This window comes from Rhamphochromis sp. 'chilingali' (assembly GCF_963969265.1).
Source record: "Rhamphochromis sp. 'chilingali' genome assembly, chromosome: 1".
In the NCBI taxonomy this organism is placed as follows: Eukaryota; Metazoa; Chordata; class Actinopteri; order Cichliformes; family Cichlidae; genus Rhamphochromis; species Rhamphochromis sp. 'chilingali'.
Window position 1 is genome coordinate 62,413,978 of NC_137929.1, and position 144,179 is coordinate 62,558,156.

The window sequence follows — 144,179 nt, forward strand, 5'->3', positions numbered from 1 at the left end:
TTGTGATCACTGTTGTTGATATATTTATGTGTGCTGAGATTTTACTTTCAAAGAAAACACAGTAATGATCATACACGCCCACATCAGACACAGTAACCTCTGAAATGCTCAGGCCCTTGGAGATCAGTAGGTCAAGAGTGTGTCCTCTATTATGTGTGGCCTCTGTTACATGCTGAGTCAGCCCAACGTTGCCCAGAGTGTTACTCAGGTCTTTAGTCCCTTTGTCCTGAGGGTTGTCCACATGGATGTTAAAATCCCCAGCAATAATTACACAGTCAAAATCAACACAGATCACAGACAGCAGTTCACTGAGGTCATTAAAAAAGTCTGTGCAGTATTTGGGAGGCCTGTAAACATTAAGAAACACAACTTTGGATGGGCCTTCAGCTGTAAAGCCACATATTCAAAAGACTGAAAACTTCCAGGAGATAGCTGCTTACATTGAAATGATTCATTAAATAAGACAGCAACCCCCCCTCCTCTCCTGCTCACCCTGGCCTCACTGATAAAACTGTAGTTAGGAGGGGTCGTCTCGATGAGAACAGCTCCACTGTTACTTTGGTCCAACCAAGTTTCAGTTAAAAACATAAAATCAAGGCTGTGCTCAGTGATTAAATCATTAATTAAAAATGTTTTCCCAGCTAAAGATCTAACGTTTAATAAAGCCAACTTAAGTGTTTTAGAGGCATTACTTGTCCCCTCGTGTTTGGCAGCAGTCTGTGACACACAAGGTATGTTTACTATGTTTAAAGATCTTTTAGAGTGCAGCTCTCTGTGTTTTGACCAGGCCACATGTCTCCTGTCACCTAAAAGTACAGAAATTTTAAAACCTTCTAGTAAACAGGGTCCCAGCTTCTCCTGGGAAAAGTCACCACTGCCATAATCCTCGCAGCCCGGACCCTTCACACATCACGCATCAGACTGCGGAGACAGGGCATGAAGGTGGTAAGGAGGAACTAAGGGGGGGCGAGGCTGGGCAATGTGACTTCGATTGCTCTGTTGAGGGTGGGGCTCGATGGCGAACCTTTGGCCGCTCTGGTGGGGGGTTTATGGGGGACAAAAAGGGATTGGGCCGGGGGGTAGATCTGAGCCCAGCATTGACCCGCTCCATCATCTCCTCAGTGAATTTCAGGTGTGGGGAGGGGGGAGAAAGGGAGGGGGAGGAGGGTGATGGCCTGTCAGGGGTTTGGGGGGCTGGGGAAGATCGTGGTCCCTGGTCCTGGTCCTGGTCGTTGGTGTTGTTGAGAGAGTTGGAGGCAAATAGGGACCCCTCTTCTTGCCTCAGATGTCTCTCCTTTCTGAGGCTCTTCCCGGGTGGGGGCAGATGGAGCTCCTCCTCAAGGTTTCTGCTGGGCTTTGTCTGTTCTTGGAGTACTGTTTGTTCCTCTTTATGAGATAACTCCTCGTTTATCTCAGCCTTGGCACCAAGCACAGATGGATGACGTATGGAATAAAACAAGTTGGAGGTGAACAGTTTCACCCCTGACTTGTTAAAATTAAATCCATTTGCTTTAAACAGATGCCTGCGTTGAGGATAAGGTAACTATAAAAATGCTGCTTTTTCTGTTAAGAACACTTTAGTCCTGATGATCTATAAGTGTCCAGAAGCTATCGCAGGTAAGCTCATACGCAAAAAAGAGAAAAAATCAGCATAAAAATCAAAAAAAGAAGCAAAGCATTTAAAGAGCAAAGAGAGGAAGCCCTTAAGCACCTTCTTCGCTGCCGCATATTCTTTTCTTCTTCGTTGTATCTCCGGGGCATAATCAAGTACAAGTACTTAAATAAATAAATCATTAAATAATTAATTAAAACAGTCAATAATTATTTAAATGTGTTATTAATTAATTAAATATGTCAATAATTAATTAAAACTGTCAATAATTAATTAATTACATGTGTTGTAAATATTTATGTAATTAAATATGGTGTATTTAATTGATTCATTATGGCAGTCCTGGCGTTCCTTACCTCGGGGATAAACTACATGTTTTATGGCAAATGTGAGATGAGCCTTTGTGGTGTTCTTGGTCAGCAGTGGTTTTATTCTTAGAACTCTCCCATGGAGGTGATTTTTGCCCAGACCTTAAATAAGTTATTCAATTAATCCCAATTCAGGGTCTGCAGCCTTAAAGGCCGCATTTTAAGGCCGATTACATCAGAGCGACGCGACGAAGGCTGTCCCAATTCAAAGGCTATACATATATCATACATATACATATATCATACATACACATATATCATACATATACATATATCACTGACTTTCAGCTTGTTGTGTTTGTGGATATATGACTGACTTTAATTATTAAACATTCGCACATAAATAAGTGACGTCGTATTCAGTACTTTTGACAGTTCACTCTTCGGCCGCTCCATCTTATTAGGGAAATTCCACATACATAAATGTAAATTTCAAAACTCAAGCCCATCATTTAATTTGTTTTTGATTGAAATTGAATATTACTTAAACTCTCTTAAATTAACTTCCAATAAAAAAGGTTTCTCATTGATTGAAGTTCATCCAGAAATGTTTAACGAATGAGCTGTCACAACTTTCAAGTACAAAGTTGTTATGAAGTCTGTCACATTCCCCCCTTTTTTCCTTTTTTATCCTTTATTTATTTATCCTTCTTATTTCATTGTGCTGTATATTGTTACTCTTATTTGCCTTGTATGTCTACTGTACAAACTGAACTGGAATGACTAACTGTTCGCTTTTTAAGTTCAATAAAGTTTGGAAAAAAAAAAAACCTCTTCGGCCGAGCCCTTCCGTATTCCCTGCCGTATTTTGCAGCAAAATTATCCACACCCACCGCCGCGCTATGAATTGTGGGATATATGGGACCACGAAGCGTGCACCGGACCACGCTTGATATTTGGGGAAATCGACGGCGCATTTGGAGTATTGCATTTGAAGTACACTTCGATTGGGACAGCCGTCGTCGTGTGGCGGTGACGTAACCGCACTTAAAATGCGTACTTCAAGCGTGCAGACCCTGAATTGGGACACAGCTTGAGAGCTTCAGGTGGACCCTGAAGGAGGTCTCAGACACAGGTGGTAAAAGTACACACAGTCTGTACTGAAGTAGAAGTACTACTGTTAAAAATACTCCAGGTACTAATTCAGCCTCTTTACTCAAGTAAAAGTAAAAAAGTACTGGCTGTGAAATGAGAGTAAAAAGAGCTGATTGAAGAACATTTCTAACACGTGTGTTTATACAAAGCTAACTGACTGTGTGACTAACTAACTGACTAACTGCTGTGGTTTGGAGTAGAGATTCCTGAATTTACCAGGCGCACCTGAAGGCAGCACAATTTAAACCGTAAATAATGATGTAGGTGCGCAAATCCTTTTCAAGCTTCACACCATCAAATGAGCCGGCTTACGTTTGTTGCACTTCTACACCAAGTTTTACGCTCGCGTTTCTTCGTTGCTGATTTTTGTTCCACAAACCAAAAGAAAAAAGATTCAACCTTTAATATATTTTCACGTGTGTTTCAAGCACTGTGACATATCACACACACACATGCTGAGTGTGTCACTGATAAAGCTGTGACACAGCAGCTCACTCAGTCCAGTCCAGGTAACAGACTCACCTGTTAGCAGCAGCTCTGCCCTCACAGAGCTCAGCTGCTTATTTCAGTCAGCAGGAAACATTAATATTATGGACTACAGCCATCTGTCAGGGCCGTTCAAGGACTCAACGTCACACACAGGTTTAAACTGTTAGACTCATGAATACCCACAACGTTCGATGCACATTTATCTTTAACAGGAGCAAACGGCCTGATCAGATAATATAAGAACTCATAAAAGCTCATTTATGTAAATCTCTGCTTGGACCAGTGAAACAGTCTCACACTGATTAAACACCATCACTACTTCAGTCAGTGGCGTGCACAGACATTTTGGGGGGCAAGTGCTCCAGGGGGGAAAAAGGGCACTTTTTGCATATGTGGAAAACCTTTTCTTTTTATAATAAAAAAATCGCACAGGTTAAATGCAATTTGACTTTTATTTCAAAACATTCTCTAAAAATCAAAAATCACACCACAAAAAGATAAAATCTGTATCCAACTCTAAACTATATACATACATATTCTCAAGTGTCCATTAAATGGAGTGTACTGCTCTAAAGAAGCATCCTTCTTGGTGCCATGTCTTTGTAGATGTTGATGACCTCGTTGTAATTGATCTCCACATCTTTCTCAATGGCCAACAAGAGGAGATCAGACAACCTTTCTTCTCCACACAAACTTCTTAGTTTATTTTTGAAATATTTTTAGCTTTGAAAAGGATCTTTCAACTGTCGCAGTTGTCACTGGTAGTGTTGCGTAGATCTGAATCATTTTGACAAAGGCAGGAAAGATCAGCTGGCCATTGTTTTCCCTCAGTATCAGAAATATTTCTCTGAGGTCTTTTGAACTAAAGCTGGAGTGGAAGACCTTTAATTCTGTTTTGAGCTGGTCCTCATCTTCTCCATAGAATTCACAGAGGATGTGGACAGCTTCAATGGCTTCTGGGTTTGGTGGGCCTACCCAGTTAGCATGCACAGTTAAGGGCTGGAAGGACTGAATGATTCTGGCCGTTGGGCTTCCAGTATTGTCCCCTTTGAACCTCCTGTTCAGTTCCCCAGTCATGATGTCCAGAAAGGTGAAATATACACCACTCCTGAAATATGCCTCCACTGACTCAACCTGAGCACCTACTTGAGACACTGTGGTGCTGTGTTGGAAACGCACTGGAACTTTCCGCTTTCTCTCCTGACCAGGCACCACGGTAGGTACTGGAATGTTGAAACTCTCTGCCTTCTCTGATGCACATCTAAATATCTCTCCAAATTTCTCCTCAGACCTCATGGTTTGCAATGTGTGAAGCACACCATCAATTACCTTGTAGGCAGTGGAATGGTCCAACCCTTCTTCCTGCAGAGAATCTGATGCCAAAGCAGTGACTTCGAATACTGGTGTGGTGATTTCCATGCAGAGAATGAACATAAAATTAATGGCATTTCTGTACATCTGAGCATCACCTTGGGCCAGGTTAGGTGGGTCACTGTCACTGATGTCATCAAGGAGCATCAAAATGGCTTTCAAATTTCTCTGAAGTGCCTTCAGTGCTTTTTCCCTGCAAGCCCATCGAGTATCTGACAGCTGCTGGAGCTCCATAACATGTTGTCCAGGAAAGAGAGACTCCTGAAATTTGACCAAGGCAGCATGACGCTTTGGGGAGCCTGAGCAAAAGGCATACAATTTCTCCACCAAGTTGAAAAATGTCACAAAATACTTGCTGGACTTTGATGCCTCCACTAGTACCAAATTGAGGCAATGGGCTTTGCAGTGCACATAGAGGGCCTTCTCATTGTGTGCACGGATTCTAGCTTGGAGACCTTTATACATGCCACTCATGTTGGCTGCTCCATCATAGCCTTGACCATACATGTTCTTCATCTCTAGGCCATTCTTTTGCAGAAGCAAGAACACTGTATTCTCCAGCTCCTGGCCTGTAGTTGTATCAACATTGCACACTTCGATGAATCTCTCCTTTATTTGCATATGATGAAAATATCGCACAACAAATGACACTTGCTCTTTGTGTGAAACATCAGAGGTTTCATCAAGTAGAATGGAATACATTTCAGCCTCTTTTATTTCACGTTGTATCTCCTTCCTGATGTAAGTTCCTAGTGCTGCAATGATGTCATTTTGACTTCTGTTGGAAAGCAGTGACACCTGGGGCCTTGTCTTGGTGGCTTTAACTGTGGCAATTTTTTCCAAATGCATTTTCAGCACACTATCGTAGCGGGAAAATACATTGACTAATTCACGAAAATTGCCACGGTTATCACTGGACTCACTCTCATCATGACCTCGGAATGCTTGTCCCTGACGTGCAAGATACACTGTTAGGTCAATTAATCTTGTCAGGATTTCTTTGTTTGTCTGCCTCTCTCGCTCTCTAACTTCCACCCCTTTTACGTCTGAAACATCAAATGCAGACTGAAGGGCCTTTTTCTGGAAATTGATCCATCTAACCATGCTTGTCATGTGCATCTCTGCGCTGGAGTGTTGTTTGATTTTTTCAAGAGCAGTACTCCACTTTCTGATGCCATCAGTTGTCCAGGCTGTTCTGCTTTTATATTTTTCATCCGAGAGGAAAAGCCGACAACTAAAACAATGCATTGAATTAGCAGTGGGTGAGTATTCCAGCCACACATTAGCAGAAAACACTGTTTCTGGAATGATCTCCCCTCAGTTTTTGGGTAAGGTATATCAGGCTGACATGGGCCCACATTGCAGCACATTGAAACGTATCTGTCATTGCGCTTTATTTTAAATGTATGGATGTGTGTTGGATCTGTTGGGTATTGTAAAGCTGCTAACTTTGACATTATGTGATCGATCTGTTCTTCCTCATTGTGGTCTTCAGAGAGCACTACATCAGTGTCTGTAGGCCTAACTGAACCTGTTGCTGCATTGGTCGCGGCTTCATCTGTTTCTATATCTCCCTCTTCTGCTATGCTGGTAGATGGCATAGAGCTGCTTCCCTGCTGTGACTGACTACAATGGAACAATAATAATAATAATAGTATTATTATTTATCATAATAATAAGCTTAAACAGATAGTTTTAATAATAACCCATACTGCAAGTCTTGTAACATAGAAATAACTTTCGTAGGTACAAAATAATAGTTAGCTCAATGCCTGCTGATTAAGTTCATTAAAAACTAAGTGTGAACAGCTTTTAAGATTTTTCAATAGAATTAACTGCAAGGAGCAGGTTACATTAAAACATTAAAATAGAACCTGACTCTGCCCTTGACTCTGACCTTTCATCTTCATTTTCCTTTGCTTTCATCCAGGAGAGCAGAGAACCGCTTCCCTGGGCTGCCTGTTGTAGATCCCTTTCTTTCTCCTTTCTCAGCCTCTCTTTCCTAGGCATTATGCTTGCTGAAATTAGTAAATAAATAGACCAAAATGTATGAGAACGAATAAGACTGACTGTGGTCATTACAAGAACAGGGCAGAATGGTCGTTTTCACAGGCAATTGGGAACTGCCTATTTTTTCTTTAGCAAATTAATGTGTTAATGTTGCCAATATGTTACACCAAAAAAAATTAACATGTCTAACCAGTGCTTCTCAAAACTTTTAACATGCACCACCCCCAACACCGTACCCTTCAAACTACCAATAACAACGTCACTGTTCTGTCACAATCAGGTCACAACACAGTGCGTAAATGTCTGCGAGCATCGCTGAGTCAGTAACAACCAGTTAGGCTAAAGACTGCATCTTTAGACAGTTGGACGGTGTTCTAACTTTCTCACAGGAGACACCTACTAAAGACAGTCAAAGACATTAATTTCAATCTTACCAAAGTAGGACAGTAGTTGACGTTAGTTATGGAAAGGCTAATCCACAAAAACGGAGAAACGTCCATAATTCTATTATTCATAATCATGTCAAGGTTTTAGGTTTTTCTGCAGTTCCATCTCTAAAAAGTGTGATGTCTTCCTGTCACTGACTTCAGTTTGAAAACTTTGTATTTATTCACAGATTTCCGTGAGATCATCCTAAAATTTGTAACGAAAAATGGGCTCAAAAGAGCCCTCTGCCTAACGGCATGTAGCCTATAGCATAACGTGATATTTTCAATAGTGTATGCAAAAAGGTCGGAATTGATGGAGAGTGGGGTTGCCTAAATGGTTTAGGTTACATTTTAAATGTGTCGTTTTTTTGTTTATCCATATGGATGGATGGAGGGGGCAAGCTGGCAAAGTTTGTCATGTGCAGTTTCTGACAGGCTACTTCACAACAAAACAATTGCAGGTTGGTCTTAGAGGGCAAACAGAATAATTTCACTCGATTCATGGGTTACCTGACTGGTTGGGAAGGGAAAGAGCTGCCGTGTTGTCCGCCGTGGCTCCCAGTCGCTATAGTTAGCCTACTATGCCTACTCCAAGTAGTCCTATGTCATGCCGCTGCTACACGCCTCACAACAAATGAACTGCAAGCGTGTTCACGTGACACGGTGACAGTGAAAAAGCGACAGGGTTCGGGTGTCTTTGAAGAAGGGGCACAAATCAAGCCATTATTTTCACACCTTTTTAAATCGCGCAGCTTTAAAAAAAAAAAAAAATCACGTCTTTCAAAAGGGCACTTTTTTGGACTGAGGGCAAAAGGGCAAGTGCTTCAGCACCACCTCGTCTCTATCTGTGCATGCCAGTGACTTCAGTAATGACAGAGGGGCGTAGGCGTGCTCGTGGGACAGCTTCCTCCAGCTGTGGAAACCAGATGTGGAAGCAGACTCCCTGATGTTGCAGTCCAACACCAGTGTGAGCAGAGAGGACTCAGCTGCTGGGCGGAGCTTATCTTCCTGTCCTGTTCAAATCCAGCATGAAACTCTTCTTATGTTCACTCTTCAGTCTGATCCTGTCTAACAAACATCACTGTTCACCTCCTCCTCCCTCTGTGACTCCTTCATGTCCACTTTACTCCTCAGTAAGTCTCCACAGCTCCAAACCAGCTCTGCATTCAGAGTTAGTCCACGTTCTCACCTCCATCTTCAACCTTTCCTCAGCCAGGGTACAGAAAAGCCACCTGCCTAACAAACTACAGACCAGTTGCACTCACTCCAAAGTGCTTTGAGAGAGTGGTGCTGGTCTACATCCAGACTAACATCCCAGACACTCTGGATCCCCTGCAATCTCCAAATATTTTTTTAATCTCCAAACTGACTCTGAACCATCATCTCTGTTAAAGACTTTTCCTCTGAAGGATGAATGAAGTCACACTAACTGTGCTCACTGATTTTAAAAAGAGCACATCTGTGTTTAGAGAGAATCAAAAGTATCAGTTTCTACAGAACAAAACATCAAACAGAGATGAACCTTCTCAGCAGCTCCCACTGTGGAAGTTACTCAGACTGAAGAAGGTGTGTGTCCTTCATCACTACACTGAACCATCGTCATCATCATCTGTCCCTGAAGTGCGAGTCCTCACATCAGAGTAGATAACATCTGGATCATCAGGACTTTTAGCTGGAAAACACACACACAGGATCATTTACCTGAGAAACTGTGTGTGTGTTATGAGAGCACACGCAGCTCTCCTATTGGCTCTCTGTCTGATGGTGACATCACTGTTCACATGTACAGGAGAGGAGGAGTGGAGCGCTCCTGAACAAAGAAACACACCAACACATTCACAGGGTTTCAGAGTGGTGCTGAAGATCTAGTTCCTGCATTTATTACTTCCAGGCTGGACGACTGTAATTCATTATTATCAGGACGTCCTAAAAACTCGCTGAAAAGCCTTCAGCTGATCCAGAGAGAGTTTGTTTCACACTGGTTCCTGTTCTACCCGCTCTACTGTGGCGTCAGCTCCCAGTCTGCAGTCAGGAGACCTTCTAGCTTTGACATCATGCTTTAAACTCTTTTTTTTTTTTTTTTTTTTTTTTTTTTTTTTTCTAAATGACATCAGAAACAGCAGTATGCGACATTACGTGATGGCAGAGCTTCAGTTCATCCTTTGTCATTTTTTTTTTTTTTTTTTTTTTAATAAATAGGACAGGGGGAATGAATGAGAGAGAGAGGGGGAGAGAAAGAAAGAAAACCAAAGGGGAGAAGAGACGGTGAGAAGGGGGGGGAAGAGAGAGAAAAAAAAAAAAAAACTCCTGGGTCACCTGTATGGAGAAAAAACAAACAAACAAACAAACAAAAACAAACAGAGGAGACAGCAAACAACAAAGAGCAACATAATAATAGAGAAAACAAAGCACCATCACAATAAACTAGCTAGTCATAGATATCAGTATTTACTAAGTAATAAACGATATTGTGCAGCACGCAAGATAGACAGCGCACAGTGTGCTTTGAGGCAGCAGCCAAGAAAGCTTTAGTCCGCGTCTGTGAATACCCATGTGTGCATACCTGTGTGGATCAGCATGCTTGCATTCCAAAGGTTTCTCCATGTAATGATCTGCTAGGGAGTGTGGGGGGGCCACAGCCCCGTCCTCCAGGGTGTGAAGCGGGTATGGAGGAGATCAAAACTCCAGACATCCAGAGGCCCCCAGAACACAAGAGACCATGGAAGACCAACAGAGGGGCAGCCGCGCCACTGTCCCAGTAAGAGCTGAGGAGAGTCCCAGATGAGGGCTCGCCCAGCAGCCGCGGAGCAGAAGTCAGGGGGATTTGCAGTGACGCGCCCGTGAGCTCCGCCGGCCCCCAGCTGCGCCTGAGTGACCGAGCCCTAGGCCGAGAGGCCGGGGGCACCCCACCTCCAAAGGGGCCCGAGCGAGCCCCAGGCCCCAGGCCCCGACAAGCGGCCGCCAAGGAGTGAGCCGGTGTGCACCCGGACGCCCACCCCCAGACACAAAGAACCACCAACACACCGACACCTGAGGGAGTCCGCCACCGGCAGGGGAAGTGGTGGTGGGTGGAGATAGGCCTCCAAACCTTGGAGGGCCTGAGGTGTCCCCAGAGAGGTGGCGTCTGATACCCAACCTGACATATAGACACAGACATACAGGCACACACAGACACAAACATCCATTCCCACCCTCATGCTCTCATATGCACTCACTCCACACTCAACCAACGTGGAGACAGACATAAAGAGACGCTGTACACACAATCACACTCCCCAAGCGTACTCTACAAACCGGGTCTAGGTACCCTTGCCCCTGGAGGGGGGAATTGCACCCAGACCCAGGTGGTGTTACCCTTTTCCCTGCGGTGGGGAGAGGCAGACCACCCCGACTCCGCAGCAGCAGGGAGGCCCCACACCCCAGACCGCAGTCGGACGGCCAACTCCTCCTACTAGCCCTCCCGCTCCAGCAGGCCGCAGAGAATGGGGGTGGGAGAAGACTCCAAACCTCCCTCCACCCGCTCATTGTAGTGTTGATGCATATGTGTTCTAAGGTGCAATTAAAACCCAGGAGGGCATGGAGCTACCTGCCAAGGAGCAGCAGGTAAGCGCATAGTCCCTCCTGCTAACCCTCAATGACTAAGTGTATTTAAAATTGAGAGGTGGGCAACGACGTCAGGGGTGAGGTATACACCCTGATGGTGATTTGGACTCCGTGATTGTGCCCACCCCCAAGATCCTATATGTATGTGTAATGAGAGTGTGAATAATGTGAATGTCTAAGTTGTGGGATAAAATTGAGGCAGAGGCAGCCAGAAGGGGACAGGGGGGGGGGGGGGGGGGGGTAGCCTCCTCTGCACCCTGGTGACATACCCCCACTCCAAGGCCCTGCATGTGTGGGTGGTTGTGGTGGAGCGGGAAGAGGGAGGCAGCTGGAGATGGGGAGGGAAGGAAGGGAGGGGCAGGTAACCCCTCCCTGGGGCCAGCTCCCCCGCTGACCCCAGTAGGCACTCCCACCCTCCGCGACCCGCCAGGGAAGGGGGGCCCAGGCCCATCAGACCGGGGCCCAGTGCAGTAGCGCCCCCCGGCTCCACAGAGCCCTGGACAGTCCACCCAACCCCACCACAGAGAAAACTGCACCCACCCCACCAACCACACATCTTCCAGACTACATAAGACGGTAAACGCCCAGGCTGAGATCTTCCTCCACCTCTCCTGTATCTCCCCCTCCTGCAGAGAGTTCCTGAGAGAAGAAAGCTCCTGCAAGATGTGACCATCCCCCCCACCAGTTGAAGAGCCCCCCAGGCGGCTCGATGCACCGGCGGCACCCTGCTCCAGGGCCGGGCCCCCATGCACCCACCCGCCCACAACCCCGGCAACACACCAACCAGGACCCGAGCCCCCGAGGCCCGGCCCGGGCCCCAGCCCAGAGACGGAGCGCCCCCAAAACCTCACGCCCATCCCGGACCCACCCAGGGGCAGCCAGGTTGCCAGGTCAGTAACCCACGTCCGTCAGCACAGACCCTCCCCTAGCCCCGCTGCACGCAGCCGCGAGGAAACAGTCACCTGAGAGCCAACAGAGCCCTCAACCGGACGTGACCGCTACCCCGGGTTGAGCCCCCCAAGGAAGATGCCTCCGGGGAACCCCCCGACGCCCTAAGCCTGTCCCTACCCCCTCACCAATCACAACAGTGAAGGCGGGACCAAACTATGACCCCCCCACCCCCACTAGGTGATGGAGCTGATAAAAGGGGCCCAGAGCAATTGATCTAATGTGGTGGCAGAGGCTGTGTCAAGACTAATGTAATCTAATAGATAATTTCTATATTGGTTAGAATTAAGATTATTTTTATTTTTCCAGTTCATGAGGACTGTTTTCTTGGCTATGCATAGGGCAGTGAAGATCATATGGGCTATATTCTTTTCTGAAGTGACATTATCTAAGCTGCCCAACAAACACACTAAGGGGGAGGTTGGAATGTTACATTTCAGACATTTTGATAAGTCTTCACATATCTCGCGCCAAAACTTTTGCACTGGTGGACAGAACCAAAGAGCGTGGATGTAATTGTCTGGTGTATTGCCTTGACAGTGTGAGCAGTTGTTGGAAGATGTAAAGCCCATCTTGAACATCCGATGACCTGTATAGTGCACTCTATGAAGTATTTTGTATTGTATTAATTGCAGACTGGGATTTTTAATTAATTTAAAAGTTTTTAAGCAAATCTGAGACCAGAAGTTTTGGTCTAGGTTGACTGATAAATCTGCTTCCCACTTTGCAGTAGGAAGGGATATTGATTCATCTAATTTAGAAAGTGTTCTGTATATTTTAGATAATAATTTGGGGGATTTAAGAGTAAGAAAATGTGCCGCACTTAGTGGTGTTTGTAATTCAACTTGACTGAGGTTAAATTTCTTTTTTACTATGGATTTAATTTGTTGATATTCTAAAAACCTTGTCTTGTTGATCCCATATTGTTCAACTAGTCTGTCAAATGGAATAAATTCTGTTCCCTCTAATATATGTTCTAAGTATTTAATTCCTTTACAACTCCATTCTGGGAAATTAATCATATTATTGTTTTGTAATATGTCAGGGTTATTCCAGATAGGTGTACGTTTGCATGGGATTAATGAAGACTCCGTTATTTTTAGAAACTCCCACCATGCTGTTAGAGAAAAGCTGATGTTGATACTTTTAAAGCATTCATGTCTTTTGATGTTTGAGCTAATAAATGGTAGGTCTGAAATCTCTAGATTCTTGCATAGTGCCTGTTCAACATCTAGCCAGGGCTCAACTAAGAAGGTATGTTTTAACCATTCTGAGATGAACTGAAGCCTGTTGGCTAAGAAGTATTGGTGAAAATTAGGCAGATCTAATCCTCCTCTATCCTTGGTTCTTTGTAGCGTTTTTAAGCTAATACGCGGGGGTTTATCTTTCCAAAGGAATTTGGAAATATATGAATCCAGAGATCTGAACCAATCTTGTGATGGTTTGTTAGGGATCATCAAAAATAAGTAATTTATTTTTGGCAAGATCATCATTTTTATAGTGGCGACCCTTCCCATGAGTGATATGGGTAAAGATTTCCATCTAGTCAGATCGCCTTCTACTTTCTTTAGAAGTGGGATGTGGTTTAGTTTAGTTAAGTCTGAAAGCTTAGGAGAGATATTAATACCTAAATATTTAATATTTCCGGATTGCAGTGGGGCAGAGGAAGAATTATGGAAGGAGCAGTTAATGGGGAGAACTGTAGATTTTGGCCAGTTAATTGAATAATCTGAAACTCTTGAAAACCAGTTTATTAAAGTAATTACCTCAGAGAGGTTGGTTTGTGTGTTTTGCAGAAAAAGCAACACATCATCCGCATAGAGACTGATTTTATGTTCTATGTTCTTACATTTTATGCCCTTAATTGTTGTAGCCTGTCTAAATGCTGCTGCTAGAGGTTCGATAAAAATTGCAAAAAGTGAGGGGGAGAGTGGGCATCCCTGTCTGGTGCCCCTCAGGAGACAGAAGCTGGAGGATGTCTGGTCATTTGTTCTGATACGAGCCGTTGGGGAATTGTATAATATTCTTATCCAGTTTATGAAAGAGTTTCCAAAACCAAATTTGTGTAAAGTTGCGAATAAAAATTTCCAATTAACTCTGTCAAATGCTTTTTCTGCATCTAGAGATAATATTATGGCTTCGATGTTTTTATCGTATGAGTAGTCTATTAAATTAAGTAATCTACGAGTGTTTGTTGAGGAGTGCCGACCTTTTATGAAACCAGTTTGGTCAGGATGAATTAAGAGGGGGGTCATTTTCTCTAATCTCTTTGAGAGAGCTTTGCAGATTATTTTAAGGTCTACATTTAAAAGAGAAATTGGACGATAGCTTGAGGGAAATAAAGGGTCTTTGCCTGGTTTTAGCAGGAGACTAATGTTGGCAGAATTCATATTTGGTGGTAGTCTGCCCTTTTCCTCGATTTCCTGCAACATGCTGTGGAATACTGGTGCCAAAATTGTCCAGAATTCTTTGTAGAATTCTGCAGGGAAGCCGTCTGGACCTGGAGCCTTATTATTGGGCATACTTATCAGGGCTTCCTGGAGTTCACTTGGCGTCAGTGGCGAATCCAGTTCCATTGCTTGACTGTCTAGTAATTTTGGAAGAGTTACGTTGTCAAGAAACAGATCAATTTCATTTTTAGATGGGTTTATTTGTGGTGAGTATAAAGTTTCATAGAAATCCCTAAAAATGTTGTTTATTCTTCCAGGATCATATATTGTGTTCCCCGATAAATCTTTAGCAGCACATATAGTTGTTTTTTCTTTATTTATTTTTAGCTGGTTAGCTAGAAATCGACCTGATTTGTTACTGTGTTCAAAATTCTGCAAGCGAAGTCTTTGTATAAGGAATTGTGTTTTTTTATTAATAGTTTCATTTAATTCTAGTTTTGTTTTGCATATTTTGTTCAATGTTTCCTGATCTTGGTGGGACGCGTAGGCTTCTTCTAGTGATTTGATGTTTTTTTCTAATTCCTGAATATTTTTGTTTTCTTCTTTCTTTTTGTGTGATGAGAAAGAAATTATTTTACCTCTCATCACAGCTTTCCCTGCTTCCCATAGAACAGAAGCAGATATTCCGGGAGTGTCATTAAAGTCTAAATATGAAGTCCATTCCTTTTTAAAGTATTTAATAAAGTCTTCATCTTTAAGTAGTGATATATTAAATCTCCAGTTTTTACTTGGCGTAGTATTATTCTTGTGCATTAGTGTTAAAGATACAGGAGCATGATCGCTGACAGCTATAGGATGAATCTCAGTGTCTGAAATGTCACACAGCAGTGAGCTGCTGACCAAAAAATAATCCAGACGAGAGTAAGAGTGATGAACATGCGAGAAAAAAGTATATTCCTTACTGGTGGGGTGAAGAGAGCGCCATGCATCGCAAAGACCAAAGTCGTTCATATACTGTTTGATTATATTTGTGGACTGCCAATTACGCTGAGTTCCTGTTGTGTTGAGCCTATCCATTTCTTCATTTAGTCCAAGGTTGAGGTCACCGCCAAGAATGAGTGTGCAATCAAGGTGTTCAGAGAGTGCACTAAAAAAACCGTGGAAGAATGAGGGTTCATCAACATTTGGACCATATATACTAACAATACATAGTTTTTTGTTCAATATTGATAGTTTAATAATTAGAAATCTACCCTCTGGATCTATAACTGTATCGAGTACTGTAAAATTAACATTTTTATGTATTAAAATTGCTACTCCCCGTTGTCTAGAATTATAACCGGCTGCAAACACGTTAGGAAACTCAGGTGTTTTAAGTTCATTTAAACCTGTGACAGGTTTGTGAGTTTCTTGTAATAAAACAACATCTGCCTGTAGTTTTTTAAGCTGGTTAAATATTTTTAACCTCTTTCCTCTGGTGCCAGCTCCATTTACATTCCATGTGACAAACCTCAGCATGCCCTTAATTGTGCGTGTATGTTTAATGATGTATGCTGGGTGTTTCGTTTAGACAGGTGGAGAGAATATGGAAACATCCCTTGTTTGTAAATAGAAAGAGAAAAAGAAGTGTGGTGAGAGACTCCATAAGTCTGACTATGTGTGTGAATATTCACTAATATGAACAAGCGTGGCTTGCTTATGTGTCCTGCAAGTCTGTGCGTGCTGTGAGGCTGTTGTGAATGTGCTGCCGTTGAGCTGATGTGTTTGCGTGATCGTGTTGTGAAAATATGGAGAAATAGAGGGTGTTTGTTTGTAGGTGAGTGGGGAAGTAGGTGACCACAGCAGTGAAAGACAAGAGAAAGAAAGAAACCACATGAACTGTGAGCGACAACAAAAAAAAGGAAACGAAACGGAAACATTCCAATTAAAGCAATGACGGAGGGTGACGGTGTTATATCTGCTATGACATCCTACTGATATTACTAGGTTAAACACATTTTAAAGGAGAAAGTGTGAATGAATAAGAAAAGAGTGTAGCGGGTTCTTATCTGGAGTGCAGTCAGTATAACCACGGTGTGGTGCCGGGGTCGCGGTACAGCTGTCCGTCCACGTAGAGCCGGTCCACAGCGATGACAGCACGGGAGCCTTTCTGGATAAAGCTACGTCGAACTGGGAACAGGACCTTGCGTCGTTCCAGGATCTCTTTGGGGAACTGGTCGTTCACGCTGAAGTCCGTTCCTTTCAGCTCTCTGCCGCGACTCTTCACCTGTTCCTTCTGTTTGAATTGACTGAATTTGGCCACAATAGGCCGTGGTCTCCCGGTCCGCGACCGCGCGCCCCCCAAGCGATGTACTCTATCGAAGTCGATGTTCTTTACGGTGTCCTCCGGCAGCTTCAGGTGGATTTTAATGAAGTTTTTCACCGTTGCCTCTGCGTCCTCTCCGGCAGTTTCTGGAATACCAGAAAACACAAGATTATCTCTCATGCTACGGGCTTGTAGATCGATAACGGACTCTTTTATTTTTTTATTTTCAATGTTTAGCTGGGTCACGTTATCGGTGAGAGATTTAACCGACTCCCGTAGCGTGGCATTTTCAGCGGCAAGCGTTTCCACCTGCCGCTGGCTGAATTCCAGGGATTCTCTCAGAGATTTAAATTCCCGGTGTAAAATCTCCACCAGGGACAGCCTCGCATCGAAACTGGACAATCGCTTGTCGATTGACTCCAGGATTTCTGCGATGTCTTTGCCGGCAGGCGATGTTGTACCGGGGGAGTCTGCCTGGCGACTTCTCTTCGATGACGGCGTCTCGATTTTGGCCGGGGAAGATGCACTCTGGGCCTTATGCATTACTAAATCTTGAAAATAGCGGTCGATGTAATCTTGGAGAGCGTCTAAACTCTCCCCGTTGTCCTCCAGGGTGTTAGAGATGATAAAACAGATGTTGTTAGTTATATGACAATTGATTAGTATATTTGGTAATACTGAAGCTTGGAAAACCTTTGTTAAACTCTATGCTACCATTTGCTTTTTCTCCGCCAAAATCTCCGGCGTCTGACGTCATCATGCTTTAAACTCTGAAAGATTTCATTCTGTTTCCTCCAGAGAACTCCCCAAACCAGCAGAACAAGAGGAACCACCGAAACCAGACCTGCTACAACCAGCACGAGGGTGGAGGAGGAGGGAGGAGCGGAGGAGTCTGTTACAGGCCAAACAAGAGCAGGAGAGTTCACAGGATTAGAGGAGGTGCAGGTGTGGAGATGAGGAGGAGGATCTGTAGGAGACATGGTGAAGATGGTTCAGCCAGCTTATTTTTACTTTTACACAGGATCTGGAGGGATCTCCAGGATCAGACCTTTATTGGATCAGCAGACACAAACAGAGTGATGCATAAATCTGTGACTGGCATCAAATGTGTTTGTGTTCTTGTTGGAGCCTCACTGATGGTTTTGACTTCATCAACTCACCTGCAGACAGCAGCAGCACACACACACCTGCAACAGGAGGTCAGAGGTCAGTGAGGGACACAGCCTGAGTGTATCATCACCATCATAGTTTATTTATATAGCACTTTAAAAACACACAAGGCTGACCAAAGTGCTGAACAATAGAAACATAATAGATACAATAAGAATAATAAATAGGATAAAATTACAAACATAGCAAAAACAATAAAATGTAAGTAAATACAAGTCAGTTAACCACTGAGTCAAAAACAAGCAAATAAAAATGTGTTTCTCTGGATTTAAAAGCAGCACTGATGTCGACTGCCTCGTGTGAAGAGGAAGATTATTCCAGAGGAGCCACGATGGAGAACGCTCCGTCAGTTTCAGCCCTGATTTGGGGACTGAGAGCAACGGCCGCTCAGCTGACCGGAGCGAACGAAGAACACGGTGAAGAACAGTTCCTGTTCTGTCAGTGACATACAGGAAAGACAGACGATGTCAGAGGAAACATGGACTGGTTTAGGAGGAAGTAGCACCAGTTTAGTGTGATGGTTTAGTCAGAGTGGGAGCTAAAAGTGAACCTATAGACAGACTCAGAGGAGTGTGATGGTCCCCAGTTCCAGAAACGGTGGCAGAGCCGAGATTAATAACAACTAAGAGGATATTTGCACAAATGGAAGAAAGCAGTCTTACATATTTGTTTAATATGTGCGTTGAAGGACATGTCCTGGTCAAACATGACTCCAAGGTTCCTCACAGCGTTACTGGAGGCCAAGGTAATGCCATCCAGAGTAAGAATCTGCTTAGATACCATATTTCTAAGCTTTTCAGGGCCGAGTACAATAACCTCAGTTTGATCTGAATTAAGAAGCAGAAAGTTAGCGGCCATCCAGGTCTTTATGTCTTTAAGACATTCCTGCAGTTTAACTCATTGATTGTATGAAATCTCCCAGAATAGATGGTTGGAGTGTTTTCTAATCATATTGTGTTGGGGAAACATGAGCATGTAAAAAGTTCCAGCACATCGAGCTCTGTGACCAACACTTGTGTGTTAAGAAGAACACTTGTATAACAATATGGTGTGAAATGAAAACTCTGACGTTCAACACAGCATTGTTTCAGTCATAAACACATTCCTGCACTTTAGCTGATGTGTATCATGTGGCTTGATGGAAACCTTTTGAACACAAGCTCACACACACAGGTGTACACAGACACACACTGTGTCGTCCTGGGCTGCTGACACTAAACACATCGTGCATTATCAGTCCAGTGTGCTGCTCAGTAGGATTCAGTGTTTATTAGTTACTGTTACTGGTGCACATGATGCTGCTGCTGTGGTTTGCTGTGGTTTACCAACAACACGGCACCGAGCTACCCTAAGGAACTGCTTCAATCGTACGTTCCTGCCTGATCATCTACTCAGTTACTCTTGGTGCAGCCTGGATCTCGGCTGAAGTCTAGAGGTGACCGGGCGTTTGCCCTGGCTGCACCAGAGTTGTGGAATAACCTTCTGATCGTGATTCTTTTAAATCACGGTTAAAAACCTGTTTGTTTAATCTCGCCTTTCCTGCTCGTTCATGCTCGCACCTTAGACTTACTCTATTTTCCCTTATACATATTTTTAATGCCTTGTGCTTTCATTATGTTTTATATTACCCCTGTGTATTAGTGCCATTGACCTGTGAGTATATTTGATACTTTGCTGAGGCCTCATAAGACTCGTGTTACTTCCCTGTGTCTTATGTTAAGCACTTTGGTGTACCGCTGGTTTTTAAATGTGCTCTATAAATAAAGTTGTTGTTGTTTCCTTGGTGTGCTGGTTTCTTTTTGCTTCTTTTTGTTTCTTTTTGTTTCTTTTTGTTTCTTTTTGCTTCTTTTTGTTTCTTTTTGTTTCTTTTTGCTTCTTTTTGTTTCTTTTTGTTTCTTTTTGCTTGTTTTTCTGCAGGATGGGATCAAACAGATTTTAGTCTTTTCTCTCTGTCCCTCTTCTCCTCTATGTTTCTCTCCTTATCTTTACTTTGTCTTTCTTCTGTCTCGGCCCAGTCCTGTCTGTTCTGAGTGTAATAACTCAAAAGTAAAACAAATCTATTACATTTAGCATAGCAAAGCCATAATGATCCCTTTGGGAAATAACTGTGGGGGCGTTTTTCTTGGCTTTCAGATTGTTCTGATTATTCTGATGGTTACAGGTCAGGACAGGCAAAAGAAAAATGGTGTCAGCTGCATGTCAGTGAAACTGTACACTTACCTCCTACTAATGACATCAATGAGATATGATACCAACCACTGCACCTGCGACACCTACAGCCTGCTCTAATGGCTCTAACAGCACATCATGATCACAGCATTGAACACATCATACATTTGGGCAGGTTTGTAGAAATGAGAGCTGCTCAGTCCAAACTGGCTGAAAGCCTCCTGTCCTGTTGGAGTCTGTGCTGTGATTGGTTCTCATGTAGTGCTCTTCTACACCACCTGAACTCTCACTTTACTCAATATTTACTGGCTGTATGAAACTCGCCTCACACAAACACTTCTTTCTGTGCTTTTTCTATCAAAGTGCTTTCTGTCTAACGCACACACATCCACAGTCCAATGCATCTAACTTTGTGTTCGCGTCCCGCCCGAGGATGTTTAGCATGCAGCCTGGAGCCGCCAGGAGTCAAACTACCAACCTCCAGGGTCTTAACAGGTGCCCGCTTGACCTCCTGAGCTGTGAGAGTGAAAGGATGAAGGTGGGACTCAGGAGCAGGAGCAGGGAGGCAGCTGCAGCCTTCATGCTGTCTGCACTGACTGAGAGACGCCTCCAGCTTCCCTTTGATCTCATCGGGTGTGTGCTCTCTGTGTGAGTATGCTGCTGTGTTACTCTGATGAGTTGCTGAGGCTGTGATGATTAAACAAGCTGTTATCATCATGAAGAATCCCCTCCACCCTCTGCACCACCTACTGGACAGACTAACAGGTAACTTTGCTGCCTGACACTCTGCACGCATCGCCTGCATCCACCAGTGAGACAAACGTCTAAATCTAAACTCTCGTACAGAATTTAAACCCTTTGCTTTACTATTGAATTGTTCTTGTCACGTTCAGATTGTGGTGCAGTTTTAAAGTGGCACAAAAATCTGTTGGTGACTTTAAATCTTGTCAAAGCACAGAGACGCTACGAGCCCCTCACTGCTCCTCACAGAGACCAGAGGAGGGTGGATGAACTGTTGGTGTCTTTGCTGATGGGTTAGATGAGACGTCACACAGAGGGTCTGTTACAGGGATGTCAGGGGGTCCTGGTGTCCCACAGCAACCACACATGGCAGCAGGTCATGTTATTGATGGCATCATTGTGTAAGTGTGTGTGAATCAGGACGTATTAAAGAGTCTCCTTTACTGTCTGAAACTGTCCAAAGCTTCCTGATCAACACTTCCTGCTGCACTTTCAGATCCTCTCTCTGCTCACAGGAGAATCAAACCACTGACCTTTGACCTCTGACTCCTCAGCGTGTTTGCTCTGCAGCTTGTAAACGATGACATAATGAAACATGTCGTTACAATAATGTCAGATGTTGGTGTCGCTGACGTTAAAGTCACAGTTGTAGATCACGAGAGCAGAAGTGTTGTGTTCAGGTGTGACGCAGCTGCTGTCATTAGATTTAAATAGAAGCGAGCGTCCAGCCAATGAGATCAGTCCTGCTCTGTGTGCTCTCTCCTGGTTGGTCTGTGGATGTTGTCATTACAGGTTATTTCAGTGCGGTTGGGGGTGTAGCGTCCTGATGGTGTTCCTCCTTCAGCTCGGCTCTGTCGGGGTCGTAGGTCCAGTGTTTGAGTTTCTGTAACTTCTTCATGTTTTTGGTGAAATGTTCCTGGTTCCTGTTACCATGACGTCTCAGTGTTGTGTGTCTGGGCTTCTTGTAGGTGACGTCTGGTTCTTTTGTCCTCCTGGTCCTCTGTGAGTTTTGTCCTTTGGTGTCCCTGTTATGAAGTCAGTCAGGTGTCTCTGTTTGGGCACCTGTGTGAGGTTAGTCTCTGTGTTATTGTGAGTCTCTGGTCTCGTGCACTTTGTGTTGTCCTGATTCTCTCCTGCACAGAGGCGGAGCCAGACATTTGAAACACCCGGGGCTTAGCCCTAAAGGGTATGCATGTGGGATTTTTTTTTTTTGGGGGGGGGGGGTTAGAAATGACTGAAAGATTAATTGGCTCTGTTTTGAGTTTTGTTCAAAAAAGAATGACTTCATAGAGGGAAAAATATATATCACATGTGCAGGACACCTTAAACTAGTTTTTTAATTAAGCAGCAAGGCAGAACAAGATCAGGGCTGTATCAAGACACAGGGACTAAACCCCAATTCAACCAGACCCAGAACTGATCCAGAATTAAAACAGGACTACAACAGTTCAAAATCAGGACTACTGAGGACTTAACCAAGACAGAACCAGAATCAGAACTAGATGATAGCAGCACTAAAAATCATCATAGACCTGCACTACACTTATTTTTTAATTCTACCAAAGTCCAATATTTAGATTGAGAAAAGTTTATATAATTATTTAGCCTTGTTGTGCAAACAAGCCTGCAAAACTTAATAAATATAGAATTTGAAAAATAACAAACCTAAAAAGAAACACTAGGTACGAGATACATGAGGACCTGTGATACGCTGATACTTTTGGTAAACAACCATTTGACTAACATGTGAGTCTCACCTGCTCTTGTTCATCTCTGTTCTGTCCTCGTTCTCCATCTCCCTCTCTCTCCCCCTCTGTTCCTCTCTCTCCCTCTCTGTTCCTCTCTCTCTCCCCCTCTGTTCCTCCCTCTCCCTCTCTGTTCCTCTCTCTCCCTCTCTGTTCCTCTCTCTCCCTCTTTGTGCTGACAATCATCAAATATACAGTTGAAACCAGATATTTACTCTTCAGATAAAAACACTTTTTTAATTGTAACATCAAATCAGACTAAATGTTTATTTTTTTAGATTGATAAATATAAAAAACATATTTGTTAACTTTCAGAGTAAAGAGAGAAACTATCTGTATTTCTTAATTGTAAATGGCACCAAATTGTATTCAAACTGAGCCACACTTATGGAGCTCCACAGTTCTTTTTCTGGTGTTTTGTTGACATCTCTTGATGTTCCCATGTCACAGAAACAGGCTCTGTGTTTTGCCTTATATGCATCCACAGCTGTGCCACCAATTTACTCACATGGACTCTACTAACCTATCAGAAGCTTCTTCAGCTCAGAATGGACTCGTCTGGAGTTTTCCTATTAATTAACAAACTTAGTGTATATGTACTCCTAAATTTGATGAAAGTGATAAAAAACAGAAAGCTCTCTCTCTCTTTATTCTGACATTTAACTAATTCAAAAGATATTTCAATATTTATCTAAAACAAAAGTTTACTCTAAATTGATGTTGTACAGTAAAAATGTTTTATGTTTTCTCCCTAAAGTGTAAATATCTGGTTACAAATGTGAATATCCTGCTGTGTACTGAAATCCCTCTTGTTTTGCATAGAAATATACTGAACAACATACAAAGCATAATATATAAAATAACATTTACCTGAGTTTTTCCTTTGAAAGAAGCCTCTAATGTCCATTCTTATATTTCAGTACATAACTGAAACCGATTTAGTCGGGGAGGGTAAGAACTAGGGTTGCCAACCGTCCCTTAAAAAACTGAATCGTCCCGTATTTCGAAACAAAAGTACACGTCCCGTATTGAGCTAATAAGGGACGCACTTTGTCCCGTAATACAGTGAGAATCAAAAGTAGTCTATAAATGTTTATGGAATTAACACTTTGTTTGAAAACATAATTCCCAGCCCCTCTCCTGCTTTGTGACCAATGAGCTGTCAGCACACTTATGACAATTCGAGTATGACAATTCAGATTACCGCTCATCTCATTGGTCGAGGAAAGGTCGCTTACGGAGAAAATACCGGAAGACAACAGATGACCACAACAAGAAGCATGGCCAACAGGGAAACAAACGCCGACACTGCGGTGCAAGTCTCGGACGACAGTACACCTAAAGCTGGGCAGACACTGTGCGATTTTTTCAGTCACGTTATTCAGCTCCTGCTCAAACTGCACGATTGACTCGCAGGGGTTAGAAGTTGGTAGGTCACGATGCAGGTCTCACACTATACGGCCCGATGCTCTGATGCGACCTGAGTGCTCACACTGTGCCTCCATAAAATGAAGGTTATAACAGAAAATCTGTCGCTCGCTCTCTGTCTTTCACTCACACAGACACACCACCACCATCAACTTTGCTAAATTGCTAATGAAAAACATGATCAGGCAGCTGTGATTGAGCAGCAGTGTAAATCCAACTATTTTCACGGTTGTTGTGGTCGTGATAATTTTGTGATGCCACATCGAAAAGGCTCGGATGAGCTTTCCAAAGTTCTACAAGTTGTGCCTCCATCGCTTGTGTCCAGATCACAGGCTGCACAGCTGTGCTGCTCCATCTTTTTCACCGACGTTTACGTGTTTGCGCGTGAGCAGTGTGAGCGGCTGTGGTGACACCCTCACGAGCGATTGATGATCGGGAGCTGCTCGAGGTATTAATCGCTTCTCGTTACCCCACGTATACTACACGACGCACGATGAAGGCCAAAATCGGGCCGATCACCAAATCGGTCGCACGACTCAAAAATCGTCTCAAAATGGGCCAAAACTCGCACAGTGTAAGCCCAGCATCAGAGCAGCAATGTTTGTTCCCCTCAGAGAAAGAAAAAAAAAAAAAGGCTGAAAAAGTACAGGGAGGACTGGGAAAAGGGAAACACCTATAAAGCGCACTGCACTGTGTGCCGGCGCACTTTTTCCATAGGCATGCTTCTAATGGTGGGCACATGAAGAACATGAGGGGCGTGAAAGCTCGGGGAACCCTTAACCAATTTCTTGTCCACCAGGCCGGCAGAAGCAGATATGGTATGTAAACACTGGTTTGTTGTTTAAACCCTCTGGTTAAGGTTAATATGGGCATGTGCAGTGAATATCAGCGCTATGTGGCCAGAAGTGTGATAATATCATTTATTTTGTGTAATAAACGACTGCAAGGATAGATGATTACAACAAATAGATGAATAATACATAAAAGTAATACATAGATGAATAATGATGATGAGTTATGATGCGTAATCATGGGAACAAGTGGGTTTACAAACAGGAGCAGCTGATTAGCATTAGAAAAGCTGAAATAATACCTCAACTGAAGCCAATTGTACTAAATGCACTAAATGTGCACTGTTACAAGAATATTTTTCTTTCTATTGTTTTCTATTATTTTAAGTTAAGCAGGACAGAGTTCTTTTAAAGAAAGATTTACTTATATTCTCAAAAGTTAAGCATGACAGGCTTCTGTTTAAGAAAGAGACCTGTTTTACTGTGTTAATGTTGTCATTTTGAGCTAAAAATAAATGGCTAAATGATCATTTGTTTCCCATGTGGTCATATCACAAAGAATATGCATCTGCTTAAATCAAATTCAAGTCAAATGGTTAAAGAATAATTTCACACACAAAAAAAGAGCTACCACACTGGGAAGGGTGAAGACAACTGGGTTGCCCGGCCCTGGCCACGAGGTGTCCCTTATTTATTTTTCAGGGAGTTGGCAACCCTAGTAAGAACTGAAAATATGAAATAAACACACATAACCTAAGACTCTCTAAAAAAAATAGCATTTGTTGGCTTTTCATTTCGCCATTTGTTGATTCACTTGAAGAGCGAGTAACGTAATATTGGTCAAGTGATCAGTTTGATATCAATCTTTCGTGATGCACCGTCATATTTACATTATTTGTACAGTACGAATGATTTTCTTTGGTAGCTGCTCAAACTTCAGCTCTCCTTAGTATGGCTGGCTCCGTTTCTCCAACAGCGCACTCACTGCTGGCAGCAGCTGCCCCGCCCCCTCGCTCAGTCGCTTAGTGCCTGAGCTCGGATCATACCAATATCAGGGGGGATTCACGCACAGTCGTAAATTCCCACAGTGTGCACTATGTGCTTCGAATATTGTGTGTACTTTTTGTTTTATGCAGTTGTCAGCCAGGCATCTAACTATGAAAAAATTGCACTCCAAAATACCCCGGGCTTCTGACAAAACAACCCGGGCTTAAGCCCAGTAAGCCACCCCCACGCTCCGCCCCTGCTCCTGCTGTGTGTTTATTGTCTCCTGTTGTTCATTTCATGCTTCACACTCGTGCTGTGTGATCTCTCACACAGCATGAGTGTGCTCTGTGTTTCTGTTACACGTCCCTAGTTTCTTCATTTAGTGCATGTTGTTGTATTGAGACTAGTTTGAGTTTATCAGGCAGTCGCATTCATGTTTCCACACTTTCATTCATTCATTCACCTCAAAAATGAATTGGAGATTACTGATGGATGAGTGAACAGATCAGAGACTCTGTAGAGTTTAACATTTTTAACCTTTCGAGTCATCGAGAGGCTCCATCAGCTCAGTGGTGAGGTTGTTGTCAAAGCCCTCAAAGCCCTTTTAACCAATAGAGCTCATCCAGGTCTTTAACAGAAGCTGCAGGTTAACTCTACAGATCCAACAGCAGCATGATAAAGAACGATACATTCGTTCAGACTACAATAAACACATTCAGTTACAGAGTCACAGGTAAGGGTCTCATACTGTGATGTAGTGCAGGAACGTTAATATTTACAGTAAAGTAGAAATGAAGCTGGTTAAAGACAAAGTCAGACTGACATTGTGTGAGAGAGGAGTGCAGACTGCATTAATAACTAACATGTACACTATAAACACAACTGCATGAAGGTGAAATACAAACCATGTTTGGGCTCTTGTGGCTCACAGGTGAGTTCAGGCTGAAGACTCGTCATCCAGACTGATGGAGAGCAGCAGGAAGCACTTCCTGAAGTAGCACTAAAGCTTGTGAATGAATTGTTTCACAGCACGTGCAGTCCCATTAAGAGATTAAAAACAAATAAAAGACTTTAAACGAGCCTCACATGTACAGGTAGGGAGTGGAGTGAAATTAAAATGGGCTAATGTGCTCAGACTTGTTGCAGTTAAAGACGTGCTGCAGCACAAGCTGCAGACTCATAATGGATGCATCAGTAACCCCACAATAAAGTGCGTTACAACAATCCAGCCTAGATGCAACAAAGGCGGGTTACTGTCTCAAAAAGCTGTTTGGATCAAACAGGAAGTCGCCCCGTGTCTTTTATTGCTAGGAAGGAAGCCTTTTATGCAAGAAGGGAGCAAGAAGGTGAGATGTTGAGGGGATCCTCACATGCATTATTCTCTCTCATGGACAAAATGATTCAAAGCTGTCCAGAGAGACGAATCCCCGATGCTGCTAGAATGCTTCCTGATCAATTAGCTGAAGGTGGTGATGGACACTTTCATCTTCTTCCCGTGCTAAACCACCATGCTTAAAAGTGTTTGAGTTCACTGAAGGCTCAGCGTGAGCAACATGTTGTGAGGAAGTCTGTTGTTGCGTGTTGTCTTCACTGATCTCTGATGTATGCAAGGCTCTGGTCTCCTTCTCTGTGGTCCTCTGATGCTGTGTTGAAGCTCTCTGTGGACCAGGATTGTTGCTCTGACTGCAGCAGCTTTCCTTTGGTTTGCTGGTGGTGTGCGTGCTGATCCAACATCAATGTGCTGTGACTGGTGAACAAATGCACATGTGTGTAACCATGTTATTGTAGTTTTACTTTGTCTGCACTAAATGAGTCAGTTTGGCCTCATTTTCACCAAACAGAAACTTGTTTCTGTGACTGAGTTTGATTTCAGATGTTGATGTGATGAGCTGTTGATGCTACATGTCTGCTGTGTGCTGCTGTGATTGGGTAGCTCTGCATCATAGGTCATCATAGGTCCACCCAGCAGCGTACACAGGCCTTGAAGGGTGGAGAAGGAGGAGCTTATCAGAGCGCACTGGGATGTGATGGAGCTGTTGTGCAGTTGCCATGGTGATGCTAGCATAGTATAGTGTGTATATGTGAGGACTCAGGAGAGGCCCTCTCTCTCTCGCTGTCTTATTTCTTGTGCTCGGCCTCGTTGTGTTGAAGCTCTGACAGCCTGAGGTTACTTTGCACAGACTGTTCATGTCTTTATCACAGAGCAAACTCCAGCAGAGTCAGCAGATCCTCATCTCCCCACCACACGTTTCTGTGGTGATGCTTGAGTCAGAGTTGGTACATTTTCAGTCAGCGAGGAGGAAAATCCTCTCAGTGGTTCCTACTGAATAATGTTCAAGAGAAAAGGTTTCATTAAAGTCAGAGTTGTGATTTTCCGTGTGTAATGTTGCTGCTACGGCGATTTCCTCCACCCAAACTGAAAGCAGCTGAGTGCAGAGGCAGGAAGATGAAAGCATCACCGATGAACTTTAGTTACACGCAGTAAGAACATGACTGTGACTGTAATCTGATTACTGAATGGATTAGAGTATCAAGGACAAGCCTGAATTCTGTCTTTGTGCTCATTGTTGCTCTCAAACTGTGAAACACCGTCAGCTGACAGAACAAAAACTACACCTGCCAGTGTAAACATTCATTTACTGTAATGATCATCCCTGACTGTCGTCCATCACCGTGTGTTGGTGATAAAGTTTATTTATAAATCTCCTAACTCACACGAGTGTTTACTGCATGTTTCAACAGCTTTAACTTTATTCATATATATTGTTAATATCAGCCTCCTTTCATGTCTCGTGGACCGAACTGTTCAAACAACGTGGGACAAAAAGGCTTCAACTTTTTTCACAAGTCATGATTTTGGGTTATTCTGGAAGCATTTTGACTGAATTTACAGGTAATATATTGATTAGAGTTCATTTATTCTTTCGGTGTTGTTGTCTCTGTTTCCTGGGTGAGGACGTGCTGGATTACATCTCTCGGGTGGACTGGTGGTGTTGGGAAGACGGAGGTCTGGGCTTCTCTACTTAGAGCACACGAGCAGATAATTGGAAGAAGAAGAATCAGGAAGTTGAAATTCTGACTTTGTTTTTTCAATGGTAGAAAAGATGTTTCAGTCTTCTTTTGTCCTTTCCCCTCACACACTTAGATTGCTCCTCAGAGGCAGGGCCGTGCAGAGACGTTTGAAGGGGCTCAAAGTTAAAAAACCAGGCTGGAGAACAACAACACATTCATCAAGAACCTCATATGGAAGCACATCATGTTACATCACTGTGATCATGTGGGGACGATGCAGAGCAAACGTAGCCGGTGTTTTACCTGATGGGTACAATGTTGCTGTCGGTCTGAGACATTACAGAGTCCACAGGAGAGATGGGAGCTGATTAAACACGTGTTATGAGATAATAATAAAATGACAGTGCTTGGAAACACAAGGCAACAAAACTGTGAGAAATCAACTCTGCCTGTGAATCACTGTCTGACTCTCTTCCTCCTTCCATCTTCTCTCCACGTGCTGCCCATCTGAGAACACTTTGCTATTGTATTGATCTGTTACTTAAGTATCCACACATGACACCTTTACACCTGATCCATAATAAAGTGATGATAGAAAAACATTATAGAAACAGAGCCCTGCAGCTTACTGTGAAACTAAAGATGTTCCCTAAAACGGTGCACAGACAACAACAACAACAACAATCTTTATTTATAGAGCACGTTTAAAAGCCTTGGGCATACCAAAGTGCTTTACATAAAACAATAAAAGGTTAAAAAAAGGAGCTTATCAGAGCACACTGGGATGTGATGGAGCTGTTGTGCAGTTGCTCCTCAGAGGCAGGGCCGTGCAGAGACGTTTGAAGGGGCTCAAACCTACAGACCCCTGCCTGCTGTACCCAGTGAGCTGGCAGCTGACGAGCATCACACAGGTGATGTTTGTCGTGCTGTTACACACACAGCACGCTCGTCTGTTTCAATTCATCAGTTGCCACAAAACAGCTGAACGTGTCCATAATAAGCTGACACTGCTGTGTGTTACAGGCTACAGTGTGCGCTGTTCACCTGCTTACTGGTTTCCTTTGCATCAGTCTGTCTCCCAGTTTGTGTTTCTCCTACAGCTCTGCACCACCCATGTGGCTCTTTGTGAGCTCGTTCCCACCTCGTAACCAGTGCGCTCTGCCGTTAAGAGCAATCATTGGTTAATGGTAGTCATGTGACTGCTGCGAGCCAGCTCATTTTATTTAACAAAATTGTGATTAATAGTTAAATATTATTGTTGAGGGGCACAGACAGGACTCCACACACACATGAAAAGAAAAAACCCTCAAGAAAAGGCCACTGGTGGGACCCATAAAGAAGCGCTCAAGCCCCTCCCACCCCCACATGCCTGCTTAGATATGCCAGATGTTCTGATGTGCTGATGAATTTGAAGTGATTTAGTTTGAGGAACTGATCTGGAATTGCTCTAAAGATTTTCAGTGTTTGTTTGCAGCCTGGTGAGCCTCTGTTTTCATACCCGTCATGTTCCTGACGCGATGCCAGATGATGTTTCTGCAGCTCTTTATTTTTATTCATATAAAACATGGAGTTTGTTGTCATGTTTGCCTTTTGCTGCCAGCAGGTTCAAATCAGCCTTTTTTAATATTTTCTCAGTTTAAACATTTGATGTTTTTTCTCAGTCGTCTTGAGATTTTGTTTCATTTCTGAGATCATCACATTCTTTCAGTGCCATGATCCACAGACAGGACAGACTCAAAGACATCAAACTCATGTTTGGATCTGTGTTCGTTCATTATCTGATGCTCGTCAGCTGCAGAAATCCTCTCAGGAAAAGAGTTTCAGCTTTTCTTCAGGGTCACAGTGATGCGTTCAGGAACACCTGTGAAACACAGCAAACTGAGTTCTGCTTCTCTCAGTGGGACGCTCGAGTGTTTGGGTCCCTCTGTGGTTCACTTTGCTGGCCTCTAGTGGGCACGAGGTGAACTCATCATGTTGGTGTCAGCTGTATTTGACAGCAGCCACCAGTCTGCAGTTCTGTATTTGAACCTTTGAATCTCCACAAGTGCAGATATGAAACACAGCTGGGAATGATTCTTTTTGTGTATGTGGACGTAGTCTGTGGGTGGCAGTAATGGGGGTGCCCCACCTTTTCCCCTATGACAGCCTCCCCCACTTAACCCTGAGCTGGACAAAGAGAAAACGACGTCTTGTATTTGGCAGCTGTTACATCAGACACTGTGACACAAACACCTGATGACTGAACAGGTTTCCTGACAAACTCATTTTTATTTTGCTCTGAGACATTTTCATTCACACAGCCAAGGGCGCAGATTTGGCACGGACGGAAGGGACGTGTCCCCACCAATAATTTGATCTGTTCGAGTAAAGAAAAACAACCCGATAGAAAGAAAAAAAACGATCTCTCAGCGGTGCAGAAAGAGTTAAATTACATTCTTTACTGGAGTGCTACGTCATGTGACAAATATGGCCAATGTGATTGGCTGAGCCTTTCAGGGAGCTCTGTTTAGTTTTAGCAGCGGCAAGCCTGCGCTGTGAGGAGGAGAGGAGGATGGCAGCAAAGAGAAAGAACCTGGATATAAGAAAGTATTTTTGAAAGAAACCTGTAAGTCACAAACTCAAGCTCACTCATAAAATGTGTCCGTCATAGTAACGTTACAGGCTATGCTAGGCTTTGGCCCACATCAGTCTAAAACTGTATGTAACCATGAATAACGTGTTTGGAAACTAACTGCACAACAGGCAGCACTGTTAGTTCTCTCAGTCTCAGAGCAGCATTTCTAATTTTGATTGAAACTGTCAGAGAAAACGGCAGCCTCGAGCAGCCCGGATATTAGTTTACAGAGGCTGTTAGAATTATATGTCTAACATTAAAATGTTGGTGACACAATAATTTCATCCTAATGGCACTGATATATTCATAGGGTTAATTTTTGAGACAAAATATCATGAGGTAGTCATGATGTTGCAAATATTCCACCTTGTAGTGCAGTTTGCACAAATTGTTGTAAAAACGCACTCATCCTACAAACATTACTGACGAGTCAAGATCTGCACAAAGTGACAGAAATACTGAAGCAGCTCCACATTTTATTCTTATTGTCATGTATGTCCTATTTGTCAGGTGACAGAACCAACACAAAGCTCAGAGAGCAATGGTGACACAAGGTCACAGGTGGAATTGGATGATGACTTGTTGGTTCATTGTTGTATTTGAAGCACATGTGTGACTGCATGTATGTGGAGTGTCTCACTGTTATTGATCAGGTGACAGAGGCAGCTCTGCCATGTTGTAGCTCGGAGGTGAAGAGGCGAGGTCACAGGTGACTGACTGATGATGTGGTGCTGTAGATTAACTAGTATTTATTATCATGACAATTATCAGGCTGCTTTTAGTCATCCCAGTATCCTCAGTTGAGGCTGAAAGAAGCTTCAGTGCCCTCAGAAGACTAAAAACATGGCTAAGGTCAACAATGACTCGAATGAGATTAAACAATGCTGCTGTGTGTCCACCAGGAGAGACTGGACAGTATAGATGGAAAACCAATATGCCAGCAGTTTATCTCAGTTAACGAGAAGAGCAGGCCTGTGTTTGGCTCCTTCACATAGTGGACATTGAGTTGTTGTGTGGGACACCAGTAGTATTAATGTCTGTTGCTGTAACAGTAGCTCATGCTTAGAATAGAAAATCCCAACTCATTGATCTGATCGGGGCAATAGTGTGGCTAAAATATTGCATAATTTTGCTGACAGATCTTTTACTTTGTGGTAATCTTAGATGGACATAAACCACCAGGTCATTCAGTGCTAATGTATCAGAGATGTTCAAATCAAATCAAAATTTATTTATATAGCACATATTAAAACAACAGTGTTGACCATAGTGCTTCACAGTCAGTAAAAGCATGAGACAGTTAAAAAAAACAATAAAAGAGGACAACAAACAATAGGTAACAACACAACAAGCTAAAACAGCCAACTAGACAGAATCAAAAGCCAAAGTAAAAAAATAAGTTTTAAGACGTGATTTAAAAGACTGGATAGACTCGGCTGTACGAATATAAACAGGGAGGTTATTCCAGAGTCTGGGTGCCACGGATGCAAAGGCCCGGTCACCTCTCGACTTCATTCGAGACCTAGGTTGTGCTAGGAGCCTGTGATTGGACGATCTAAGTGCTCTGTTGGGATTGTATAAGTGGAGTAGTTCAGAGAGATAGCTGGGCGCTAAATTATTCAGAATATTAAAAGTGAACAACAGAATATTAAAATCTATACGATATTTAACAGGGAGCCAATGTAGTTTGGCTAAAATTGGAGTTATGTGTTCATGGATTCTCGTACCTGTTAAAAGGAGAAGGGTCTGGCTGCAGCCACTGTGGAGCTCCACAGTAACCGGATACACGTGACCTCCACACTAACCGGAAACACGTGACCTCCACAGTAGCCGTAAACACGCATGGATACCGTGGAAGTCTTGCAAGTTGATCGCAAAGGTTGGGACAGAGTCTTTCTTAAATAAATTTGCCGTTAGTGATTCCATAATTCTAGGAATCGTCTAGTTTTCGTACAATGATCATGTTGCCACTTTTTTTGCGTTACAACAACATTCCTTCTTATTTTAATGTTTTTTCATCGTGCTCCATGGCAGAGAAACACACAGATCAATATCTCATTGTCGGCACTGGGTCAAGCTGTCGTAGGTAAGTACATGCATTGTCTCATGACCAGAACGCTACCATTGTTTACATGTTAGGTTTGTTCCTATCTGTGTGTGTATATTCTTTTCTTTGTGTACCTAGCCCCACAGGTGTGCAATAAACCCAGAGAAATCACTGAAACGGTGTTGAACCCAGCACCTTCAATGTCTGGTGACACTGGTAAAATTTCTTATTTTGAATAGTGATTGTCATATATAGGTGAAATAATAATCTTGCATTCATTATCTTGTTGTAGTTGATGGCTCATAAACGAATTTGTTACATGCTGTTTCAAATGAATTTCCTTCTATAGATAGTGCTTATTTTTCTTGCATTTGTATGTATTTAATGTGCATTCTATGTAGTGTTTTGACTGAAACCTGTTAAAATCCCTATAGGACCTCAGGAAAGAGTTGACAACAAGAAAGCCAATAGAAGGTCTCAACAGATGCAACTTTTCCTGACCTGTGTGGACCACCGTGCGAAGCTCTGACAAAGCCTGAGAACATTTTGGCCAGCCGTTCATCATGGTGTTTTGTACCGCACCCTGGCCAACAACAGCTTGTATGTTAAAGTTTTCAGATGTTGCAAAGTGCAGCTTTTAGTGCTTATCTGATTTGGTCATCCACAGTCTATGACACCTCTCTGTTTTTTTAGCTCAACTATGTTCTGGACATCAGCAGACCCAAAGATGAGCTGATTGTTGAAACGTCTTCTGGATGCCTCACGCGGGCAGACTTTTGGACACTGCGTTTAAACAAAGAAATGGAATCGACTGTAAGTATTTTTTTTCTATGAATATGAAATAATAAAGTGTACATTCATTTTTTTCATGATTTTTTCTGTTTCAGATTGGAAATGGCTGTTTTGAGCTTATCACTAAAATTGTCCAGTCAAAGGTACTGTATGTTGTATATGATGATTGTCAAGCTTTAATTTAGAGAGTTGTTGTTTTAAATGTTTTTGTTTACATTCTAGGGGATAAGCATTTACATAGAAAATCTGTATGTCACCCGGACTTGGCTTGCACCCTATGGCTGTGATCCATTGCAGTCCTTTCCTGTAAGTGTACCGTCCTTTAAAGAAACAAGCAAGTAATCCAAATGATTTTTTTTTATAACTTTGGTGAGAGTTCATATACAGGATACTTAAAAAACAATTCTGTTTCAGACTGATGCTCAGAGGATGGACATCATAGTTCTCCCTCTCTGGACCCCTGGTCATTTCCAGTTGTGTGTAAGTCTTGTTTTTTACACATACAAACTGTTAGAATTTTGCTATGTGTCTGAGATGTATTCAAGCTTTTATGACGCAGTTTCAAAAGTCTTTGATTGTGATCGCTTGCAATGACATTGTTTTCAGGTTTGAAGTCATGGCTAACTGTCTTTTAGGTACTGAAGCCACCTAAAAGAGAAATCCTCTTTCTTGACCCAATAAACACCAAGGCAGGATTTGGTGGCCAACAATATGTTTCACTTTTGAGGTCACATCTTTATAAGCATTTTTGGTTTGTTCCGGAGTTTTCAGGAACCTGTTCAGTGTTCCAGGTTAAGTGCATCCCAGATCATGTTCTGCTGATCTTGAGTGTTCACACATACAGTACACTCACATGCTTTTTTTATAAACTATATCAGCAAGTTTCTGTGTGGAGTTTGCATGTTCTCCCCGTGTTTGCGTGGGTTCTCTCCGGGTACTCCGGCTTCCTCCCACCGTCCAAAGACATGCAGCTTGTGGGGATAGGTTAATTGGATAATCCAAATTGCCACTAGGTGTGAATGTGCGAGTGAATGTGAGTGTGAATGGTTGTCTGTCCCTGTGTGTTGGCCCTGCGACAGACTGGTGACCTGTCCAGTCTGTCGCCCTATGACAGCTGGGATAGGCTCCAGCGACCCTGAAAAGGATAAGCGGAAGCGAATGGATGGATGGATGGATATATCAGCATGATGCTTCAACATTTTATTCTATTTCTCATCTTCACATTATGATCAAGTCAGTGATGCTGTCTTTAGATGACTTTCAGACATAAATAGGGTCTTCAAATGTTCTAGTTTAACATAAAAGACCATTAAAAATTAGTTTATAAAATATGCCAACCTTAACTTAAAGCTGTAAATGCTTTATTTTGACCAACTGTGAGCATGTGACTGTACTTTTTCATTTTGTTATGCTGTTTTGTTGAGGTCGTGTTCCTAAGGCCTGTAGTTACAGTTGGTGCTATTAGCAATAAACATTTCACACCCATCATCATGACATCTGTTAACTTGTATGTAACTGTCTTTAAAAAAGGGAATCCTGCAGTGAAGATCATTCCCGGGCAGTGGTCAGAAAAAAAGAGCTTTGACTTATGTGCTAGTTTAAGTGTATGGTGAATGATATGAATTACACTAGTCTTCTTTTAAGGGATTTTATTAACGAGCTTTTATTTTCAATGTAATACAGGGTTTTCCAAGCCAAGACTATGGAGTTGACTGTGGGATCTTCATGCTGGTGGTAATTTTTCTCTTCTCTTCTTGAGATTCATACAGAAGCTAATTTAAGCTTCTAAAAAAAGGACATTTTTATTTTTTCTTCCAAATAGTCTGCTCTGTACGTGGCACTGGATGCACCATATTGACTATACTATAGTAAGTATTCTATTTACTTTCACAGCAATGGAGTCTTGAATCTTTTGAAAGTTGTTAAATATGTTTCATATTAATATTTTACAGTCAGACATGCCCTACTTGTGTAAATGGTGGTGCTTGCTGTTGATGGAGAACTTTGATCTCAGGAGGTATTTATATTTTGACTTCTGTTTTATGTTGTGTCAAAGTTTACACACCTTAACAATATCAACAATTTCTGTTAAGCTCTGGCAAGCTATTTGCACACTGGAGAGAGGAAGCCAAAGCTGTGCTTGCAGGACAACACGTGCCCATTGTCAGACTGAAAAAGTTCCAGGAAGTCAGTCATGTCAGTATTCACTTTAAACAGTAATTACATGGTTAGTGACATTTGAATAACTGTTAAAAAACTGTTGTGCAACAGAGAAATAACTATGTTTTCATCCCCGTTTGCCTGACACAGGAGCCAGCAGTTGTTGAAGATCTGCGTCCTGCTGTGCAGTGGGCTGTCCAAAATAAGGCACTTTTCCGTGGACACGTAACAATGCCAAAATATCTGTCCTTAAATCAAGGGGACCAGCAGAGGGTCTTAAGAGACATGTCAGAGGAAGAAGACACTGGAGCAAGGGACTTGTTCCTCTTTGTTTTTCAGTTTGCAAAGGACATGGAGCTCTTTTTGAAAGCATGTGCTGATGAGCAGGGGCTAAGGGTCAGTGCTATGTTTGACATGTAATGGACAAATGAAGGCACTGGCTGTGTTTGTTTGTTTAATATGTCGTTGTTGTTTTTTGTTTTGTTTTTTGCATAGTACAAAATTCCAATTAAACTTATTTCAAAATGTTGTTCACTTGATTCTGTGTCCATACTTATAATAAAGGATTACAGTGAAACAGCATTAAATGTAAATGTAACAGCATTTTTTTTAAACTTGTATTTTCAAAATAAAAAGCTTATTGTTGATATTAACAGTAAAGAATTGTAATCAATAATATTTTTATACATTTTAAACATTAACACTCTGGGCTCTATCCTGGCCATCTGTGGACACTTCACTTATTCTTTTTTTTGACTACTGCACTGCAGTGGACCAAAACAATGACACGGGTTTGATCTTAAGGATCTAATAGTTGTGTGTTGTGCATGACATTGCCACACAAATATGTATTTGCAAGATAGAGTAGAATAAATATTACACAGGCTGCAGTGAATCTCTGTTGATACAGACTATTGAGCTTTGAGTTTCCCAGTCAAACTTAGCTTTGAAGCACCTGCTAAAAACACTTTTACTCTTGTACATTTCATAACAAGACACCATAGCCGAAATATTAACAAAATATATATTATTAAAAAATTCAAAGCTGCACATACAGCAACAAACACCGTTAGTAAATGTGTCCTGGAGTTTCTGCAGGTGCAGAAAGTGCTGCTGCTGTAAGTCAGCCTAACAGCTTCCAGATCACTTATTTTTCTGGAAAGATGGTAGGAAAGGCATCACTGCTCATTTCTACAGTCTCCCAGATCTTGGAATACAATCCCTTTGTACCATGAAACCACGTCGCAGTACTAGGAGTCCACTAAAACCTATAAAGAGAGTGATCCTGGAAGAAATGGGGCACACACTAGTGACCTCAACAATTGCAAGACAGCCTTTTCCCCGATGCTCAGATGGGGAAAAAAAGGAAGTTTCATGAAAACATTAGGACTTTATCACCGTTTTATCTGAAAAGTTAATGGTAATATATAACCTAACTGGCTATAAAGAGTAAAAAATTTAGATACAATTTTGATTTTGATGAAAAGGACTGGTGCTATTTTAAAGAGTCACGTCGGTAAAAGTAGAAAAATGTTTTAAGAAATCTACATTTTATAGCATTTTGTGAACATACACAAAAAGTGGCCATTTTTGGCAACAAACAAGCTGAGAGAGTTTTATATTTTTTGCTCTCCTTGAACAAAAATAATAGTGCATAATAATCAATGTTGATGTTAATCAATTAGATGTCCCAGACTCTACTATTAATAATACAGCAGTCCCTCGTTTATCGCTGGTGTTACGTTCTAAAAATAACCCGCGGTAGGTGAAATCCATGAAGTAGCCAACTTTATTTTTTACAATTATTACAGATGTTAAGACTGTAAAACCCCTCACTACATGCTTTATACACTTTTCTCAGACAGGCATGAACATTTTCACACTTTTCTCTTTTGTTTAAACACTCTTAGAGTTCAAACCTTCGTAGAAACATAAGTCCAGTATTATGGAATGAAACCTAAAGGTGCATTTGAGGGTGCAAAACGTTTCGTCGGCATTGTTGTGTTTGTTTGGGAGAAAACTTACAAACATACAGTACAGCACTTCAGAGTTACACTGCTAGCGAAGATATATGTAAATTCGACAAGCTAAACGCATTCTGTACTGTACAGCAGGAGTCCCGAACCTTTTTGCACCACAGACCACTTTAATGTCAGACAATATTTTCAGGGAACGACCTTTAAGGTGGTGTCGGAGAGGCGGATGCTGTCCAAGATAAAGACAATGTTGGATAACACCTCCCACCCACTCCATGACATGTTGGTCAGTCACAGGAGCTCGTTCAGTGAGAGACTGAGATTACCGAAAAGCACCACTGAACGACACAGGAAATCATTCCTGCCTGTGGCCATCTCCCTGTACAACGCATCCACTTAACACACTGTTTGCTGCTACAACTACACATGTTTCTTTTCCAAATATTTATTTATAAGTGACTTATGTATGTATGTATGTATGTATGCATGTATGTATGCATGTATATATATATGTATATATTGTACTATTCTTAGTTAGCGTATTGTCTGTCTTGTCTTAATGTTGGTTTAAAATGGAGCACTGTAACAAAAAATAATTTCCCCCAGGGATCAATAAAGTATTCTGATTCTGATTCTGATTAAGGTGTCGCGGATAAATACAACAAAAGAATAAAAAAAAGAAACTGTGGTATTTTGAAAATATAATAATAAACGTGACTTGAGCTGTGCGCCAGCAACAATGACAGTGACATCCTCCTCTCTGCTTCTTAATGCTCTCTGGTCGCTATGGTAACGCGTAAATAGTTCTTTCAAAATAAGACACACAACTACAACCATACATTTCACATCGGAGGATCAACTATCGCAGAACGGTACCAAAGGACTCACGGACCGGGACCCGTCCGTGGGCCTATTAGGGACCGCTCCTGTACAGGAGACACTGGACTAGATTGATTGACAATGGTCTACAGCAATCAGAACGCACAACACGATGTACTGTAAAACAAATAAATAAATCAGCGAAACAGCAAGTGTTGCGGAAGGTGCGCCGCGTTATAGCGAGGGACCACTGTACACTTTTGGCCACGAACAATTTAGGGGATGGTGAATTTTTTTGAACAAACCCAGAGTGTTAAAAAAACCCCACTTAAAACCATTTTTATTTCTCAGCAGCATCAATAGTAACAAAAACGCAATTTAGTTTTCGCTGTCAAAGTCGATTTAACTGAAGTTACGTGTTTCCGGTTACTGTGGAGGTCACGTGTTTCCGGTTACTGTGGAGCTCCACAGTGGCTGCAGCCAGGTGCTCTTGGTTAAAAGACGCGCAGCTGCATTTTGAATTAACTGGAGCTGGCAAAGAGAAGAGTGTTGGAGGCCCGAGTAGAGGGAGTTACAGTCGTCCAATCTGGATATTCTGCCCTCACTAGGGTGTGAAGCTGGTTTCTAGCTTGGCAGATAGCTAACAGGTCCACAATAAACATCCAGGAGTCAGCGGATACGTTTTAGATGTTTACTGTTGAAGCACTGTAAAACTGGTACAGAAACAAAAATAAAATATTACATTTCTGCTGTAATTGCATTTTCTTTACAACATCAAACATTAAGCCATGCACTACAATGTATATAACACATAAACACAAACTTATCCAAACCCTTTCACTGGTTATTAGGCCCACGCATTTAGCGATTAGCTTAATGCTAACATTACATGGGAAATCCCATAGACGGGCTAACGTGTTAGCATCGCGGCCGTTTTACCTCACAAAAGAAAGTTTTCCACACAAACCTCTAAACTGCTACACAAAACTATCGCGGGAAAGCTTACAAAACAGATAGCAACTACTTACAGGCATGTGCTCTCTCAGGCTCAGCAAGAAAAAGTGAACAAAAAGTGGAACAGACAACAGTTTGGCTATAGGACTGTCTTTCACTGGTGAGGTACTACGGCAAGTCTGCTGGTACAAAAAACACACACCCAAATGATCATGCCTGCCTTAAAGGGGCAGCACACTGGATGTAATAAATGCGTGGATAAGCTTTTCAAGGTCCTTTAAAGGAAGGAACGGCTTTGCTTTAGATATCTGACGCAACTGGTAAAAGCTGTTTTTTTATGTTGGTGTAATGCAACTGAAGTAATGTTGTTAAGTCTTTGAACTCATATTCGTTTATTGTCATGACTGTATTTCAGGGCTGGACTGGCCATCGGGCATACCGGGCATTTGCCCAGTGGGCTGCTCGTGATTTTTCGTTTTTATTGGCCGATGGGGTTTTCTTCCTTTTCTTTTTTTAACGGTATAAATGAGTGGTGGTGGATTGGCCAGTTGGTCATGATCGACTCTGGGCTGGACCAATTACAGCCGAGGAGGTCAAACTTTAAAGTTAAGGTGAAAAGGAACGGGATTTGTGCCGTACTACTTCAGCTAGAAAGTTGCTAATTCAATCATGAAACTGATCAATGATCAGCTGATCGGCTTTTCTCTCTGCGCCAGAAAGAGGAAACCAGCGGAGGTCGAATTAAACAACAGCAGCACGTTTAAGCTTGATCAGCTGTTGTTAGAATTTATTTAATATTAATTTCTAGTATCAGCTGATGTTTGCTGGAGCCACAGCTGTAAAGCTGCTGGTCATGATGTCGGTTTGGATATGTGGTGAGAGGGAAACATGAAGATGAAACCAGGAGATGTCCTTACTGAATCATCAGAGCTGTGATGGAGAAACAGGTTTACCTTTCAGGTGACAGGAATGAGTTGAAGGGAAGTTCTGAACTGTTTCTGTGTGCTACTGTTTAGAATACCAGAATAGGGAAGGTGGTGTAGGTTTAAGTTTAATTATAAAGGCTTTAAAGGATTTTTGACTTTTCCTGTAATACCATGGTGGGCCGGTCACTAGTCAAAATGCCCATATTTTGTGCCAGTCCAGCCCTGCTGAATTTGAAGTTATTTTTATTTTTGTATGATACCTGATTTATATTGAATATGACTGAAGTAAACTAAAGTCTAAACTACTTAGTCATTTGTTTAATTGTAATTTAGCATTATATAACTCACATATAAAACTATCAATTGTAATTTTAAATGGTTTAAAAGCATGTAGAATAGCATATGTAGGCAAGTACATTTCTCCTTTTTATCAAGAAGCAAAGACAAAAAGGAAAAAAAACTGAATCATTCGTCCCCACCAATGCCAAAACGAAATCTACGCCCTTGCACACAGCTGTGTCCAGCAAGCTCCACCCACTGCTCCTAAAAAGGTGTGGTCAGTGATGGATCTCAGCTTCCCGTGCCCCTCCCCTCCCCTGCAGCCGAGCCACAAACATCCACAGATACACACAGTGTTGTTAACGGTTACTCCACATGCACATGACACTGACACACCTTATATTTGGTCAGACTTACAGAAACAGCCAACAGTGCACTTTCCAAGAACACAGGTTTGTCGGAGTTTATACATTAGCTGTGTGATCATACTGAGAACACACAGGACTCAACAGGCCTCAGTATCAGCTGACAGCATCTTCAGCACCATCTGTTCACTGATGTCCTTCACTGATCAATAATCAAATAAACACATCAAACTGATTGATCAGTGATCAGAGCAGACGGATCAGTGGAGCTGATCCTGATGGCCTCTGCTTATTTCTCGGCCTGATTTTTCCCTGCAGAGGAAACAGAAGAGTCACACCTCACACACACACACACAAACATGAATGAACTAACTAACCTTTGACTGTGAGCCACACCCTCTTGTATCTCCAGGCCTCCTTGCTGTTGACCTCACATCCGTATCTCCCAGCATCTCCCACTTTGAGGTGTCTCAGGGTCAGACTGAGGTCTCCAGACTTCAGAGCGTCTTCATTCATCTCAGTGCGACCTTTGTAATGGTCGTCCTGTTTGTCGGGCCGGTCAGAGCCGTTCTCATACACGTGGACCTTCCTGTATTCTGGTTCATAACATTTCCACACCACTTCACTGTCGTCAGGCAGGTTTTCTGTGGTTTGAAAGGGAAGACAGATGGACTCCGCCCCCTCCTCCTCCTCCACCTGACACTCTGAGAGGACAACAAACAACGTGAGCATGTTAACATTTTACTTGTTATTGATGACACACCAGTCGTGGACTTTATGTTTTTACTTAATCCCCCAGTTTTTATGTTGATTCATAAAAGCTGAATCAACATAAAACGTCTACAGCCTGTTCATAGCCCAGCATCATCCTTAAACCATTGGCTGTCTGAGTGGTGTGTAGACTCATGTGGGTCTCTGAGATTCTGATGAGGAGAGACAGCATCTATCCAGCTTTGGAAGAAGCATTTAGGGAAATCTGTATGCAACACTGAGACCAGGATGTTTCCGGCTCACACGCCTCTCTGCAGACACCTGCTGCTGTTGTAAAGGTTTCCATCACTCGTCTCATTTTAGGACATTGGGAACGAGCTCAGGGTTTGTTTTTGCAACACTATAGCCGGGCTGATAGAGTCAGAGCTCTGAAGTCTTATGTCTGATTCTCTTACACTCATCTCATCTCATGAACGTCCTCACAATATCTGAACCACTACAAAAATGAATCAAATTTACAGTTTCCCACAAACTTATCTTTGAGCCTGGTTGATGCTTTAACTGCTGACATTTACCAGTTTCTCTCCCACAAACTACTTCAGTCATTACAAACCACTGACTTACCAAACACAATCTGTGAATAAGGATCATCTGCTGCACTGACCTTCGACTTTCAGCTCCACTTTTTTCTCCATCAGGACTTTTCCCTCCCTGCTGTAGGCGGTGCAGGTGTAGGTGTCCCTGTCTGTGTGTGTGGGGTATGTCAGGGTCAGATTGAGGTCTCCAGTCTTCAGCGGGTCTTCAATCATTTCTGTTCGGCTCCTGTAACGTCTGTGCTGTTTTTCAGAGTCTTCCTGATACACGTGGACTATCCTGCCATCTCTGTCCTTCCACACGACTTTATTTACCTGAGACAGGTGAACTGTGGCTTTGCAGGGCAGCTTGGCAGACGTCACACCTGAACCCACCTCCACCTCACGAACTGAAAGAACAACCAAGCACAACATGAGCTGCACAGCATCAGCAGCAAACTTCCTTTGACAGGATGAAGTGAAATGTTTGCAGTAAAACATGTTGGACTGGTTCCAGTCTGAAACGTGTTCCTTTGCTCCATGAAGAGACTGTGCTGTGTTTGGTGTCCAATCAGCAGCAGAGCTGAACGTGTCTGCCAGATACCACAGAGTCAAAGCTTTCAGCGTCTCATGGTTTCACTCCAGTCAAAGCTGTGAAGAGTGTAAAAGCTCGAGGGAGAGGTGGACACAGTGTTTCTGTAACACTCATCACACATCTGACTGCACTTACAGTAAACCATGGACAGGGTAACACATGGACCTGCTGTCCTGATGTTACTCTGTGTTTTCTGAAGTCCTGCTTCCAGCCTGGAGATGAGCTTCTTCAATGGTTGTCACAGCTTTTTCTATCCATGGGGCCTTTTTTCTTTAACTATTATAAGACTAATCCATCTTACCAAGAGAAGGATCATCAGAGGAGAGCTGAAACTAACAGGTGTGGTTATTGATTGCACCTAACTGTTATGTTATCAGTCAGTTGCATCATCAGTGGATAGCAGGATGGACACTCCTGCAGGCACTTAGAGCTCAGCGCGTCTCCTCACTACCAGCTTTAGTTACTTTCTGTTAGCCTATTGTTGAAATCTCCCAATCCTTTGAATCTTTGGGCTGAAGGAAGGACAATACTCGGTGTATAAATGCTCAATCAACAATCATTTATTTCCATACAATTCAACACTTATGAGCATTAGAACCATCATGATGGGGAGAGCTGCCTGCAGAGGGTCACAGCAAGTCTCAAAATGGTGACAGGTTGCTCAGCTTCTTATAGCCTCTAGCGGCCCCCACCTAGTCGTAAAAGCCTAAACATTCACATTCTTTCTCTCTTACGGCGCCTAAGTTATGACCTCGGCTCCTTGTTTCTCTGCTCTCTGTAAGGTGGGGGTCTGTCTCTTCTATTATCGGCACAAGGTCCTCTGCACACAACATTCTCTTCATGACTCAGCAGTATGAAATGTCAAGAAACAGTGTAACACATTCAACAGTGTCGAGTAATACAGGTCAATCCAATAGATCTAATGATTTTCACACTCTTTTAAGTCAGAAGTATAGTGCAAACTAAAACTACATACTGATCACACCATCTAAACTAAAGGATAATATATGTCCTACAGCTGTTATCATAATTCAACTACTTTGATTACATATATAAGGTAACATATGGTAACAGAATAATATCACACTATAATGATAATACCAGAAACTTTGGCCCTTCAAACAAAGAGTCGGTCCAGACGTCTTGTACAGGATAACTGGGATCTAACAGTTCGTGGTAACCATCAGTGATGTAAAGATCACTAACAACTCATTCAGGACAGAGACGTCAGCTATGGTGCTGTCAAATCACCAAATCAAACTTTGCTGATTACCTGCAAGGTTCTGATATTTCATCAGATGGTCCAATAAAACACTCACCTTCTTTGTTCTTTAACGTTTTGTATCTACAAGACAGCCATGCAGCAAGCATAACAACCAGAGGAACCAGAGGAACCAGGACACCTGAGAGGACTTTGAACCAGACTGCAGAACGAGGAGGAAGTTCTGTGATCGACACACAACAAACAACCTGAACATCAACCAACAGATTTTTAGAACTTGCCATTAGCATGCATCTGACCTGACAGCACTGACCTGTGACCTTCAGGTCTACATAGGCCTTGTTCCGATCTTGTCCATGCTTGCGGTATGTGCAGGTGTAGGTTCCACTGTCAGAGACTGTGGGCTTCCTCAGAGTGAGGCTGAGGTCTCCAGTCTGCAGAGCCTCGGCTCTCAGTGATGTTCGACTGAAGTAACGAATGTTCTGATCTTTAAAATCGTCACCACTCGGCAGACGCACGTGGACCGTTGGGTCCTTGAGCTCCTCACGGTCCCACACTGCTGCTGTGGACTCAATGGTAACATCAGCTTGTACCTGACAGGGCAGCCGGACAGACTCCACCCCCTCATACACCTCCACCCCTGAGGCATGCTGGGAACCTGAGGATAAAAATATAAAGCAGGTGAGTGCTGTGATTTTGTAACAGCTGAGAGACACAGGACATCAGGTAAAGTTCCAAAGAGTTTCCTGATGGTTCACAGATGAACTAAACAGGTAAAGAGGAGCCGACTGAGTCAACAACCAGGAAAGTGAGTGACTGAGTAGAAGCAGACGTCCTCTGCACATGTGCAAACATGTCAGCCTGTCTGACTCTGAGCCGTCCCTCTGATGGACACAGCTCTGATGCTGGAACATTTTGTGGTGGATTTGTGTGTGACATGTATACCTATATAACTATATAGACTATCTATCTATCTGCACTGAACATAGATATTTTAACTTTCACGCAGAGTCTTAAGCACATGGATTATTAAGGGGGTACAGTGACAGTTGATGTACGGGGAGATTTCTCCTGAGTAACTCAACCTCCCCAATACACACTCGTCTTTCATGCAGCACAACCAAAACAGTTACACTGTATGCGTGTCTGTGATTATGTCATACGATATAATCTCACACACACACACACACACACACACACACACACACACACACACACACACACACACACACACACACACACACACACATACACACACACACACAGTGAATTTCCTTTCAGTGTGGAGATGATGCAGCAGAATTTAGCTTTGTGTTGGGTTCTGATGAAAAACAATCAGTAAGGTTTCGTTTGTATATTTACAACAATTAATGCAAAATGAATCAGAATAATCTGAACGAAGCTGACAAATATGTAAAAGATGCCACTGTGACATGAAACAGGTGAACAGCAGAGATGCAGTTTGTTCACAATAAGTTCAATATGACCTAATGTTATATTAACAAAGTTACCATTGAAATGTTAAGATACTGAAGTAAAAAACTGAAGACACTTACTTCAACCTTCAAATATAAACAGCTTCTAAACAAACTGCTGTGATGTTGTGTTTCATGAGTCATCAACCTGTTCTTCATGAGCTGCTTCAAAATGAATAAAACACTGAGATCTGAGTGAATGTGTGTCAGTGCTTTATTCATGATGAACTAAAACCTCACTGAGCTTCATAGTTCTCAGTTATTTGAGCCACATGGTGGGATCCACCCTGCATCACCCGAGCAGGGAGGGCTTCATTCAGCAGGACACAGAGAGCAGACATCAGTGCACTGCATATATAATAACCTGTGTGTGTGTGTGTGTGTGTGTGTGTGTGTGTGTGTGTGTGTGTGTGTGTGTGTGTGTGTGTGTGTGTGTGTGTGTGCACATGCGTGCAGAGTATCAGAGCAGCTTTCTTACCGAGTAAGAGGAGCATCAGCATCAGTGGCATCTTCATAAATCTGATCCTCAGTCAGACACACGCAGCAGCACTGCAGACACTCCCAGAGGCTGCTGCACAAACACCAGCTTACTTTCACTTTCATTTTCATGCAAGGGTTAAAAATGATTGATTTTTAGTTTGAGATTTATTATTATTGTTGTTTTTCTGTCCTGTTCAGCAGCTTTAGAAGGAGAATTATGATCTGAATGCTTCGTCAGTTTTTTTATCTTGTATGTGAATAAATAATATGTATTGTGTAACAGTGTTTGAGCTGACAGGCTGGGAGGGGCAGATTATCAAGAAGAAAGAACAAGCTAGAGTGATAAAGAGAAAGAGAAAAGAGGGAAAATGTGCAGTAAAGCTGTTCAGAGGCTCTGAAAGCTAAAATCATCTGAGAGTCCCGATCAAAAGTTTAAGACTGCTTGAAAAATGTCAAAAAATCCTGTTTTGCTTGGTTGGATCTTAACAAGGTTCCAAGTAGAGCTTCAACATGCAACAAGAAGAAATGGGAGGAAACAGTTTTTGAGCCTGCAATTTATTTAAAACAATGCTTAAACTGAAACAGGCAGTTTTACAGCTGATCAAAAGAAAAGAAAGAAACACAGAGACTAAATGCACACAAGGAGGTGATCAGGGGAAGTAGAAACACACGAGGAAACAGCTGACTGGAATACACCTGATGACCAACGTTCCCTCTAATGTTTCATGTGTCTGAACACACAAACTGAGCGTCCCTTGGACCACTGTGAGCAACAGCAGACGTGTGCACTGTGGTCACGCCAGCATCCAATCATCCAAGTTACATGTTTATTAAAATAATCAAATTACAGCATTTATGTTAGACTACTTTTAATTAACTGCTTTAGCCCACTTACAATGAAAATAAAATCTTGTTCCTGACCTGTGCAGCATGTTAACACTATTGTGCAGCTGTCAGCAGCCACACACACTTTCTATTCTTCAAATCAAATCACAGTGAAACATGTTCACTGACAGCTCAGCTTCAGCATCGTCTTCATGCTGTGACTGCAGCCGTTCAACTCTGTTTGTCTTTAACCCAAATCATCACAACATGCAAATATAATCATCAAAATGATGTGACTGGAAGGATGCAGCAGTCTGTGCTCCACCTTTCTCCTCCACACCTGCAGGTGGAGAACATGGATGCATGAATCTCTACAGAGTTCTTTGAATATTATCCGTCTCATCAGTTTTCAGTGAACAAAACTCCTCACAGAGCCAAAATAAGCAGTTTGTATCCAACATAACTCAGCTGGACTCTGATGCTCCGTATAACAGCCACACATGAGTCTGGATTCACTCAAAGCATTGAACAAACTTTATTGGAAATGAAGCTTTTGGACATTTGTTCTCTGATATTTGCTCTTCAGCTCGAGTCTCCATCAGTGGGAACATTTCCTGATTCAACTTTTCTTCTGTTCAAATCAAACTCCATGAGAATCAAAGTGTGAATCAGAGTCCTGATGATCAGATTCTATAGAAACATGGAGACTGTAGAGGATTTACACTCAATATGTTCATTTGTTCCCTTCAAGAAAAATCAATCATTCATCCAATAAAATCAGTCGTTGATCAGTTTGATTGACAGGACAGATGATCAGAGGTGCAGAGTTTTTACCTCCATCATTAGGACTGGGACTGAAGTATGGGTGGAGTCTGTGAGTGAAGGAGCAGCCAGTAAAGGAGTAGATCAGAGCTGCAGCACCTACATCATAAAAGGAGACCAGACCCTCCTCATAATCCACAAACACCCCCACCTTCTCAGGACCAGGATGGAGACAGAGGGGGACTGAAGGACCAGCAAGAGCTTTGTACTCATTTCCATTTCTCAGCCACACAGTCCAGAAACCATTTCGAGGACTCAGTGTGATTTGTCCCTTCCTGTTGATCGACTCTGTGGCCACTCCTAAAGCCCACTCAGTCTTTCCTTTAACCTGAACCTCAAAGTAAAATCTGCCTGAAGAGAAACTCTGCTCTCCTAAAACATTAACACAGTAAGAAAATCTCTCTGGGTTGTCTGGAAGTTTCTTCTCCACATCACTATGATAAACTTGTTTTCCATCATCAGACAGGATGAGGTTAGGATGAGCTGTATCAGGATCCAGAGTCACATCCACCTCATGCTGCTGCACCCTCTGCAGCTCTGCAGCCTCAAACAGCTTCTTCTTCATGGGTTTCCAGACTGTCTCCTCCAGCTGAGCCACAGCTCTCCCCACAGTCCGCTCATATGATGGTGGATGAACTCTGACCTCTGTCCAGTCCTTGCTGGGTGGAGCAGCTTTCAGGGAGGAGAAGCTTTGGAGGAGGTGGAGGTGGTCTTCACAGCGTGAGAGCTGCTCCACCTCAGAGCTTCTCTCCATCAGCTCAGAGATTTCCTGTTCCAGATCTTTGATGAGACCTTCAGCCTGTTTCTCTGTAGCTTCCTGTTTGTCTTCGATCTCCTTCATGAGCTCCTTCAGGCGTCTCTCAACAGACTCCATCAGAGCCGTGAGGACCTGAACACCTTCTGCTTTCTGTCTGTCTGCAGCATCTTTACTCATCTTCACCGACTCTGTGATCTCCTGAATCTTCAGTCGTCTCTTCTGGATCATCTGCTGAATCTCAGCCTCTGTCTTCTCCAGCTCTGCCTTCTTTCCTTCATATTCTTCTCTCAGAGGAACAAACTCGTGGTTCTTGTGGTCTAAAACAGGGCAGAGCGTGCAGACACATGTCTGGTCGGTCTTACAGAACAGCTCCAGGAGTTTATCGTGCTTCGTGCACATCCTGCCTTCCAGGTTCTCCACAGCATCAACCAGCTGATGTCTTTTCAGACCTTTCAGTGTCAGATGAGGCTCCAGGTGAGTCTGACAGTAGGAGGTCTGACACACCAGGCAGGACTTCAGGGCCTTCAGTCTGGTTCCAGTGCAGACGTCACAGGGAACTTCTCCTGGTTTGGCAGCTTGTTGCTCTGAGCTGCTGCTGCTGGCTTTCTGCTGAGCTTCACGTCTGAACTGAGCAACCATCTCAGAGATGAAGGTGTTGACCCTCAGCTGAGGTCGAGTGTAGAAAGTCTCTTTACACATGGGACACTGACAGCTCTGATTCATGTCCCAGTGCTGACTGATGCAGGTTTTGCAGAAGTTGTGTCCACATGGTGTAGTGACTGGATCAGTGAACACATCCAGACAGATGGAGCACAGAAACTGATCTTCAGATCGCAGATTGCTGGCAGCAGACATGTCTGCACTCTGAGGGAGACAGAAAAGAAACATTTGATTCAAAATTCACTTTAAATTTCATTTTACAAAGAGAGAAACAAGCGTCAGTAGTCTGAGGAGCTTGGAGAGAAAAGCGTCTGGACTTCTTTGAGTTTCTTGAAGACGTTTCATCAGAGAAGCTTCTTCAGTTCTCAGAGTAACTGGTGGAGACCCAGCAACACACTCAGACACAAACTGGTTCATCCAAACACAAACCTAACATCGTAGTGTCTGCTGTACAGTGCAGCATCCAGATGGACAGGATCAACGTTTGGGGATGAAGATAAATACAGTCGTTACAAAGATGTGAAATTGTTTCTCTGTTTTACAGAAGGTCCAAGATTCATCCAGATCATTTGTATACTTGAATAAATCAGTTTGTTGGATATTTTCCATCAATCACTGTGAAGTAAACTTCGACCTTGTTGGTGACTGAATACTTCTTATTGTACGTCCAGATCAACGAGCCATTAATATTAAACAGTGACTGTTCCAGTAGAGCTGACAGTGAGGAGGACGATGAATCACAAACCTCAGAAATGTGTTATTAACTGTTGATCCAGTATTTTAATGGCATTGATGAGAACATGTTTATTCAGAGGTGTCTGTATATTTGGTCCATTTGTGCGTCAGTAAAAACGGTCCTGTTTTCTCTCACAGATACTGGAACATCCTCACAAACTCAGGATGTGGAAGAAGATGAACTTTTCCAGTCACTCGCTGGGATACATCATTCATGTTATTCTGGATCCTCAGAAAACATTGATTTATTTTTGTGTTTCACATATTTGTTTGTCCAAATCAAAGGTTGATGTTAGTAGAGAAGAAGCCACCATGATAAAGCCTGTGTGTGAAAACGAGATCAGTGGATTTGATCAAAATCCCATTTAAGGAGGAATTCTGTCCTCCAGTTTGTTTAAATAAGCTTTGGGATTAAACAGCATCATCTATGTTTGTGTCTGATGACATGTTTGATCCAGGTCAGCTTGAATATCACAGCTGATGTGTGGAACTCTGACATGTTTAAAGCCTGATTATCAGGATGATTCAAACACATCTGTCTAAATAATGAGATTCATGTTTCCACACAAAGTTATAAAGTGCAGCATCGACTGTTTTCTGAATGATTGAGGATCATCTGTGACTCTTACAGGATACACTAAGTCAGATAATCTTTGTAAAATGTGTGAATGACTTTTTGAAGTACTGACCAAAATCTGCTGGTTTACAGTGTCAAAGGCTTTATATCAATAAAGAATAAATAGGTGTTTTCACGTCTGTAATCCTTATGATCAATCATATCCAGAATCAATCTAAGAGGAACAGGAAGTGATGAATAACCAGGAAGTGTGGAGTCAGTCTGAAGTCCAGAGCACAGCCTGAGTCCACAGTCCTGAGCAGAGCCACAGTGAGACTGAAGCAGCAGCTCGATGCTCCTACAGTGGATCTGTGGTTACATGAGCAGATTTCTATGGATCCAGTGTGACTGTGATGAGTCCTGATGAAGTGAACAGAGTGAAGATTTGTGTAGAAGCAGGAAGTGTGATCAGCTGCACTCACCACTGTTGCTGAGAGGAACCTGATGGACTCCAGTGAATCTTCTTTTAGAGACAAACAGGACTCGACTGCAGCTCTGCTGCTGCTCTCTCACACTTTCACTTCTGCAAAATGACGTTGGGCTTCTTGTTTTTCAGCTGTTGCTCCGCCTCTTCCTGCCTCTCCCTTTACAGGAATCAGCCGGTCTGTACTCAGTGACTGTGTGCAGCGGGTGGGAGGAGTGAGGAGTGGTGTGTGGGTTCACACAGTAATGACGGCCTCAGGTGATCAGGAGAAACTCACCTGGATTTCCTTTTTCCACAGCAGACTGAGAGCTTCAGGTGGACCCTGAAGGAGGTCTCAGACACAGGTGGTAAAAGTACACACAGTGTGTACTGAAGTAGAAGTACTACTGTTAAAAATACTCCAAGTACTAATTCAACTTCTTTACTGAAGTAAAAGTAAAAAGTAGTGGCTGTGAAATGAGAGTAAAAAGAGCTGATTGAAGAACATTTCTAACACGTGTTTATACAAAGCTAACTGAACCATGTGCTGCATCAACGTGATAATAAAATAATATTATTCACTTTGTTTCTAATAAATATTCCCAGCTTGAATCAGACAAGTTGAACATGAGCAGAGAAAAAGAAGCAAATCCAAATATTCCTGTGTTCAGTTTTCTCCATTTACAGGCCGACTGTGCCTCTAAACAGGAACATGAGCAGGAAGAGGCTGAAGTGGATTCAGCAGGTGGAGGATGCCTAACATCAGCTGGAAAGATTTACTGTGACGTTTGTTTGCTGTTTTCGCCTCGTGCACGAGAACATCACCAAATAAACTCCAGACAGTTTTTAATATTTCACTGTTCAAGAGCAAAAAGACTGACGGACTGTGTTTAAGGCCACCTCACAAATGTCACACATGAAATATTCAGTGTTTATTTGCTGGTTTGTTGGCAGCAGCTCCTTAAAGTCTGTCACACATCTGTTTGACCGTCTCCAGTTAATCTGAGACACCAGTTAATCTGCAACAGCAGCATCAGGCGGCTCAGCTGATCTCTGGTGTGTAGCTGCTGTGCTGCGCTCCCATTCCTCAGTGAAAGCAACAGCAGAACAAAAACTCTCTCGATCCACATGTTTGAAAAGAAAGCTTTTAAACAGATGAACACACTCAGTAAAGGACAAAGAAAGAAGTAAGAAAAAATTAGAGTAAAGAGTAAAAGCAGGAGCAACTGAAACAGGCTGCATGCTAGCTGACGCATGCTAGCTGCCGCATGCTAGCTGACGCATGAGCACTAGAACTGTTCAACTTCATTGTTATGATTTTAGCACCGAGTTACATGAAATCCTGCATCAAAAAGAACAACACAGCGATCACAGACATGTTTCTGCCAACAAACCAACATTATCCCAGAAAAGCCTCTAAAACAACCTGCTGTGGTTTGGAGTAGAGATTCCTGAATTTACCAGGTGCACCTGAAGGCAGCACAATTTAAACCGTAAATAATGATGTAGGTGCGCAAATCCTTTTCAAGCGTCACTGCGTCAAATGAGCCGGCTTACGTTTGTTGCACTTCTACACCAAGTTTTACGCTCGCGTTTCTTCGTTGCTGATTTTTGTTCCACAAACCAAAAGAAAAAAGATTCAACCTTTAATATATTTTCACGTGTGTTTCAAGCACTGTGACATATCACACACACACATGCTGAGTGTGTCACTGATAAAGCTGTGACACAGCAGCTCACTCAGTCCAGTCCAGGTAACAGACTCACCTGTTAGCAGCAGCTCTGCCCTCACAGAGCTCAGCTGCTTATTTCAGTCAGCAGGAAACATTAATATTATGGACTACAGCCGTCTGTCAGGGCCGTTCAAGGACACAACGTCACACACAGGTTTAAACTGTTAGACTCATGAATACCCACAACGTTCGATGCACATTTATCTTTAACAGGAGCAAACGGCCTGATCAGATAATATAAGAACTCATAAAAGCTCATTTATGTAAATCTCTGCTTGGACCAGTGAAACAGTCTCACACTGATTAAACACCATCACTACTTCAGTAATGACAGAGGGGCGTAGGCGTGCTCGTGGGACAGCTTCCTCCAGCTGTGGAAACCAGATGTGGAAGCAGACTCCCTGATGTTGCAGTCCAACACCAGTGTGAGCAGAGAGGACTCAGCTGCTGGGCGGAGCTTATCTTCCTGTCCTGTTCAAATCCAGCATGAAACTCTTCTTATGTTCCCTCTTCAGTCTGATCCTGTCTAACAAACATCACTGTTCACCTCCTCCTCCCTCTGTGACTCCTTCATGTCCACTTTACTCCTCAGTAAGTCTCCACAGCTCCAAGCCAGCTCTCCATTCAGAGTTAGTCCACGTTCTCACCTCCATCTTCAACCTTTCCTCAGCCAGAGTGTTGTGTCTGTGCTTCCACAGGCCCCGCTGGTTTACAAACTTGTTCCTGTTAACGGAAACAAGACGAACAGCTTTTACTTGCTAGCAAGGGAGGACCGCTCGGTGTGTCAGGAAAGCACTGAATCCACCCACAGACGACCTTTTACTGAACACAGTTACAGTACACACAAGCACCACCCATTGTAACCCCCTATGGTCAACAAACATAAGGCCCTATGTGTGTTTGTGTGTTTGGGGTGCGTTTGTGTGACCTCCTGCCCACAAAGGATGATAAAGCAGGAAGCTTACTAAGCAGCAAACAGAGCCCTCACATAGATGTGCCTATAACAAAACACTGCAGCCTCCCCACCAACAAACTGGCTGGAGAGGTGGTCAGAGACAAAGGAACGTCTTTGATCAGGCTGCTTGAACCAAGACTTACAAACTTAAGTAACACAATGACAACATTTAACAATTTGACTCCCACACAGAGCACTATCCCCACATGCTTCAAGACCACAACCATCATGCCCCTCCCCAAGAAAAGCCCAGCCACTAAACGCCTGCAGACCAGTCGCACTGACTCCCATCATTGCAAAGTGCTTTGAGAGAGTGGTGCTGGCCTACATCCAGAGCAACATCCCAGACACTCTGGACCCCCTGCAGTCTGCCTACCGGCCCAATAGGTCCACGTCAGACGCCATCGCTGCTGCCCCTCACTACTCCCTCTCCCACCTGGAAAACAAAGACCTCAGGGTGCTTTTTGTTGATTATAGCTCCGCCTTCAATACAGTCGTCCCTCACAAACTCATTCCCAAGATCCTCAGCAGCTTCTACAGCTGCACTGTGGAGAGCACACTGACCAGCTGCATCACTGCATGGTACGGCAGCACTACTGCTATGGACCAAACGCCTGCAGAGAAGATGATCAGGACCCCGCTGCCCTCTGCGGAGCATCCACCATCGCAGAGTCCAGAGGAGAGCTGCCTCCATCCTCAAAGACCCCACATCCCCCCAACACGGCTGTTCACACTTCTACACTGTTAAACATTTTATTGTATTTTTACAGTAACTTACTGGCCAGTAAGTTACTGTAATTACTGATCTACAGTATCTTTACTGTTGTGATGTTTTACAGTTCAACCACTTTACTGTAAACATATATTACAGTATAACAGCTTTACTGTAAACGTGGTTTACAGTTAGAAAGACTTACCGTGATTAAGTTTTATAGTATCACTGTACTGCAAATGTGGTTTACGGTATAACACTGTAATTGTGTACAGTATAATTTGTTTAGACTGTAATTGTGTTTTACAGCATATAAAATAATATTAACATTCATATTCAATATAAGAACATTTACCAAAAACAATATAATTCAATAAAGTAGTCTCAGAATAGTGAATTAAACCAACATTTATTGTTGATATTTTTTTTAACAAGGAAAACATTTTTCAACTGAATAAAAACAATGTCAATAACCAAAATAAATAGAAGCGTACATGAAAACTACACAGTCCTTCACCTTTCTGTGTCTGATTTTTTTAAGGAAAACAGTTTTTCATTCCACTAAAAACAGGACAAACCCACCAGCATGAACATTAAATAAACTATTACAATTGTAAAACAAAAATCATTTACAAAATGTAATAATTATCAGTGGGTCCCAGGAAATAGAATGTGACATGGGATTTAGATTTCCGTTACCAGGATGGTCGGGTTCAGCGTAGTCTTCATCACCACCTGTCAAAGACACATCATCAATATTCAGGTTATTCACTTGTTCACATCTGTCTGAGATCATTCATACTGTTGTATGGATGTGTGTACAGTATGTATATAATTATCAGCTATGTAAAAGATATTATCATCTCTGTTCTTACATAGTTGGAAGTCCTCCATTCAAACTCAGAGAGCCGCTGGAGGAAGGTGGTGATCCGAGGGCTGATGCTTGTAACCTTCCTCTTTATGACACGACCTGTCTTGCGGCTTGTACCAAGTTTTGCAGGGCATTTTGTTCCCATGTCTGGATTGATCCTCACAAAGAACCTTTTAACGGAAAAAAGGCTGCTTTAATTTCAAAATTAAAACATACATTACAGCAATCACCTATATGTTTCTGCAACTGTAGTCAAGCTATCACATATATTTCATTCTTAAATGGTGTAAAGTATTTACCTCTGTATCATCTCCAGTGTGATGGACGCTGACTCCTGATACTCAAGGTTGAAAACGTAGTATGACGCAAAGAAGACAGCAAGGGTGCTGGCAAAGTCATGCATCTGCTCAGGCTCATAAAATACCTTGCCCTCCAAACTGATCATCCAGCGGCTTGCAGACATGAAATTATTCCCTAAAAACAGACAAGAGTCCAATAAGACAATGTGCTCACCCTTACAAATAAGGTTTCCACAAGAATGCTGGATAGCAGGCCTCACACTGTACAAAAATAGAATCCACACAGTTTGCTGCCGTTTCTCTTATTATTTATTATGTAATGAAAATTATGATCAATTACAGGAAAAAACTGCCTAATGTTTTGGCATTTTGGCCTGTGCTGAAATGTTAGGCTGGTTTTTCCTGTTGGTCATTGTGTATAATAAATAATAAGAGAAACAGCAGCAAACTGTGTGTATTCTGTTTTTATACAATATAAAACAGACAAACCCCTGTTAAGTTGTTGTGGGTACAAATACCACAATAATTACATAGATTTTTATTACAAGAGGATTGAAACTATTTACTTACCAAGTGCTATTACCCTTGGTGTGATGGGTAAGGTCATCTCTCTCTCAACAGACATCTTGGTGGAAAAAGCCTTTAAAACACAAAAGGAACTGATTTGAATGATGATACCCAAAACCATTGAAATATTTTTCCTTTGTTTATGCTGGCAGTATTGAGAGTGCATGTGTAAAATTTTAAATATAATTACGTCAGCCAAGATGAAGATTGAGTCCTCTTTTTCTTGGAAGTACTTCATCAGAAGAAGGATGGCTGCTGTGGCGATCTGGTTGTGGTTCAGCTTTGCACTGCCGCACTCACGTAGCAGATGTTCAGTCTCTGGTTGTGGTTCAGCTTTGCACTGCCGCACTCACGTAGCAGATGTTCAATCTCCTTGTTCCACTGAAGTCTCTGGCTTTGAAAGAAGTTCAAAATTCTCCTTCCTTTCGTAAGAAGGGCTTCACTGAGACGTGTCTCTACCTCAATATCTGTGAGTGTGTGGAAGTGAGTGCAGAGGCCTCTTTTAGTAAAAAGAAATGGCCAATGCTCTTGAACCTCACATAAGGTGGGGGCAGGCCAAAAAAACTGGGTTAGATTGTTTTAGCAGTCTTTAAATGTCCAAAAAAATGTTGTCTACCTTTATTCTCACTAAATATGTCTTTTTACCTGCTGTTTTGTCTTGTCTCTCAAAGAACTGAGGCTACATCACACTGTCAGCGCGGCCAGCAAGGGCAGGAGGACAGCAATGCAGCACACTGGGCGGGAAAAGACAGAGAGACAACTGTTAATTTAATGTGGCATTTATTTAACCCTTGAAAATATATTTACATAAGTAAATAACAGAAAAAAAACACACAACCCATCTTTTCCAGAATAATTCAACTAATTGCTCTTTTGACCAGCCTAACACAGACGTTACATGGTTTTCCTATGAAAAAGACCCTGGAAGACGTATCAAAGGAAAAAAACATGCTCCCCTTCCCACTTAAAAAAATAATAAATATTAAACTTAAGTTGGAGTTCCTCGCGCCACCAACCTAATGTTATATTAACTTTTTAATGTTGTGTACTGCAGCTCACACAAAATTAAATAAAGCAGGCTAACCTACATGAGCAAGCTCAAAACTGGATAAGAACTTACAACACACTGCTGGGGTTTGGAATAGAATTGAACAAATACTTAAAATATAATCTGATTACTTTTGGAGCAGCCTTCAGGATCTCACGTATCAACACGTTGTTTTTAGACTTGATGGATAGCATTAACAGCCTGCTAGCTGCAAATAATCGTGTGAATCATGTGTTTTCACAAAAGAAAACATATCACTGATACAGAAATAGTCTATATACAAGATTGCTGCAACAGGTGCAGCCTTACCTAATGTCCACCCAAATCATTTGATATTATGCTTGAAAGAAGAAAGACTTATGCAAATACCAAATTCCCTTGGAAGACCCTGCAAGGGTCCTCTTGTCCCTAGCAACTAATGACCTCTGAACTTCAGTGAACTCTGACCTTTAGTGACCTCTGACCTCCTGTTGCAGGTGTGTGTGTGCTGCTGCTGTCTGCACCGACTGTTTCTGCAGGTGAGTTGATGGAGTGAAAACAATCAGTGAGACTCCAACAAGAACACAAATACACTTACTGTGTGTGTGTGTGTGTGTGTGTGTGTGTGTGTGTGTGTGTGTGTGTGTGTGTGTGTGTGTGTGTGTGTGTGTGTGTGTGTGTGTCCTCCAGTGTCTCTGTCTGTCAGTCCAAACCTTCAGCAGGTCTTCAGAGGATCTTCTTCAGAGTCTCTGAGTTGTGTTGATGATGGACAGACAGCTGATGGATGGACAGTGAAGAGGACCAGAGGAGGACTCAGTGAGGACTGTGGAGCAGCTGCAGGCTTTGGGAGGGTTCATGGTTCCTCCTGTCTAATGGAAATTACTTCTGTGAGAACTCATCTGGACAGCAGAGCGATGAAGTGTCCATCAGTGTTTCAGGTAGAGACAGGGAGATGTTCCAGCTGTGTCTCTGTGCAGATGTTTCCAGATGTTGGATACATGTCTGTCAGTGAGTTGAGAGTGTGAGATCAGTTCTAATATTTTGGCAGCATGTATTCAGACTGGTGGATGTTGTGAGATTTGACCTGCTTAGACTGTCGCTGTGACAGGAGGAGGGAGAGGCAGAGAGAGGAGCGGTGACACAGCTGCTGCTTATTTCTCCTTTAATGGACGTCATGTTGGAGCTGGAACAGCAGCAGAGCTCGTCATCAGAAGGGTCAAACAGGCTGATGAAGGTCTCTACTCTTGTGCTACTGAAGCATTTGGACCGTCTCCTCAGAGCTTTCTGAGGGTCAGAGGTCAGAACAGTGACATCACTTCCTGTTTACAGACATGACCTGCTGATAAAATGATTGAACCGTCTGCATCATCTCTCCTGCAGATCCTCCTCAGCACAGGAGCTCAGACTCCACTCCTCCTGTGAACTCTTCTGCTGACACTGCTTCATCACCTCCTCAGGGTCTCACCTCCTTTCTCACTGCACTCATAGCAGGCCTGGTTCCTGTGGTTCTTCTGGTTCTGCTCTTGGTTCTAGTTCGACTTCTTTTCCACTGCAAAAAGCAAAATGAAGCAAATGTTGTGTCTCTAAAATCACTGTTGTCTTTGTTGTTGGTACTGTGTTAACACACACCTGAATGCTGCAGACCACCAAAACTTCTGCTTCATTACAGGCGATTCAGTGTCACTCAGTGTGACTTAGTATGAGTTATTTCAGGTTCTGTGCTGAATGCAGCAGATTACAGACTTTAAACATCACAATCAGTTTGTGTTTCATCTCTTTGCAGTTTGGCATGACCTGTGTGTGTGTTCCAGATACACATCATGCTGCTCCACATGTTGTCCACTCAGATGAGAGGATTCACACTGCAGGTACAAATGAACCAAAACATTGATGGTCGTGTTTTTTCGTTAATTTAACCAAGACGTGCAGCACACCTGAGACAAACAGCAGATAAAGGGAGAAGGTAGTGTAGGAGTGTTTAGCTGATTTTAGAGTTTAGAAATGTGTTAACATAATGTAGAACTATTGTAGAGACACTGACACTGCCCTCAATGTAATAAAGGCCTGATTGTGTCATGAACTTAGGAGTCGATTGTAGAAGACCCCTCCCCCAGTTGAACTGTGCACGGTCTCAACATTTGACCTGGATACCTGTGGTCTGGAAGGGAGATGGGTTTTATGACCTCTAGGGAGTCACCTGCACCCACAGTGTTTTAACTGTCACGCACACTCACTGACGTGCACACACATACATACAGGTATGCGTACACAGTCACACACGAGCACTCACATAGACACAGACACAGAGTTTGCAGCACACCGTGGGGGGGTTTATGATGGGGATGCCTCTATAAAGCTGGCTGTAACTAACAAAGGGGTGAAGATTTTGCAGAGGGGCACCGGCCTTCTAGAAGATGCATGCTTAAATGAGGATAAATGAAGATGAGTAAAGATGAATAAAAGTTTTGTGAAAATGACTACTGAGTCCGGTGCCGTCTCTGGATGCTCGAGGAATAAAAAGAACCGGGGTAAAACTGATTTCGCAACAGTAGGAAACATAAAATGTAATGAGAGCTGAATACAGATTCACACCACACTTTACAGGTTCAAGAGGTACAAATACTTCTTCAAGACACTGTACATGAAACTTGCACATCTGGATGGGCATCCAGCAAAGCCAAGACCTGAAGGGGTTGATATGGGAAAGTAGACTTTTAGCAAGAGGTGAATCTGAGACACAGTTTAACAGATTCAATAACACAGAAAGATGATGAAGAGTCAGTGTGCTGGGTGAAAGGAACTCTTCTGATGGAGCTAAAACAGTTTGTGTTCAGGGTGGGAAAGGCTCCAAAGGCTGGGAGGCAGAAATGGAAGGTGAGCTCCACTCTGGTGTCTGAGTCAATGACTTCCTGGCTGACTGGTGTGGAGGAACCAGTCTGCTCTGATTGTCATCAATCACTGGAGGACATTTCACAAACATGTGGCACAGATGGCTGCTCTGAGCAGGTAGAGGAGATGAAAGGACTCCTCTTTCAGAGTTCATCAGTCTGCTTCTGAATCTCAGCATCAAGTCCTCCACCACGACCCGAAAGACTTTTTGTTCATTATGGAACGAATGTTAACTAGGGTGAACTGAATCAGTGATGGCTGATCTGCACACTCGCTAACACCAACAAAAGGATGCATTATTTCTTCTTCAGTCACCTTTCTCACTCACTATGTATTAATAGACCTCTCTGCATTGAATCATATCTGTTATTAACCTCTGTCTCTCTTCCACAGCGTGTCTTTATCCTGTCTTCCTTCTCTCACCCCAACCGGTCGCAGCAGATGGCCCCGCCCCTCCCTGAGCCTGGTTCTGCTGGAGGTTTCTTCCTGTTAAAAGGGAGTTTTTCCTTCCCACTGTCGCCAAAGTGCTGCTCATAGGGGGTCATATGGTTGTTGGGTTTTTCTCTGTATCTATGAAGCGCCTTGAGGCGACTTTTGTTGTGATTTGGCGCTATATAAATAAAATTGAATTGAATTGAATATTCAAAAGACTGAAAACTTCCAGGAGATAGCTGCTTACATTGAAATGATTCATTAAATAAGACAGCAACCCCCCCTCCTCTCCTGCTCACCCTGGCCTCACTGATAAAACTGTAGTTAGGAGGGGTCGTCTCGATGAGAACATCTCCACTGTTACTTTGGTCCAACCAAGTTTCAGTTAAAAACATAAAATCAAGGCTGTGCTCAGTGATTAAATCATTAATTAAAAATGTTTTCCCAGCTAGAGATCTAACGTTTAATAAAGCCAACTTAAGTGTTTTAGAGGTATTACTTGTCCCCTCGTGTTTGGGAGCAGTCTGTGGCACACAAGGTATGTTTACTATATTTAAAGATCTTTTAGAGTGCATCTCTCTGTGTTTTGACCAGGCCACATGTCTCCTGTCACCTAAAAGTACAGAGATTTTAAAACCTTCTAGTAAACAGGGTCCCAGCTTCTCCTGGGAAAAGTCACCACTGCCATAATCCTCGCAGCTCGGACCCTCCACACATCACACATCAGACTGCGGAGACAGAGCATGAAGGTGGTAAGGAGGAACTAAGGGGGGCGGGGCTGGGCAGTGTGACTTCGATTGCTCTGTTGAGGGTGGGGCTCGATGACGAACCTTTGGCCGCTCTGGTGGGGGTTTATGGGGGACAAAAAGGGATTGGGACGGGGGGTAGATCTGAGCCCAGCATTGACCCGCTCCATCATCTCCTCAGTGAATTTCAGGTGTGGGGAGGAGGGAGAAAGGGAGGGGGAGGAGGGTGATGGCCTGTCAGGGGTTTGGGGGATTGGGGAAGATCGTGGTCCCTGGTCCTGGTCGTTGGTGTTGTTGAGAGAGTTGCAGGCAAATAGGGACCCCTCTTCTTGCCTCAGATGTCTCTCCTTTCTGAGGCTCTTCCCGGGTGGGGGCAGATGGAGCTCCTCCTCAAGGTTTCTGCTGGGCTTTGTCTGTTCTTGGAGTACTGTTTGTTCCTCTTTATGAGATAACTCCTCGTTTATCTCAGTCTTGGCACCAAGCACAGATGGATGACGTATGGAATAAAACAAGTTGGAGGTGAACAGTTTCACCCCTGACTTGTTAAAATTAAATCCATTTGCTTTAAACAGATGCCTGCGTTGAGGATAAGGTAACTATAAAAATGTTGCTGTTTCTGTTAAGAACACTTTAGTCCTGATGATCTATAAGTGTCCAGAAGCTATCGCAGGTAAGCTCATACGCACAACGCCATCTTCCTCATTCCCCAGTATAAACAAAGCATACGGAGGGAAGACGTGACCACGAGGGAGGTAAAACGGTGGACTGCCCAATCAGAAGCTACGCTACAGGACGCACTCAACGACGTCGACTCGGACATGTTCAGAGCATGCGCAGTCGACATCAACGAGTTTACGGAAGTAGCAGTATGCTTCGTCAATATGCTAGCGGAGGAGATTATCCCCACTGAGAGAGTCACCACATTCCCAAACCAGAAACCGTGGATGGACAGATCGATCCGCACTGCAGTAAACGCCAGGACCGCCTCCTACAACGCGGGTCTCGCCACTGGCGATATGAGCGCCTACAAAGCGGCCTCATACGGCGTGCAGCGCGCGGTGAGAGATGCCAAACGCCGGTACCGGGAACGTGTGGAGTCCCGCTTCCACCAGGGCGACACACGGAGTATGTGGCACGGACTACGCACCATTACGGACTACAAAGCCAGGGACACTGCGCCGATCAACGCCGACTCTGCATTCACCAACGAGCTGAATCGGTTCTACGCCCGTTTCGAGGTTAACCAGGCGGCTAATGCTATCTACCGCCTGGCTACCGAGGACAGTGACGTCATCAGCGAGAGACCGGTGACCAGCATCGCGGAGCATGACGTCCGAGCGGCACTGAGGAGAGTGAACACAAGGAAAGCGGCGGGGCCAGACGGCATCACCGGCCGTCTGCTGCGCTGCTGTGCTGACCAGCTAGCAGGTGTGTTCACTTACATCTTCAACGAGTCCCTGGCGAAGTCTGTGGTCCCCACATGCTTCAAAAGATCCACCATCATCCCTGTGCCCAAGAACAGCAAACCCTCATCCCTGAACGATTACCGGCCAGTTGCACTGACCTCGGTAGTAATGAAGGTGTTTGAGAGGCTGCTGAAGAACATCATCTCCTCCTCCATCCCAGACACCACAGATCCGCTGCAGTTCGCCTACAGATCCAACAGATCCACAGAGGATGCCATCGCCCACGTCCTCCACACCACTCTCAGCCACGTGGACAAGAAACAGGGTAACTATGTGCGAATGCTGTTTGTTGATTACAGTTCAGCGTTTAACACAATAGTGCCCTGCAGACTGTTCACAAAGCTCAGGGATCTGGGACTCCACAGCCGTCTGTGTGCATGGGTGTTGGACTTCCTCACTGGCAGAACTCAGGTGGTGAGGGTGGGCAGGTGCTTCTCCAACAGCATCACCATCAACACAGGAGCACCTCAGGGATGTGTCCTCTCGCCACTGCTCTACTCCCTCTACACTTCAGACTGTGTGGCCACCCATGGCTCCAACACCATTGTGAAGTTTGCTGACGACACAGTGGTGTTGGGTGCCATCTCCAACAACGATGAGGCGGCCTACATGGATGAAGTGAAGAATCTGGCATCGTGGTGCCAGGACAACCACCTCCAGCTGAACGTCAGCAAGACCAAGGAGCTGGTGGTGGACTTCAGAAGGGGTCAGCACAGAGACTACAAGCCCATTATCATCAATGGAGCTCCAGTGGAGAGGGTGCAGTCCTTCAAGTATCTTGGTGTCCACATCTCCTCAGACCTGACATGGGCTGCCCACATTCAGGTCCAGACCAAAAAGGCTAGGCAGCGCCTGTATCACCTTCGACAACTGAGGAAGTTCAGGGTCTCTCCAAAGATCCTCAGGATTTTCTATACAGGCGCTGTGGAGAGCATCCTCACACAGAACATGACATCGTGGTTTGGGAACAGCTGTGTGAAGGACCAAAAAGCTCTCCAGAGAGTGATCCGTACAGCAGAACGCTGCTGCAGGATTGCTCTCCCCCCGCTTCAGGACACCTACACCAGGAGATGCCGGACTAGAGCAGCGCAGATACTGAAGGACCCGTCCCATCCTGGCAACAAACTGTTCCAACTTCTGCAATCTGGTAGAAGGTTCCGCATCTTCCGGGCAAGGACAGAGAGACTCAAGAGGAGCTTCTATCCCCAAGCCATCCGGGCCCTAAACACACACACCCGCCCTCTCACATCATCTATAATTGACTGAGACAGGACTCTTCCAGACACTAAACCAAGGCACAATGTACATTTCAATTCCTTTAACTTTAAATATGTTTATATTGTCTATCCTGTAAAATAGTCAGATGTCTATTCATATTAATGTACAGAATTCACCTGCTTGCTGCTACTACTGCACATTCACCCAGTGTATATACTATATATATATATATATATATAATGTTCTTCCTCTACACCCCCCCCCCCCCCCCCAAATTTTTGCACATGTCGAGGAGCGTGTCAGGCTACATTTCACTGTGTGTTATACTTGTATAACTATGCATGTGACAAATAAAGAACCTTGAACCTTGAAAAAAGAATAAATCAGCATAAAAATCAAAAAAAGAAGCAAAGCATTTAAAGAGCAAAGAGAGGAAGCCCTTAAGCACCTTCTTCGCTGCCGCATATTCTTTTCTTCTTCGTTGTATCTCCGGGGCATAATCAAGTACAAGTACTTAAATAAATAAATCATTAAATAATTAATTAAAACTGTCAATAATTATTTAAATGTGTTATTAATTAATTAAATATGTCAATAATTAATCAAATGTGTCAATAATTAATTAAAACTGTCAATAATTAATTAATTACATGTGTTGTAAATATTTATGTAATTAAATATGGTGTATTTAATTGATTCATTATGGCAGTCCTGGCGTTCCTTACCTCGGGGATAAACTACATGTTTTATGGCAAATGTGAGATGAGCCTTTGTGGTGTTCTTGGTCAGCAGTGGTTTTATTCTTAGAACTCTCGCATGGAGGTGATTTTTGCCCAGACCTTAAATAAGTTATTCAATTAATCCCAATTCAGGGTCTGCAGCCTTAAAGGCCGCATTTTAAGGCCGATTACATCAGAGCGACGCGACGAAGGCTGTCCCAATTCAAAGGCTATACATATATCATACATATACATATATCATACATATACATATATCATACATATACATATATCACTGACTTTCAGCTTGTTGTGTTTGTGGATATATGACTGACTTTAATTATTAAACATTCGCACATAAATAAGTGACGTCGTATTCAGTACTTTTGACAGTTCACTCTTCGGCCGCTCCATCTTATTAGGGAAATTCCACATACATAAATGTAAATTTCAAAACTCAACCCCATCATTTAATTTGTTTTTGATTGAAATTGAATATTACTTAAACTCTCTTAAATTAACTTCCAATAAAAAAGGTTTCTCATTGATTGAAGTTCATCCAGAAATGTTTAACGAATGAGCTGTCACAACTTTCAAGTACAAAGTTGTTATGAAGTCTGTCACATTCCCCCCCCCCTTTTTTTTCCCCTTTTTTATCCTTTATTTATTTATCCTTCTTATTTCATTGTGCTGTATATTGTTACTCTTATTTGCCTTGTATGTCTACTGTACAAACTGAACTGGAATGACTGACTGTTCGCTTTATGATTTCAATACAGTTTGGGGAAAAAAAAAAGCTTAAGCAGAGAGTTCAGCACATCCTCGGTAAGCCCGTCATGCTAATGGACGCTCTGCCTCCATTATTTACAGCTCTAATATATACACATAGCTCAGCAATACTTCACATCACAGAGGTTCAAATATATATGATTGACTCAGATGGTTGATTTGCAGTATTCCTCACGCCTCGCTCTGGGACAGGGTGTGCCAGAAGAGGCAACGCCCCTCAGCGTGCAAGATTACAGACGTCATTAGATAAGGAGACCTGGAGCACCAACAAGCCCACTGTTGATGCCGTCCTACGGGCCTGGGTTGCTCCACAGCCCAGGATCCAGGACAGCCCGTCCCTCATGTCCTCGATTTCAGAGCAGAAATGGAAGGGCCTGGCTTTGAAGGACTTCGGGGAGGAAAAGGGCAAAGGTAAATGCACCTATCGTTTGGACCACACCCTCGTTTGACAGCAAGTCAACATTTCTAAAGAGCTTATGATGACTTCCTGTTGCTCACAGGTGTCATCGCCCTGATGCCCTTCAACAAAGGAGACGTCGTCTGCGACTACCACGGGACGTGCATCACCAAAGCTGCAGGGAATCAGAGGCGGCAGTCAGGGTCTCTCTTCTTCTACAGGGACGAGTGCCACAGGGCTGATGCCACTGCGTCCCCCTGTGCCTGCCACCTGCACAAGGACTCCTATAGAAGGCACATGAACCATTGCCAAAGGAATCCAAACGTGAAGCCACAAAGGTTCACCATGAACTTCCCTGCTGGTCCTCGGGAGAGTGTGCTGTTCATCGCCCTGAGGGACATCGCGGTTGGAGAGGAGCTCCTGTGGGACTATGGAGTCTAGAGATGGCACCATGTCCCATATCCTACATTTGGATTTCTGCCCACACCGACATGACTCCAATAGAGTATTTTATAATCAATAAAACTGTGTTTTTTAATATATTGCTGCGTTTTGTATAAGTTCAAACTCAAACTAAAGCTATTCTGTTATATATCTTTCTCAGAGGTGAAATGCCGGTTGACTCGGTCCATCCCTGATGGAGTCTCCCATAAATCCTTTGGCTGGACATTTGACTTGTCTTTATTTTTCCTTTGTTTGATGCTTTGCTTGGCTTTTGTTGTGTCTGACCTTTTCTGATTAAAAACAAATTGAGCTCACAGGACACCATGTTGCCTCAGCTGATGCAGTCCTCTTTGCAATAATGTTTATTTCCAAAGGAATTTCTAGAAATTCAGAACAGTAAAATTCACAGAATGAATTAGACTCTAGACATAGATTAACTCTTATGTAGTTAAACTAAAATCCTCTGTGGGGGTTAGTATATAAACTCTTAACACCTAGTTAGCATGAATAAGTGTTGAATGATCAACTCCAGACAGATTTGGTATTTAACACTAAGTCAGAGTTAACGTTCCAACTCTCCAATAAGAGTTAAATTAACTTATAAAGACACTTTAAAAGAGCTGAAATCAAATCTGACAGTCTTCATTTGGACATGTTGGATTTGCTGTGTGGTAAGGCACCTGGGCCAGATGGCTTTCTGACTTTACAAAACCTTCCCAGAAGAAAGAATATTGCCTCTTTTTAACATGTATGTAGAAGCATATCACACGGAGGCTCTCCACCCACTGTGAGACAGGCAGTGAGTACTGAGAAACCTGCTAAACCTGCAGAACACTCATCATTTAGAGTCTGACGGGGGTTGACACTAAAATACTTTAAATGTTTAGCATGAAGATCAGAGCCTTGGATCCCACATTTGATTCACTTTGTACCAAAGCATCAAGGGTTTCACAATATAAGAAGGGTTCTCATATAATTCATGAGAGATGTGATGCTAACGATGCAGCTTTATTATCACTGGACGTTCGTCAGGCCTCGGACAGAATAGACTGGTCAGATTTATTTAACCTTCTCCCAAGATATGGATTTGGAAATCATTTTCTCAGATGGGTTCAACTTTTGTAACAAACAATAGTTTCTAAACCTGTCACATTGGAGCGTTCCACTCATCAGGGGTGCCCGTTATCTCCAATGCTATTCATTCTGACTATGGAACCTCTGGTGATGACACTTACAATGAGAGCTGTACTATTTGGTTTCCAGTTAGGAGATCGAGAGCAGAGATTGGCCCTAGGCCCTAGACTAGGCTGTCTGTTAGCATAGCAAAATGGAGCTATTTAGACGATTTTCTGGCTATAAATGATTCAAAATCCTCCTCCGTCCTATTCCTGAACAAGGATGAAAGGTTATGCAAAGTTTTTATATTGAGTCACGTCCTCTGCCTCCTCCAAAAGAATCCTTTCAGAAGTTAAACGATATCTTTAATTGGTTAATTTGGAATAACAAAGGTCCTAGATGAAGACTTGGCTTGTTGTACCTGCCATATCAAAGAGGGGGTTACAATTCTCTGATCTTAAACTGTATCACTGGTCTGCACAGGTGCGCTCAGCCACGCTCTATTTTTCCACTGAGACACCTGCAGCCTGGATAAAAAGTGAACAAAAAACAGTGACAAACCTTCAGTTTGATATTATTTTATTTTATTTTAAAGTTTCCACTTGACAGAAATGTGTTTTTGTTTGAGATTCCCGAGGTTCGCACAGTGTGATCCTCCTGAAAAGGAAACACCTTGTGGCGTCAGGTGAGCTTCAAAAGGTGCTGTCAGTCACATGACCCTGAGCCTCAGCAGGAAGTCTGACCCCTTCATAATAAAAGCATGTTCTTCACCTGCACTAATCAGGCTGAGAACACGCTGGGCTGGAGTCACGTGATCGACTTGTAGTTCAAACACAGCTGTTTCCTTTCCTGAGTTCTTATCACATCTCCTAAACGCATTTCCTCCACCTCACAACGTTTCTATCAAGGAAAAGTGCTTAGGAAAGGAGGTAGGAGACCACTGAGTGTATGTGAACGTGAAGGGCTTTTATTGTGAAATGCAGGGTAGGGAAAAGTTGTTCCGCACATGCGCGGTAGAGATCCTGCGTGAGCAGAGACTAGTCAGTTTAATAAGTTTGATGCTTTGTTTAAAATACAGAACAAAAGTAAACAAAGTAGGACGGTAGGGCATCATGGCGGCTTTATGAACGGTAAGAGGCGGGAACACGGGGGCGACGGTCAGAGGGAGGACATCAACAGGAGGAGGACCGGAAGCTGTTTGAAAGCCGTGAGCGGGAGTTTGTCAGCAGGGGGAGAAACTGGCATCCGGAGCGAAGACATGGACCCCCTGCAGGAGCTCCTGGACCGGGTCAAGCCCAGCACCGAGGCGGTGAGTCCCAGTCTGACCCTGTTTGCCCGAACTGAGCGATAAATAACAGTCTACGTACACGCACAGCCCTGCGTACGTAGACTGTCTGCGTCATGACGTAGGCAGAGCAGCAGCCGATCGCTGTTTCGAGCTAATTCTATAGCAGAAATCCACACAGAAAAGAGAATATAAGGATGTGAGCCTGTTTTACATTTATTATTGTGACCTCCGACCTGCTGCTTTGTTTCTTTAGGAGTCCCTGTGGTTAAAGAACATCTTCACCTCCATCTCTGAACACCTGAGTCCTGTGGTGTGTAGCTCCGCCCCCTCGCAGACAGGTGAGTTCCTGTTTGTTTGAAACAGCTGGCTGATAAATCAGCTGTACTTTAAATCCTTAATGACGATGTCCACTTATGAAACCAAATACTATTTAAACCATTATTTAAACAGTGAAAGCAGGGCTCACCTGCCCTCACAGGTGTCATCAGAGCAGTCCAGTGTGTAGATGTGAGTGTGGTTCAAAGGTCAGAGCCATGAAGGTGACCGACTGTCAGTGAGGAACAGGGAGGACTAAGAGTCTGAGGATGAAGAGCAGCTGCTTCCTCAGGTGGTCCCACCTGTTGACACACCAGCTCTGGTGTCCACTTCAGGTGTTCTCAGTGGGCGGGGCTTCAGTTGTTTATGTTTGTGTTTACCCTTTAAACTTTGTTTTCCCAGGTAACCACGGTGACCTCAGCCTCTTCGATCTGAGCATGTGTGCGGTGCAGGCGATCCAGCAGCAGATGTGTGTGGCCCACAGCTTACCTGTCAGCTACAGGTAACGCCCGCTGACATCATCGCTGTCGCAGGTCACGTGACCTGGCCTTACCGCTGTCCTCCCGTCTGTCCGCAGGCTGCTGTCCGTCTCCCAGCTCGTCTCCCAGCAGCACCTGGCCTGCGTCAGCAACCTGTCCTGGAGCACCAATCAGCAGAGAGCCTGGGCCAGGGAGGCGGAGCTCGCCGTGCCGGGTCAGAGGGCGCTGCCGAGGGTCAACCTGCTGCTGATTGGCTGTCTGAGAGAAGGCCCTGACGGAGAGTACAGGCTGACGGACGCCAGCGGCAGCGTCATGTGTGAGGTGAGTCAGAGGGGGAGGAGCCTAACCTTAACCCATGGTCCATCAGCTGGTTAGTTCTCAGGAGCTTCTTCACAGCAGCGTCACTAAACCGGATCTGGTCAGAACTGATGGTAACGAGGTCACAACAAACTGCAGGTGTTCATGTGCAACGTGAATGAAATCGAATTCCTCTTTAATTCAGCTCATTCTCTGTGCAGGGCAGTGTTGGTCAAGTTACTTGAAAAAAGTAATCAGTAATTAATTACTGATTACTCCCCCCAAAAAGTAATCCCGTTACTTTACTGATTACTTATTTTCAAAAGTAATTAATTACTTAGTTACTTAGTTACTTAGTTACTTTTTAAAAACACGATTTACAACCTGAAGAGGTGATAAAGTGATAGATCTTTCAGCCCAATTCTACTTTTTCTACATAATCCATCATACAAAATGTAATCAAATGGAAAAGTCTCTTTTTTTTAACTTGTTTTATCAGTTTTAATCTTTTAACTTTATGCATCAAGCAAAACATTTAATTATATGCAACATTCTCTGACTTGAATAAATTAGTTTAACATTTAAACCTATTTTCTACACATTCCAGCACATAAAATAAAATATTTTTTGTGTTTTCACTCACTCTTTCAAACAGATGCAAGTAAAACACAGCAGAAAATAAATAAAGTCAAAGACTCAGCGGTCCTTTTGCTCTATTTTCACCTGTAAAGCAGGAGCAGGGTAGGCGGAGGGTTACCCTGGTGTAGGTGTGCTGCGGTCAGTTGAAGAATCCGCGCGAGTGTCTCTGTGAGTTTCCCATCACGTCGTAGCTACTCGGTGCTTGCTCGGAAGTTTAGGGGTTTTTTTCGCTGTAAAAAGAAGTTTTCTTCCCACGCACGATGGACGCTAATGTTTTTGTCACTTTTTATGGAATCAAACTCAAAGTAAGGTCAGTACTTCCACGCTTTAAACGCTGCACGCTCATACTCTCTCCCGCACTCGATATATTATCCATTGTTGATCTGCACACAGCTGCTGTCACCAACGTCGCACTTGCTTACGTCACTGTCATGAGACATTCTCGCAAAAAAAATCACGGTTTTAGTAACGCAGTAACGCAGCGTTCCTACGGGAAAGTAACGGTAATCTAATTACCGATTTTGCAATAGTAATCCCTTACTTTACTCGTTACTTGAAAAAAGTAATCAGATTACAGTAACGCGTTACAAGTAATGCGTTACTGCCCATCTCTGGTGCAGGGACACAAGTGCTGATAGAGTCTGGTCATCACACGCTTCTCTGCTGATGTTTACATCAGCATGAAACAAGCAAACAAGCTCAACAGCTGACTTTCATTTCTGTAAATCAGAAACATCAGGACTTGTTAAATGTGAGCTGTGTTTATATGGATTCACTTAGCTGATCGATAAGTAAGGATGTAAAGACAGAGTCTGTCAGCAAGTGAGTAACTGTGCTGGCACAGACGTGATGACAGCAGAGCTTTATAAAGATGTGGAGCCTCCTCCTCACATAAAGTATACAGATAGCATCACCTGCAGTAACCTGACAGATTACATTCAGACAGCTGCAGCAGGCTCAGTGTGGTCCTAGCATCACCGCACGGATTAATGACTCACAGTTAGGGCTGCTCGATTATGGCAAAAATGATCATCACGATTATTTTCACTGACATTGAGATCTCGATTATTTGACGATATTTATTTAACAATAACAATGTGTTGAATAATGATTTTAAAGATTGTCAAAAAATAATATAAAATAGTGCAAATACTGATAACAGTGCAAATGTTTGCAATATAAAATGAATGAAAAATGTAAACATCTGTGTTTAGTGAACTTTGCAGTGTTGCTCTGTGCTGCAGCTACGACACTGTAGCAAAGTTTACACACTATGTCTACTTGATCCACGTCTGACTGAACCCATAATGTTTCCACACCACTGAAGGTTTTTTACCTCTTTTCAACCAACGGCAGTCACTCTCCTCTCCAAATAACTTCTGCTGAGCTTTCCGAGCTTCCCTCGGGTCCTCTTAATTGTTGTGACGCGTGTTCGAAATGCAGAGAGGTGCGCTCGATTTGCCACATGGAGCAGCGCGAGAGTAAAGCACGAGGGAGGGGCTAATAATCGGCTCAGTCATTTTTAATGATCGTTGAAAGCCCAGATCGTAATCGTGATTAAAATTCGATTAATTGAGCAGCCCTACTCACAGTACTTGAAATGTGCAATTCCCTTGTGTTCTTATTGCTATTTCTATTCTATTCTTCCCTTTTCTATACTCTGTATTTGTATATGTGTATATTTCTGCTCACCTTCTGTAACTTCTGTCGGTGCTGGGCTGTTGGAAACCGAATTTCCTGGAGGAACGCAGCCGAGGGATCAATAAAGTTTCATCTAATCAGATTAGATTAGATCAGATCTAATCTAATCTAATCTAATCTAATCTGATTTGATCTAATCTGATCTAATCTCATCTACTGCAGCTATAAAACAAACGGCATCACTGCAGATCAGAGCTGATGAAGCTGTCATCATCAGTACAGGCTTCCAGCATCCACCCAGGACACACTCCGCCACTCTCTCACCCGCGTCTCTCTCTCTCTCATCCAGTGCCTGTCTCTCTCGCCCCTGTGGCTCCATCGTCCCGTTTTCCTCCCTCACTGGAACTACATCCCCCACAATGCATCGGGCCAGGAAGAGGCCGCAGGCTTCTTGGAGCTGATTGGCTCCCCTGTCCTGTTGTGTCCTGGTGCTGAGCAGGGATTGGCTGCTGCTCCTGGAAGGGTGGAGCTAAGCGGAGCGGTGGGAGTCGGAGAGGCCGGCAGGCTGCTGAGGCACAGGTGGGTCACATGACCTCTGAACTGCAGCGGAGTTTCTGAGCAGTGTGTGTGACAGATGTGTGTGTGTGTGTGTGCTCCAGGGTCAAAGGTCAGCGGCTGAGCGTATTCGGAGAGGTGGGCTCAGTCTGCCCTCTGCTGGCCGTGGCAGGAACGACCTTCTTTTGCTTCACGCTGACGGATGAGTCGCGCTCGCTGCCCGTGCTCGTACAGGTACCAGCTCTCTGAGGATGATGATGGTGAGGAGGGACGATGAAGCTCAGTGTGTGTGTGTGTGTGTGCAGGACAGCAGCCGGCTCAGCTGGATCCAGCGTGTGTGTGTCGGGCAGAGCGTGTGTGTGACAGCTCTACGTGTGTGTGCGCTACGAGGCTGGAGAGGAAACAACATCCTGTGTGTGACGAAGCGCTCCGAGCTGCACGCCGACTACACGCACACACAAGAACACACACAGGAACACACACACTCTGAGTCCCTGCTGTCACAGCCTGCTGAGGACGACTGTGAGGAGGCGGAGCATGAGGAGGTGGAGCTGGACCAATCAGCTGTGAGGATAAAGCAATCCAAAGTCATCAGCTACCAGGTGAGAGTGCTGTGAGCTCTGATTGGCTACCACAGGTTTGTACCTGTGTGCTGATTACTAAGCCTCCTCTGCTGTGATAGGGCACGGTGACTGAGGTTGTGAGTGAGGGGGCGGGGCTCTACGTGCTGGATGGGAAGGTGGGTCTGTGCGTGGCCTATCAGCCGGCGGCGAAGAGGAAGCTGAGGGCGGGAGACAGAGTGGAGGTGAGTCACATGATGTGACATCATCATGCCCGTTTGTGTTCGTGGCAACCACGACTAATAAAGTTTGATGGCTCCTCCTCCTGCAGTTGCATCACGCCCACTTCCTGTACCGGCCCTGCCCGGACTTCCCTCCCAGCATGCTTTGCACCTGCCTGCGCTCCAGCCTGAGGGTGACGGCCTTCAGCAGGGCGGGAGGCTCGCCACCCGACAACCGCTGCCCGGGAGATGGGGCGTTACCACGGTTACTGCTGCAGAGAAACACAGATGTGTCCGATTACCTGTGGACCTGTCACCTAAGCTCACAGCTGGCACACAGGTGAGGCTCCACCCACCACCACCTGTCCACAGTCAGAGACAGCAGAGCCTAACCTTTGTCCTCCTGTCCTCCGCTGGCTCTGGCTTGTTTCCTGGTCCTGGTTCTGGTCTTGGTCCTCAGTCTGGTCCAAGGTGTGTGGAGGCAGCAGTGTGTGTGCTTGCTGTCCTGGAGGCTGATGGAGACTCTGAGCAGAGCTGGAGGACGAGGACGCAGAGACATCTACGCTGAGATGCTGGACGAGCCTCACACCTGTCCTGTGACGCAGGTAGGTCCCACTCTCACCTGTCTTCCTTACAGGTGAGTGTGGAGCATGCTCAGTGTGCTCTGTGTCCCTGCAGTACAGCGTGTCCTCGGCGGTCCGGCAGTACCTCGGTGTGTCGGAGCTCCTGGAGTCCCTGCAGACTGGCTGCTGGTCTTCGGCCCCTCTGAGCTCTCTGCTGCCCCCTGATGGCTCCAACCTGACCTCCGCCCAGATCAACGGGTTCCTGTCCTGGTCTTGCAGGACTCTGTCCTCCGAGCCTCGGGGTGGAGACGCTGTCAGGTAAGGTGACAGCAGCTCCCACATGAAGTCATGTAATTACGTACCAATGGTTTTTGCCGGTTTGTGTGTCAGGCAGCGCCCCCTGCTGCTGGTCGGCGTGCTGGAGCTGCCGTCACAGACGTCTGAGTTCAAACACTCGATGCAGCTCAGAGACGCCGCGGGAGCTGCAGCCTGCGTGCTGACGGAGAGCAGCGAGGAGGAGGAGGGAGCGCAGAGGGCGGTCTTTAACAGCGCCTGGATCGGTACAATGCACGCACACAGACACACACACAGGGACACACAGCTTTATTCTTTAATGTGTGTGTGTGTGTGTGTGCTGCAGGTTGTCTGGTGGGTGTGGTGCAGTTCACCATGGTGACAGAGAGATTCCTCCAATCAGATTTCCCCTCCTACCAACACCTGGACCAGGACAGGTTCATCACACACAAACACTGCAGGTACACACACACACAACCTGCAGCATGCTGACTGCTCATTGGTCCACTCTCTGTGATGTATGAGGGTGTCTGATTGGTTCAGGGTGTGAGCTTCCTTCCTGGTTGTAAACATTATGAGTTAAATAAAGCTGGGTTCAATTCACAGGGTTTACCTGCAGTTCTCTCTGGACCACCTGCACATCCTGAGTCCATCTGTTGCCATGGAGACACACCTGAGACACAAGGGGGAGGAGCCAGGAGGGGATGTCACTGCCAGGAAGCAGACAGTAGAAGAAGAAGAAGAGACTGCTGGGAGTAAGAGGAGGAGAAGAGAAGAAGAAGAAGCCAACTCCGGCAACCCCTGGCCCTGTGTCTCCATGGTGATCAGGGTGGAGCAGAAGGAGGGTGTGTCCTGGAGGAATACAGGGGCGGAGGCAGAGGATCAGGAGGCAGGGCTGAGACTGTGCTTCTCAGTGAAAGCTGCTGTGATTGGTCCAGTGGTCAGCTGGAGGCGGGACCCAAAGAATGAGCCAATGACAGAGAAAGAAAGTGAACAAAAGCAGGAGAGAAAGGTGAGAGACGCACCTGTGTGTGTTTACCTGAGCTCACCTGGATACACAGTTACGTGTGTGTGTGTGTGTGTGTGTGTGTGTGTGTGTGTGTGTGTGTGTGTGTGTGTGTGTGTGTGTGTGTGTGCAGGTGGTGCTGGTGTTCTCAGGTGTGTGTACGCGGTGGTTTCCTGTCCTCCAGCCTGGATGTTTCTACAGACTCATCGCCGCTAACACTCAGGTATCAACCTAGCTTTGATGATGTCACTAAGGGGCGTGGTCAGAGGTTGGCCTCATCGGTCTCTGCTCTCTGATATTAGTACACATGAACACGTTTTTCAGCTTTAACTGTAGTTGTTCACACACTGAGGTTAATTATGGAGTTCCACAGGGTTCAATGCTTGGACCAGTTCTGTTTACATTATACATGCTTCCCTTAGGCAGCATCATCAAAACACAGCTTACATTTTTACTGCTATGCAGATGACTCCCACCATTCCTGTTTGTGGGGAGTTGATCTGACCTGAATCCTTGCAGCTGATTGGCCCATGTGTCTGTCAATCAGGATCCCAGTGTTCTGATTGGCTGTGGAGTTTCTGAGCGCAGTGGGGTGGATCTCCACGCTGAGTCGACCCTACAAGTCAGACGTGGTTGGAGATTCCACACTCTGACACGCCCACTGCTGCTGCCCACCTGCAGACAGGTAACACTCGGTTTGCTCCCCGTCTTCCTCCAGGACCCTTAAACTTTTTTTTTAGAGATTGACAGACCATGTGACTTTCACGCATTGCATTGTGGGTACAAGTGGCAACAAATCAAAACACTGCATTAAGCGCTAGCATTTCCAGCACTTTGGGGTCCTTCGGGACTAAGTAAAGAATACAAATACAGGCCATTTACCGTTTATTTAGCTGTTGTTAAATATTTTATCTCCTGTACAGGCCAACACAATCTGTTTGTTGTTTCAGGTTGTAGTGTTACACAACATTTTCAGATCTAATATAAATAAAATGAGTGTTTCGTAATTCATTCAATTTATTGTCTTTATTTATAACTGGCATCATTGTTTCATTCTATTATAGAATCTTACAAGAAAGAGGCAACATTGTAAAAATCCATCAGCTTTATTAGCTGCTTCCTGAAAAACAAATCAACAATGCAAAGAAAAAAAACTTTGCTAACAACAAACTGGAAAACAGTTATTCATCACTTGCTTGCTTCAGTACAACCCTTGGGCACATATATGCGGACGTTTCGTGGCTGTTTCGATATCGCTCTCTCTCTTAACCAATCAGATCTGGCTGTGGTAGCAGCTTTAAACTCGGTATGACCCAGGCTGATAGAGGGGCCAGTCTGGATCACATTCCTGCATTTTGTTTCTGGTTTTCCTACAAAACACAACAAAGATTAGCCCGCAAAGCCACAGTGAACAAAGCAGCATAGCAACGAATTCAATTCAAATCAATATAAGACTTATTTGTAACCTACATCATCAATCATGTTGTGATAAATTACGTAATAACTACAACAGAAGACTTAATAATACAACACAGTTAATAATACAGCAGCTTCTTGCCATTTTTGTGTTTCTTTTTATTACTGTGTGACTGTTTTCGTGTGAAAGCCTGCGTGCGCTAGTACCGCTTGCCACTCGTTCCCACAATCCTTTGCGGTTTTACCCCAGAATGACGTCATATTTTTAATGTCTCTTCTCTGTGTTTTCAGGCCGTCCCACCCACAGTCTTGTCCGTCTCAGAGGTCTTAGACTGCAGGTAAACTGCTCGTCCCTCACTGAGTCGCCCCCTGTGGCCATCTGAGGAACTGCAGCTGCACACACACTCTCTTACTGGTGTGTGTGTGTGTGTGTGTGTGTGTGTGTGTGTGTGTGTGTTTCAGCTCAGAGCTGGTGTGTTTTCAGGGTGTGGTGTCTGAAAGGATCAGTGTGAACAACAGGACCGCCCACTCTGGACACACACACTCAGGTACAAACACACAGGTGGTTTGTGTATCAGGCTTTTCTGCTGTGAAGTTGTAACATGGGGATCTATGGAGGCGACTCACTGCTGCCTCTGCTGGACACTAGAGGAACTGCAGGCATCAGTGCTTCAGGTATGAGTCTCAGGTCTGACTGTTAGCTGAATGTGTGTGTGCAGGTGTGCGTCTCACTCTTTGTGACCAAGCTGGGAGGAGTCTGCAGGTGTACCTGGACTTAAGCCACACCCCCTACCCACCTGGCCTGTTGCCGGGTAACACTCTGCTGTTGTCTGGTTTCCAGAGGAGGCTGTCCAGGTGAGACACACATAGACAGGCTTATAAAAGTTTGGACTCTTTATTTGGACTCATTTCCAACAATGTCAGCCCCAATAAAGTTCTGGATCATCTTGCATCAATAGGCTGCTGGTTTTCTTTACTGGTTTCAGGTGTTACCAGCAAAATAGTTGTTTGATCATCTGGAAATGTATCCAGATTTATTTATTTAGACAGAGATCTTGACCCCCCAATGTTCAATACAAAGTCACGCCCATGGTTACGTACCTGTGCGGTTTACCTGTGTGTGTGTTTCAGGACAGGAAGTGTGTACTGCACGTACTTACCTGTCAGCTCCATAACTGTGGTCTCCCTGGGAGACACCAGGTAAGTTTACAGGTAAAGTCTGGTTCACGTGTTTGTCGTGCTGTTGTTTATTTGTTTGTTTGGTTTCTATCAGCTCGGCCCAGCCTCCTCCTCCTGCTCCCATCATGCACCTGGGTGAGTGGGCTCTGAGCAGCAAGCAGAGGTGCGCTGTGGGACAGGTCAAAGGTCACATGGTGTGTTTCCTGTTCCTGCAACTGCAGTGGAGCTGCTCGCTGTGTGGCAGCGTGTACACACAGGTACTGCATAAAATACACACAGTGTGTACAGGATGTGTTTAGTGTCAGTTTCTCGGGTGCAGTGAAAGTACTCAGAGTGCTTCATGTGTTGTTAGCGTGTTGGTGGCGTGTTAGTGTTGGTGCAGTAAGTAAAGTGTCGTTTTGGAGGAAACTGCTCACGATTTCAGGTGTGTGTGTTTACCTGTTGCTCTCTCTCTCTCAGGGCTGCAGCAGCTCTCAGTGTCACTCGACCTCGTCAGTGTTTCAGTCCAAAGCAAAGTAAGAGCAGCTTCCTGTTGAGCTCACCTGCTGATACGTGTTAATCACCTGGATGAGTCAGGTGACAGTCACATGATCAAACCATGTGGCTCTGCTCTTCGATCAGGCTGGTGATCGATGACGGGACAGGTGAGGCTCACGTCTGCTTCTCAGCTGCTCTGGTTCGTGCTCTGCTGGGATTGGCTGATGCTCAGTGGGAGGGGCTTCAGAGAGCACTCAGGGTCAGAGGTCACATCAGAGTCTTCCCTCGTGGGCAGAGCCAGGTCAGTTTACCTGTAACAGGTGAGTCACGTGCTCATCGTCGTCTTTAAACTTTATTTTGTCTTTAAAATTTAAGATGAGGCTTTAACTGTGAAAGGGCACATCCTGTTTGCATCCTGGTAACAGCTCTGTCTGCTCACACCTTACTGCTGAACTGGTTTGGGGGCGTGGCCACTTCCACCTTTAAAAGTCTGTAGGTGTGACGGACCCACGCTGGGCCCACGTGAACAGGAGGGAGGGGCCTTACAGCCGTGTGTTTCAGCGAGACTCAGGTCGTGCCCCTGACTCCACCCACTCGACCTGATGAAGCAGCAGGTGGTGTAGTTCTGAGGGTAATCAGGGCTGACTGTGAATGCCACACCTCCCACATGGAGGGTGGAGACCACAGGGGAGGGGCAGGACAGCGAGAGGCATTTAGGACTCGGGTCACACCAGGAGAACCCACAGGGCCCCTCCACCCACAGGTGGAGCTGTGTTAAAAGACCCTGCAGACTGAAACGTCCTGTGGTCAGAGGAGGTGAAACGAGAAGAAGATGCAGCTACAACCCAAAGAACAGCGTCCACACAGTGAAGCACGGTGGGGACGCTGTGGGGGGGCCACCACAGAGAGAAACAGGCGTCCTGCAGGACGTTTCCACAGGGCCGAGCCGTGAGTCTGCAGAGACATAACCTCTGTGTCTGTCTCAGGTGTGTGACGGGGACGCTGACGACTTCCTCCTCCACTTCCTGTTGTGTCTGTGCAGCAGTGATGTCATGATTCGGCCGCTCAGCCTCACCTGCAGGAAACACACCAACCAGAGACCAGAAGGTAACCCCACCCTCACACACCACCCTCACCACCCTGACTGCAACCTTCAGAGTGTGTGTGTGTGTTTCAGAGGTGAGGAGGTTCACTCGAGGAGACAGAGAGTTCCTGACCAGACTGGCTCCTCCCCTTCAGCTCACCTGTCTGCACCTCCACCCTGACTGAGCTCCACCTGCTTCGTTCTGACTTCATCTGTTCTACGTGTTCGTACAAATAAAACTTTATAGTTCCTCCTCCTGTCACACGGTATCTCACCTTCACTGACCCTGACGCTGGTGATCAGGGTCAGAGGTCACACGAAGCTCTCTGGGTTTAACAGGTCATGTGACCCTTCTACAGGAAGTGATCCCTGTGAGTGGCGCCCACATCGGAGACGTTCTCAGATGGTGATTCATGAAACCTAATTGGTAAAACTAAACACTGAACGTGTTTCGGTTTGTTTACAGAGGTCGGGGCCCTGTTTCAGGAAGCCGGTTTGGAAAACTCAGAGTGAAAAACGACACTCACGGTTGAGTAACCCCGAACTGTCCAACTCGGAATATTCGGTTTCAGAAAGGCTGATAACAATTAGTTCAGTCAACGCGGAGTTGCTTTAACCCCAAGTGAAGCGCGCGGACGAGGATACATAAAGCCCTGATAAGCGGAGCACAGATTAAGCGAGTCACCATGGAGACGGAGGGAAAGAAGGCGCGGTCAATGTATTTCACAGCGCTTGAGGCCGAAATTCTGATGGCAGCATATGCCGATAACATGCAAATTCCGCGGAAAAAAGTAACACAGCCACAGCTGCAAAAGCATGCATGGCAAAACATAGCCGACAGAGTCAATGCGTGAGTGTTAATATAAACATTGATCGAGGGATTTCCACCCATTTAACACGTTATTTTATCATATGTTATTTTATTTGTTATTTTATACATGTTATTTTGTGATGTGATGTGAGCGCAGGTGCAACCCAACAGGCCCCAAACGTTCCTGGCAGCAAGTAAAAATGAAATATAAAAATATAGTCCAAACAGGTAAGGTGTAATTGTATTATGAGCCATAGTGCTTGGTCTGTTTGTCCCATGTAAATCAATTGCAGTTAGAGGCTACATTAATTTTCTTTCTGTAAGCACTTATTGAAATTATCTGAGCACATTACAAGTACATATTTGCTTACTCTGTATGCTCAAATGTGGCCCGTTATAGCCAACAGAAAAAAAGCGGAGGCCCGAAAAACAGGTGGGGGTCCTCCACCACCACCACTCACAGAGGCTGAGCAGTTGGCCCTCAGCCAAAACAGTGGGCGCCCTGTGGCCGAAGGCATCTCTGCGGGGACATCCTCTGAGGCAATAACCCCGCAAGACACAAGTGCCTACATAAGGGGTAAATTCAAAATAATACATGATGTGCATACATCCTTTCTTCACAGTCACCTTTGCAGTGCGACACATTCATTTGATAAACTCTTTACCATAATGAATTATTTTGTAGTGAAGTTATTTTCAGACTGATTTTGCCTTCCCTCAGCCTTGGTTGTCTTTGAGAGCATAATGACAATGAAGTGTAAGGTGATTGGTATGTTTGTTAATTGCCATTTGGTCCCTTGTAAGTTATAAGTGACCTGTATAAACCTCATATTCTATCAGTTGATGGTGGTGGTGTACTGCATCTGGTGCAGCCTCCTGTTGAGCCAGACCAACATGCAGTTGTGAGTAATACTCCACAGATTATATGAGTTTACAGTAGAACAGCAATGTTGTCTATTTCTTTACTACAGGAAAATAATGAAGAAACATTGACAGCTGTTACAGAGGAGGAAGCAACAGAGACACTTTATGAGGTTTACATCTTTTAATACTTTGTGTACAGGAAACACAGGTGACCAATAAAGCCAGTTGAACAAAAAATCTGTTTATTCTTCTTTCAACATGTTGAGGTGATGGGTCAAAAGAAATGATTGTGACATATGGTGTCTCTGACTGCACTTCCATCTTGTATGTCCGTGGGAGGGTCAGGATGTTCATGGTTTGGATCACTGCTGTTTGGTTCAGAAGGACAGTGTTCTCCTCTAATTGTGGCAATGTTGTGAAGAATCACACATGCCACAATAATGTCACATGCCCTTTCTGGGGTGACCCTGAGTCTTTGCAGGCACTGGAACCGGGCCTTAAGCATTCCGATAGTCATTTCAATTCTGGCTCTTGTCCTGCAATTAGCCAGATTATATCGCTGCTGTGGGCCCGGTTCAGGGTCAGGGTAAGGGGTAAGCAAATAGGGTAAACATGGATACCCCCTATCACCAAGCAAGTAGCCAGTGAACTCTCCTAAGACAGAAGGGTACACTTCAGTTCAAATGTCCCTGAAGCAATTGGTCTTTATATATTTTAAAGTATTCTCAACTCACCATGTCCAAATTTTGTGCTCAGTGTACATTCACGGAATATTTGTGAGTCATGGACAGAGCCTGGCCGCTTGGCTTCCACATTTGTGATAATGTTGGCAGCATCACATATGATCTTCACAGTGCAGAGAACACAAATTAGCATCCATTACTATAATGAAATAATTTGTTAGTTTGACATGCTACAGGGAACTATGTACCTGCACATTAATGCTGTGGAAAGACTTCCTGTTCACATAGTCTCCTTCATTTACTGAAGGAGCAATGATTGGAATGTGAGTGCCATCTGTACAGCCAATCACGCCTGGGAACCCTGAAAATAAATGTAAAATTTAAGTAGTAGTTCAAGTATCACCACATCATACATTAAGTTTTGGTCATCCTGATACCTGCAATTTTGTGGAATCCCTCTTTGATAAATCTTGTGGGTCTATGACCGGGGAACACCACAGACGAGTACAGGAGACGTTTCAGTGCAACTGTAACATTCCTGACTGCCCGACAGACGGTAGCCTTGGAAACGTGCTCAGCGTCACCAATATTATACAGAAAGCTCCCGTTTGCAAGAAACCGAAGTGCAATACAAATAATATGCAATGAACTGAGAGCATGTCCGCGATGTGTCACATGCGTAATATATGGCCTGAGGATGTTATCCAAATAACTTAGAGATTGTGCTGAGAAACGGTAACGTTCGCACAGAAAATCATCAGGAAATGATAAAATGTCCAAACGCGCTCTGATCACTCTCTCCCGGCGGAGAGCTCTGCGGAGAATTTGGGCTTCAACATCTACTGGCTCTTCAAGGAAGTGGCACGCCATGTCCGACACTTCCTACTGTCAGGTTTCCGACAAAGGGGCGGAGACAGTCAGGGTTAGTTGTAGTAAACCTGCTAGGGGGCAGGTTAGCTTCACGGAGTGTGTCGTCATAGTGACTCACTCAGGCTGCAGCTGAACTCGCTTTGTGAAACCGAAAACCCAGAGTTTTCGTTAACTCAGGGTATACTTACTCAGTTTTTCCACTAAACCGGCTTCCTGAAACAGGGCCCAGACGGTGAAAGCTTCAGCCTGACCAGGAAAGAATCAGTCCTCTTTAAATCACACTTACTTTAAATGAATTCCTCCTCACCTTCATGTGTTTTGTATTATTGCATCTTATACTGAAAGAGTTCATCCATCGACACATTTGAATCCTGCAACATTTCACCGTGTCAGTTTGTCATGAATTGGACTATTTTAGGATTTCAGTTCATCTTTCCAATAAAGCTGGCAGCTCTGAAACAGCTGTTCTCTCTGAGGCTGTTTTGCATGTAAATAAAAGTGAAATAATTAAATGTTCTGTGAACAGACCGTCCAGTGGAGCTCCTCAGGGCTCTGTGCTTTCACCACTTTGTTTTCTATGCTAATGAGTGTCAGAGCACGTCAGCATCAGTCCTTCAACATGGTCACAGCCTCTGATGAAGGTGTTCAAATGTGGCTTATAATCCAGGTTTACACTTAAACAGTCTCCATGAAACGGGCCTCTGCCCTCATTCATCCTGGAGATCACTCGTCTAAACCAACCAACATAAAGAACGTGATGTTTTCAAAGCGAACACGTACACACAGTTGTTATGGATACGATTAAATGTAGGAGCGATGATTTGTGAAATCCTACATGTGTGTTCTAACATGCTTTAATGATGGCACGAGCTGACAATGAATAACATAAAGTTAATAGTTAATCTGCAACAAAACTTTTTCACCGCTTCAGTTTTTGGTCTTTTCCACATACGGTTGTTGTTGTCATGGAAACAGAAACCAATCGGGCCTTGGCTGGACGTCGGGAGTTCTTAACAGCAGCTCGTTGTTCATTCTGATGTTGTTTTTTAATTATATTTTATATTTAATATCATATATTGGCCTTTTTCAGCTTTATCTGAAGGGCCACAGGTCAGACTCCACCTGGGCCTGCCGCTCTCAGCCTCACTCTGAGGAAGCCCACAGTCTCTCACAGTGGAAACTACACCGGGGGACCCCATCCTTGGGGTGGACCCATTTTTGTTGTAGCGTGTTTTGGGGTTTAAAAGCCACAGAGACGCGGTGCTAAGAAAAAATGCATTTCAGCTGTGCTGATGCTCCTGACACGTTGGAACGTTGGGTTGTGTTGCGTGGTTGAGAGGAGGCGGCAAAACACCTAACAGGCTAGTCGGAAGAACACACACCCACGCTGGTATCGGTAATCCACGGTGGTTCTTTAATACGCCTTCTTCAACAACCATATAAAAGCCCGGCTGAACGGCTGCGGCTCAACAACATAACGCCCAGCGTTCATACAACCCAAGCGTTGCAAACAAAACAAGAAGAAAACGTAAATCCGTCCCTCGTTAAGCAGAAGCGTGCAGGCACGTGTCCTCATAATCCCAGAGAGAGAGAGCAGCGGCACAAACTGATGACACCATCAACCCTCGACTTGGGTGTCTTAAAGGGACACCACACCATAGTGGCTGTCACAACGTATAAGACTGGGGAAACCTGCATTCAGCTGGACCTGAAAAACACTATGTCCAGATAAACACAATCAACTTTTGGAGAAAAATAAAAGATTCTTCATCAGACTAACAACTAAAAACATGACACTTACCTTAACAGTATGGGCTACATCAAATATATTCAAGACCGACAACAACACTTCTCACTGCTGCTAATTTTAACAAAACTAAACAAAAAGTAGAAAAAGGCAATTCACCAAGTCTTGAAAAGTAAAACTGAAAAATAGAAACACAGAATAAAGTAACACATCCATCCAGATCTTTACCACCAACAACATAAAATCTATCTTGATTAAATGGCCTAATTCTCCAATAAATGAGCAATAATAAAGTAAGAAAAAATAAGACATTCAATTTATGGACGCTCAAATTAACAGAGCGACATTAAACGCACCTCATTGCCTGCCGTAGCGTTCTTCGCAGCTGCACTTCACCTCAAAGGTCGGTTAATACATCGGATTGAACTTAACCAAAGTCCAATTAAAGGAAAATAAATGTTTCTAACAAATACAATGAAGAAGATTAAAATAATTCACTGTCAGTTACTGTCGCTGTGAGTTTGACGAGGTCAGCTGCTTCATTTGGTTCTGCCTAAAGTTCTCTCAGTGATCCAGTGTTTATATGATAAGATACGTGTTTAATGCAGAGAGTTGGAATTACAAGTTGGTAAGAAGCTTTTTAACAAAGGTTTGATTTAAGCTTTAAGTTCAAAGGTGAAAGAAATTTCACGTTTGATGAAGGAAGATCAAGGCTAACAAGGACATAGGTCAAAGGTCAAAATAAGGTGAGAAAATATAATAGATATATATAATCAATCAATAAGGTGAAAATATCAGATAAAAGGGTTTTTTGGTTATAAGGAATAAAGAGGTCAAAGGTCAAAACAAGAGACACTGGTAGAGACCTCAAATCATTGTTACTGAAGAAGGAGGAGTTCTTTAACAGTACGACATTGATAGAGTTTGTTTGTGTGTTTGAGAGTTCAGACTGAAAGGGAGCGCACAATCGTGTGTGTCTGCAGCTGTTGTGTTGTTGCTGCATCGTTGCCTCAGGGGGAAAGTTGTGTGTGTGTTATGCAGACTAGCAGAGACTGCAGCTGTCAGCAGCCACACACACTTTCTATTCTTCAAATCAAATCACAGTGAAACATGTTCACTGACAGCTCAGCTTCAGCATCGTCTTCATGCTGTGACTGCAGCCGTTCAACTCTGTTTGTCTTTAACCCAAATCATCACAACATGCAAATATAATCATCAAAATGATGTGACTGGAAGGATGCAGCAGTCTGTGCTCCACCTTTGTCCTCCACACCTGCAGGTGGAGAACATGGATGCATGAATCTCTACAGAGTTCTTTGAATATTATCCGTCTCATCAGTTTTCAGTGAACAAAACTCCTCACAGAGCCAAAATAAGCAGTTTGTATCCAACATAACTCAGCTGGACTCTGATGCTCCGTATAACAGCCACACATGAGTCTGGATTCACTCAAAGCATTGAACAAACTTTATTGGAAATGAAGCTTTTGGACATTTGTTCTCTGATATTTGCTCTTCAGCTCGAGTCTCCATCAGTGGGAACATTTCCTGATTCAACTTTTCTTCTGTTCAAATCAAACTCCATGAGAATCAAAGTGTGAATCAGAGTCCTGATGATCAGATTCTATAGAAACATGGAGACTGTAGAGGATTTACACTCAACATGTTCATTTGTTCCCTTCAATCAGAATCAGAATAGAAATCAATCAATTCTTCCAATGAAAGGGATCGATTAATGTTATTGACAGGACAGATGATCAGAGGTGCAGAGTTTTTACCTCCATAATTCAGACTGGGACTGAAGAATGGGTGGAGTTTGTGAGTGAAGGAGCAGCCAGTAAAGGAGTAGATCAGAGCTGCAGCACCTACATCATAAAAGGAGACCAGACCCTCCTCATAATCCACAAACACCCCCACCTTCTCAGGACCAGGATGGAGACAGAGACGGACTGAAGGACCAGCAAGAGCTTTGTACTCATTTCCATTTCTCAGCCACACAGTCCAGAAACCATACTGAGGTCTCAGTGTGATTCGTCCCTTCCTGTTGATCGACTCTGTGGCCACTCCTAAAGTCCACTCAGTCTTTCCTTTAACCTGAACCTCAAAGTAAAATCTGCCTGAAGAGAAACTCTGCTCTCCTAAAACCATAACACAGTAAGAAAATCTCTCTGGGTTGTCTGGAAGTTTCTTCTCCACATCACTATGATAAACTTGTTTTCCATCATCAGACAGGATGAGGTCAGGATGAGCTGTATCAGGATCCAGAGTCACATCCACCTCATGCTGCTGCACCCTCTGCAGCTCAGCCTCAAACAGCTTCTTCTTCATGGGTTTCCAGACTGTCTCCTCCAGCTGAGCCACAGCTCTCCCCACAGTCCCCTCATATGATGGTGGATGAACTCTGACCTCTGTCCAGTCCTTGCTGGGTGGAGCAGCTTTCAGGGAGGAGAAGCTTTGGAGGAGGTGGAGGTGGTCTTCAGAGCGTGAGAGCTGCTCCACCTCAGAGCTTCTCTCCATCAGCTCAGAGATTTCCTGTTCCAGATCTTTGATGAGACCTTCAGCCTGTTTCTCTGTAGCTTCCTGTTTGTCTTCGATCTCCTTCATGAGCTCCTTCAGGCGTCTCTCAACAGACTCCATCAGAGCCGTGAGGACCTGAACACCTTCTGCTTTCTGTCTGTCTGCAGCATCTTTACTCATCTTCACCGACTCTGTGATCTCCTGAATCTTCAGTCGTCTCTTCTGGATCATCTGCTGAATCTCAGCCTCTGTCTTCTCCAGCTCTGCCTTCTTTCCTTCATATTCTTCTCTCAGAGGAACAAACTCGTGGTTCTTGTGGTCTAAAACAGGGCAGAGCGTGCAGACACATGTCTGGTCGGTCTTACAGAACAGCTCCAGGAGTTTATCGTGCTTCGTGCACATCCTGCCTTCCAGGTTCTCCACAGCATCAACCAGCTGATGTCTTTTCAGACCTTTCAGTGTCAGATGAGGCTCCAGGTGAGTCTGACAGTAGGAGGTCTGACACACCAGGCAGGACTTCAGGGCCTTCAGTCTGGTTCCAGTGCAGACGTCACAGGGAACTTCTCCTGGTTTGGCAGCTTGTTGCTCTGAGCTGCTGCTGCTGGCTTTCTGCTGAGCTTCACGTCTGAACTGAGCAACCATCTCAGAGAACAAAGTGTTGATCTTCAGCTGAGGTCGAGTGTAGAAAGTCTCTTTACACATGGGACACTTACAGCTCTGATTCATGTCCCAGTGCTGACTGATGCAGGTTTTGCAGAAGTTGTGTCCACATGATGTAGTGACTGGATCAGTGAACACATCCAGACAGATGGAGCACAGAAACTGATCTTCAGATCGCAGATTGCTGGCAGCAGACATGTCTGCACTCTGAGGGAGACAGAAAAGAAACATTTGATTCAAAATTCACTTTAAATTTCATTTTACAAAGAGAGAAACAAGCGTCAGTAGTCTGAGGAGCTTGGAGAGAAAAGCGTCTGGACTTCTTTGAGTTTCTTGAAGACGTTTCATCAGAGAAGCTTCTTCAGTTCTCAGAGTAACTGGTGGAGACCCAGCAACACACTCAGACACAAACTGGTTCATCCAAACACAAACCTAACATCGTAGTGTCTGCTGTACAGTGCAGCGTCCAGATGGACAGGATCAACGTTTGGGGATGAAGATAAATACAGTCGTTACAAAGATGTGAAATTGTTTCTCTGTTTTACAGAAGGTCCAAGATTCATCCAGATCATTTGTATACTTGAATAAATCAGTTTGTTGGATATTTTCCATCAATCACTGTGAAGTAAACTTCGACCTTGTTGGTGACTGAATACTTCTTATTGTACGTCCAGATCAACGAGCCATTAATATTAAACAGTGACTGTTCCAGTAGAGCTGACAGTGAGGAGGACGATGAATCACAAACCTCAGAAATGTGTTATTAACTGTTGATCCAGTATTTTAATGGCATTGATGAGAACATGTTTATTCAGAGGTGTCTGTATATTTGGTCCATTTGTGCGTCAGTAAAAACTGTCCTGTTTTCTCTCACAGATACTGGAACATCCTCACAAACTCAGGATGTGGAAGAAGATGAACTTTTCCAGTCACTCGCTGGGATACATCATTCATGTTATTCTGGATCCTCAGAAAACATTGATTTATTTTTGTGTTTCACATATTTGTTTGTCCAAATCAAAGATTGATGTTAGTAGAGAAGAAGCCACCATGATAAAGCCTGTGTGTGAAAACGAGATCAGTGGATTTGATCAAAATCCCATTTAAGGAGGAATTCTGTCCTCCAGTTTGTTTAAATAAGCTTTGGGATTAAACAGCATCATCTATGTTTGTGTCTGATGACATGATTGATCCAGGTCAGCTTGAATATCACAGCTGATGTGTGGAACTCTGACATGTTTAAAGCCTGATTATCAGGATGATTCAAACACATCTGTCTAAATAATGAGATTCATGTTTCCACACAAAGTTATAAAGTGCAGCATCGACTGTTTTCTGAATGATTGAGGATCATCTGTGACTCTTACAGGATACACTAAGTCAGATAATCTTTGTAAAATGTGTGAATGACTTTTTGAAGTACTGACCAAAATCTGCTGGTTTACAGTATCAAAGGCTTTATATCAATAAAGAATAAATAGGTGTTTTCACGTCTGTAATCCTTATGATCAATCAGATCCAGAATCAATCTAATAGGAACAGTAAGTGATGAATAAATCACCCCAATAACATCCAAGATGGCGCCACGGTAGGCAGCCTGTTTCCTCAGCTCCCAGCTTTTTCCTTTCCTTTCTGTTTTTTCTTGTGCTTTAAGCTTTTTTTACCCGACACTCTTGGTCGTGTTTTATTTCTTGTGCAACGTGGACCCACAACTTTTCGTGAGAGTAGTAGTATGTTTTTTCTCCATACAGGTGACCCAGGAGTTTTGTTTTTTTTGTTTGTTTGTTTTTTTTTTCTCTTCCCCCCCTTCTCACCGTCTCTTCTCCCCTTTGGTTTTCTTTCTCTCCCTCTCTTTCTTTCATTCTTTCCCCCTGTCCTATCCCACAGTCATGTCTGTCCCGTTTGCAACTGAAAATAAAATAAATTCATAATTATAATAAAGGTCAATCAAATGGACCAATATGGCAAGGCCATGATGATCCACTTGGTAAAATAAATCCGCTTGGCATCTTTCTTTGCCTCAAGACAACAATTCTGATGGCTATAGATCCAAACGGGACAAAAAAAAAAAGAAAAAAAAAAAGAGAGTAGTAGTATGTCTTCTACTCTTTTTGGGACTTTTTACCACCACTTCTGGAGAATCTGTAAGCCAAGCCATTGTTTACAATAGGGAGCAGCTGCTAGCACTGAGCAACAGGAAAGTACTCCCGGAGGAGCGACCCAAGATTCCGACGGAATTACGACGTTGGAGGAGGGGACGCAGGGCTGGAGTGAAGTACCAGGAAAGAAGGAGACTGTACAAACCAAGCATTCCATCCATTCTCATGGGTAATGTAAGATCGTTACCCAACAAGATGGAAGAGCTAATTGCGCTAACCAGACTGCAGTGGGAGTACAAGCAGAGCAGCCTCCTCCTGTTCACTGAGACATGGCTCATGGACCACACACCAGACTCTGTCATAACTCTGGATGGCTTTCAACTGGTTAGAGCGCACCGGAATGCAATGGAGAGTGGTAAGAGCAGAGGTGGGGGACTAGCAATGTATGTCAGTGAGAGATGGTGTAACCCGGGACACATCACTGTGAAGGAACAGAGCTGTACCAAAGACATTGAACTGTTGGCAGTTAGCGTCCGGCCATACCACCTGGCCAGGGAATTTTCACACGCTATTGTGCTGACTGTTTACATCCCACCCTCGGCCGACGCTACAGCAGCCTGTGATTACATTCACTCCACTGTCTCTCAGCTACAGATGGCACATCTGCAGTCCCTCATTATTATTTCTGGGGACTTCAATCATGCCTCACTATCTGTCACTCTCCCAAACTTCTCCCAGTACGTTGACTGCCATACAAGGGACAGCAAAACCCTGGATCTATTGTTTGCCAACACAAAGCAGGCTTACAGTGCATCACCCCTCCCCCCGCTTGGCCACTCAGACCACAACCTGGTCCTTCTCCACCCCACCTACACTCCTATGGTGAAGAGGAACCCCCCCACGAAGAAGGTGATAAGGGTGTGGTCTGAGGAATGCACTGAGGCCCTAAGAGACTGTTTTGAATGCACAGACTTTCAGGAACTCTGCAAGCCTCACGGTGAGGACATCGACGCCCTCACCCACTGCATCACGGACTACATTAATTTCTGTGTTGAGAACACTGTGCCTACCAAGAAGATACAGTGTTTCTCAAACAATAAACCGTGGGTCACCCCAGAACTGAAGGCCCTGCTGAACAAGAAGAAGAGTGCTTTCTGGTCGGGAGACAAGGAGGAACTTAAGAAAGTCCAAAAGGATCTTAAATACAAGATCCGAGAAGGCAAGGAGCACTTCAGTAGGAAGATGGGAAAACCAACTCCAACAGAAAAACGTCAGAGAAGTCTGGAGGAACATGAAACAAATCTCTGGACATTTCCAGGACAATGGAGGAGCCACAGTGTCTGCTGGCCGGGGGTGGGCTAACGACTTGAATCTGTTTTTTAACAGATTTGACAATGGCCCACTGATCACCTCTCCCACCCCCCAGGTTCCATTAACCCCCCTCCAGTTGCCCCCCCCCTCCGGGTGCAATGCCATTGTCACCTGAGCTCTCCTCTCACCACAACCCTGCTTCACCCCTATCCACACATCTATCCACAACAAAGCGAGCCCCACTCCAGCCCAGCCTCACATCTCCTTCACAGCTGATCAGGTGAGAAATCAGCTAGAGGACGAAGGCAGCAGGTCCGGATGGAATCTGCTCCAGACTGCTCAGGGACTGTGCAGACCAACTCTGTCAGGTGGTCCTGTACATCTTCAACCTGAGCCTGAGCCTGGAGAGGGTTCCTGAACTGTGGAAGACTTCCTGTGTGGTTAAGGTGCCAAAAATCGCACACCCCAGGGAGCCCAACGACTTCAGGCCTGTTGCCTTGACTTCTCATCTGATGAAGACCATGGAAAGGCTCATCCTGCACCACCTTCAGCCACTGGTGGGCTCAGTGTTGGACCCCCTGCAGTTTGCCTACCCTTCTGGAATTGGGGTGGATGACGCTGTCATCTACCTGGTACACCGATCCCTCTCTCACTTAGAGCAGGCGGGGAGCACTGTGAGGATCATGTTTTTTTGACTTCTCCAGTGCTTTCAACACCATCCAACCCGCACTACTGAGAGGGAAGCTGGAGGGAGCCGGAGTAGGCAAACAGCTGACTGCATGGACCATCAACTACCTTACCAACAGACCACAGTATGTGAGGCTCCATGACTGTGTGTCTGAGGTGGTAATCTGCAGCACGGGGGCACCACAGGGCACGGTTCTCTCACCTTTCCTGTTCAGCCTTTACACTTCAGACTTCTGTTATAATTCGGACGATTGCCATCTACAGAAGTTTTCAGATGATACAGCCATCATTGGATGCGTATCAGACGGGAATGATCAGGAATACAAGGGGGTCATCAGTGACTTTGTTGGCTGGTGTGAGACCAACGTACTCCAAATCAACGCCGGCAAGACAAAGAAGATGATCATAGACTTCAGGAGGAAGTCACCCCCTACAACACCGGTGAACATCCAAGGGAAAGACATTGAGATAGTGGACTGTTATAAGTACCTGGGTGTTCACCTCAACAAGAAACTGGACTGGACTACAAATACAGACGTCCTGTATAAGGGCCAGAGTCGACTCCACCTGCTGAGGAGACTGAGGTCCTTCGGAGTCTGCAGGACTCTGTTAAGGACATTCTATGACACTGTGGTAGCATCTGCCCTTTTCTATGCAGTGGCCTGCTGGGGGAGTGGATGCACGGACAGGGACAGGAGCAGGATTGACAAACTGGTGCGGAGGTCTAGCTCCGTGCTGGGATGTCCCCTGGAGTCTGTGGAGGTGGTTGGTGAGGGGAGGATGTTAGTAAAGCTGACATCCATCATGAACAACCCACATCACCCACTGCATGAGTCTGTGAGTGGGCTGAGGAGCTCCTTTAGTCAGAGACTGAAACACCCTCGCTGCAGGAAGGAGCGCTTTGGCAGATCATTCGTCCCAACAGCAGTTAGACTCTATAACTCCTCAATCACGATGTCATAAGTCACTGGACACTGTGAACATCCACAGTCACCACTTCATGCATAATGGACCTTCATGTGTACGGACATGTGCAGGTATATGTCTGTATATGTATACATATGTATATCTAGTGTGTACATGTGTGTGTGTACATGTGCATGTCTATAAATAGGAATAGTAGTGGTACAATAGCTATATCAAGCTATATAGTTTATGTCTTCCATATTTCCAATTATATCCATAATCACATACTGTGTATGCTACCATTGTATATAGTGTATTATCTTACTTTTTTTCATTGATTGTACTTATTTGTATTTTTGTATTTCCTTCTGATATCTGTACCTGAGCTGAGGTGACGCAAAAATTTACCCGTTGTGGGATCAATAAAGTCTTATCTCATCTTATCTTAAACAAGAAGTGTTGAGTCAGTCTGAAGTCCAGAGCACAGCCTGAGTCCACCGTCCTGAGCAGAGCCACAGTGAGACTGAAGCAGCAGCTCGATGCTCCTACAGTGGATCTGTGGTTACATGAGCAGATTTCTATGGATCCAGTGTGACTGTGATGAGTCCTGATGAAGTGAACAGAGTGAAGATTTGTGTAGAAGCAGGAAGTGTGATCAGCTGCACTCACCACTGTTGCTGAGAGGAACCTGATGGACTCCAGTGAATCTTCTTTTAGAGACAAACAGGACTCGACTGCAGCTCTGCTGCTGCTCTCTCACACTGTCACTTCTGCAAAATGACGTTGAACTTCTTGTTTTTCAGGTGTTGCTCCGTCTCTTCCTGCCTCTCCCTTTACAGGAATCAGCCGGTCTGTACTCAGTGACTGTGTGCAGCGGGTGGGAGGAGTGAGGAGTGGTGTGTGGGTAAAGTTCAAACAGTAATGACAGCCCATTTTAACTTTGGAGAAGCTCACTTGCGATTGTTCAACATGTTGTGTAGCGCTTTCGATTCCGATCTTGCAGCCTGCTTGAAAAAGAGAAAATTGCCAAACAAAAAATCTCAGTGCACTGTTAAAAATCAAAAAATATGAAGGCCTAGTTTTAGGACTTGTCTAAGCATACTCTTAGAATAATTGATCAAAACTGGCAGGTTCAAAGTGGTACCAAAACAAAATGCATCAGTAAATCTCCAAAACTTTCATCCACCAGTCACACCTCACACAACAGCAATATTCTATTACATAATGAGTTTTTGTTTTCCCCCATGTACCCAGATGTGTGTCATGATAAGACCTCCCCCACACATCAGAAACAAGAAACTCAATAATCTATTAGTCTCCACTCATCTGACCCCCCTGCAGCATTCTGTTCACCCCTGCAATGATTCAATCATCCTTCCCCAAAAATAATACTAGTTCACTAGTCTGTGTATCACTTCTCAACCTACTAAGTGAACCGGACAAGATGATGTTAACAGAAATGCTTAAAATACTGTTTGATCTTCATGAGCTTCATTGCATGTGTGTTTGTGTTAGTAGGATTAATGCATTTTTCTGTTTGTGTAATTTTGTGTACCTCTCCTCTTTGCGGTGGTCCAGACACTTTTCAATTCTCCACGCAAGGCAGTCGTTTTTTCTTCCCAGTTTCCTAAACCCAAATTTCATTCCCACACTAAAACAGCCTTCCTCCATGTCCTCCCTGCTCCTTCCACTGTGGTCTCATCTCATCTCCCTCCTTGCAGCAGTCCAGTGAGAGTCAGTTGTCTTTCAGCTTTGTCCTGTGTCTTTAACACTCTCATCTTGCCATTTTTGCGCCGAAAGTGGCAAATGTCCAACTCAGGCAGTCTTTTCAAAGTCCATTCACACACAGTGAAGTTGCAGCTCGTTGGAAATGCACATCCACCCATCCAGTCATGATGATGCCATTTTTATCCTTGCTATCTCTGTCTTTCACAGCTGCTGCTGCTGCTGCTGCTGGACCTTTTCTTCACTACTCAGGATGCTGCTGTGAGCTCTTGAGATCCATCTCGTTGTTCTGGAACTGCATTTCTTGTCTTCAGGGAGAGATTTTGGAGCTTGTGTTCTCAGGGTGACAAACACATGGAAGTTAAGCTGTAAAACAATTCAGCCAAAACTTGGCTTGAGTGTTTCTAATGATGTTAACCTATAATGGTGTTAACCTATAATTTTCTTCCGTCTGCTGCACGTGGAAAATTGATGCAGGTCTGCTCTTCACCTGCAAGTGACACACTGAGACATTTTGATCATTGTTCTCACTGCTTAAAACAACACATCTCCCCTCTCTGGTTCTGAACGCCCCTTTCTTAAAATCCAGAAAGTGAGACAATGCTGGTGGCCTGCAGTACCACCCTCACCCTCTAGTCGGAAACAACTGTTACACACATTTCTACACTCCTCTCTTTTTTTCTTTTTTTTCTTGTTTTGTTCCCCATTTTCAACATTTTGAACCCCAAAACATCCATTCAAAATCCAGAACATCCAGACTCAACAACTCCTTCTTCCCACTGCTGTCAGACTCTTGGACAGCTGACCTGTTTTAACAGTAATGTTTGCACATCAGGTCATCTTTCATATCAAGCTCACAGCTCCTTTGCACATACATCTACCTCACACTTACATTTAGTCTCCACTCATTTATTCATAGTATTTGTATTTTATCTTGTTCTATTTGTATTTATTAGCGTGCATCTGTGTGTGGACAGCACAGAGATCCACATCTGAAACCATCAACAGTCACATGTAGATCTGCTTCATCTTCAGCTCTGTGTTTCGTTTTTGTCTGATCTTCTCTGAAGCTTCCTGACAGTCAGCAGCTTTGACCTTTGACCCACATGAAGCTAACATGTGACACAGAGTCAGGACGCTCCTTGGAGATCCATCAGCACAGCAGAAACACGCTCGGGGTCATCATCTTTAGAAACTTCCTGTGGATCCTACAGTCTAAGATCCAGAGCTGTCACTAGGATGGTTCAGTCATTTCTCATCAGCTACAATTAGAACTCAGAGCTGAGCAAATATAATCAATCACATGCTGTAGAAACATAGAAGTTTCTATCCTTCAGAAAACATCTGACAAAAAGATCTAAAAGTGTGTGAAGAGCAACACTTGTTGTTCTCTAAATGTTGGGCCACAGCTGTAGAAAACACTGTGAGTGTTGGTCAGTAATGACATTTCATTTAATTTCTCTTTGTGCAGGTGAACACTGTCCAATCTTCTATCTAAATGACTGCTTTGTCTTTAAAAAGGTGAAGAGCCTGAGGCCGGTGACCTTTCCCCGAGTACATCCTCACAGCGGCTCACAGGACCAGGCCTCACTCCTGTCCTGCCAGAGGAGAAGCTTCAGACATCTGATCAGTGGAGTATTAGTAACACAGAAAACTAAAGAGGACGTGTTACTTTCATCTTTATTTATTTTATACATCTGTCATTGTTAGACATGAGGTTCACTGAAATCATTACAAACAGTTTTGTCAGATTTCTCTCCCTCTTCCATGTGACTGTGTCAGCTCGTCAGCATCTGTTTGGGACGAGAATGCACCAGGAAGTAATGAAAAGTACCATTAAAAGCAGGAGAGGTTCTTATATTACAGAAGAAGAGATTATTGTAAAAACTATCTCAATGCCATCAATGATTTAGGAACCTGAGAGAGGACTTGGTAAAATAAGACGTTCTTATAACTTCACCCTGTGACGGGCCAAGCTGCGACTCTCAGAGATGGTGATGTAGGTACAGAGCATGTGAGAGTGCGGTCCAGGAAATGTCTCTTCTAAAACTAGATGAAGGCACAAGGGGATCAATGTCAAGGCATTGAGATTCGACATCTTCAGCCTTCAGTGGAGACTCCAGAACACCTGGGTGGGTATCATGACAGACAACAGAGAACAAATCCACCTTGAGACTTGGGAGGAAGGAGTGCTGGGCACAGAAGAGATGAAGAGTATCTGAGATGATGAGAAATCCATCTTCCTCCAAGCTGAGTAGTACATCATAGTAAATGTGTCACACCTGTCCAAACCTCCCTCCACAGACGCTCAATTCTACATTTGAAAAATACAGAAACGTTGTCAAAGGTCAGTCGCAGACTGACAAAGAACAGCCAACAGCAATTCAGCTGGAGCCAGTCATGATGAAATAATAATGTCAGTTTGATCTGAAGAGCTTCAGCACCTCTGGTTGTGCTTTTCCCACTAAGAACGCTTCCACATCCTCTCACAGTGAACATCACCTCAGCAGGCTCTGGACCATATCAGATTTTGAAATAAGTATTCAAACAACAGGATACACAAAAACTATTCAAATACCAGACTGACACACTTACAGCACTGAACAAATCCTGATGATTCCATGTTTAAAAATCACGAGACTAACTTCAGAATAGATTTAACGGAGCTTTGCTCACATGAAGGCAAAGGGAGCAAATCCAAATCTTCTGATCCAGCCAGAAAAAACTCAAGTGCAGTGCTGTTGTTGCATTAATGTTTGGGAAGCAACCATCCTCTCCTCAGACACAAGAGACCCTTTAAGACCAGCCTCGCAAAAGCAGTCACACTGAATGAGAAAGGAGTGGACAAGAGCTTTAAAAGGATGGCTGGAGGTCCACAGTGTTGAATTTGGTGGGTGGGTTGCAGAAATGAAAAATACTTTATCACCTGGAAGAACTGAGTCACAGCCACAGCTTTACTTCTGTGTGGAGAACAAAGCGTCTTCATCAGAAGGTGGCAGCAGAGATCTCTAATCTGAATCTCCTCTTTAACTGATGGTCTCTCTTTGAAGTCTAAACCTGATGTTGAAAGAACAGTTTACACTGAACTGTCACAGTTAGTCTGAGGAATAAAATCTGCATACCTACTGACTACTTGTGGGATAAAGCAACAGAAATGAAGACTGGAAATAAAACGAGACGTTTCAGTCACACAGCAGAGCACTCAGCTGTTAGTTAATGTGATGACCTTGAGCTGTGTTTGTTCAATAGGAGTTGGTAGCAAATGCAGAGGTGGTTCTTTAACTGATACGGTGGCTTTGAAAACGTTCTCATATCCCAGCACACAGAGTAAATCATGTATTATTATGTGAAGTGGCGATAAAACCGAATTAAAAATTGAAAAGTGCTGTAGTTGTGTTTAACTCCTGCATCTCGGTCACTTCTAATGACACATAAATCAATGTTCAGAAGTCAGATTCCCAGATAATAAATATGACACAACCCCAAAATGAATTATTAATATTTACTTCAGTATATCGACGTACCAACTAGGGACCAGTATCCCCGCCCCCTGCTGCTGAGTAACTTTTCCACCCGTCCAAACACAGCTGCAGGGATCAGGTAGCGGCCAAGGTCTTGGCCAAAGGCCAGTCAGGACTCTGGCTACCCCTTGCTCTGCCTTATCACAATAGGTCATGACACGGTAAATGTGTCAGATTTATGACACAGTATCAGATTTATCTGTTCAGGAAAGCGGTGCAGGAGTCAGGTGAAACGTTGGACAACTATCACACCAGGCTTCTAGCCAAAAACTGTGAGTTTGCAGAAATCAAAACACAAATTATCCAAAGCTGTACATCATCACAGCTGCGTAGAAAAGCACTCAGAGAACCTGATTTAACGTTGGATGATCTATTAAATCATGGGCGTGCATGTGAGTTGTCTGAATTGCAAGCTATGGAAGCTGACAAGACAGCTGCAGTTAATAAAGTACAGCACAAAACAGGACGTGACACCATGGCTATAAACAAATGGACACCCTCATGGCAGCCGAATAACCGCTGTCGAAACTGTGGAGGCAGATATCTTCATGAGCAAGGCTGCCCAGCCAAAGACAAAATCTGCTTTGGATTTTGGAAAAACAAGACAAACCAGTTAGGTGTTCCTTCTTTGTCATTAAAGGAGGAGGTTTCAATATTTTGAGTTTTGAAACCTCAAAAGCCTTGGGACTCCTCCATATTGTCACTGCGGTCTCTTCTCAGTCTCAACGTTCTGTTGCAGACAAGCTAGTAGAACAACACCCAGAACTTTTCCAGGGAATTAGAAAACTCAAAGATTTACAAGTGAAACTGCACATAAACACAGATGTAAAATCAACCTGTCAATGACACAGACGTGTTCCTTTTCATTTACGTCAAAAAGTGGAGGACGAACTTCAGAAATTAGAAGCTGATTACATTATTGAAAAGGTTACGGGACCAACACCGTGGGTTTCACCCACTGCCAAAACCAAAGAATCCGGATGACGTACGGATATGTGTGGACATGAGACAAGCAAACACTGCAATCGAACAAGAACGACACGTCACGCCCACGATTGATGATGTAATCCATGAGCTGAGTGGATCTACGGTGTTCTCAAAACTTGATCTCAGGGCAGGATACCACCAACTTGAATTACACCCTGACAGCCGCTACATTACGACGTTCACTACTCATCTGGGACTTCGGCGCTATAAAAGACTGAGCTTTGGAGTCTCTTCTGCAGCTGAAGTGTTCCAAAATGCTATTTATCACACGCTGCAAGGACTGAACGGAGTCAAAAATCTCAGTGATGACATTATAGTCTTTGGCAGGTACCAGGCTGATCATGACAGCAATCTTACAGCTCTCTTTAAGCAACTATCAGAGTCAGGTCTTACTCTGAATCGAGAGAAGTGTGAATTTAATAAAACGAAATTTGAGTTTTTTGGTTTCATCTTCTCTGCAGGTGGTGTTTCAGCAGATCCTAAAAAGGTTGCAGCAGTTCAACACGCTCCCAACCCCAAAACACCTGCTGACATCAGAAGTCTCCTTGGCATGGCCAATTACTGCTCAAGGTTCATCAGAGACTTCTCATCGATCTCTGAGCCACTGTGCAGGCTCACACACAAGGACACCCCTTGGACATGGGGTCAAGACCAAGAAACTGCGTTGCAGGCACTCAAGGTCAGTCTCACAAGCGACACGACGATGTACTTCTATCCCAGCAGACAGACTGAACTGATAGTTGATGTTAGTCCAGTAGGACTGGGCGCCATTCTCTGTCAAAAAGATGAAAAGGGGATGAAGCACATTATTGCATATGCAAGCAGAGCACTGAGTGATGTGGAAACGAGATACTCGCAGACTGAGAAAGAAGCACTCGCCATTGTGTGGAGTTGTGAACATTTCTATTTGTATGTTTATGGACATCCATTCACACTGGTGACCGATCACAAGGCACTCAAAATCATCTGGAATAACCCAAGACCAAAACCACCTGCCAGAATAGAAAGATGGGGACTGAGACTTCAGCCATATAATTTCAGAGTGGAATACAGAAAAGGTGCTGATAATCCAGCTGACTTTATGTCACATCATCCAGTGCCAACACAGGAGAATGAAAGTGCTCGTCCATGTAAGGTTGCAGAAGAGTATGTCAATTTCTTCTCTTATCACTCCACCCCAAAAGCCATGACACTTCGCGAGATAAAAACAGAGACTCTGAAAGACCAGGTTCTGCAGAAAGTCATCGGTCACATCAGGAACAACACGTGGCATCTAACAGATAAATCCCAGCATGCTGACATTTTGAAATCATTCAAACATGTTCAAAGTGAACTAACAGTAGCCGACTCATCTGACTTCATACTCAGAGGCACGAGGATAGTCATTCCAACTGTCCTACAAGAAAGAGCAATACAACTGGCACACGAAGGGCACCAGGGTATCGTCAAGACCAAAGCGCTGCTACGTACCAAAGTATGGTTCCCAGAGATCGATCAGAAAGCAGAATCTGCAGTTCAAAACTGTCTGCCATGCCAAGCTAGCACACCTGTCACACACACTGACCCTCTGCAGATGTCACCATTACCCGAAACGCCCTGGCACAGTGTCAGTGCAGACTTTTATGGACCACTCCCTACAGGGGAATATCTTCTCGTCATCACAGACGAGTATTCTTGCTATCCAGTCGTTGAAAGTGTACACTCAACATCAGCATCTTCTGTTATTCCAGTGTCAGGGACCAAGCAGTAAAGCATAAAGGACACAGGTGGTTTTAATTCAAAAAACGGGTTTTATTGACCCAAAAATATGAAAATATATTTTTAACAAAGCCAAAACTTAAACAGGCAGACCAATAAAAGAGGTCAGCTCAATAGACTAAACTCAAGATCATAATTAACAAAACCTCAAACAAACATATGACAAACTGACCTGCTGAAATGACACACAGGGGGACTTAAATACTGGTTTAGCTAAACCAAATGACACACATGGGGAAAACAAGATGGCTGCCATATAACCAACTAATACAAAACATTTAAACAAACACGAAACACCCCCCAGGCAATGAAGCATGTGGTGCAATCCAATTAGGCTATCAGTAGTACTTCAGGTCTCCCAGCCCTTTGCCACACCTTTTGCCAGACAGGAGGAGACACCAACCCCCAGGTAACTCAAACAAAGAAAGATGTATTAATATAACATAAAACAGAACTTTGACCTTGCAAGGTTAATACACTCAACAAAAATATAAACGCAACACCTTTGTTACTGCTCCCATTCCCCATGGGATGGACGTAGAGACCTAAAATTCATTCCAGATACACAATATAACCATCCCTCCCAAACAGTGGTCACAAATCAGTCCAAATGTGTGGTAGTGGGCACATCTGCTATATTGAGATAATCCATCCCACCTCACAGGTGTGCTACATCAGGATGCTGATCTGACATCATGAGTAGTGCACAGGTGTACCTCAGACTGCCCACAACAAAAGGCCGTGTTCTCTCCGGGTACTCCGGCTTCCTCCCACCATCCAAAGACATGCAGCTTGTGGGGATAGGTTAATTGGATAATCCAAATTGTCACTAGGTGTGAATGAGTGTGAATGGTTGTCTGTCCTTGTGTGTTGGCCCTGCGACAGACTGGCGAACTGTCCAGGGTGTACCCTGCCTCTCGCCCTATGACAGCTGGGATAGGCTCCAGCGCCCCCCGCGACCCTGAAAAGGATAAGCAGAAGGGAATGGATGGATGGATGGACAACCATAAAGAGGTTAAATCAGTGTACTTCTTTTATTTGTATAAAATGAACTTCTTGCTTTTAACTTGAAGTGTTTTGACCTCTTGTGAGAAACCCATGGCTGGCACACTTTGTGTAAAACAGCAAACCAGCATCAGAGCATAGACATGTATTCTGCGAATCAAGAGAAAACTTTCAAATGAAAATCTTTTCTTACTGAAGTATAAACTGACCTTGCCACTGAGTTCTCATTTTCCTGACATTTAAATCTTTTAATGTTTTGCTGTTTGTTATTAAAGTTGATGCCATGGCAGGCAAGGAGGACATATTTGTCTTTACAGTTACATGTAACTTTTTTTTCTTCCTTTCATTTCATAATGCATAAACAATTATCCGTTTTCCACCTCAGAGACAAAACTTACAGACATCTTCATGTTTTCCTAGCCATGAAGGTGAGGAAAGTGTTTTCTTGTTTACTTCATTTAGTCTTAAAGCTGGTCCCTCTTAAAGAAATCTGACTTTTTACCTGCAAAAAAGCAGCAGGGTGAGTACACACAGTGGTGAATAAAAACGTGTGTTTTGTAGTTTGTCTTCTGCACTCTAGTTCCAACATGGTGTCACACTGTTACGGTGGTGGTATTCTGAGAGCACCGCTCTTCTCTTTACCTGAGTCCTTATGAATTCTACAAGCCACCTTTGACCTCGATTAAAATGTCACTGAGCTCAAGAAAAAGAGGTTAGGAAAACTGAATTATTGAAGTTTATGGAAAAATTAATTTCGTAGGGCACTAAAAGAACACTAAAATGATCAATTTAATGTTTCTTGTCAAAATGTAAACATAAGTCTTTCTAAAATTCCTGAATAAACTAGATAGATTAAATAGAGATTAAAACATGTGCTGCATTCCTCTGACTTTTTGGCCCTTTGTTTACTGATTTTCCTAGAAGTGCTATGAATTTTGGGTAATTCTCTTGGACAACATCAACAGAAATGCACGCCAACAGAAAATGTGCACAAACAGCTCAATGAGTCTGTCATTGGGCAGTTAAGATGTGACAGCAGGACGACCCTGATCAGAGGCTGAGGGTGATCATGTCTCTCTAAGTCAGAGTTCAAACCTGTTTATTTCTGCTTCACATCTGCACTCCTCAAACTCCACCATCTTTCCTGCTAAAGGAGTGAAACTGCTGACCTGATCATCCAGTGTTTAGTTACATGGAGATTCCAACAGATTCCAAGAGAAAAGTGTTGGATTCTAAAGACTTAGTGTTGTTTACACCTGTTTTATAGCTGCAGGTGTTTACCTCACACTGCACACCTGTTCATTATAGATTGTTTGTGTAATGATCCCAGATCAGATAAGAGTTGCATCAACTGTGTCTAAAAGGTCAACAGAGCACTTTGTCTTTATCTACACATGTATATACTTCATGTACCATGGTCTGCCTGAAGTATTTATGTCATGAATCACAGTCATTGTGTAAGATTCTGGATCAGAAATAAACTGATAGAATTGTTTCAAGTTGTGGCCTCACCAGAGCCATTACAAAACATATACCAAACAACATATTATATCCTCCCCGTTACCTGTATACAGGAGTGTCAGTCAAGGAAGCTGCACAGGACTGGAAACCTGAGACGAGGGAACACTAAGCAGACGTGTTCCGTTTGCTTTCATTCAATATATTGAATTAAATCTATCCCAAAAAAGTCAATGTGAATTGTTACCTCAGATTTATTGGGTAAATTCTATAGATTACTTCTCTACAGTGTACTTAGACCTTCAGTTATGTTTTCTTTTCTCATTATTCATCACAATTTAACATTTAAAAAGTTTTAACAGATCTAATTTTATTTTCTTCTTCTCTATTATAAAAAATGTGTATGTATTTAAGAATGTTACCTGTGTGAGAGGCAGTGTGAGTAAAGATCCAACAGGTGGCAGCAGAGAAGTTAACTCATCCTCCACCAAAACAATGTTTCCACATATTTTTTTATGTGTAATGTGTTTACCTATGTGGTATAAGTACTTATAGACTGTAGTATAGTACTGTAGAACTAATATTTTTATAAAAGACAAATATTACCAGTGTTCTAAGTATATTTATGACTTTGGTTGTACCTGCATTAACTCAGTCCTTTTTGGCCACTTAAAAATATCTTTATGGTTACATTTATGTCATTTCTATGCCGTTGGGCAGATCACTCTTTAAAAATGCAGTTTTGATGCCAATAAGACTTTTTTAAAAACTATATAAGTAAAGGAATCCGAGCTTTAGGCGGGGACGCTCTATACTGACTGCTCGACATCGGCGGACAGATGGACTGTAATTGAACAACAACAATTGAACCCGTGTGTATGTTCACATCTTCAGTTTGTTTATGTTACTTTACAGTAAACATATCAATTTAAAGTCTATTTAGTTTAGATTTCACGTATTTCCAAATATCAAGGAATGTATCGAATTTTTCCTTTGATGGTTTATGATATAAGTTCTCTTAGGCAACTTCAGCAGAAATGCAGACTCACAGAAAGCTCGCTTAAACGGTTCGACAACACCGGCCGAGTGTGAACACATCCCTCACCCTGGAACTGAGCCAGAAGAGCTTTCTCATGAAAAATGAACAACCTTCCAGGTAGATTTCTTTTGGTTATGGCATTTATGCAATAATTTAGCCCCACCCATCACATTAAAAGCGTGTTTCAGGAAGATGTTCCCAATCATGTCTTTTTCATTTAGTAATCATTTTATTGTTGAAGAAATTGTTTAACATTTAAAAAATTAAAACTTCACTCCATCTTCTTTTTCTTTTGTTTTTAGCTTGTTGTTTATGACGTTCTTTTGTTAATTTTCCCATATAAAATCAAGCAAAGTGTATCTGACATTACAGACATCTGTTTATCCTTTGTCTCTGCTTATTTCTGCCTCACCTTATCTCGCCATGGTGGGATTCACCTTTCTGCCTGCATCCAAGTGGTGCCATGTAAGAAAACTTCACCCACATGATGCAAACAATATTCAGCCATTACCAAATTTCCCCTTGTGGGACAATTAAAGGATTATTCTATTCTTCTATTCTATTGTATTGTGTTCTATTCTATTCTAAGTAATAATAATGATAATCTGTGACAGCTCAGAGTCTTTGAAAGGTAATAAACAGATTCACTCAGATTCATTTTCAGCCATGAAACTAAGGAGAAGTGCTCTGCTTACATTATGAGATATGAAACCTGAGCGCCATCAGTAAGTCAGTTAGTGAGTAAAGTTTATTTATAAAGAGCTTTTCACAGACAAGCGGTTCAAAAGCGCTGTACAACAAATAAAAGGAAATAGGTAAAAAGCCATAAAAATAAAAAAGGCAAGTTCAGACACAATTAAACCTGTCAATATTTTTAAATGTTGTCAAACAAAAATGATTTTAGTCTTCTTTTTTGTGAAAAAGATAATTTATCTACACCAGTAAAACTATAATACTTTCGGCTTGGAGAGCCTGAAATAATGATTTTTTAAAGCATTTGTTCTCTGCCATAATGTTTGTGAGACGGAGGAAAAAAAATGTGCTTAACGGAAAACTTTGACCAATCTCCATGTGCACTCTTAACTGAGCATCACAGCCTTTATATAAAGCGCTGATGACTCTTAAAAGTAATGAATGGTCTAACGAATGGTCTATTAACGCTAAAGCTTTTATCTATTGTATATTCGTTAATATCAGTATTGTCCAAAACCAAATGACTGTTATTAAATATCTTTCTGCAATAAATCCAGATTATTCCTCTTTAATATAACTGAGTCCTAATTTTAATGTTTTAGTAAAAACAGGTGCAAATATTTTGGCGTCATTATTTAAAGACGCTCCAGTTTTTTTTAAATTTATGCGTCTTTGGTTCACAGCTATTGGAGGACTCCGGTCCAGCCCACCAACCGTCTCTCTGATTCATAAGTGTGGATTTACAGACCTGTTCTCTCACTCAGGGACTTTCAGCTTCATCTGAACCTCAAAGTTCATCTCATTTAGTCTCGTCTGGAGCTCAGATTCTGAGTTTAATACAGAAACACAGAAATGTCTGCTGGAACTTCATCACTCTGCTCCACTTTGCTATTTTTCAGCATCTTCATGTTTGTCTCTGCAGGTGAGATTGAACTAAATTGATTTGCTCTCTGAGATGACAAGAAGTACAGGAGGATTATTTTCATCTGGATTCAGTTTGTCTGTGTGTGTGAAGGAGACACGAGGCTGGGTGGACACTTAACATCTGTAATCCAGCTGTGACAGAGACAAAGTGTAATGTGTGTGTCAGTGTGATGTGTTGTAGTGTCAGGAGTCAGGATGCAGCTACAAAGCTTCTTGTTCAGTGTATACAAACAGCTGTAGCTCCATAAAGGCAGCATGCAGAGACTCACAGTGTTAGGATGCCTGGGTCGTTGACCCAGGGTTTTTGAGTTTATTATATTATTTATACTTTCTAGTTTTTGGTTTCTTTGAGTTCTGTCTTATGGCTTATGTCTCTGTCTTCTTTAGTTGCTCTGTCTCCCCTATCACCTGCATCCCCTTGTCTAGTTCGCGTATATATGTATCTTAAGTTCCTATATCCCCGTGTCCAGTCAGTGTTTGTGTCTGCCCTGTTCCCACGTCTCTGTTCCCTTTGTAGTGCCTGCATGTGAGTCTGTGTCTTTGTTCAGTCTGTGTTATGTGTTTCCTGTTTTACTTTGAAGGTCTCTGTCTTATCTCAGTGTGTTCAGGTTACGCTTATTTGGTCTCGTCAGTTCTGATTTGTCCCAGCTGTGTTTCCCTCCTGTTACTCATTCCCTGATTGCTCCCTCTGTGTATTTAAGCCCTGTGTTTCTCTGTGTCCGTGTCGCGATCTACCGTTTATTTTGCTGTGTGTTTTGTCAATCCGCTGGTGTTAGTTTGTTTTTTTTGAGTTTTTCCAGTTATGTTATGTTTGCGTTCAGCATTAAAGCTGTTTTGGTTTAAGTTCTGTCTCCGGAGTCTGCACCTTGGGTCCTATTCCTGCCTGCACACAGCCACACCTAACACACAGTGTCTTATAATGAGAGGCTGCTTTCTCTCACATATTATGTTCACTTATTATCAGCACATGTTGTTGTTCTGTGGGAGCTAACATCTTGTAGTTTCTGACACTTTGCATGTTTAGCATGAGGCTAAAATTCCACCTCAGTGGGTCACTGGTGACCTGAGCTGTGTACTAGGAAGCCATGTCAACATCCAGTGTGTGTCTGAATTCATTTACACTGACAATCATGATAATCAGTCAGGATGTTGATAAAATTGTGATTGATCATCTATGAACAACATTAGAAATATAACAGTGAAATTAATATGAGGTCAGCAATTACAGTGAGTGTGTCCTCTTTAGGATCAGATATTAATACTTATAGATAAATCCACCTGTTGTAAATGTGTTTGCTGCTAACTGAAGATAAAAATAGAAAATCACAGATTAAAGGTGCATCTAAAATTCTATATTATTTACTATTTATCACTGATACTCGTTAGGGAAACAAATACATTAGATGCTGTTAACAACAAATAAAATTCATCACATACACAATCTTAAGGAGAACAACATGCAGTGAAATTCTTCCGTCCCAGACTTGGCCACGCCATCTCAGGGATTGATTTAGCATAGGGGGTCTAAACAGGACCCTTACTGGATATCGCCCCATGTGGGACTTGGACTTGTGACTTCTGCTCCAGAGGTGTACAGTCTTACAACTACACTTTCCAGCCATCGTGCAGTAAACCAGGACCTCCTACTGTTCACGTACAGACTTGTGACGCTATTTTCAGTCACATGTTTCATTCCTTATCATCTCCAGTCTGTAACTATGTTACCATAACAAGTTACCATGGCAAGTTGAGTGTGTGCGTGTGAAAGGGGTTGTGTTGGCAGCATAAGTTACCATGGCAATGCACTGCCATAAGTAGCGAACCACCTTCCTAGTTAAGAAAATCCTGTTAACCCTGAATTTACCTGAATAAACTCACACGATGCTTCATAGTACAGACCCCTGGAGTGTGTTAAGACGTTAATGTTAATTTCATCCAAGAGATGTTACCACATGGTGGAGACGAGTGCACTTCATTTTTGACTCCTTTATTGAGAAACAGAGACTCTGTTCTGGGTATGTCTTGCAGTCTGGTTGATCTGTGGCACAACAACGGATTAGGGATGATCGACGACTGGGTCAGAAACACCCTGGACATATTTTATTGTTAGTTTGCCTTCCAAAGAAACAACATTAACTTATTTACAACATAACCATGTGATACACTGTTATTGCTGGCTCAGAAATGTAGTCTTACTAACTGGGCCAAGGATAAACCTGCTACTGTTACTTTTAAGAGTTATTCCTCATGAAAGAGTTGCTGCTATTTTGGGAGGAAATAAGGATTTGTTCCTCAATGTTTGGTCAGCCTTGCTTATTTATTTGCTAGATGATTTGTCTCATTGAGAGTGGGTCAGCTGTCTTTGATTGTCCTCTGAACTAAACTTTGCAGGCGGTTCCTTTTCTTCTTTTATTTCTTTGATATCTGCTGAGCTGCTGTGACTCTGTGTTTGCTCTCAGCACAAAACTAAAGCATCTTCATCAACACTATAGCCCAATAAATGCCAAAACGTGTAATAGACACACTGGTCCACAGTGTCCTTTTCACACTTTGCCTCTCCAAAATATGGAAAAAATACATGCACTCAGAAGTTGCAATAACAGCGAAGGGAGACATTGTACTTCAAGCCAACATTAAAGAAGCCACAGGAAAGCATTTAAACAGAATGTACTTTGTATATTTTCTGTCCACCACCCACTTCTCAGCTCAGTGTATCATCTCCCTCTGCTGGTGATGCAACTTGTGGACGCAGCATTAAACTTGTGCATGTGTGTCCATTTCACATTTCGGCATGATACTGGATTGAATAGTCCAAAACGCCACAAAACTCCTTTTTCTAATCTCTTTTTTATGACCTCAATGAAAAATATCACGAGGTCAGAGGATCCATGAGGACTCCTGAGAAACTTAATGACTGTTATTTTAAAGGAGGAAGAAAATATAGGGCCTTATCTACTAAATGTGTCGGACTCGGGAAATACTTTTTTATTTTAATACTCACTGTAGTGAAACATACAAAAAAAAAATATTTTTGAAAGAGCCAAAGTATCAGCTTAGTGACAGAAAGTCATGCACAGGTGTATTTTTTCCAGCTGATTTATGTCCAAAGAATGGATAGATCATAATGATCGTGATGTTTCAGTACAGTCTGAGTTACATTAAGTTACTTTCATTTTCTTCTTTCTGAGGAGAAACTAAGAATTTTAGCTTCACTGCTTATTTTTTATTTTCTGATTAATCATGAGATCATAACTGCGGATGCACTGTAATTGCAGTTGTTTCCAGTTATAACTATGTAAAAACGCTCCAGGATGTTATACATTTTTATGCTGTTTTTGGTATAAAAAACAAACAAAAAACAAAACAAACAACAACAGGAAAAAAAACCTTTTAGTTATTTTACAACTTTTTTCTGCTGATGAAACATGCACTTCTTTTAGTGTCATTTTCACTGCTTTCATCAAATTTGGAGCATTAAAGTAGACTTCAACAGTTTTATAACCACTAGATAACTGTGAAATAATCACAGGTTCTCTTCAGTATTTTTAACAATTTTGTGCTTGACAACAATTGAACCTGTGCATATGTTCACAGCTTCACTTTTTTATGTTACTTTACAGCAAACATATTAATTTGCAGTCAATTTTTTATATTTCATGTTTTTCCAAATATCAAGGAATGTATCTACTTTTTGCTGTGACGATATAAATTCTCTTAGGCAACTCAAGCACAAATGCAGACTCACAGAAAGTTTGCTTATTAAACAAAATTTCTGGTTCAACAACAGCTTTCTGGTGAAAAATGAAAAACTTTCCAGGTAGATCTGAAATTTCATCATCCCATTTATTAATTCTCTGCTCTGTGTTGTTTTCCTTTTTCAGTAATAAAAAGCATTCCAGTTAAGTCTGGACAGAACATCACTCTGCCGTGTCGAGCTCCAAACAACAACACAGGTGTAATGTGGAGCAGAGCTGACCTAAAGACAGAAAATGTCTTTTTGTACCAGGACGGTCACTTTGTTCCAGACAACCAGCATCCATCTTTTAAGAACCGGGTGGATCTGCAAGACAGACAGATGAAGGATGGAGACGTGTCTCTGATTCTGAAGAATGTGAACACTGCTGACACTGGAACATACAAGTGTCGTATCCTTATGGAAGAAACACGCTCATGGAAGTCCATCAGCAGCATCCACCTTCATGTTGATCCTCCAGGTGAGTGAGTAGAGTTGAGTGTGTGTGTGATCAGAGGTGAAGCTGCTTCATGGTTGTTAATGTTTGTTTGTTGTATGTATGAGCTGGTGGATGTCAGAGGTAGACAAATGTTTATTTACTGACTGTTATTTTAGTGCGTGTGTAAAGCTGTGTAAATTGCAACACTTTATTCACATTTTAAACGTATTTTAGCTTTTTGTTGTTGTTTTTTTTCCTTAATGTTCTGCACTGGTAGATAAATGGATTTTTCACTCGTCATCTCACACTTGTTTCTCACCTGCAGGTCGATCAGGAGGACAGGGTGGATCTATTGGACTGATAATTGGTTTGGTAGTTGCTGCTGTGGTTGTTTCTTGTTGTTGTTATTTCTGTTGCTGCAGAAAAACAAGTTAGGACTCATAGCAGCTTCCCAGTCAAATCTGAAGATTAGCTTCAGAACAGAGCACAACCGCGAGTCAGATGATCTAAACAGACAAAATCTAAGGTCATACTTTTGTTTTCTTTGCCTATGTGAAAGAGATTGAGATCATTTTATGGGTAATGTGATACAGTTTATTCAAACAGAGTAGAGTCTGATTCTCCTTCAACCTTGGTCAGATTAGTCTCAGTATGTGAGACTAGCTAAGATAAGATAAGATAAGATAAGATAACCTTTATTAGTCCCACACGTGGGAAATTTGTTGCTGGGGAGGAATGTAAGACAGATGAAGGTGTGAAAGCCTTTGGCAAATCTCCAGGCGTGATCTGACATAAGAGAAATGATTTACATATGCTTTGATTCATAAACACAGCATCATAACTTAGCGTTTTTATTTGGACTATAATTCACACTTAAATCTTTTAATCTGCTCATTCATTTTATGTATGAATTCTGCTTGTGCTTACTGACCTCGAACCAATTTAATGTGGTACACGGTGCTTTGGTAAGCTACAAAGCCGAATTCATTTCTGTGCGAAATCCCAGAAATAAATGTTGTAATAAATGATGTAAACCCAAGCCCATTATCTATTCATGTTTTGAATCCTGGGTTGTGTGAAATCCCAGAAATAAACAAAGTGAATCTGTGAACTAAGGTGTAGGTCTATTAGTTTATGTTGTGGTGATCCTCAGGTTGGGGGATGGGTGTTGATACTGGAGTGCAAAATTAAAACCAATGGAAGATGGACAAGAAAGGTTCAAAGTCATCAGGTGCTCAGTTCAGAAAAAAGAGAAAAGAAGAGGAGGAGAAACAAGCAAAAGATGCAGGTAAGCAGATGTGTGATTGGATAATGGCAGGTCATCCTGAAACAATCAGAATCAGAATACGTAATTAATCCCTAAGGAAATTATGTGCGTTACAGTTGCTCCAAAAATATGTTACAGATTTTAATTAGATTAATTAGATTTAGATTTTAATATTAATTAGACATTGTCAATTTGTGATTTGTCCTGTTCTCATTGTATGATGAATTATGATGGCTGTTTGGTAGCCGTTTGCATACAATACATACTCTCTCTTCATATATGTGTGTGTGTGTTTCATAAAACAACATTTTAATGTTAATGGCCAATCCTTAATATGTTTTATGTCTGTGTGTCTGTTTGACAAATATCATAGTGAATAAATTAAGTCACAGTTTTAACAGCAGTTAGTGGGAAGACTTATAAGTGTTAGCTGTATGTTGTTTGGTTTCAAATCTGGAGTCAGGCTTGCTGAGACCACAAGAACCGATCACACCGCTCGAGCACCAAACACGCTTGGACCCCCACTGCACATACTTATCTCACAGTTTTGTTTCGTTTGGTGCGCCTTATAATCCGCTCTGGATTATTGGCCTTGTAGTCCAAAAAATACAGTATATGTTATTTTGCTAATAGTTGAGAATGCTTAATTTGAATCAGCATACAATCAGGCATAAATCTCATCAGAATAATAAATGGGAGGTGATAGGTTTGTAGCATAAACCTATTCGCTGGAATGTTCAGGACAATTTACTACACAGCAAAAGCAAAACACAAGTAGGCAAAGTTCTTCGTGTTACTCATGTATGAGGGAGACCTGCCTGGAGCCAAGTGTCGTTCCACCACTTGACCTCCGTCAGACTCTCAGCCAGGTTCCCCATAGCACTCCTGTTATTGTGGTTACATGAATATGCATAGGTTCATCAAAGAATACATTGTCTGTGTGTGTGTGTGTGTGTGTGTGTGTGTGTGTGTGTGTGTGTGTGTGTGTGTGTGTGTGTGTGTGTGTGTGTGTGTGTGTGTGTGTGTGTGTTGGTCAGAGTGTGACCCCATAAAGACTTCCCTAAACCTGCTGGTCTGGAAGTCCAGCAGTTCATTTACAGTTTTTCTCGATTGGTTTGGCACATTTCCTGAAACCGAGATGACATTCTCAAAATAACATGGACAAATCTCCAAACCACCTTGCAATTGTTCACAACAGAATGTCATTTTTCATTGGTTTAATCAAATTGCAAATGCTTTAGTACATGTCTCAAGTGACTCTGTGCTTCTTTTCAAATGATTATGTACAAGTAGCTACAGTTAGCACAATGAGCCCACATTTAGCACATTTTCCAAATAAATAGATCTTGCCGATCTAAACTGATTAGTTGATTTTTCAGTGAAATGGTTACTCACTCCAAAACATATCAGCATGGTTTCATTGTGTAAGTCATCATATGCACAATTGTCTGTTCAACTGTCAAAATTAGTCAAAGATATAATACCATGAAAGAATATCTTGGAACATTTGATAAAGTTATGACAGTACTTGACAATCAATCAGGTGAAATTAGAACTAACGAAGGAGCAGTTTCCCACATCTCAGATGACCAATCAAACAGGTTGTTCAGATACCTGACAGGTGTTGTCTATGAATATGACTGCTGCCAAAAGTATATAGACAGAGCTTTGCAGTGTGAACATGGAAGCACCTCGCCAAGTACAACAGCAACTTCCTGCTCGAGGAAGAGGAGGAAGAAGAAGAGGAAGAGGAGGAGTGAGAATGCGTGGAGGAATAGGGGGAAGAGGCCGAGGAGCACGGAGGCACCATGATGTCCCAGATGAAATCCAGGCCACCCTTATTGACCACGTTATAAACCATCGCCTCACAATGGCAGAGGCAGGTCGCCGAGTGCAGCCTAATGTGCCTCGGTCTACAGTCTCCTCCATCATCCAAACCTTTCGCAGGGAAAACAGGTACAGAACTATGCTATTGAACTATTCAGTGTTGGTGTGTGTAGGCCTAGAATACTGTAATATCTTCATGTGATGTTATATGATACTATAAAAATGACAAAGACAAAAAAATGGAGAAAATACTGTGAATAGTATTCCAGTCACTGTGCAGTGCATCACACTTCCAGTACCATAAGACAGCAGTACAATTACATTGGTAACTCATTTTGTAACAAATTTACAGTGTTGACCTTTGACTTGTATGTCTAGGATTGGACGACAGCCTCAAGTGGGTGGCAGAAGAAAACTTCTAAATGAACAACAAGAACGAGAAATATGCAACATGGTCATTGCAAATAATGCCATCACACTGAGACAGATTCGTAATGCAATCCTGCTAGACAATGTAATGTTCCAAAATATAAACTCTATCAGCATCTCCACAATAGACCGGGTATTGAAGAAACATCAGATGACCATGAAGCAGATTTACAGGGTACCATTTGAGAGAAACTCTGACAGAGTGAAAGGGCTGCGCTACCAGTATGTGCATGTAAGTCAACTACTGGTTGTCTATCATTGTAACACTATTACAGTAAGACATGGTTACCACTGTTTTTTTGTTTTGCGTTATCCTTTTCACCTTCAGAATCCAGCTTTGTGTGACTAGAGCATTTTGCCTAGAAATTGTCTTCAGTTTTCCACTCCCTGTTTTTACAGTACTTTAGATCCTCCCTGCAGTATCTGTCTCTACTTGACTGATTAGATTTATTTCTATTCTATTGTAGAGAATAATGGCATTAGAAGGCAACGAAACCCCTCACATCCTATTGTTCGTTGATGAAGCTGGCTTCAACCTGGCCAAAGGTCGAAGGCGTGGCCGTAACATCATTGGCCACTGAGCCACTGTGGATGTCCCAGGCCAGCGAGGAGCAAATATAACAATGTGTGCCGCTATATCAGAAAGAGGTGTGGCCACACACATTCCCAGTTTAGGGCCCTACAATACACAAAAGCTCCTCAATTTTTTGGACCACCTTTATACTGATCTGATCCCAGAAAATGAGAGAGGTGAAGAAGGACCTCAGCCACCACATTATGTCATTGTGTGGGATAATGTGAACTTCCACCGCGGCCCACGCATCAGAACCTGGTTCACCACCCATCCCCGGATGCTAATGGAGTTTCTTCCACCTTACTCTCCTTTCCTAAATCCAATTGAGGAGTTTTTTTCAGCTTGGAGGTGAAGGGTGTATGAGCATCAGGCTCAAGACCAGAGGGCCCTGCTGCATGCAATGGATGCTGCATGTGAGGACATCACAGGGGATCAATGTAGGGGATGGTTGAGACATTCACGCCGTTTCTTCCCTCGCTGCATCGCAAGAGAAAATATCCGTTGCGATGTGGATGAGAATTTATGGCCTGACAGAGAGCAGCGCGTCGATGGCCAGGAGGATGAGGATGGTGGCCAGGAAAGAGAGGGTGACAATGGCGACCACTGAAAATATTACTGTACTATAGTTCTGAAAGTTTATTTACAGTATGGTAGGCTAGAGTTTTTTTTGTTTTTTGTTTGTGTTTATAACTGTTCACATTTACAGAATCCTGTATATGTTTTCTTTTCACAGTATGTTCTCTAATGTTAACATTTCTTTGTACGAATAAAAATGTTCACAGTTTCCTTGAGTATGAGTGGTTTATTGGAGGCTGATTTTACTGTCAAATCTTTTAGTTTTATTCATAGTGGTATTCTGTTGCTAGACCTGTGCCTCAGTGACAAAACGTCTAAGCATTTTGACTTGCAGTGCTTAAACAATGCCAAAGGTATAATGCATTTTGGGGGCATTGACTATTTATATGAGAAGGATATTTAGTTTTGACACATGGATAAACTCTTTTGGGAGAGATATGAGCTTTTGCAGGGGATCCATGGTGTTGTGCTAAACCATCCAGGTTATTTTGACAAAAGCACTAAATGAATGCACATGTGCCAAGGCAATTGAGAAGGATCTGTGCTATTTTGACTGTACTGACCTTTTATATGGGAAAGGAATCTGATTTTGAAGCATGGACGAAGAGTTTGGGGAAAGATATTTGATTTTGCTAGTGAGCTATAATGTTGGGCAGAACTGTAAGACTGTTTGGCCAAATGATCTTGTGGTTTTGAGAATGTCATCTCGGTTTCAAGAAATGAGCCAAACCAATCGAGTAAAACTGTAATAAAATATCATTAAAATCAATGCAGCACGGTGGCACGGTGGTTAGCACTGTTGCCGCACAGCAAGAAGGTCCTGAGTTCAATTCCACCATCAGGCCAGGGTCTTTCTGTGTGGAGTTTGCATGTTCTCCCCGTGTTTGCGTGGGTTCCCTCCGGGTACTCCGGCTTCCTCCCACCGTCCAAAGACATGCAGCTTGTGGGGATAGGTTGATTGGATAATCCAAATTGCCACTAGGTGTGAATGTGTGAATGAGTGCGAATGGTTGTCTGTCCCTCTGTGTTAGCCCTGCGACAGACTGGCGACCTGTCCAGGGTGTACCCCGCCTCTTGCCCTATGACAGCTGGGATAGGCTCCAGCCCCCCCGCGACCTGGAAAAGGATAAGCGGAAGCAAATGGATGGATGAATATCATTGATTATTTAATACTTTAATTTTAAATAAAAACACTGTCTTAAAATCTGTTTTTCAAAACAAGTTATTAATCTATTAATAAATACTTCAAATCGATAATGTCATGGTCCAGCTGATTCAGTAAGCTTTTGTTTTGATTTTGCTCCTGCTCTCTGTCCCCTCACTGCCCGGGCAGAGGTCATTGCATGCTCTCCGCCTTTGGCCCAAGCACCTGGCAGTAATCACACACCTGAGGCTCATTACCTGGCGGTCTACCACCCACTACTTAAGATGGTGGCTCAGTGTGTCTTGTTACACATTAGTGTAATCCAGATTTAGTAAATCGCTTCTGTTTCTAGTGACTTCCTAGTGATAATTCTCCCATTTGCCTGTATGTAGATTTCCCTGAACCTGTTCCTGAGTGTCCTGGATTACCGAGCGTCCCCATGTGTTTTGCAGTGTAACCAGTACAGAAGTGAAGCAAGTGAGCAAGGCAGCGCATCGAGGAGGAAGTGTGGAGTGTGTGTTATACCCCCTGGAATCCCGGCCCCCCACACGTTGTATATAGTTCAGCTGGTGCGTTGTGTAAATGAAGTCTCTTTCTGCTTCAATCCCGAGTCTGCACGTGCGTCTGTTCAGTCAGCCCGGACAAAAAAGGAATTTCACAAAAAACAAAATAAACTCTTAATAAAAACCTAATTTTTGAATTCCAAATCTGTTATAAGGGACCTCTCCTGTGTGTGGCGACATGAGTGGAGTTTTGGAGCGAGTGCGGCTGAAGAGGAGTGAGTGTGCGTGGAGGAGCTGTGGCGGTGACTGAGCTGAAGTGGATTGTCTGTGTGGATTACCACTTCTCCCTGGAGCCCTGGAGCCCCTCCCAACTCACTGTACATATATAGCACTGAGGTGTTCCATATTGTAAATAAACAGTCTTTGTTTGTGTGCAAAGAACTCTATCTGCACTTGAGTCCATCCAGTCGCCATGACAAACAAAGTATTTGTACTTTGTTACCTCCTACCTTCCCAGTTTTGACAAAAAAAGTCAGTTTTTCATTTTAACCCTCACAGCTCGTCTGACTGTGAGTCCCAGCAGCTCTCAGTTCCTTCAAGGAAACTTCGTGTCTCTGAGCTGTGAGGAGGACGACAGCTCTGCTGGATGGACTCTGAAGAGAAACGCAAGCAAACCAAACATCACCCAGTGTGGAGATGGGTGGGGAAAACCAGCTGGTTCTTCCTGTAATATCAGCTACACCCACACATGGCATAGTGGAGTTTACTGGTGTGAGTCCAGAGAGAGTCCCATCAGTAACATGGTTAACCTGACAGTCACTGGTAAGCTGAGTGTGTGGACTGTTGTTGTGATTTGACGCTGTATAAACAAAATTGAATTGAATATTTTATTTACTGTTCCTCAGCCTGTGAAGCATTGATGGTGTCTCTCAGTATTTAAGGTGGAGTTGGGCTAAGAAAAAAAACCACAAAGCTGAAGGTTTTTATTGTCTGATAAACTACAAAGTCATGAACATGTGACTCAGACTGGATTAACTTCTGGATCACATCTTCTGAACCAGCTCAGAGCTCCTGAAAAAAAAAAAAAAGCTGAGGAGAGACCCGGATGGGATTCGCCCACAACAACATGCCCGCAGGCTCCTCTGGGCGATAGCTAAGCCAAAACAGACTGAGGCTACATCTACATCTTCCGGATAAATTTGAAAAGTGTTTTCGTCTGAAAACGCTCCACGTCCACACTATTGTTTTCAGTCATTCTGAGTTTTTCGTTCACATTGAAACGACTAATCACCCTGTGTCATTTCTGTCTGCCGTTTATTTATTTTTCGGCTCCTTAAAACGTCACGGCAAAATGTTGAGGAAAAACAAGATTTTTAAATGAATTGACAATGAGGTGGCGTTCTTGCTGCGATTAACACAAAAGTACAAAATTGCAAAAGTGAGTTAGAATTAAAGATTTTGAAGGAAAGCTATCTGGAGCGTGTACAAATTGATATTATCTTTGATAGGGCTGTCAAAATTGAGAGCAAACAAAACTGCTGTTTAATTCCCTCTGCCAACTTAGTTTAATTGTTCACATGACTGCATCATATGACTAACATGCGTCATAGTTTCCAAAAGTCTCCGCTTTCGCTGTCCACTTCAAATCGCTCAGTTTTCCTTGACCAAAAACGTCTTCTCGATGTGGACACATCTCCAAAACGGAGAGAAAAAGATGACTTTTACCTCTCTGCGTTGTATTGTATGTAATGCTATTATATCAGCCCTAATATTTACTATAGGGAGCTATGCTGCTGTGGTTTATGACCTGATCCACATCAAAGAGTTTATGTTGATCAGAACAGTTTCAAGAAAACTTTCCCCCACCATTTGTGTGCTCTTTTTCCTGGATTACTTATTACTATTTACGAAATGTGCAGGCTAAGAAGAGATCGAAAAGAGGCTTTAGGGCCAGCATCCAGGTACACATTAGATGAGCCTCTAGATTGGAGATTCCCCAACTGGTCTGGAGTTTTTGCTGCCAGTTAACCTTCTGGATTTGGTTGGAAATGCGTACTCACAGCCACTGAAGCCTGGATCCTTCTTGTCTGATTCTCTGGATTCTGTCAATTACCTCTCTACTGCTGTGCCCTTGCAGCTTGCATTGCAAAACCAGTGGCTGGTCCTGCTGGTGTTTGCTGTTAGTTCCACTTCCACAAGCTGATGTGGAACCTCTTGAACACCCACTCCATCGCCAACAAATCCTTCTCCCTGAATGAGATTTCCACAGGAAAAAAGTTGGATTTTCTGTTTCTCTCTGAAACGTGGCAGAGGGATGGTGAGGTTATTAACCTAAACGAACTGCGCCCTACTGGCTGCTCCTACTTGGGCGCCCCCTGTTTCAGTCACCGTGGTGGAGGACTTGCTGTCGTCTTTAAGGACAGTTACACATGCAAGTATAGGTATCCAAACAATCAAGGTTGGCTCTATGAACATGTTTTATTGTGTTTTCAATTATCACCCTCCTGCTCCTGCCACTGTGTTCTTAGAGGATTTTATGGACTTCATTTATCAAGCTGGAGAAAGTTTTGATTCTTGGGGATTTTAACATTCATATTGATGATGCCTCTAAACTAAACTCTGCAGCTGAACTTTTATCTATATCTGATTCTTTTAACTTTGTCCAACATTTCTCTGGTCCAATCCATCTAAAAGGCCATACCTTGGACCTTGCCTTTTCCTTGGACTTCAACATTGGCAACGTGTTTGTTGAGGACATACATTTGAGTGATCATAATTGTATCTTCTTTTTTTTTAACTCAATTTTAGCTCTAAACAAACATCTGTGAAGTTAAAAACTCATAGACACATAAAAACAGAGACTATGCTGAGACCATCTCCATCATGTTTGACAGTTCTCTACTTTCCACTGAAAATTATGTAAATACTTTTATCCATTCCTTTAATAGAGAATGCTCATCCATTTTGGATCAAGTGGCAAAACAAAACAAGCTCTACCTCACAAGAGAAGATTAATGGATACAGTGGAAAATATTAGATCACCATATTTTTTTCTAGACTCATATCATAAAACAAGAGAAATCCCAAGATTCTTTTTGAAAAAATCAGTTCTATTATGTCCCCCAGATGTGGTACATTTAAATGTGCACTCTAAAGTCTTTGTGTTCTTTTGCAGCATTTTTCTATTTCCCAGTGGTTTCTTTAGTTGCAGCACATTTGACCCCCAGGCGGTGAATACTTATTGTATAACTATTATACAGTAGTGTATAGCATGAGGTTTTGTCCATAAATGTGACTGTTGTAGATGTATGTCTGCAGAAGCTTTAAGTCGTCTGTCATGAAGGACACAGACCAGCAGCTTGTACTACGAATCGGGATTTCAGCTTATCCAGGTGACTTCAGGGTTAACTCCGGGCTTTCTGTACCACAAAGTTCATTTACATCTACTGGAGTAAATTAAATTCACACAACTGTACAGAGCTGTTTCTATCGCCTCGCTCTTTTATCAGCAGCAGCTGTGTTACCGTCATTCTGTGTTATGTGTGTAACCTCTTCAGGTTTTACTACATCGTGGTTTGTTCCTCCTTTGTAAAATTTGCCACTCTGCTGTGCAATGAGCAATGTGATTGGCCAAATCCTGCCAACAAAACCTCATCTATTATTTTTTCTACTTTGTTACATCCTGTGAGACTGGGAGTGTGTGGGCGTGGTGTCCCTCTCCTTTCTTGCCCCTCCCCCTTGTCTCGCTCTGCCCCTGGCTTCTGCCTTATGACACAGTTGCTGCTCATCTTACCCAAATCAGCTCTTTTCCACTCTAAAACTAGGATGGTGATGTTACTGTGTCGAACTGTCAGAGTGACGTCCTGTCCAGACTTAGCTGTAATGGTTTTCATGTCTGAAAGATGAAACAACACAGAGCAGAGAGGTTAAAGGTCAAAGTACAATTACACTTAAAAAGATGCTCTGGAAAAACATGGAAAAAAAGCAATGAAAAATTCTTGGAAAAGAGTTTAACACAGCTAATCATATGAACAGCAGGAAAAATACATACAGACATGTGACAAAGTGGGTGAGAACACCACTTGTCCATATTCTTAGTTAACATTCTTGTTTTGGTTTAACCATGTTTCACATGTAATCTGCAATAGGCAAACATCTACAATCCCGGGCTTGTTTATGTTTTGCACATTTAAAATTCAAATTCAAATTTTTATTTGTCACGTACACAGTCATACACAGTACGATATGCAGTGAAATGCTTAGACAACTGCTCGTGACCTAAAGAGGGGGGGGAAAAAAGGGGGCTATGAATAAGATAGGAAATAATAGTGATGTGACGTTCTGTATCGAGGCTTCGAAGCGTGTGTCGAGTAATGGAGGGGGCGTTTCCGCGATGCGCGTATCGAGGCTTGCTTCATTTATGGGAGGAGCTGAAAATGATGACGTCCGAAGCCTCGCTGCCCGGCTGTACCACGTGACTGGTTCAGGAAGCAGTTCGAACTTTGCCGCGAGCTATGACAACGATATAAACCCCTCAGACTTCATTCAAAAGGTGGGTGTTTGATGGAGAGTTGTGGTTAGTGAGAGTTAGAGACAGTTTGGAGGTTTAGGAGAGTGAGTAGAGAAAGTCAGGAGAGAATGGAGCCAGATAAGAAGAGGAGGATGTCCTCCCCTGTGTTGGAACATTTTGATCTTATTCCTCCCAACAAGGTATGTAAAGTTCTACAGAAGATGTATTTTCATAATACTGATGGTGCAATAAAACCTATGTTAAGCTGTCTGTACTTTTGTACAAGGTGAAGTGTTTGCTATGTGCCAGGGAGCTGGGATATAACAACAACACCTCATCCATGCTTAGGCACTACAGAGCGTTGCATGAGAATAAGGGGGACACCGATTGTGGAGCAAGACCAGGTGAGCCATCAAATGCAATGATAATATAGCATGCTGTAATGTTACTAAATGATATAACAATATTATACAGCTATTATAAGTTACGTGTGTGATATTTATATTTGTGCTTTGTCTTTATTGTCTTTCCTCAGGAGAACAATCTCAAATAGATGAAGACCTGGTTACCATGGTGATTGAGGACTCCCAGCCATTTAGCATTGTGGAGGACAAAGGATTCAAAAGATTTGTTAAATCATTAAATCCTAGCTATGTTCTCCCCACTAAAAAGGTCATAAAAGCAGTGAAAATTTAGTTTTTACTGAATAAAATGTGAACAGGCAGGACTGAGGCTCAAAGCCTCAGTGTGTAGCTGTCCATACCTCAACGTTACAAAAGCACAACTACTGTCCACACCCCAACCACACCTCACCTCACAGTAAATGATCGTTTCCATTTTAAGCATTTCCAAATAATCATTTTCCATACTGCCAGTATAAATATACACAGTATACTGCCATCACTACAATATACATGTTTTACACACTCCTTTTGTTGTTGACATTTACAGGCTGTGTGCAAAAGGCCACACTCTTCAAATTCATGCCAACTAATATTTTTACATCCAGTAGGTGTCCTACTAGAGCAAATGAAGCTTCAAGAAGCTTTGCACTGGAGTGAACCAATTGGATGAAACGCTTCAGTGCTTCATGAAGCTTCATCTGCCCGACAGATACCCCGTCAGATCAAACAGACGCGTACCTATGCATCAGTCTGATTACATCAGATCTAAGACTTGAATATCTGAGTGACCAGTTAAAGGTTATGCTGCGTGTAACATGTTTGTTGTTCCTGAATCTAACACTGTAACCAGTATTATAATGTTGAATGTTGATAGTGTTTAGTCAGAGATCTGCGCAAATGCAGTGCTGTTTAAGTGATGTTTAGGTGTGGAGAAACTCAAGTAATAAGAACGTTCAGTAATTTTATTTGGTGAAAAAAGGAGACAACAGAAAACGGTAGATGAACAAGTTAGTGCTGCAGACTTTGTTGCCGCTGCAAGCCTGAGAATTAAAGAATGGAACTGAGAAATAGGTGTCATCATTGATGTTTGAGGCATGCAAACATTACAGTACTCAATTACTCTACGTTACCGTGTTTTACTTACACTTTTCAGTTGTAGCTGCTGACAATAAATAATATTGTTTGAATAATTTATGATTTTAGTACAAGATACTGGTCAGTATAGATACATATTTCTCAAAAATATTAAAATATTAAGTATATTTAAAGAAGGTATTCTGTGAACCACATACTGAATTTTTTGTCTGAGATAAATGTAAATAAATACCTTAATATAACACAAAAACATACGTTAATATTTTAGATATTTATTTCAACTTATCAAATTCAATAATTACTAAAATGATATTCATAGTTTTTATCATGCTTATCTAACTTATATTTATAGTGATATCTACTAAGCCTCTGAATTACTTTTTAGAGTGTAGCTACCAGCAATAAAGCTGAGTTTTTTCTGTTCATTTTTGCCTCCACGAGTCTGCATTTGGGGTCCTTTCTACCAGCTGCATACAGCAAACATAATGGAAGAACATGACCATAACGTGACACAGACTCTCCCTCCTCGGAGTACAACGCCGTTGTTGTTGTTGTTTCTCTGCTGTGTCTTTCCCCCCTTCTTTTCTTCTGTCCTTCCATTTTTCAACTTTCTCCCCAACGTCTCTTTCTTTCTTCTTTTTCTGCTTCGTCCCCCCCGGTTATGCCCGTTGCGATTGTATTGACTCAAAATAAAAAATCCTAACACACACACATTACACTTCTTTGTCTCTGTCACAGCTGGATTAAAGTCCACACAGACTCATGCAGCCTGATGTCTCCTTTACACGCACACTGGACCAATATGAAAAGAGTTGTTTGGCTTTAAACATATAAACCAGCTGAATTTTATTCGCCTTTATCACAAAGACAAACTGTTTAAATCCAAGTTAAGCCTCACCTGCCGAAACAAACAGAGACACAGACAAGCATCAAAGTGCAGCAGGGTGACAGTTACAGCAGACATTTCCGTGTGCTGTAGTTCTGCTGATCTGGCTCTTAGTTTCTTCTAAATGCCTCAGTCTGTTGGTTTTGTGAAGTGTGGTTCACAGCACAGCGATCACGTGATCATGGAGTGCCGACAGATGGCCCACCTGCTGCTTGTGCAGGCAGGTGAACCGCGAGGATTCCCACCTGAATTAATCTTTTACTATCAAGGCTCCTATGACTCATTGGTCAGAGGGAGAGAGATCGGCACACTGCAGACTAAATTCATTCAAGTTCAAGTTTTCCCAACATAAAACGTCCATGTCCTTAAGCACGAAAACAAAAACAGGCTGAAGAAGTAATAACTCTGATCTCATTGTTTTTATACTTTTGACATAAAATATTGTTAGTTGGTCTGTTTGACTCCATCCACACTCTGACCCGCACGCAGGCAGAAGCTGAAGGCCGTGGACTCAGGCTGATGTCCTCCACAGCAGAACAGAGAGTTTCTTCATCCTCTGAACCATTGCATGTCTGCTCCTGGTTTATGATATAAATTGGGTTATTTCTGCTTCATAAAAAAACAAACTTACAGAAAGTGCAGTTAAATGTATATCATCAGTTTCTGTGTGAAAGCAGCACAGCCCTTAAGCCTCACAGGCTGAGTGTGAAGACTTCTCCCACCTTGGAACTGAGCCAGATGAGCTTTCTTATGAAAACCTGACAACTTTCCAGGTAACTTGTAAGGAATTTAGCATTCGGGAGTTATTAGTTGATTTGATCTGACAGGACTCTTTAAAGCATTCCTGACTCACGCTGTTGCACATCCAGTCGAAATGTCACAGTCGTCTTGAGTGGGTGTAATGTGCTCCGGGCTGTTCGAATACAATACAGACATACCCACAGATAGCCTTACATATAATTACATTTCAGATCCTGACTTGAGCTTTCTACATAAGCCAGAGACTTCCTTGGAAATCCTAAGTGTGACATTTACCATAAGAATGTTTCCATGATCGAGCCAATAACGTATTCTTGACAGAACATTGTATTCACGTATTTTATATTGTAGGATTTACATGTGAATTGAGGGTGAAATTGAATTAATTGAAAGTGGTGTCAGTGGAAAATTTTGATTTCATTTCTTTTTTCTTTTTGTAAAAACGACAACCATAAAGGGCAGCACGGAGGCACGGTGGTTAGCACTGTTGCCGCACAGCAAGAAGGTCCTGAGTTCAATTCCACCATCAGGCCGGGGTCTTTCTGTGTGGAGTTTGCATGTTCTCCCCGTGTTTGTGTGGGTTCTCTCCGGGTACTCCGGCTTCCTCCCACCATCCAAAGACATGCAGCTTGTGGGGATAGGTTAATTGGATAATCCAAATTGTCACTAGGTGTGAATGAGTGTGAATGGTTGTCTGTCCTTGTGTGTTGGCCCTGCGACAGACTGGCGACCTGTCCAGGGTGTACCCTGCCTCTCGCCCTATGACAGCTGGGATAGGCTCCAGCGCCCCCCGCGACCCTGAAAAGGATAAGCAGAAGGGAATGGATGGATGGATGGACAACCATAAAGAGGTTAAATCAGTGTACTTCTTTTATTTGTATAAAATGAACTTCTTGCTTTTAACTTGAAGTGTTTTGACCTCTTGTGAGAAAACCATGGCTGGCACACTTTGTGTAAAACAGCAAACCAGCATCAGAGCATACACATGTATTCTGCGAATCAAGAGAAAACTTTCAAATGAGAATCTTTTCTTACTGAAGTATAAACTGACCTTGCCACTGAGTTCTCATTTTCCTGACATTTAAATCTTTTAATGTTTTGCTGTTTGTAATTAAAGTTGATGCCATGGCAGGCAAGGAGGACATATTTGTCTTTACAGTTACATGTAACTTTTTTTTCTTCCTTTCATTTCATAATGCATAAACAATTATCCGTTTTCCACCTCAGAGACAAAACTTACAGACATCTTCATGTTTTCCTAGCCATGAAGGTGAGGAAAGTGTTTTCTTGTTTACTTCATTTAGTCTTAAAGCTGGTCCCTCTTAAAGAAATCTGACTTTTTACCTGCAAAAAAGCAGCAGGGTGAGTACACACAGTGGTGAATAAAAACGTGTGTTTTGTAGTTTGTCTTCTGCACTCTAGTTCCAACATGGTGTCACACTGTTACGGTGGTGGTATTCTGAGAGCACCGCTCTTCTCTTTTCCTGAGTCCTTATGAATTCTACAAGCCACCTTTGACCTCGATTAAAATGTCACTGAGCTCAAGAAAAAGAGGTTAGGAAAACTGAATTATTGAAGTTTATGGAAAAATTAATTTCGTAGGGCACTAAAAGAACACTAAAATGATCAATTTAATGTTTCTTGTCAAAATGTAAACATAAGTCTTTCTAAAATTCCTGAATAAACTAGATAGATTAAATAGAGATTAAAACATGTGCTGCATTCCTCTGACTTTTTGGCCCTTTGTTTACTGATTTTCCTAGAAGTGCTATGAATTTTGGGTAATTCTCTTGGACAACATCAACAGAAATGCACGCCAACAGAAAATGTGCATAAACAGCTCAATGAGTCTGTCATTGGGCAGTTAAGATGTGACAGCAGGACGACCCTGATCAGAGGCTGAGGGTGATCATGTCTCTCTAAGTCAGAGTTCAAACCTGTTTATTTCTGCTTCACATCTGCACTCCTCAAACTCCACCATCTTTCCTGCTAAAGGAGTGAAACTGCTGACCTGATCATCCAGTGTTTAGTTACATGGAGATTCCAACAGATTCCAAGAGAAAAGTGTTGGATTCTAAAGACTTAGTGTTGTTTACACCTGTTTTATAGCTGCAGGTGTTTACCTCACACTGCACACCTGTTCATTATAGATTGTTTGTGTAATGATCCCAGATCAGATAAGAGTTGCATCAACTGTGTCTAAAAGGTCAACAGAGCACTTTGTCTTTATCTACACATGTATATACTTCATGTACCATGGTCTGCCTGAAGTATTTATGTCATGAATCACAGTCATTGTGTAAGATTCTGGATCAGAAATAAACTGATAGAATTGTTTCAAGTTGTGGCCTCACCAGAGCCATTACAAAACATATACCAAACAACATATTATATCCTCCCCGTTACCTGTATACAGGAGTGTCAGTCAAGGAAGCTGCACAGGACTGGAAACCTGAGACGAAGGAACACTAAGCAGACGTGTTCCGTTTGCTTTCATTCAATATATTGAATTAAATCTATCCCAAAAAAGTCAATGTGAATTGTTACCTCAGATTTATTGGGTAAATTCTATAGATTACTTCTCTACAGTGTACTTAGACCTTCAGTTATGTTTTCTTTTCTCATTATTCATCACAATTTAACATTTAAAAAGTTTTAACAGATCTAATTTTATTTTCTTCTTCTCTATTATAAAAAATGTGTATGTATTTAAGAATGTTACCTGTGTGAGAGGCAGTGTGAGTAAAGATCCAACAGGTGGCAGCAGAGAAGTTAACTCATCCTCCACCAAAACAATGTTTCCACATATTTTTTTATGTGTAATGTGTTTACCTATGTGGTATAAGTACTTATAGACTGTAGTATAGTACTGTAGAACTAATATTTTTATAAAAGACAAATATTACCAGTGTTCTAAGTATATTTATGACTTTGGTTGTACCTGCATTAACTCAGTCCTTTTTGGCCACTTAAAAATATCTTTATGGTTACATTTATGTCATTTCTATGCCGTTGGGCAGATCACTCTTTAAAAATGCAGTTTTGATGCCAATAAGACTTTTTTAAAAACTATATAAGTAAAGGAATCCGAGCTTTAGGCGGGGACGCTCTATACTGACTGCTCGACATCGGCGGACAGATGGACTGTAATTGAACAACAACAATTGAACCCGTGTGTATGTTCACATCTTCAGTTTGTTTATGTTACTTTACAGTAAACATATCAATTTAAAGTCTATTTAGTTTAGATTTCACGTATTTCCAAATATCAAGGAATGTATCGAATTTTTCCTTTGATGGTTTATGATATAAGTTCTCTTAGGCAACTTCAGCAGAAATGCAGACTCACAGAAAGCTTGCTTAAACGGTTCGACAACACCGGCCGAGTGTGAACACATCCCTCACCCTGGAACTGAGCCAGAAGAGCTTTCTCATGAAAAATGAACAACCTTCCAGGTAGATTTCTTTTGGTTATGGCATTTATGCAATAATTTAGCCCCACCCATCACATTAAAAGCGTGTTTCAGGAAGATGTTCCCAATCATGTCTTTTTCATTTAGTAATCATTTTATTGTTGAAGCAATTGTTTAACATTTAAAAAATTAAAACTTCACTCCATCTTCTTTTTCTTTTGTTTTTAGCTTGTTGTTTATGACGTTCTTTTGTTAATTTTCCCATATAAAATCAAGCAAAGTGTATCTGACATTACAGACATCTGTTTATCCTTTGTCTCTGCTTATTTCTGCCTCACCTTATCTCGCCATGGTGGGATTCACCTTTCTGCCTGCATCCAAGTGGTGCCATGTAAGAAAACTTCACCCACATGATGCAAACAATATTCAGCCATTACCAAATTTCCCCTTGTGGGACAATTAAAGGATTATTCTATTCTTCTATTCTATTGTATTGTGTTCTATTCTATTCTAAGTAATAATAATGATAATCTGTGACAGCTCAGAGTCTTTGAAAGGTAATAAACAGATTCACTCAGATTCATTTTCAGCCATGAAACTAAGGAGAAGTGCTCTGCTTACATTATGAGATATGAAACCTGAGCGCCATCAGTAAGTCAGTTAGTGAGTAAAGTTTATTTATAAAGAGCTTTTCACAGACAAGCGGTTCAAAAGCGCTGTACAACAAATAAAAGGAAATAGGTAAAAAGCCATAAAAATAAAAAAGGCAAGTTCAGACACAATTAAACCTGTCAATATTTTTAAATGTTGTCAAACAAAAATGATTTTAGTCTTCTTTTTTGTGAAAAAGATAATTTATCTACACCAGTAAAACTATAATACTTTCGGCTTGGAGAGCCTGAAATAATGATTTTTTAAAGCATTTGTTCTCTGCCATAATGTTTGTGAGACGGAGGAAAAAAAATGTGCTTAACGGAAAACTTTGACCAATCTCCATGTGCACTCTTAACTGAGCATCACAGCCTTTATATAAAGCGCTGATGACTCTTAAAAGTAATGAATGGTCTAACGAATGGTCTATTAACGCTAAAGCTTTTATCTATTGTATATTCGTTAATATCAGTACTGTCCAAAACCAAATGACTGTTATTAAATATCTTTCTGCAATAAATCCAGATTATTCCTCTTTAATATAACTGAGTCCTAATTTTAATGTTTTAGTAAAAACAGGTGCAAATATTTTGGCGTCATTATTTAAAGACGCTCCAGTTTTTTTTTAATTTATGCGTCTTTGGTTCACAGCTATTGGAGGACTCCGGTCCAGCCCACCAACCGTCTCTCTGATTCATAAGTGTGGATTTACAGACCTGTTCTCTCACTCAGGGACTTTCAGCTTCATCTGAACCTCAAAGTTCATCTCATTTAGTCTCGTCTGGAGCTCAGATTCTGAGTTTAATACAGAAACACAGAAATGTCTGCTGGAACTTCATCACTCTGCTCCACTTTGCTATTTTTCAGCATCTTCATGTTTGTCTCTGCAGGTGAGATTGAACTAAATTGATTTGCTCTCTGAGATGACAAGAAGTACAGGAGGATTATTTTCATCTGGATTCAGTTTGTCTGTGTGTGTGAAGGAGACACGAGGCTGGGTGGACACTTAACATCTGTAATCCAGCTGTGACAGAGACAAAGTGTAATGTGTGTGTCAGTGTGATGTGTTGTAGTGTCAGGAGTCAGGATGCAGCTACAAAGCTTCTTGTTCAGTGTATACAAACAGCTGTAGCTCCATAAAGGCAGCATGCAGAGACTCACAGTGTTAGGATGCCTGGGTCGTTGACCCAGGGTTTTTGAGTTTATTATATTATTTATACTTTCTAGTTTTTGGTTTCTTTGAGTTCTGTCTTATGGCTTATGTCTCTTTAGTTGCTCTGTCTCCCCTATCACCTGCATCCCCTTGTCTAGTTCGCGTATATATGTATCTTAAGTTCCTATATCCCCGTGTCCAGTCAGTGTTTGTGTCTGCCCTGTTCCCACGTCTCTGTTCCCTTTGTAGTGCCTGCATGTGAGTCTGTGTCTTTGTTCAGTCTGTGTTATGTGTTTCCTGTTTTACTTTGAAGGTCTCTGTCTTATCTCAGTGTGTTCAGTTTACGCTTATTTGGTCTCGTCAGTTCTGATTTGTCCCAGCTGTGTTTCCCTCCTGTTACTCATTCCCTGATTGCTCCCTCTGTGTATTTAAGCCCTGTGTTTCTCTGTGTCCGTGTCGCGATCTACCGTTTATTTTGCTGTGTGTTTTGTCAATCCGCTGGTGTTAGTTTGTTTTTTTTGAGTTTTTCCAGTTATGTTATGTTTGCGTTCAGCATTAAAGCTGTTTTGGTTTAAGTTCTGTCTCCGGAGTCTGCACCTTGGGTCCTATTCCTGCCTGCACACAGCCACACCTAACACACAGTGTCTTATAATGAGAGGCTGCTTTCTCTCACATATTATGTTCACTTATTATCAGCACATGTTGTTGTTCTGTGGGAGCTAACATCTTGTAGTTTCTGACACTTTGCATGTTTAGCATGAGGCTAAAATTCCACCTCAGTGGGTCACTGGTGACCTGAGCTGTGTACTAGGAAGCCATGTCAACATCCAGTGTGTGTCTGAATTCATTTACACTGACAATCATGATAATCAGTCAGGATGTTGATAAAATTGTGATTGATCATCTATGAACAACATTAGAAATATAACAGTGAAATTAATATGAGGTCAGCAATTACAGTGAGTGTGTCCTCTTTAGGATCAGATATTAATACTTATAGATAAATCCACCTGTTGTAAATGTGTTTGCTGCTAACTGAAGATAAAAATAGAAAATCACAGATTAAAGGTGCATCTAAAATTCTATATTATTTACTATTTATCACTGATACTCGTTAGGGAAACAAATACATTAGATGCTGTTAACAACAAATAAAATTCATCACATACACAATCTTAAGGAGAACAACATGCAGTGAAATTCTTCCGTCCCAGACTTGGCCACGCCATCTCAGGGATTGATTTAGCATAGGGGGTCTAAACAGGACCCTTACTGGATATCGCCCCATGTGGGACTTGGACTTGTGACTTCTGCTCCAGAGGTGTACAGTCTTACAACTACACTTTCCAGCCATCGTGCAGTAAACCAGGACCTCCTACTGTTCACGTACAGACTTGTGACGCTATTTTCAGTCACATGTTTCATTCCTTATCATCTCCAGTCTGTAACTATGTTACCATAACAAGTTACCATGGCAAGTTGAGTGTGTGCGTGTGAAAGGGGTTGTGTTGGCAGCATAAGTTACCATGGCAATGCACTGCCATAAGTAGCGAACCACCTTCCTAGTTAAGAAAATCCTGTTAACCCTGAATTTACCTGAATAAACTCACACGATGCTTCATAGTACAGACCCCTGGAGTGTGTTAAGACGTTAATGTTAATTTCATCCAAAATGACTAAAATCTCAAATTTCATAGGAAATAAACACCATATTTAAAGTAAATAATTGTGATCATAATTGTACGTTGACCTTTAACCTCTCTGCTCTGTGTTGTTTCCTCTTTCAGGCCAGAAGAACATCACAGCTGAGTCTGGACAGGACGTCACTCTGACATGTCAAGCTCCAAACAACAACAACATAGTGGTAAAGTGGAGCAGAGCTGACTTGGAGCCAAAATATGTCCTTTCATACTGGAATGGTCACTTTGATCCAGCCAACCAGCATCCATCTTTTAAGAACCGGGTGGATCTGCGAGACAGACAGATGAAGGATGGAGACGTGTCTCTGATTCTGAAGAATGTGAACACTGCTGACACTGGAACATACGAGTGCCGTGTTAAAATAGCAGAAACGAATTCATGGAAATACATCACCATCAATCTGAGTGTTTCTCCAGGTGAGTGAGTAGAGTTGAGTGTGTGTATGAAAGGGGTTGTTCTGGCAACGCGTGACCAGTCACAAACGGGCAATTCATGATCAAAGGACTTTTCTTCCACAGGAAATGATCCCTATGAGTGACACCTACTCCAGAGATGTTACCACATGGTGGAGACGAGTGCACTTCATTTTTGACTCCTTTATTGAGAAACAGAGACTCTGTTCTGGGTATGTCTTGCAGTCTGGTTGATCTGTGGCACAACAACGGATTAGGGATGATCGACGACTGGGTCAGAAACACCCTGGACATATTTTATTGTTAGTTTGCCTTCCAAAGAAACAACATTAACTTATTTACAACATAACCATGTGATACACTGTTATTGCTGGCTCAGAAATGTAGTCTTACTAACTGGGCCAAGGATAAACCTGCTACTGTTACTTTTAAGAGTTATTCCTCATGAAAGAGTTGCTGCTATTTTGGGAGGAAATAAGGATTTGTTCCTCAATGTTTGGTCAGCCTTGCTTATTTATTTGCTAGATGATTTGTCTCATTGAGAGTGGGTCAGCTGTCTTTGATTGTCCTCTGAACTAAACTTTGCAGGCGGTTCCTTTTCTTCTTTTATTTCTTTGATATCTGCTGAGCTGCTGTGACTCTGTGTTTGCTCTCAGCACAAAACTAAAGCATCTTCATCAACACTATAGCCCAATAAATGCCAAAACGTGTAATAGACACACTGGTCCACAGTGTCCTTTTCACACTTTGCCTCTCCAAAATATGGAAAAAATACATGCACTCAGAAGTTGCAATAACAGCGAAGGGAGACATTGTACTTCAAGCCAACATTAAAGAAGCCACAGGAAAGCATTTAAACAGAATGTACTTTGTATATTTTCTGTCCACCACCCACTTCTCAGCTCAGTGTATCATCTCCCTCTGCTGGTGATGCAACTTGTGGACGCAGCATTAAACTTGTGCATGTGTGTCCATTTCACATTTCGGCATGATACTGGATTGAATAGTCCAAAACGCCACAAAACTCCTTTTTCTAATCTCTTTTTTATGACCTCAATGAAAAATATCACGAGGTCAGAGGATCCATGAGGACTCCTGAGAAACTTAATGACTGTTATTTTAAAGGAGGAAGAAAATATAGGGCCTTATCTACTAAATGTGTCGGACTCGGGAAATACTTTTTTATTTTAATACTCACTGTAGTGAAACATACAAAAAAAAAATATTTTTGAAAGAGCCAAAGTATCAGCTTAGTGACAGAAAGTCATGCACAGGTGTATTTTTTCCAGCTGATTTATGTCCAAAGAATGGATAGATCATAATGATCGTGATGTTTCAGTACAGTCTGAGTTACATTAAGTTACTTTCATTTTCTTCTTTCTGAGGAGAAACTAAGAATTTTAGCTTCACTGCTTATTTTTTATTTTCTGATTAATCATGAGATCATAACTGCGGATGCACTGTAATTGCAGTTGTTTCCAGTTATAACTATGTAAAAACGCTCCAGGATGTTATACATTTTTATGCTGTTTTTGGTATAAAAAACAAACAAAAAACAAAACAAACAACAACAGGAAAAAAAACCCTTTTAGTTATTTTACAACTTTTTTCTGCTGATGAAACATGCACTTCTTTTAGTGTCATTTTCACTGCTTTCATCAAATTTGGAGCATTAAAGTAGACTTCAACAGTTTTATAACCACTAGATAACTGTGAAATAATCACAGGTTCTCTTCAGTATTTTTAACAATTTTGTGCTTGACAACAATTGAACCTGTGCATATGTTCACAGCTTCACTTTTTTATGTTACTTTACAGCAAACATATTAATTTGCAGTCAATTTTTTATATTTCATGTTTTTCCAAATATCAAGGAATGTATCTACTTTTTGCTGTGACGATATAAATTCTCTTAGGCAACTCAAGCACAAATGCAGACTCACAGAAAGTTTGCTTATTAAACAAAATTTCTGGTTCAACAACAGCTTTCTGGTGAAAAATGAAAAACTTTCCAGGTAGATCTGAAATTTCATCATCCCATTTATTAATTCTCTGCTCTGTGTTGTTTTCCTTTTTCAGTAATAAAAAGCATTCCAGTTAAGTCTGGACAGAACATCACTCTGCCGTGTCGAGCTCCAAACAACAACACAGTTGTAATGTGGAGCAGAGCTGACCTAAAGACAGAAAATGTTTTTTTGTACCAGGACGGTCACTTTGTTCCAGACAACCAGCATCCATCTTTTAAGAACCGGGTGGATCTGCAAGACAGACAGATGAAGGATGGAGACGTGTCTCTGATTCTGAAGAATGTGAACACTGCTGACACTGGAACATACAAGTGTCGTATCCTTATGGAAGAAACACGCTCATGGAAGTCCATCAGCAGCATCCACCTTCATGTTGATCCTCCAGGTGAGTGAGTAGAGTTGAGTGTGTGTGTGATCAGAGGTGAAGCTGCTTCATGGTTGTTAATGTTTGTTTGTTGTATGTATGAGCTGGTGGATGTCAGAGGTAGACAAATGTTTATTTACTGACTGTTATTTTAGTGCGTGTGTAAAGCTGTGTAAATTGCAACACTTTATTCACATTTTAAACGTATTTTAGCTTTTTGTTGTTGTTTTTTTCCCTTAATGTTCTGCACTGGTAGATAAATGGATTTTTCACTCGTCATCTCACACTTGTTTCTCACCTGCAGGTCGATCAGGAGGACAGGGTGGATCTATTGGACTGATAATTGGTTTGGTAGTTGCTGCTGTGGTTGTTTCTTGTTGTTGTTATTTCTGTTGCTGCAGAAAAACAAGTTAGGACTCATAGCAGCTTCCCAGTCAAATCTGAAGATTATCTTCAGAACAGAGCACAACCGCGAGTCAGATGATCTAAACAGACAAAATCTAAGGTCATACTTTTGTTTTCTTTGCCTATGTGAAAGAGATTGAGATCATTTTATGGGTAATGTGATACAGTTTATTCAAACAGAGTAGAGTCTGATTCTCCTTCAACCTTGGTCAGATTAGTCTCAGTATGTGAGACTAGCTAAGATAAGATAAGATAAGATAACCTTTATTAGTCCCACACGTGGGAAATTTGTTGCTGGGGAGGAATGTAAGACAGATGAAGGTGTGAAAGCCTTTGGCAAATCTCCAGGCGTGATCTGACATAAGAGAAATGATTTACATATGCTTTGATTCATAAACACAGCATCATAACTTAGCGTTTTTATTTGGACTATAATTCACACTTAAATCTTTTAATCTGCTCATTCATTTTATGTATGAATTCTGCTTGTGCTTACTGACCTCGAACCAATTTAATGTGGTACACGGTGCTTTGGTAAGCTACAAAGCCGAATTCATTTCTGTGCGAAATCCCAGAAATAAATGTTGTAATAAATGATGTAAACCCAAGCCCATTATCTATTCATGTTTTGAATCCTGGGTTGTGTGAAATCCCAGAAATAAACAAAGTGAATCTGTGAACTAAGGTGTAGGTCTATTAGTTTATGTTGTGGTGATCCTCAGGTTGGGGGATGGGTGTTGATACTGGAGTGCAAAATTAAAACCAATGGAAGATGGACAAGAAAGGTTCAAAGTCATCAGGTGCTCAGTTCAGAAAAAAGAGAAAAGAAGAGGAGGAGAAACAAGCAAAAGATGCAGGTAAGCAGATGTGTGATTGGATAATGGCAGGTCATCCTGAAACAATCAGAATCAGAATACGTAATTAATCCCTAAGGAAATTATGTGCGTTACAGTTGCTCCAAAAATATGTTACAGATTTTAATTAGATTAATTAGATTTAGATTTTAATATTAATTAGACATTGTCAATTTGTGATTTGTCCTGTTCTCATTGTATGATGAATTATGATGGCTGTTTGGTAGCCGTTTGCATACAATACATACTCTCTCTTCATATATGTGTGTGTGTGTTTCATAAAACAACATTTTAATGTTAATGGCCAATCCTTAATATGTTTTATGTCTGTGTGTCTGTTTGACAAATATCATAGTGAATAAATTAAGTCACAGTTTTAACAGCAGTTAGTGGGAAGACTTATAAGTGTTAGCTGTATGTTGTTTGGTTTCAAATCTGGAGTCAGGCTTGCTGAGACCACAAGAACCGATCACACCGCTCGAGCACCAAACACGCTTGGACCGCCACTGCACATACTTATCTCACAGTTTTGTTTCGTTTGGTGCGCCTTATAATCCGCTCTGGATTATTGGCCTTGTAGTCCAAAAAATACAGTATATGTTATTTTGCTAATAGTTGAGAATGCTTAATTTGAATCAGCATACAATCAGGCATAAATCTCATCAGAATAATAAATGGGAGGTGATAGGTTTGTAGCATAAACCTATTCGCTGGAATGTTCAGGACAATTTACTACACAGCAAAAGCAAAACACAAGTAGGCAAAGTTCTTCGTGTTACTCATGTATGAGGGAGACCTGCCTGGAGCCAAGTGTCGTTCCACCACTTGACCTCCGTCAGACTCTCAGCCAGGTTCCCCATAGCACTCCTGTTATTGTGGTTACATGAATATGCATAGGTTCATCAAAGAATACATTGTCTGTGTGTGTGTGTGTGTGTGTGTGTGTGTGTGTGTGTGTGTGTGTGTGTGTGTGTGTGTGTGTGTGTGTGTGTGTGTTGGTCAGAGTGTGACCCCATAAAGACTTCCCTAAACCTGCTGGTCTGGAAGTCCAGCAGTTCATTTACAGTTTTTCTCGATTGGTTTGGCACATTTCCTGAAACCGAGATGACATTCTCAAAATAACATGGACAAATCTCCAAACCACCTTGCAATTGTTCACAACAGAATGTCATTTTTCATTGGTTTAATCAAATTGCAAATGCTTTAGTACATGTCTCAAGTGACTCTGTGCTTCTTTTCAAATGATTATGTACAAGTAGCTACAGTTAGCACAATGAGCCCACATTTAGCACATTTTCCAAATAAATAGATCTTGCCGATCTAAACTGATTAGTTGATTTTTCAGTGAAATGGTTACTCACTCCAAAACATATCAGCATGGTTTCATTGTGTAAGTCATCATATGCACAATTGTCTGTTCAACTGTCAAAATTAGTCAAAGATATAATACCATGAAAGAATATCTTGGAACATTTGATAAAGTTATGACAGTACTTGACAATCAATCAGGTGAAATTAGAACTAACGAAGGAGCAGTTTCCCACATCTCAGATGACCAATCAAACAGGTTGTTCAGATACCTGACAGGTGTTGTCTATGAATATGACTGCTGCCAAAAGTATATAGACAGAGCTTTGCAGTGTGAACATGGAAGCACCTCGCCAAGTACAACAGCAACTTCCTGCTCGAGGAAGAGGAGGAAGAAGAAGAGGAAGAGGAGGAGTGAGAATGCGTGGAGGAATAGGGGGAAGAGGCCGAGGAGCACGGAGGCACCATGATGTCCCAGATGAAATCCAGGCCACCCTTATTGACCACGTTATAAACCATCGCCTCACAATGGCAGAGGCAGGTCGCCGAGTGCAGCCTAATGTGCCTCGGTCTACAGTCTCCTCCATCATCCAAACCTTTCGCAGGGAAAACAGGTACAGAACTATGCTATTGAACTATTCAGTGTTGGTGTGTGTAGGCCTAGAATACTGTAATATCTTCATGTGATGTTATATGATACTATAAAAATGACAAAGACAAAAAAATGGAGAAAATACTGTGAATAGTATTCCAGTCACTGTGCAGTGCATCACACTTCCAGTACCATAAGACAGCAGTACAATTACATTGGTAACTCATTTTGTAACAAATTTACAGTGTTGACCTTTGACTTGTATGTCTAGGATTGGACGACAGCCTCAAGTGGGTGGCAGAAGAAAACTTCTAAATGAACAACAAGAACGAGAAATATGCAACATGGTCATTGCAAATAATGCCATCACACTGAGACAGATTCGTAATGCAATCCTGCTAGACAATGTAATGTTCCAAAATATAAACTCTATCAGCATCTCCACAATAGACCGGGTATTGAAGAAACATCAGATGACCATGAAGCAGATTTACAGGGTACCATTTGAGAGAAACTCTGACAGAGTGAAAGGGCTGCGGTACCAGTATGTGCATGTAAGTCAACTACTGGTTGTCTATCATTGTAACACTATTACAGTAAGACATGGTTACCACTGTTTTTTTGTTTTGCGTTATCCTTTTCACCTTCAGAATCCAGCTTTGTGTGACTAGAGCATTTTGCCTAGAAATTGTCTTCAGTTTTCCACTCCCTGTTTTTACAGTACTTTAGATCCTCCCTGCAGTATCTGTCTCTACTTGACTGATTAGATTTATTTCTATTCTATTGTAGAGAATAATGGCATTAGAAGGCAACGAAACCCCTCACATCCTATTGTTCGTTGATGAAGCTGGCTTCAACCTGGCCAAAGGTCGAAGGCGTGGCCGTAACATCATTGGCCACTGAGCCACTGTGGATGTCCCAGGCCAGGGAGGAGCAAATATAACAATGTGTGCCGCTATATCAGAAAGAGGTGTGGCCACACACATTCCCAGTTTAGGGCCCTACAATACACAAAAGCTCCTCAATTTTTTGGACCACCTTTATACTGATCTGATCCCAGAAAATGAGAGAGGTGAAGAAGGACCTCAGCCACCACATTATGTCATTGTGTGGGATAATGTGAACTTCCACCGCGGCCCACGCATCAGAACCTGGTTCACCACCCATCCCCGGATGCTAATGGAGTTTCTTCCACCTTACTCTCCTTTCCTAAATCCAATTGAGGAGTTTTTTTCAGCTTGGAGGTGAAGGGTGTATGAGCATCAGGCTCAAGACCAGAGGGCCCTGCTGCATGCAATGGATGCTGCATGTGAGGACATCACAGGGGATCAATGTAGGGGATGGTTGAGACATTCACGCCGTTTCTTCCCTCGCTGCATCGCAAGAGAAAATATCCGTTGCGATGTGGATGAGAATTTATGGCCTGACAGAGAGCAGCGCGTCGATGGCCAGGAGGATGAGGATGGTGGCCAGGAAAGAGAGGGTGACAATGGCGACCACTGAAAATATTACTGTACTATAGTTCTGAAAGTTTATTTACAGTATGGTAGGCTAGAGTTTTTTTTGTTTTTTGTTTGTGTTTATAACTGTTCACATTTACAGAATCCTGTATATGTTTTCTTTTCACAGTATGTTCTCTAATGTTAACATTTCTTTGTACGAATAAAAATGTTCACAGTTTCCTTGAGTATGAGTGGTTTATTGGAGGCTGATTTTACTGTCAAATCTTTTAGTTTTATTCATAGTGGTATTCTGTTGCTAGACCTGTGCCTCAGTGACAAAACGTCTAAGCATTTTGACTTGCAGTGCTTAAACAATGCCAAAGGTATAATGCATTTTGGGGGCATTGACTATTTATATGAGAAGGATATTTAGTTTTGACACATGGATAAACTCTTTTGGGAGAGATATGAGCTTTTGCAGGGGATCCATGGTGTTGTGCTAAACCATCCAGGTTATTTTGACAAAAGCACTAAATGAATGCACATGTGCCAAGGCAATTGAGAAGGATCTGTGCTATTTTGACTGTACTGACCTTTTATATGGGAAAGGAATCTGATTTTGAAGCATGGACGAAGAGTTTGGGGAAAGATATTTGATTTTGCTAGTGAGCTATAATGTTGGGCAGAACTGTAAGACTGTTTGGCCAAATGATCTTGTGGTTTTGAGAATGTCATCTCGGTTTCAAGAAATGAGCCAAACCAATCGAGTAAAACTGTAATAAAATATCATTAAAATCAATGCAGCACGGTGGCACGGTGGTTAGCACTGTTGCCGCACAGCAAGAAGGTCCTGAGTTCAATTCCACCATCAGGCCAGGGTCTTTCTGTGTGGAGTTTGCATGTTCTCCCCGTGTTTGCGTGGGTTCCCTCCGGGTACTCCGGCTTCCTCCCACCGTCCAAAGACATGCAGCTTGTGGGGATAGGTTGATTGGATAATCCAAATTGCCACTAGGTGTGAATGTGTGAATGAGTGCGAATGGTTGTCTGTCCCTCTGTGTTAGCCCTGCGACAGACTGGCGACCTGTCCAGGGTGTACCCCGCCTCTTGCCCTATGACAGCTGGGATAGGCTCCAGCCCCCCCGCGACCTGGAAAAGGATAAGCGGAAGCGAATGGATGGATGAATATCATTGATTATTTAATACTTTAATTTTAAATAAAAACACTGTCTTAAAATCTGTTTTTCAAAACAAGTTATTAATCTATTAATAAATACTTCAAATCGATAATGTCATGGTCCAGCTGATTCAGTAAGCTTTTGTTTTGATTTTGCTCCTGCTCTCTGTCCCCTCACTGCCCGGGCAGAGGTCATTGCATGCTCTCCGCCTTTGGCCCAAGCACCTGGCAGTAATCACACACCTGAGGCTCATTACCTGGCGGTCTACCACCCACTACTTAAGATGGTGGCTCAGTGTGTCTTGTTACACATTAGTGTAATCCAGATTTAGTAAATCGCTTCTGTTTCTAGTGACTTCCTAGTGATAATTCTCCCATTTGACTGTATGTAGATTTCCCTGAACCTGTTCCTGAGTGTCCTGGATTACCGAGCGTCCCCATGTGTTTTGCAGTGTAACCAGTACAGAAGTGAAGCAAGTGAGCAAGGCAGCGCATCGAGGAGGAAGTGTGGAGTGTGTGTTATACCCCCTGGAATCCCGGCCCCCCACACGTTGTATATAGTTCAGCTGGTGCGTTGTGTAAATGAAGTCTCTTTCTGCTTCAATCCCGAGTCTGCACGTGTGTCTGTTCAGTCAGCCCGGACAAAAAAGGAATTTCACAAAAAACAAAATAAACTCTAAATAAAAACCTAATTTTTGAATTCCAAATCTGTTATAAGGGACCTCTCCTGTGTGTGGCGACATGAGTGGAGTTTTGGAGCGAGTGCGGCTGAAGAGGAGTGAGTGTGCGTGGAGGAGCTGTGGCGGTGACTGAGCTGAAGTGGATTGTCTGTGTGGATTACCACTTCTCCCTGGAGCCCTGGAGCCCCTCCCAACTCACTGTACATATATAGCACTGAGGTGTTCCATATTGTAAATAAACAGTCTTTGTTTGTGTGCAAAGAACTCTATCTGCACTTGAGTCCATCCAGTCGCCATGACAAACAAAGTATTTGTACTTTGTTACCTCCTACCTTCCCAGTTTTGACAAAAAAAGTCAGTTTTTCATTTTAACCCTCACAGCTCGTCTGACTGTGAGTCCCAGCAGCTCTCAGTTCCTTCAAGGAAACTTCGTGTCTCTGAGCTGTGAGGAGGACGACAGCTCTGCTGGATGGACTCTGAAGAGAAACGCAAGCAAACCAAACATCACCCAGTGTGGAGATGGGTGGGGAAAACCAGCTGGTTCTTCCTGTAATATCAGCTACACCCACACATGGCATAGTGGAGTTTACTGGTGTGAGTCCAGAGAGAGTCCCATCGGTAACATGGTTAACCTGACAGTCACTGGTAAGCTGAGTGTGTGGACTGTTGTTGTGATTTGACGCTGTATAAACAAAATTGAATTGAATATTTTATTTACTGTTCCTCAGCCTGTGAAGCATTGATGGTGTCTCTCAGTATTTAAGGTGGAGTTGGGCTAAGAAAAAAAACCACAAAGCTGAAGGTTTTTATTGTCTGATAAACTACAAAGTCATGAACATGTGACTCAGACTGGATTAACTTCTGGATCACATCTTCTGAACCAGCTCAGAGCTCCTGAAAAAAAAAAAAAAGCTGAGGAGAGACCCGGATGGGATTCGCCCACAACAACATGCCCGCAGGCTCCTCTGGGCGATAGCTAAGCCAAAACAGACTGAGGCTACATCTACATCTTCCGGATAAATTTGAAAAGTGTTTTCGTCTGAAAACGCTCCACGTCCACACTATTGTTTTCAGTCATTCTGAGTTTTTCGTTCACATTGAAACGACTAATCACCCTGTGTCATTTCTGTCTGCCGTTTATTTATTTTTCGGCTCCTTAAAACGTCACGGCAAAATGTTGAGGAAAAACAAGATTTTTAAATGAATTGACAATGAGGTGGCGTTCTTGCTGCGATTAACACAAAAGTACAAAATTGCAAAAGTGAGTTAGAATTAAAGATTTTGAAGGAAAGCTATCTGGAGCGTGTACAAATTGATATTATCTTTGATAGGGCTGTCAAAATTGAGAGCAAACAAAACTGCTGTTTAATTCCCTCTGCCAACTTAGTTTAATTGTTCACATGACTGCATCATATGACTAACATGCGTCATAGTTTCCAAAAGTCTCCGCTTTCGCTGTCCACTTCAAATCGCTCAGTTTTCCTTGACCAAAAACGTCTTCTCGATGTGGACACATCTCCAAAACGGAGAGAAAAAGATGACTTTTACCTCTCTGCGTTGTATTGTATGTAATGCTATTATATCAGCCCTAATATTTACTATAGGGAGCTATGCTGCTGTGGTTTATGACCTGATCCACATCAAAGAGTTTATGTTGATCAGAACAGTTTCAAGAAAACTTTCCCCCACCATTTGTGTGCTCTTTTTCCTGGATTACTTATTACTATTTACGAAATGTGCAGGCTAAGAAGAGATCGAAAAGAGGCTTTAGGGCCAGCATCCAGGTACACATTAGATGAGCCTCTAGATTGGAGATTCCCCAACTGGTCTGGAGTTTTTGCTGCCAGTTAACCTTCTGGATTTGGTTGGAAATGCGTACTCACAGCCACTGAAGCCTGGATCCTTCTTGTCTGATTCTCTGGATTCTGTCAATTACCTCTCTACTGCTGTGCCCTTGCAGCTTGCATTGCAAAACCAGTGGCTGGTCCTGCTGGTGTTTGCTGTTAGTTCCACTTCCACAAGCTGATGTGGAACCTCTTGAACACCCACTCCATCGCCAACAAATCCTTCTCCCTGAATGAGATTTCCACAGGAAAAAAGTTGGATTTTCTGTTTCTCTCTGAAACGTGGCAGAGGGATGGTGAGGTTATTAACCTAAACGAACTGCGCCCTACTGGCTGCTCCTACTTGGGCGCCCCCTGTTTCAGTCACCGTGGTGGAGGACTTGCTGTCGTCTTTAAGGACAGTTACACATGCAAGTATAGGTATCCAAACAATCAAGGTTGGCTCTATGAACATGTTTTATTGTGTTTTCAATTATCACCCTCCTGCTCCTGCCACTGTGTTCTTAGAGGATTTTATGGACTTCATTTATCAAGCTGGAGAAAGTTTTGATTCTTGGGGATTTTAACATTCATATTGATGATGCCTCTAAACTAAACTCTGCAGCTGAACTTTTATCTATATCTGATTCTTTTAACTTTGTCCAACATTTCTCTGGTCCAATCCATCTAAAAGGCCATACCTTGGACCTTGCCTTTTCCTTGGACTTCAACATTGGCAACGTGTTTGTTGAGGACATACATTTGAGTGATCATAATTGTATCTTCTTTTTTTTTAACTCAATTTTAGCTCTAAACAAACATCTGTGAAGTTAAAAACTCATAGACACATAAAAACAGAGACTATGCTGAGACCATCTCCATCATGTTTGACAGTTCTCTACTTTCCACTGAAAATTATGTAAATACTTTTATCCATTCCTTTAATAGAGAATGCTCATCCATTTTGGATCAAGTGGCAAAACAAAACAAGCTCTACCTCACAAGAGAAGATTAATGGATACAGTGGAAAATATTAGATCACCATATTTTTTTCTAGACTCATATCATAAAACAAGAGAAATCCCAAGATTCTTTTTGAAAAAATCAGTTCTATTATGTCCCCCAGATGTGGTACATTTAAATGTGCACTCTAAAGTCTTTGTGTTCTTTTGCAGCATTTTTCTATTTCCCAGTGGTTTCTTTAGTTGCAGCACATTTGACCCCCAGGCGGTGAATACTTATTGTATAACTATTATACAGTAGTGTATAGCATGAGGTTTTGTCCATAAATGTGACTGTTGTAGATGTATGTCTGCAGAAGCTTTAAGTCGTCTGTCATGAAGGACACAGACCAGCAGCTTGTACTACGAATCGGGATTTCAGCTTATCCAGGTGACTTCAGGGTTAACTCCGGGCTTTCTGTACCACAAAGTTCATTTACATCTACTGGAGTAAATTAAATTCACACAACTGTACAGAGCTGTTTCTATCGCCTCGCTCTTTTATCAGCAGCAGCTGTGTTACCGTCATTCTGTGTTATGTGTGTAACCTCTTCAGGTTTTACTACATCGTGGTTTGTTCCTCCTTTGTAAAATTTGCCACTCTGCTGTGCAATGAGCAATGTGATTGGCCAAATCCTGCCAACAAAACCTCATCTATTATTTTTTCTACTTTGTTACATCCTGTGAGACTGGGAGTGTGTGGGCGTGGTGTCCCTCTCCTTTCTTGCCCCTCCCCCTTGTCTCGCTCTGCCCCTGGCTTCTGCCTTATGACACAGTTGCTGCTCATCTTACCCAAATCAGCTCTTTTCCACTCTAAAACTAGGATGGTGATGTTACTGTGTCGAACTGTCAGAGTGACGTCCTGTCCAGACTTAGCTGTAATGGTTTTCATGTCTGAAAGATGAAA

The 144,179-nt window shown here is 42.7% G+C and overlaps 7 protein-coding genes across 8 annotated transcripts; 2 read left to right on the forward strand and 5 right to left on the reverse strand.

The window, feature by feature from the left end:
• Nucleotides 1-9,527: 9,527 nt before the first annotated feature.
• LOC308404642 (uncharacterized protein) lies at nt 9,528-17,322 on the reverse strand. Its single transcript, XM_080894794.1, has 2 exons — nt 17,081-17,322; nt 9,528-16,765 (listed from the first exon to the last, which is right to left on the reverse strand). Exons 1-2 carry the CDS (start codon nt 17,160-17,162, stop codon nt 16,374-16,376), a joined length of 474 nt encoding a protein of 157 aa, XP_080750920.1. The 5' UTR covers nt 17,163-17,322; the 3' UTR covers nt 9,528-16,373.
• Nucleotides 17,323-32,075: 14,753 nt separating this feature from the next.
• On the reverse strand, nt 32,076-46,510 carry LOC308409527 (uncharacterized protein; the record flags this gene model as incomplete). The annotated part of the gene is made up of 7 exons (XM_080902337.1): nt 32,076-39,783; nt 40,099-41,906; nt 41,972-42,298; nt 42,970-43,287; nt 44,792-44,917; nt 45,008-45,399; nt 46,410-46,510. 6 exons carry the CDS (start codon nt 46,508-46,510, stop codon nt 41,884-41,886), a joined length of 1,287 nt encoding a protein of 428 aa, XP_080758463.1. The 3' UTR covers nt 32,076-39,783; nt 40,099-41,883.
• Nucleotides 46,511-47,985: 1,475 nt separating this feature from the next.
• On the reverse strand, nt 47,986-53,796 carry LOC308404230 (E3 ubiquitin-protein ligase TRIM21-like). Of its 2 annotated transcripts, none has more exons than XM_080894170.1 (2): nt 53,235-53,796; nt 47,986-49,917 (listed from the first exon to the last, which is right to left on the reverse strand). In XM_080894170.1, the coding sequence occupies exon 2, from the start codon at nt 49,906-49,908 to the stop codon at nt 48,235-48,237; it is 1,674 nt and encodes a 557-aa protein (XP_080750296.1). In that variant the 5' UTR covers nt 49,909-49,917; nt 53,235-53,796; the 3' UTR covers nt 47,986-48,234. The 2 variants fall into 2 exon arrangements, with proteins under 2 accessions (XP_080750296.1, XP_080750295.1); XM_080894169.1 differs by lacking the exon at nt 53,235-53,796 and adding an exon at nt 51,487-53,130.
• A 1,502-nt stretch (nt 53,797-55,298) lies between these two features.
• Nucleotides 55,299-56,207, reverse strand: LOC308406540 (uncharacterized protein). The gene is made up of 3 exons (XM_080897618.1): nt 56,038-56,207; nt 55,743-55,908; nt 55,299-55,602 (listed from the first exon to the last, which is right to left on the reverse strand). Exons 1-3 carry the CDS (start codon nt 56,199-56,201, stop codon nt 55,552-55,554), a joined length of 381 nt encoding a protein of 126 aa, XP_080753744.1. The 5' UTR covers nt 56,202-56,207; the 3' UTR covers nt 55,299-55,551.
• Nucleotides 56,208-65,901: 9,694 nt separating this feature from the next.
• Nucleotides 65,902-66,731, forward strand: LOC308403322 (N-lysine methyltransferase KMT5A-A-like). The gene is made up of 2 exons (XM_080892632.1): nt 65,902-66,301; nt 66,391-66,731. The coding sequence occupies exons 1-2, from the start codon at nt 66,232-66,234 to the stop codon at nt 66,726-66,728; spliced, it is 408 nt and encodes a 135-aa protein (XP_080748758.1). The 5' UTR covers nt 65,902-66,231; the 3' UTR covers nt 66,729-66,731.
• Nucleotides 66,732-68,861: 2,130 nt separating this feature from the next.
• On the forward strand, nt 68,862-83,601 carry LOC308395777 (CST complex subunit CTC1-like). The gene is made up of 25 exons (XM_080880764.1): nt 68,862-69,156; nt 69,389-69,473; nt 69,853-69,952; nt 70,028-70,250; nt 72,856-73,085; nt 73,166-73,295; nt 73,367-73,663; nt 73,744-73,866; nt 73,953-74,182; nt 74,303-74,447; nt 74,521-74,723; nt 74,796-74,965; nt 75,046-75,160; nt 75,306-75,711; nt 75,839-75,928; nt 76,253-76,390; nt 77,413-77,459; nt 77,584-77,669; nt 77,841-77,976; nt 78,253-78,321; nt 78,395-78,557; nt 78,760-78,815; nt 78,922-79,078; nt 79,764-79,884; nt 79,955-83,601. Exons 1-25 carry the CDS (start codon nt 68,971-68,973, stop codon nt 80,044-80,046), a joined length of 3,798 nt encoding a protein of 1,265 aa, XP_080736890.1. The 5' UTR covers nt 68,862-68,970; the 3' UTR covers nt 80,047-83,601.
• Nucleotides 83,602-86,280: 2,679 nt separating this feature from the next.
• On the reverse strand, nt 86,281-93,789 carry LOC308395701 (E3 ubiquitin-protein ligase TRIM21-like). The gene is made up of 2 exons (XM_080880659.1): nt 93,685-93,789; nt 86,281-88,219 (listed from the first exon to the last, which is right to left on the reverse strand). The coding sequence occupies exon 2, from the start codon at nt 88,208-88,210 to the stop codon at nt 86,516-86,518; it is 1,695 nt and encodes a 564-aa protein (XP_080736785.1). The 5' UTR covers nt 88,211-88,219; nt 93,685-93,789; the 3' UTR covers nt 86,281-86,515.
• Nucleotides 93,790-144,179: the final 50,390 nt, after the last annotated feature.

What these genes read in the sequence shown, in the direction of transcription:
- LOC308404642 (XM_080894794.1), bottom strand. Translation starts at nt 17,162, where the DNA reads ATGCATAAGGCCCAGAGTGCATCTTCCCCGGCCAAAATCGAGACGCCG. An exon ending in TCGCCAGGCAGACTCCCCCG is followed by an intron (nt 16,766 to 17,080) that starts GTACAACATCGC and finishes CTGGTATTCCAG; the next exon opens with AAACTGCCGGAGAGGACGCA.
- LOC308404230 (XM_080894170.1), bottom strand. Translation starts at nt 49,908, where the DNA reads ATGTCTGCTGCCAGCAATCTGCGATCTGAAGATCAGTTTCTGTGCTCC.
- LOC308406540 (XM_080897618.1), bottom strand. Translation starts at nt 56,201, where the DNA reads ATGTCTGCAAGCCGCTGGATGATCAGTTTGGAGGGCAAGGTATTTTAT. An exon ending in ACACTGGAGATGATACAGAG is followed by an intron (nt 55,909 to 56,037) that starts GTAAATACTTTA and finishes TTCCGTTAAAAG; the next exon opens with GTTCTTTGTGAGGATCAATC. An exon ending in AATGGAGGACTTCCAACTAT is followed by an intron (nt 55,603 to 55,742) that starts GTAAGAACAGAG and finishes TGTCTTTGACAG; the next exon opens with GTGGTGATGAAGACTACGCT.
- LOC308403322 (XM_080892632.1), top strand. Translation starts at nt 66,232, where the DNA reads ATGTCCTCGATTTCAGAGCAGAAATGGAAGGGCCTGGCTTTGAAGGAC. An exon ending in CGGGGAGGAAAAGGGCAAAG is followed by an intron (nt 66,302 to 66,390) that starts GTAAATGCACCT and finishes TGTTGCTCACAG; the next exon opens with GTGTCATCGCCCTGATGCCC.
- LOC308395777 (XM_080880764.1), top strand. Translation starts at nt 68,971, where the DNA reads ATGAACGGTAAGAGGCGGGAACACGGGGGCGACGGTCAGAGGGAGGAC. An exon ending in CGGGGTGGAGACGCTGTCAG is followed by an intron (nt 74,724 to 74,795) that starts GTAAGGTGACAG and finishes TTTGTGTGTCAG; the next exon opens with GCAGCGCCCCCTGCTGCTGG. An exon ending in TGCTGCCCACCTGCAGACAG is followed by an intron (nt 76,391 to 77,412) that starts GTAACACTCGGT and finishes CTGTGTTTTCAG; the next exon opens with GCCGTCCCACCCACAGTCTT.
- LOC308395701 (XM_080880659.1), bottom strand. Translation starts at nt 88,210, where the DNA reads ATGTCTGCTGCCAGCAATCTGCGATCTGAAGATCAGTTTCTGTGCTCC.